Source organism: Erythrolamprus reginae, chromosome 1 (assembly GCF_031021105.1).
Source record: "Erythrolamprus reginae isolate rEryReg1 chromosome 1, rEryReg1.hap1, whole genome shotgun sequence".
NCBI lineage: Eukaryota > Metazoa > Chordata > Lepidosauria > Squamata > Dipsadidae > Erythrolamprus > Erythrolamprus reginae.
In genome coordinates, this window is record NC_091950.1 from 360019666 (window position 1) to 360163844 (window position 144179).

General features: G+C 38.3%; 3 protein-coding genes and 1 non-coding gene across 7 annotated transcripts; 2 read left to right on the plus strand and 2 right to left on the minus strand.

Moving 5' to 3' along the window:
- Nucleotides 1-1105: 1105 nt before the first annotated feature.
- MIA3 (MIA SH3 domain ER export factor 3) lies at nt 1106-40388 on the minus strand. 3 transcript variants are annotated; one of them, XM_070734370.1, is made up of 28 exons: nt 39966-40388; nt 37563-37696; nt 34063-34149; nt 30532-33331; nt 28182-28448; nt 25534-25673; nt 18319-18450; nt 17414-17435; nt 16543-16631; nt 16215-16295; nt 16040-16129; nt 15332-15403; nt 15063-15167; nt 13714-13836; nt 13510-13612; nt 12697-12752; nt 12517-12607; nt 11143-11281; nt 9963-10064; nt 9819-9879; nt 9693-9728; nt 9482-9549; nt 9280-9377; nt 9066-9188; nt 4693-4761; nt 4522-4601; nt 3579-3723; nt 1106-3027 (listed from the first exon to the last, which is right to left on the minus strand). In XM_070734370.1, exons 1-28 carry the CDS (start codon nt 40114-40116, stop codon nt 2714-2716), a joined length of 5778 nt encoding a protein of 1925 aa, XP_070590471.1. In that variant the 5' UTR covers nt 40117-40388; the 3' UTR covers nt 1106-2713. The 3 variants fall into 3 exon arrangements, with proteins under 3 accessions (XP_070590471.1, XP_070590470.1, XP_070590472.1); XM_070734369.1 differs by having other exon boundaries at nt 9057-9188; XM_070734371.1 differs by having other exon boundaries at nt 9057-9188; nt 37625-37696; nt 39966-40317.
- A 3814-nt stretch (nt 40389-44202) lies between these two features.
- TAF1A (TATA-box binding protein associated factor, RNA polymerase I subunit A) lies at nt 44203-66170 on the plus strand. Of its 2 annotated transcripts, none has more exons than XM_070734367.1 (12): nt 44203-44267; nt 46657-46800; nt 48872-49041; nt 50440-50553; nt 51300-51498; nt 52498-52628; nt 56681-56839; nt 58934-59000; nt 60654-60777; nt 61860-62020; nt 64241-65918; nt 65966-66170. In XM_070734367.1, exons 2-11 carry the CDS (start codon nt 46665-46667, stop codon nt 64360-64362), a joined length of 1383 nt encoding a protein of 460 aa, XP_070590468.1. In that variant the 5' UTR covers nt 44203-44267; nt 46657-46664; the 3' UTR covers nt 64363-65918; nt 65966-66170. The 2 variants fall into 2 exon arrangements, with proteins under 2 accessions (XP_070590468.1, XP_070590469.1); XM_070734368.1 differs by having other exon boundaries at nt 48875-49041.
- Nucleotides 66171-73718: 7548 nt separating this feature from the next.
- On the plus strand, nt 73719-102135 carry HHIPL2 (HHIP like 2). Its single transcript, XM_070741090.1, has 9 exons — nt 73719-74145; nt 81273-81925; nt 82949-83092; nt 84841-85172; nt 88954-89080; nt 90725-90870; nt 93308-93389; nt 98039-98121; nt 100885-102135. The coding sequence occupies exons 1-9, from the start codon at nt 73780-73782 to the stop codon at nt 101292-101294; spliced, it is 2343 nt and encodes a 780-aa protein (XP_070597191.1). The 5' UTR covers nt 73719-73779; the 3' UTR covers nt 101295-102135.
- Nucleotides 102136-103868: 1733 nt separating this feature from the next.
- TRNAT-UGU (transfer RNA threonine (anticodon UGU)) lies at nt 103869-103941 on the minus strand. Its single transcript has one exon. It is a non-coding gene; the product is annotated as a tRNA-Thr (tRNA).
- Nucleotides 103942-144179: the final 40238 nt, after the last annotated feature.

The window sequence follows — 144179 nt, forward strand, 5'->3', positions numbered from 1 at the left end:
GTTTTTTTAAAAAATATACTTGGAATTAAAGGGGAATTGGGAAAAAAAGTAAAATAAAATTGCAATTAAAACTTGCAAATATGATTATGCCCTTCCTTTAAAAAAATCTATGGCGAAGCCACATTTTTGTATAAATCTTTTCTTACAAAACGAAGCATCCAAAAATAAGATTGCAGAATGTACTTGGTACAAAGGGAAGAGGTAGAAAGAGTCAATAGTTTCTTAACCCTGGCAACTTTAAAATGAGTGAACATCAACTCCCAGAATTTTTTAACCTTAGCAACATCAACTCCCAGAATTTTTTAACCTTAGCAACTTTGAGATGTTTAGCTATTATTGGCTAGGGAAGTCCATACATTCATTCGATTCAAAGACACCAATTGAAACTAAATGAAAGGAAATTCAAAAATGCTATAAAACTTTTTCCACTCTGTAAATTGTGATATTTCCTGGTTGTAGTTGTGGAAATAACGGGTGATTTTAATGGTTTTAAAAGGAAACTGCATAAACTCATGAAGGCTCATGAGGGCTACGAACACTAATGGACATGTATTATTTCTTAAATCACAAATAGTATACTCAATATCCTGATTGGTGGGCAACATGATAGCAGAAGGCCAATGACCTTCAGTTTGGGATTGTGAGTTTCTCAAATATTGTATTAGATGTGCCAATGGCCTTCTCTGGCAGGGTTTCAGTGCTGTTAACTCACTCATCTGAAGCTTTTTCTATTGGTTTCTGAGTTAAAGTTACACAATTACACACCCAGCATTTGTTTCTCGTAAAATAAACTCACCCCAACTTTATATGACCACATTCCCTTAATGTTCTAATATCAAATCAAGAATACCTCATTCTATTGTGCCTTCCTGAAACCAAATCTAAAAATAGGAGGGGAAGACGATGCTATCAGGAAAAAAACTGATGTGTTTCATTCTTCTGATGATACTCCTGACTCAAAGGCAGTGTATGTGAACATTTACAAAGCTATTTCATCACATATTTATTCCCAGTATCTAAAAGTGCTTGTAATAGTAGTACTGTTTTCCCAAAATAATGCCACACCACAAAATAATCAAGTCTATTAAATTAGGAGGTTCTTAAGTTACAGGGCAGAATATTTTTATTCAAGGAACAGAGATACTCTGTTCTAGAAGGGCCCTTTCATGATTATCATTTATTTGATAATAATGTACTCAATTACCATTTCATTAAAAACAAAGCAAAAGTCTTGCTTCAAGGTAAATAACGTCTATTGAACTTCTGCTTAATCTTCAAATCAGGGGTTAGTCTTTTTTCAGCTGAAAATCCCACACCGTAATTCTATAAGGATTAAAAGTTGACACTCCTGTAAACCATCACTTTTCTTGCAGCCGCTGGTTGAGAGAAAGGCACACATACTTTGGACTCCCTTTCCAAGCCCCCAACAAAATATAGCTCTTAACAGAATTGAACTGTCACCCAAAAATTTCTCTATTGTAGATTTTATCACTGAGCAGGTGGACTTACAATTAGTTTTTAAATTATTGTTAGGTTATTTTTTCTATTGATACAACCTTGAAATAATATTATAAGTAGCTAGAATATATGCATCATTATACATATATGTCTGTATAAATCAAAATAAGCATAGAAACACAGAGGGTTCAATTCAGAAGTTCTGTGAAATGAAGATTGTCTTATCTTTCATACTTTATCATTCAACCTACCCACCTACTCTCAAAAAAACTGCACGATTCTACTCCTAGAAAACGTATGTGCCCTTCTACAACAGGGTAGGAATTTTTAAAGAGCTATATAATGAAAAAATATTCTTACTTTAGAAAACAATTTTCAGCATCCATCGATTCAATAATTATTTTAAATAAATTGCCCAGTTATTCGATATAAAAATAATAACATAATTCTACCTGAGCCTTTAGATGTGACAAACAAACAACAAACTAATTGCTACTCTTCACTGTAAGTTATGCTGAAATTAAAAAACTTTGTGTATATTTTATTTAGTATTTCCTAAAGCAGCAGAGGGCTCTCTCATGTATTTGTATCCTTGATACTTTCTTACTACAGTGGAACATCATTTACTCTGGGATACTTACTCTTTATAATTACTTTCTACTTGTTTAACCATTAAACATAATTTTGTATATAGCAAAAAAGAATCTTGCTTTATTAGTAAATTTGTCCTTCCAATATAGCATGTAGCTTTCTTCTGGCACTTTTACGCCAGATGGTTTTAAAAGTATGAGTTAGAATCTTTCTTTATGTAAACCATTTGTCTACAGTGACTGTAGGCTATACATGAATGGTAGCTTTTCTTTCTGAAGCTATTTCCACAGGAAATGTTCAAATTATAATTTTAAACCATTTAACAACATCATTTACATAGGTTACATTATTTAAAAACTAACTATACAGGTATTTCTTATATATTGCACCTTGAGAGCTGCGAGTTTGTCACAGCTGTAAAAGCAGGCTTCAGGCTTATCACAGAAACATTCTAAGTACACCCAAAGAGGATGAACGGGTCCAACTTAAAGGTTATCAAAATGTACATTACTGTAGAAATAATTTTTTCCAAAAAAAGAAAGAAAAAAAAAAGGAAAGAAAAAGAAAGCGATACTGAAACCAAATCTAGAAGGAAGAGTCCTGCTGAAGCCACTGAAATCCTCAGCACATGACAGGCAATCAAAATCAGTCAGGAAATCTGAAGTCATGGTTTTTGTTCAGGAAGATGTGCTGAGTCTTGTGAGCTAGATGGAGATTGAGAACAGGGAGAGCTTTCTTGGTAGTCATTGGGCCTTGCAGGTGGCAAGTCTCTAACAGGAGGAGAATAATCCCTTAAACCTTGTGGAGGTAGTCGTGGACCTGGAGGGTAATCTCTGGGGGGAGGTGGCCGGAAAGGAGGTGGCCCACGGATATATCCTCTCTGTTCAGGAGGTGGCAGGGGAACAGGAGGAAAATCTCGCATTCCAAATGACGGACCAGGTGGGTAATCTCTGGGCATTGGTACAGGAACTGCACGAACTGAAAGGAGAAAAAAAAAAGTAACTGAGTGGTTCAAAATAAAGTTACCATTTGCCATCACTTTTATTTTAGGAACGCATGCTTCTAATCTTTATGCCTACACATAAATATTCAAAATGGGTTATAAAAGATTTCTGGGTTGTAAGGATAAGGAATCTGCTCTTTACAGCCTTTTGACACTTCCAAGATTTTTCCTTTTTTAAAATTTGTTTTGCTGAAAATCAATTATACTTAGTACAAGACTGAACATGCCATCAAAGAAGCCTATAGCACTCAAATTAGTGTTACTGTTACAACCCAATCCTTGCATGTTCCGTATATAACACAACTTCATATTCTACACAAATTAAAAAAAAATTGAATACTAAAAAAGGATTTTTTTAAAGTGCATTTTTAGCAAACTGTGTTATACTAAAAGGTATTTGAAAGAAGAAGGGCGGCATACAAATCTAAATAATAATAATAATAATAATAATAATAATAATAATTATTATTATTATTATTTAGCAATAAAGCTAAATAATCTGAAAAAATCGCAATAGAGCCCATACCTAAATTGAAAGGAAGAGGCCGAGGTCCAAAGGGCAGGCAGGGTGGTGGTCCGAACCGAATAGGAGGTGGCAAAGGCCCAACTGCTGGGGGTGCCATCATGGGAGCTCCTGGGAAAGATGGTGGGCCTTTAGGACCAATGTTAACCTGTAGTAGATTGTAGCATAAGTTACCTACAAGGGTATTATTCGTGAAATTACAGAACTATAGATTAAAAGTACTTCAAGAAATATTGTTGTGGAAAAGACTGCAAATTTCCAAATTTAGAGCTCACAGTGTTTTATGGAAATTTTCTTTTCCAAGAATATTCTTATCGTCAGGCATCAAAGAAGTATTATTCTATAAAAGCATTCTCAAAATGGCAATCCAAATCCGAACGAGACACTCTTCTATGTCTGTTATAAAGGAACACACTCTTCTAAGTGCATTCTTTTTATAATACCGGCCAATCCAAATCCCACACCATTTCACAAAAGAAAATGATCAGAAGTCCTTAGGGGTTAGAAAAGTCTTAAGTGTCAAGCGCCATCATTTATGAAGCAACTGGATTGTCCTTAGCTTGCCCATCAATGCATTTAGTTTTAACAAATTGCGAAGCCAAGAAAAAGAACTGCAACCCAGAATGACTGTTGCTGAGTCATGAAGCACACCATGCTTTTAACATCCTTCCCATCAAATGCAGGAGAAAGGCACCATTCCTAGCCTCTTGGTACTTACTGCAGTTGCTTCACCAGAGGAAGGTGGGGCAGCAGAAACATGGGGGACCTCAAGCTCTTTGGTAAGATTTTGCTTTGGTAAGATATTGCACCCCAGCAATATAAAGATGGGGTGAGGGACAAATAGAAATTGATACGTAAGGCATGATATGGCATATATAAGGTAATAAAACAAAGATTCTGTACAGTATGTCATTTCACCCAAAGAAATAGAAACCTTCCCACTTACCATTCCATCAAGAACTGCAGTTGAAGGAGACGATGTTCTCGGCCCGCAGTTGACCATTGTTGTTATAGGAGGACCAAGATCTGGAAGGAGAAAAAAAAAGACATATATAATATTGCTTAAAAAAAGATGCTACACTTTCAAAATGTAGATGGAATCCCTTGCTATTCTTACCTGGAGCAGAAATTCTTCCTGACAGATCAGGATGCCTTTTTTGGACTGGAGGGCCATCAGTCATAGTATCTGAAGAATTACAATGAATTTGGTAGAGAGATTATTATCTTGCCAATTAAAGACTGTGCAACATAGTGACCTCCAGATATTTTAGACAACAATCTCCCAATTCTGACTATTGTTCATGCTAATTGAGCTGAAAAGAATAACAAAGGCTGGAAAACACCATGACTGCCACTCTGTTTCTTTATATCTTACATCTTCTTTATAAAAAGAGATACAGTGATCCCTTGATTTTTGCAGTCTCGATTTTCGCGAAACGCTATACTACGGTTTTTCAAAAAATATTAATTAAAAAATACTCCATGGTTTTTTTGCTATACCACGGTTTTTCCCACCCGATGACATCATACGTCATCACCAAGAGTCACTTCTCTGTCTCTTTCTCTTTCTTTCCTGTCATTCTCTGCTTCAATCATTTTCTCATTTCTCTTTTTTTCTCCCCTTTTTTCTATCATTTCTCTCTCTTCCTTCCACTCTTCTCTCTCTCTCTTTCTTCCTCTCTCTCACTCTCTTCCTTCCTTTCTCATCTTTCTTTCTCTCTCTCTTTCTCTATCTTGCTTCTTCCTCTCTCACACTCTCTTCCTCCCTCTCTCATCTCTTTCTTTCCTTCTCTCTCTTTCTCTATCTCTCCCCCTCTTGCTCTCGAGCGAGCGGCCGGCCGGGCGGGTGAACGGGCGAGCGGCCGACCGGGTGAACGGGCGAGCGGCAAGCAAGCGGCCGGCCGGGCGGGCAGCCGGGTGAACGGGCGAGTGGCCGGGTGAACGGGCGAGCGGATGGGTGAACGGGCGAGCGGCCGGGCGGGCGGGTGAACGGGCGAGCGAGCGAGCGGCCGGGTGGGTGAACGGCAAGCGAGCGGCCAGGCGGGTGGCCGGCCGGGCGGCCGAACAGGCGGGTGAACGGGTGAGCGGCAAGCGAGCGGCCGGGCGGGCAGGTGAACGGTGGGCGGGCGGGTGCTGGGGGGGGCGGGGGCAGCCGACATTCAAAGCAATCTTTGTCGGCTTCCGCACTTTCGTCGCTCCCCGGCTCCACCATCTGCGCATGCGCGGCCATGGAAAAAGGGCGCGCATGAGCAGATGGTGTTTTTACTTCCGCACCACTATACCGCGGAAAATCGATTATCGCGGGAGGTCTTGGAACGTAACCCCCGCGATAATCGAGGGATCACTGTACATCTTTTTTTTAACCTAGTGTAATTTAACAAATAAATAATCTTCCAGAGAAGATTTAGGTTTGAATTCAACATGAATTCTGAAAATGCATTGATTTTATGCCAATCATATTTTTTCCAAACCATCTTAAAAGATTGCTATATGAAAAAAACCAGAAAAGTATACACATTACCTTGAGTTCAAAAAGAAAATTATTATCATGCTTGGTTTTTTTTAAAAGCTATAATCAGTCTTTTCTCTGCAGCATGCCTCTTCCCTAAAAAGTGGGAATGGTAGGTTAACAAGCTCAACCAGCAGCTTAACTAGCAGATCCTGCCTGAGATTTATAAGATCCTACTCAGTCTCTCACTAAAGGCTTTCTGTTGCCTCCAAGAAGGCTCCTGTGTGCTAAGCAAAGAGCTGGCACTAGGACATTCTTTTCAATGAGTATTTCAATTACCCCTTTGTGTGCAGCTTACTTTGTTATAATCCCTCTCCAATAAATACAATCAATTTTCTTCTGGATAAGCAATCCAAAGGGCGACCGAGTGGGGGGAAAGAGCTATAAATAAGATTTTCTCATGAGTTGACTTTCTGAAACCTTCCCTGCCAATTGAGCTCAGCCAGCTGTTTAGGGTCATATCCTTCTAATGCTGAAAGGAAAGCTGAATTAAAACTGTAAACACAGTAACAGGCATGTACTTTTTTGCTTAGTAACCATTCCACTTAATGACTGAGTTGTCTGTCCTAATTGCAGTTTTAAAATGAGGGCTCATAGAAACATAGAAGTCTGACGGCAGAAAAAGACCCCATGGTCCATCTAGTCTGCCCTTATACTATTTTCTGTATTTTATCTTAGGATGGATATATGTTTATCCCAGGCATGTTTAAATTCAGTTACTGTGGATTTATCTACCACGTCTGCTGGAAGTTTGTTCCAAGGATCTACTACTCTTTCAGTAAAATAATATTTTCTCATGTTGCTTTTGATCTTTCCCCCAACTAACTTCAGATTGTGTCCCCTTGTCCTTGTGTTCACTTTCCTATTAAAAATACTTCCCTCCTGGACCTTATTTAACCCTTTAATATATTTAAATGTTTCGATCATGTCCCCCCTTTTCATACTGTCCTCCAGACTATACAGATTGAGTTCATTAAGTCTTTCCTGATACGTTTTATGCTTGAGACCTTCCACCATTCTTGTAGCCCGTCTTTGGACCCATTCAATTTTGTCAATATCTTTTTGTAGGTGAGGTCTCCAGAACTGAACGCAGTATTCCAAATGTGGTCTCACCAGCATTCTATATAGCGGGATCATAATCTCCCTCTTCCTGCTTGTTATACCTCTAGCTATGCAGCCAAGCATCCTACTTGCTTTCCCTACCGCCTGACTGCACTGTTCACCCATTTTGAGACTGTCAGAAATCACTACCCCTAAATCCTTTTCTTCTGAAGTATTTGCTAACACAGAACTGCCGATACAATACTCAGATTGAGGATTCCTTTTCCCCAAGTGCATTATTTTACATTTGGAAACATTAAACTGCAGTTTCCATTGCTTTGACCATTTATCTAGTAAAGCTAAATCATTTACCATATTACAGACGCCTCCAGGAATATCAACCCTATTGCACACTTTAGAGTCATCGGCAAATAGGCAAACCTTCCCTACCAAACCTTCCCCTATGTCACTCACAAACATATTAAAAAGAATAGGACCCAGAACAGACCCTTGTGGCACACCGCTTGTAACCTGACTCTGCTCAGAATACTCGCCGTTAACAATAACTCTCTGATGTCTATGCTTCAGCCAGCTGCAAATCCATTGAACTATCCAGGGATTAAGTCCAATCTTCACTAATTTATCTATCAGCTCTTTATGTGGAACCATATCAAAGGCTTTGCTGAAGTCCAGGTAGGCAATATCCACGGCACCACCTTCATCCAACACCTTTGTGACATAGTTAAAGAAATCAATGAGATTAGTCTGACATGATTTGCCTTCAGTAAAGCCATGCTGATTTGGGTCCAATAAGTTATTGTTTTTTAGGTGCTGATTTATCCTCTTTTTGAGTAGAGTCTCCATCATTTTAACTACAACTGATGTCAAGCTAACTGGCCTGTAGTTACCAGCTTCTTCTCTACTGCCCTTCTTGTGGATAGGCACAACACTGGCCATTCTCCAATCCTCAGGAACTTCTCCTGTTAACAAGGATTGGTTAAACAAATCAGTCAGGGGGGTAGCAATGACAGATCTGAGTTCTTTAAGAACTCTGGGGTGGATGCCATCTGGACCCATTGCCTTATTTATCTTTAATCGTTCAAGTTCTTCTAAGACATCGGCTTCTAAGATCACTGGAGCTGAATCCGTACAGCTGGAAGCAATGCTATATCCCTCTATAGTATTATTTTGTAAGGTGTCTTTTGAGAAAACTGAACAGAAGTAGCTATTGAAATGGTCAGCAATCTCCTTATTCCTATTAATGCATGTATTATTCCCGGTACTAAGCTTCGTGATGCCGCAGTTTTTCTTCTTCTTATCACTAATATATCTGAAGAAGGTTTTATCCCCCTTCTTTACAGATTTGGCAATTTCTTCCTCTTTTGAGGCTTTAGCAGCATATACTGTATTATCTGTTTCGCCTCCTTCTGTCTCATTTTATACACCTCCCTATCAGCTATACTTCCAGACTCTTTATACCTCCTATAGGCAGCCTTTTTTTCATTGACTATAGCCCTTACATCATTGCTAAACCATAGCGGTTTCTTCTTCCTTTTACCTTTAGTTATTTGTCTTACATACAGTCCAGTGGCTTTTAAGATGGCCTTTTTTAATACATTCCACTGGGTGCTCGCTCCTGCCATTTTATCCCTCCCCTTTAATTCATTATCTAAATATTCCGCCATTGCATTAAAATTTGTTTTTCTGAAATCCAATACTTTACGGCTCCCTGTGCTGTTGTCAACTCGAGTACCTTTTTATTTATTTATTAAATTTAAATCCTGCCCATCTCAGCGATAAGGCAATTCTGCACTGCTTACAAATGGTAAAAAGGTAAATATACAAATAGTTAAAATTAAATTATATCTGTTTAGAAGATAAATATTAGTTTCTTGCTGTAGAATAATTATTTTTAAAAAAAGATTGCTTACTAAGTTCACCTCTTGATCCATCTCTTGGATTGGCAGAAGAAGGTCGTCCAGAGGGTTCCATCATCAGTGGTGGGGAAGGAGCTCCACCACTCACAGGCGAGGGCCCAAAAGATCCATCTTGACTTAATGGACCTGTTTATGAAGTAGAAATAATATATAGGAAATGCGGCAAAGTATCTATATTTACTCTCGGTAAGTTTAAATACATGGGAAACAATTATACCTCTGCGAGGTAAAGTCTGATGGTCCGGCCGGCCTGCAGTCGGTTTGACAATTATTGGTCTCTGAAGGGAACCTATTTTCTGATTTACCTCTATGATTCTAATGAGAAAAAAGAACATTCTTAGTGAAATTCCAGCCCCCCTTTTTTAAAAAAAGGTAACTCTTCCTTAGTGTTCTCTCTTAAAAATATAAAACATGCTTACTTTTGTCTCAAGCTGGCAGATTCCCTTTTTTCTTCAACTAATGCTCTCTCTGCAGAACGTGCTATGAGCTATAAAAAAGATAGAAATACATAAATCCAAAACTGTAAGTCAAATATTGCTGGAAATCAAAGGATAGCCTACTAAGAATATCAAGAATTTAGAGTAAATAAATGTAATGTAATAGGGTTCAAAGCTGAAATGATGTTCTTACCCAATTGTCATGGGCCTTCTTCTCATGAGCAGCAATCTTAAAGTATTAAAGAAAAAATATTTTAATTTGCAGAATACATTATAATCTAAAGTTTCTTTTTCAGAATGTCTTGAAATAGCTCCCAACCTGATTTTTATAAGACCGCTCTGTTTTTTGCAATTCTTCCTCCATTTCCTGAATTCTTTGCCTGTCAAAGAAGATGAAAAGTTATTTCTAATCACAATGCTTTCTCTCAAAATAGAAGTCAACATATTTACGTATCAGAATTACTTGTAAATTTTCACTTCTTCAATAGCCAGGCCTGCCTTTTCATCTGCAGCAGAAAGCTTTTGCTCTTTCTCTTGACGTTCATACTCCTCTTGTGTCAATTTCCTAAGACAAAATCAAAAGTGGCATAATGAAATACAACCAAGTTATATTCAATTGCCAATACCAAAAAGCAAGTAACCAGAAGGAGAGGCGGTAGGAAGTATGATAATCTTAAAGAAAGAGATACAAGAGCACTGCCTCTTGTTAAGGAAAGAGGAAAAGCATGCCCTTCTCCATTTGGCATTATCAAATATTGTATGCTGGCACTTTACTTTCCAGCAAAAGGACACAAGTATGAGAAACCAGCAGAGACAAGTTCATTTAAAACAGCAACACATCACTTAAGAAAAGACCTCATCTTACTTTAGAAATCTGAAACTTCTTTACCAAAATTCCAGAGCTGTGATTGTCACTGAAGGAATGATAAAGGCAGTGCTTAAGGAAACCCACTAGCCTTTAAAAAAACCCAACCCAACCCTGTTTAAATGCAATAAAGATCACAGTATGAACAAGTTTTGGATACTATTTCCCTAATGAAACATCTTAAAGGCACACCTAGCAATTACTTCTTACCACTTCTTTAGGTTTCTTTTTCTCTTGATATTGCTAACTATCCTTTTTAAACATGAGTATATAAGCATTCTACTGAATTTATTTAGAAATAGTTTATTTTGCAGGATACCAAATATAAATAGTTTTTCAATGGATAAGCCACTGAAGCTGACTGTAGATCTGAAGGTCAGCGGTTCAAATCTCATCACCGGCTCAAGGTTGACTCAGTCTTCCATCCTTCCGAGGTGGGTAAAATGAGGACCCGGACTGTGGGGGCAATATGCTGGCTCTGTTAAAAAGTGCTATTGCTAACATGTTGTAAGCCGCCCTGAGTCTAAGGAGAAGGGCGGCATAAAAATTGAATAAATAAATAAATATTTCAATATGATGACGAGGACTGGAGAATGTACTTGCTTTCTTAACAATTGCCACATGCTGTTTCCTCCATTTTTCCAGGAGTGCTAGCAGGTGTGCCTTAACATAATCATTTATGCCATCAGTTGAAAATTGCTGTAGTAGAGGCTAGGAATTGATTGAGGGTAGAATCACAATTTATATTATAGTCCCTATGGTGATTTAAAATACTTACTTTTGAAGTGCCATCTCTTTCTGCTGATAAAGTTCATTGAGAATCTCTACTTTTTGTTGGAGCATTTTACACTCACTTTCCAGCTGAGATTTTACTGTCTGTGTGGAACATGAATCATGCTCCAGCGTCTTGATTTGCTCTACGATAAAATAAATTACATAGTATTACTTTATTATTTATTATAGCAATGTTTTTAACACTTTTGTTATATGGGCTGATGTAGCAACACAAAAACAATACTCAGAGAATGAAGCCATTTAGGAGCAGATTAAAACAAAAAAAGATGGCAGTTCCCATAAATGAAGTATGGATGAGGGAAATAAGGAAGAGAGTAGATGCTTGTATTTGACAGAATGAATATACATATGCTCATCCTAAAAGTACACACACACAAAATTAAAATTGGCTTATGCACAGCCCTTCTTTTTATTAGGCCCACGTTCTTGTTTGAAGAGCCATTTGGCATAGTGATTAAGGTATAAGGGCTAGAAAGAGTTTGAGTTCCAATCCCACTTTAGGTACATAGAAACATAGAAGTCTGATGGCAGAAAAAGACCTCCTGGTCCATCTAGTCTGCCCTTATACTATTTTCTGTATTTTATCTTACAATGGATATATGTTTATCCCAGGCATGTTTAAATTCAGTTACTGTGGATTTATCTACCACGTCTGCTGGAAGTTTGTTCCAAGGATCTACTACTCTTTCAGTAAAATAATATTTTCTCATGTTGCTTTTGATCTTTCCCCCAACTAACTTCAGATTGTGTCCCCTTGTTCTTGTGTTCACTTTCCTTTTAAAAACACTTCCCTCCTGGACCTTATTTAACCCTTTAATATATTTAAATGTTTCGATCATGTCCCCCCTGCTACAAAGCCAGCTGAGTGACCTTGGACAAATTACTTTCTCCCAGTCTTAGGAAGGAGGCAATAGCAAGCCACTTCTGAAAAATCTTGCCAAGAAAACTGCAGAAACTAGTCTTGGCAGTTGTCAGGGGTCAAAGACTAAACCAAAGGCACAAAATACATTCTAGTTACAGGATAGCAGTCAGGGCCTATTTGAAAATCTGAGAATTTGAAAAAGAGGATAGACAATCTGCCTATGTTTTGAATTCCCTCTGTGAAATCAAAATGAGGGAGCCAAAACAAATAATCAAGGCTCACTCAGAACTGCTCTCCAGTTAGAATTGCATTTTTCTGGGTTTTTGGATATGAAGTCAAGACTAACAGGTATCTAACCTGACAGCTATAACTTATGAACTAGTAAGAGGTAAAATCTAATCTAAAAGCTTGATAGACATTGTTTGTCTCCAAAATTAAGCAGGCATAATACTTCATTTAAAACAATAATTCAGCAATCTTATTTGCTGAACACACCTTCTAATTCATGTCTTGCTGCTACTTCATCATTTAGTTTGGAACGTAAGTGATCTCTTTCTTCCTCAATGATAGATAATGTTGTTTTAACCTGCAAGAGATTAATGAATAGCAAGTGATGAACTATGCTATAATATAAACATGGGTCATATTTATTAGGCAAATCAATGTTTTATATACCCTTGAAACATCCATCATTTGTTTAATCTGAGCCTTCATCTTTTCATTTCTGGAATCTAAGGAAAGAAAGACATTCATTTTGTTTAACATGGAAATAATATTTTCAAAGGGAGCTCACAGATAATATCTTACAAGTTTCACTTTAAGCCAGTAATTCATTTGTATTTAGTTATGTTATTTGTTAAATTAAATTAAACACAACTACTAAGATAAGAAAGGAGCATGACAATAGAAATTCATCTAGTTATCTTGTTAATTACATTGGAAAGTACAATGTAAGAAGGGCATTTATCTAACAATTCATTATTTTCATTAGTGGTTTTATTATCATTTTGCTTTTATCTTTATAGGCCCCCAGATTCTTATGACCGGGATAATGCAGTATGATAAAAATGATATTATATAATAATTAAATATATGAAATAATCTAAATGCTATTGCTAATACAAGATACTCTCTATTTGGGTCCTTATTCTTTGGGGGATGGTAGGCAAATCTGGAATTCTGAGAACAAGTCATGCTACTATCCAAGAATCATCAAATCTAGCCATATTTGTTAAAGAGAAAAATAGTTGTTAATCAATTTGTAAACAACATTATTTTGAACCAAGTTTGTTGCTTCACTCCAACAGACATTATCATATAAAGTGGAATTATGACTATCAGCCAATTAGTGTAAGGAACCCAAGGCAAGGCAGAAATTATATTGTTTTGAGAGAAGGAAAAAGCTTTTCTCTTTAACTAAAAATCACTATAATCACTATAAGATTTGTTCATAACTGGTGGGTAACCTATTCTCTGAGTTTTAGGTACCTGAGATCTCTCCATTGGCCAGGTCATTTCCTTCCTGTTTCTTATCTTCTGACTCAGAATCTATATCAAGTTGCTTCAGCTGCATAATGCAGTTTGTCAAAACCTAAAGCAGCAGCAAAAATCCCAAAACAAATAGAATATTTGATGCAGCAATATAATGATGCAATCATAGAACAAACTACTGGATAGTTGAACCAAATTTACCTCAGTTTCATTTTCTTTATAGGCAAGTGCTTCTTCAGTGTCTTTCTGAGACTTCTGATATAACTTTATCTGTTCAGTGAGTTCAGCATGCCTTTCGCTCCATCCTTCTGCTTCTTGCAGTAGCTAAAAAAATAAGTTAAAATGTTGTCAAAATGTATCTTTCAAGACAATCCTTCAAGGTTCCCATGAAGTGCTCAATAAACTACTGCAGACATCTAAATGTTCACATAGCTTAAAGTGAAAATCACAGATGTGAAATGCTGAAATGTCTGCCATGTAGGTGACATATCTTTTCCAATCCCCCATCTTTTCCCTCCATCCTCTCTTCTAACAAACCTCTTCTTTCTTTATTATTTCCATTACTTTCTTTATTTGTTTCACATTATATGTATTAAGAGATATAATTGTTTTTCTTTGATTTTTTGATATCCTTCAAACTATATAAAATTTATGGGTTTTTTCTTTTTTATTGTGTATCCTCACTCTCTTTCTTTTCCCCTCCCCCCTTTTTTCTTTAATTTTAAGAAATGCTTTTCTTTCATTTGTATTTGAGGGGATGCACACACTCATGTGCAATTGTTTAACATTTGTGAATATAAACAATATATCACAGAATAAACTAAGCAGGGGAAAATAATGGATATAATGGCCGTTTTGGGTGTTTGATGGCAAAAGCATTCTTAAAGTATATTTTTGAAGAAATCAAGTTGGCATTAGAAAACAATGTCTTCCTTTAACTGCATTTTTTGATAATGGCTTATCCCCAGCTGCAATACTCTTTCGTTATTTGGACATAAATGTCTGTACAGCATTCTCCTATATCCATAATTTGTTTTCTCAATACTTCTCAATTACCATCCAATTCACACCTTTTCTTAATTGTCTTATGATATTACTTGTGTCCTCAATGAAATATGTAACATTCAAGTCTTCAATAAACCTAGCATGTAGGCTAGTATAGTGGTACCTCTACCTAAGAACGTCTCTACTTATGAACTTTTCTAGATAAGAACTGGGTGGTTCAAGATTTTTTTGCCTCTTCTCAAGAACCATTTCCCACTTTTACAAACCCGAGCCTCCAAAACTGTAATTGAAAAAGGCAGGAAGAAGCCTCCATGGGGCGTCTCTAGGAATATCCTGGGAGGAAACAGGGCCTCCACCCTCCCTGTGGTTTCCCCAATTGCACACATTATTTGCTTTTACATTGATACCTATAGGAAAAATTGCTTCTTCTCATAAACTTTTCTATCTAAAAACCTGGTCACAGAATGAATTAAGTTCATAAGTAGAGGTACCACTGTATATTCAAAAAGTAATTTATTAGGAATAACTGAGTAAGCACAACTTACTTGCTCCTTACTCTTCTTCAGTCTCATATTTTCTTCTTGCATTCGATGCAGTTCAGACTTCACTTTTTCTTCACTTAATTTAGTTTCATTAAGAGCTATCTGAACCTGTGTCAATATAAAACCACATCTGAGATACAAATCTTTAAATAAAAAACCATATTCCCAAGCACCCATTATGCAAGAATTTTATCTGCCCAAACCTTAAATTTATAGATATTGTTTTTAATAGTTACAAAAGCTGCTTTAAATTGAAGGTCCAGATACTTTACCTCAGAGAGCTCTACAGAATGCAAAGTAATGACTTCTTGGAGTTTCTCTAAAGATTTATGTGCTTCCATTATCTATACAAATATAAATTAAAAAGTGTCATGTACATTGTACATAAAGTCAATTTCAGTTAATGCAGTAACAAATTTGTTAAGATTTTATGCACATATTTTTGGAGAGTTAATCAATATTCGGGTTAATAAGAGAGCCTTGTGGGTGGGTGCTTTTTGTCCTGTTCATTCCCCCCCTCTCCACTCCATGGCTTCCTTCTCCAGGAAACCGGTCACAGATAGTGGGCAGGCCGAATGTGGCCCGCGGGCCGCCTCTTGCCCAGGTCTGATTATAATGATTTACATAAATTCCACCAAACACTTTGTATACTAAAATACACTATGCAAGCACAATATACATTATGATTTAGCAAAATGTACTTTATATTGTATTCTTATAACAAATCAATAATCTGTAAAGAACAAAAAAGAAACATTTAGAAAATTATGTTATCCTCTACAAAGCATATAAAAAATATACTACAGTACAAAAGCAAACTGTAAAATCAGTATAATAACAATAATACATATGAATTGAGTAAATATCAGTATATTAGATCTCAGAATTCAGTCGAAGTAGGAGCAACAAGCGTTGGGACATTATTCTTCCTTAGGGATTCCAAGACTGCTTAAACTCTCTGTGGCAAATAAGTTACTTACTTCTTGCTGTTTCTTCAAACTGTGCTTTTTCTCCTCTTCTAGCATGCTGTTTACATTTTTCACTCTGTTATCCAGAAGCTTATTTGTGTCCTGTAACATATATGTCATATCAATCGAACTGAACAGAATTTCAGTTCTGCAACACATGCACACAAAAATCATCATTCGTACATACCTTAAGCTTTGCAATTTCCTCTGCAAGATTTGTATTTTCTTTCTGGCCTTCCTCTACAGCTTCTTTTACTCTTTCCTTTATCTAATCACAAAGGAGAAATAATGTAATAATAATGGTCTATAATCACAACTTTTCTTTGTTACTTGATAGTCTCTATTTTTTTATTTTTTTAACTTCTAAGGTTTTTAGGACAGTTTACCTGCTCAATATTACAAATTATAATTTTTACATCATTAAATCAAAAGTAAATAAATGCACACGGAATAATTTATACTTATTCCATTTATTTGTCAAATGTCACAATTCAAAGATATGAATGCATATATACCTTTTGATCATATTCTGACAACTTTTCTAATATTTCTGTCTTTTCTTTCAGGAGATTCTTAATTTTTTCTGCTAGCTGTGCTTCGGTCACTAAGAAAAAAAAGACAAATGTAAAACAGTTTGTTGCAGAACCAGGGTATCTGCTATTATACCACAAAAGCTGACCCATTAATTTCCTGTGTACTCCTCTCCCACAGCACTAATTTCATCACTGGAAATAACAGGCAATTTCCCACTATGGAGCATATAATTTAAATGTACAAATCTGTTTAGCATTTTTAGATGAAAAGTGCTGGTGAGAAAAGGGGGAAAACTCTACAAACGAATAATACAGTAATGTTTCAAGTTGATAAACATTTCAGTTATGGCTTTCTTTCAGAGTCAAAAGGAAGGTACATCTCACTGGCCAAAATTATAGATAGAGGTAGCAAAGATGAGATATTTAGGAATTTCTTTGAAAAGACTGAGGCAGAGAGAAAAAAATGGAATTTTGGAAATAATAGTCAATAGTCAAAAGGCTGAAATCACATTGTTTTTTAGTTTCCTATTCTCAGTTCAGCTGTCCAAAAACCTCTACAGAAGAGAAAGAATTCTCCCCAAGTGACATGAATACAGTGCAGAAAGCCAATATAATACAAATAAACAGGATAGTATTATTTGAGAAATAGAAATTTGAGAGAGTTAAGATGTTTTGAAATCCTAATCTTTCTCTGTCACTGACCCACAACACTGAAACAGAAGTTCATGTTACCTAAATAGCATTAGGTACACATGACAGTACAGCATATTCTATTACTTATAAGAGCACATACTTAAATACCCCCTTCCCCACAATTAATCACAGTATAATTTTTAAGGGCAAAGGTTTTTACCTTGATACATTCTACTCTTAACCTACAAAGAATAAAAATAATACAAAATGTTATAAAAATAGCCATTTTATTAATATAATTTCAACAATAAAAATTAAGTGCTGACCAAATACACTGCTTCTAACACAACTAGTACAAATAAACTGCTTCCAATGAAAACATCAAGTGACACAACACATCTAAGCTGATTCTACTTAAAATTTCAAGCTATGGGTTTGGTTACTCAATTCTTATATAGGAACAATTTAGTTAACAATTTTTTACATGCACTCATACTTTCAAAGCTTAATTAGAGAATTATCAAAAGATATAATACAGATAAAGATTAAATGATTGGCAAATTGACATTTAGTTGCCTATCAAGTCATTTTGTCACTATCTACATTGTAATTTCAAGATGAGCACTTTAACAGCAGCAGCATGCATTCTGATATCTTCTTTCACATCAATATGATTTATAAACAGCCACAGATTACTGTTAGGGTTTCACAAATCTCAATGTTATTGTTCTCTTCCTTGCAATTAGTTTCCACAGATAATACACTCACACAAATCAGTTTATCCTGAAAATTCAGGCCAATGCCCAAATTATCAAAATTAATGAAATAATATGCCTTTCTAATTACTGTTTTAAACTTAAGTCATAAAAGTAACAACACCAAAGCTGGCAGACAAATGTCAACAACACATTTCAGATGAATAAAAAAAGATGACTTACTAGGTTTTTAAAAATTAACATAACATTTTGAATATGTGTTATGTTTTACATCTAATGATAAAACAAGGCATCAACTGATATGCGGAGATTTATCATTCACTGCTGAAATTATCTTCTCTAAGTATTAATATATGTGCTTCCTTATCTTAATTTACTTATAAACAGATAGTTTTGAAAATTTACTTACAGATAGACAGGTTCTCCAGAAGAAAATAGCAAGTGTAGCAATTCCAGCAAAGGCAGTGATAATAATGGGCTCCCAAGGAAATCCATGGAAATCGGGGCCAGGCTGCATGTTTTCAGGTAGTGTTGAAACCAGCTTAAAAAAAAAGGTAAGTCCCTACATTTAAAATAATGTAAATAAACATAGAAATACCAGGATACAACTCTGAAATTTTCATTTAAGAAAGTTCACTCAGATTAATTCCATAACTTTCCATTATGTTCTTATTCCCCAAAGCCATAAAACCAGTCAAGTGTACAGTATTCACGATGCTCTGATGAATGTCACAAGTTTCAACAAAAATTCAAGCATTTTTCTCCAACTCTGAATTTGCTTCGAACAATTCTAGTTTGCATTATTTATTTTTAATATCCTAATTATTATTATTATTATTATTATTATTATTATTATTATTATTTATTAGATTTGTATGCCGCCCCTCTCCGTAGACTCGGGGCATCTCACAACAATAACAAAGACAATGTAAGAACAAATCTAATAATTTAAAAAACACTAAAAACCCCATTATTAAAAGAAAGCATACACACAAACATACCATGTATAAACTGTATAGGCTGTAATTACAGGCAAGCCGACCAGAAGCTAATGGTAACAAGTTAAGGCCAATTTATTATTCTTCATTATTCACATTTAGAATCCAACACTTCATAGATTTTGAATGTGTTGTTTCATCTTTGTGTATAATTAACTTTTTAAAATGTGCACAGTTTAGCAAATAGGTTTTTTAGCATAGGTCAGTGATGGCAAACCTATGGCACGGGTGCCACATGTGGCACGCAGAGCCATATCTGCTGGTATGCGAGCTGTTGCCCTCGATCAGTTCCAATATATATATATATATATATATGTGTGCTAGCCAGCTGATTTTTGGCTCACATAGAGGCTCTGGGAGGGTGTTTTTAACTTCCAGAGAGCCTGGGGTGGGGAGGACGTTTTTACCTTCCCCCATCTCCAGGGAAGCCTTTGAAGGGTGAAACATGAGCCTATTGGGCCCACAAGAAGTTGGGAAACAGGCTGTTTAAAGCCTCCAGAGCAGTGTTTCCCAATCTTGGCAACTTGAAGATATCTGGACTTCAACTCCCAGAATTCCCCAGCCACCATTCGCTGGCTGGTGAATTCTGGGAGTTGAAGTCCAAATATCTTCAAGTTGCCAACGTTGGGGAACACTGCTCCAGAGGACCTCCAGGGTGTGAGATAAGCTATTTTCACCCTTTCCAGGCACTGAATTATGGATGTGGGCACTTGCGCATGCACGATAGTGCATACCCACGCTCTTTTGGCACTCGAGGGAAAAAAGGTTCACCATCACTGGCATAGGTCATCATGTTTGCCCCATTTCCCCAACCATAATCTTGAAAAAAACTGACTTGTTGTAATATGCATTGTAACATGCTACTAAAAAGTACCTCAGATAATTAATTTACCATGTTTTAAGACTAAAATGGGAATTTAAGATACTGTTGCAGCCAAACAAAGTTCAAGTAATGTTAATACTATATCTAACATATAATTCCATCACCGATGGAATTAATTTAAAGCACTTTCTCCTGAAGTGCTTCCCATGCTTGCATTTTATCTTTTTAGATGGTATTATTATTATTATTATTATTATTATTATTATTATTATTTATTGGATTTGTATGCCGCCCCTCTCCGCAGACTCTGTACTCTTAAAAATGTTGCAATCTCTGATATCTTCCTACACTGTATACTTCAAACATTTTACAGTCCAGGTGGTTACACATTTACAGTTTCACTATCAGAAGCCAACCTCCAATTATATCAAGTTTCCACCGCTCCCCAAACATGAGAAATTAGAACCAAATTCTCAACACAGAAACAAACTCATACATAACTTAATTTCCTGCCATCCTTGTAACTAACAACTTTTATTCCCTTCAGTATTTGAGGAAAAATAAACCCAGTGAATATACCATTTCCTCCCCCCTCCCCAACCCGCCCCCCCCTCTGCTCTTAGCACTTTTCCTATTTATGTTTTATTTTTGATTGTAAGCCACCCAGAGTCCCTAAGGAGTTGGATGGCATACATACATACAAATATACACAGGGCCACCTAGAGCCACAAATCTGATCGTTAAAGTATGAAGGGCATCTGGCTACGTGGTGGCTAGAACTGGAAAGCGACTTGGTGGCACAATTTATCAAAGTACAAATCCGGCATTATGTTCGGGCAGTTTAAAAAGAAAATCCTAATTATTTGTTTTTGTAGTTTTTTAAAATGTACTATTTATTTGAAGGACAAGAACACTCTTATTTTCCCAACAGACCCGATTCGGCTTTCGCTTCCTTCTTCGCCGAAAGAGCGGGTTTTTTTAATTTTTCAACCCACTGCCGTGACAACAGCTGTTTCCACCGGGCCCCGCCGCCCTCAAAATCCGTCCCCCTCGTCCTTCCCCGCCCGCAGCCGAGGATATTTGGCCAGCGTATGGATTCCGCTCTTTTCCAGGGACCCTCCGCTCCCTCCCCGCTTTCTTCTTTTCCTCACCCACAAAAGACGGTCCCTAAAGGAAGCATAGCCCCGGGAGAGCGGCCCCGGGGGCAGAGCGGCGCTGCTGTTGCTGGAAGGGACAACGGAGTCCATGGAGAAACCGGCCTGCGACCGACCGACCGATTGAGCCCTCGCTCTCCTCCTCTTCACCCGTTTGTGTAAGGATTCGTCCCCGCCCCCACCCCCTTGCTTTCCCGGCTTGTTTCCACAGGGACACGTCACCTCACCGTGACCCCGCTATGACCCCTCGACGTCATCGTCCCGTGCCTGCAAGTCACGGTTGTAGTTTCCGGAAGCGGAGAAGCTCAGAAGCGGCTTCTGACCGGAAGGAAGGTGCGGCAAGAGCGCTTAAAGCTCTCTATAATGAAAACTAGCTTTTGCTAAAGAGTTGGAGGTGGGTGGAGGATTACTATTTTGGGGCTGCCATTTGTCAAACACTGTCAAACTTTTTACTAAGTCTGCACTTCTATTTCTACTATTTTTTTTCTCATCATCCCTATTACCCATGTCCTCCCACTTAGGACTGTACGACTGTAACCTGTTGCTTGTATCCTAGGATTTTTATTAATATTGATTGTTTCTTCATTGCTTATTTGATCCCTATGACAAGCAGTGTTCCCTCTAATTTTTTTTTGGGGTGGGTGGAAAAGTATAGTGTCTGAGCGGCAGTCCCTTCGGGACTGGGCAGCACAGAAATAATAAATAAATAAATAAATAAACAAACAAACAAACAAACAAATAAAAAACCCACCCTGTTTTGCCTCAGAGAATTTCAAAATAAAATACTGTACTGTGTGTCTATAACAGTGAGCTCATAATAGGGCAACTATCAATATCAAAATGCCACTTAAATAGTTGAGCTAGTTTCAAACTAGATTTTGATTTTCTTTCTTCCTTACTCCCATTCTTTTTCTTTCTCTTTTCCTTCCTCTCTTTTCTATCTGTTTCTCTTTCTTCCTCTCTTCCTCTCGCTCTCCTTCCCTCTCACTCTTTCCCTCTCGGCTTCTGGGCAGGTTTGGAAAACTCTGAGTTGATGATGATTTTTAAGTGAGCGATTGCTCACTGCTCAGCTTAGAGGGAACTATGATGACAAGCATTAAGTGTTGTATCACATGATTATTGACAAATCTATATTTTCTTTTATGTACACTAAGAGTATATGCACCAAAGACAACTTCCTTGTGTGTCCAATCACACTTGGCCAATAAGGAATTCTATTCTATTCTATTCTATTGTCTGAAATGGTGAAGGGACTTCTGCTTGAGTGGGGGATGGGTTGAACTGGATGACCTACAAGCTCCCTTCCAATTCTAATGGTCTCCATGAATGAGATTTTATATGGTTTTATATTACTGTTACTGTTGTTACTAAGCGTTTATATTGTTCCTAACAGGCAGGAAGCAGCAGGTGAAGCTAGGTAAAATCATACCAGATACTTGTACAATTAGCACAGGCCCCCCCCCCCCAAAGCTGTATACTCTCACCACTTCTCTCTATACACCAATGACTGCATCTCAAATGATCCATCTGTTAAACTACTGAAGTTTGCAGACATAGAAACATAGAAACATAGAAGACTGACGGCAGAAAAAGACCCCATGGTCCATCTAGTCGATACAATAGTGATCGGACCCATTCGAGAAAATGATGAATCCGCATACAGACGGGAGGTTGAACAACTAACCTTGAGGTTCTAGGTTTCTAGAATTTCTAGGTTCTACTTGTATCATATCTCAAGATCTAAAATGATCACCTAACATCAGAAACATCATAAAAAAAACCACAACAAAGAATGTTCTTTCTGCGCCAACTCAGGAAGCTCAAACTGCCCAAGGAGCTGCTGATACAGTTTTACAGAGGAATCATTGAGTCTGTCATCTGCACCTCTATAACTCTCTGGTTTGGTTCTGCAACCCAACAAGACTGACACAGACTTCAGAGGATAATCAGAACTGCAGAAAAAACAATTGCTGCCAACCTGCCTTCCATTGAGGACCTGTATACTGCATGAGTCAAAAAGAGGGCGGTGAAAATATTTACTGACCCCTCGCATCATGGACATAAACTGTTTCAACTCCTACCCTCAAAACGTTGGTACAGAGCACTGCACACCAAGACAAATAGACACAAGAACAGTTTTTTCCCAAACGCCATCACGCTACTAAACCAATAATTTCCTCAACACTGTTAAACTATTTACTAAGTTTGCACTACTGTTACTACTAGTTTTTTCTCATCATTCCTATCACCCATTTCCTCCCACTTATGACTGTAACTTGTTGCTTGTATCCTAAGATTTTTATTAATTGTTGATTGCTTGTTTGACCCCATGACAACCATTGAATGTTGTACCACACGATTCTTGACAAATGTGTCTTTTCTTTTATGTACACTGAGAGCATATGCACCAAGACAAATTCCTTGTGTGTCCAATCACACTTGGCATATAAAATTCTATTCTATTCTATATTATTATTTCTATTGTTGTAAGCTGCCCTGAGTCCCCTGGGAATGGGCGGCATACAAATTTAATAAATAAACAAATACATAAATAATCTTATCTAATTATTTTTTTGGGGGGGAATACCGCGATGACAGGAGTGCTTTCATAGAAAGGGAGCCATAGTATATTATGGGTACTTTTCTGAGCTCCTGAAAAACGCGAATTCTCCTTATTACTAGCAAGGAAAATAAGGAAATGGAGTTTACAATGCAGATTCTTAGATTCCAGATAATCTCTGGACTCCAATACGGAGCGGATTGGATCTAATAGGATAGGATATAGGATAGCATAGAATAGGATTTTTTTGGCCAAGTGTGCTTGGACACAAGGAATTTTTCTTGGTGCATATGCTTTCAGTGTACATAAAGAAAAGATAACTTCATTAAGTATCATAAGGTACAACACTTAATGATAGTCTGAGCACGAATAAGCAATCCAGTCAATATAAATTGTAAGGATACAAGTAACAAAGTTACTGTCATACAGTCATTTGTGGGAGGAGATGGGTAGTCCTCGATTTACAAGAGTCCATTTAGTGACTATTCAAAGTTACACTGGCACTGACAAAAGTGAATTACGACCTTTTTCATACTTACAACCATTGCAGTATCCCCATGGTCAATGGCGGATTAATAATAATAATAATAATTTATTAGATTTGTATGCCGCCCCTCTCCGAAGACTCGGGGCGGCTCACAACAACGATAAAAACAATATTATAATGGCACAAATCTAATATTAAGGCTCACTGGTGCCCTAAGCACTGACAAATCTTTGTGCCCCCCTCCTTTTTTTTTTTGGTATATTTACTGTTGTACATACTGTTTTTTTCCCTTTCTCAACTTTTTTTACTTGCTCATCTTTGTGCCCCTTTTGGGCCCGGTGCCCTAAGCACGTATTTAGTCTGTTTAATGGTTAATACACCACTGCCCATGGTCACATGATCAAAATTTGGATGCTTGTCAAGTGGTTCATATTTATGACGGTTGCAGTGTTTTGGAGTCATGAGTGACCTGGCAAGCAAAGTCAATGGGGAAGCCAGATTCACTTAGCAACCATGTTAACTAAGTTAAACAAATGCAGTTTTTCACTTAACAACTGTGGCAAGAAAAGTCGTAAAATTAGGCAAACTCACTGAACAGATGTTTCATTTAAAAACATAAACTTTGGACTCAATTGTGGTCATAACTTGAGGACTACCTGTATTCTGAGCCCAGATCTATGGACTCTAATGTAATAAGGCAAAACTACATGGATGTTCTCAGATATATGCTTAAAAACCCAGTGTGGTATATACAAAAATGAATAAAAGCAAGTTCCAAAACTGAATTGTAAGAAAAAATTATTTATTTATTTATTCAATTTTTATGCCGCCCTTCTCCTTAGACTCAGGGCGGCTTACAACATACTAGCAATAGCACTTTTTTAACAGAGCTAGGCTATTGCCCCCACAATCCGGGTCCTCATTTTACCCACCTTGGAAGGATGGAAGGCTGAGTCAACCTTGAGCCGGTGATGAGATTTGAACCGCTGACCTTCAGATCTACAGTCAGCTTCAGTTGCCTGCAGTACAGCACTCTACGTGCTGCGCCACCTCGGCTCAAAATATCATTGTGTTACATAAATAGCTATTTTCCTACTATGTTTTGAACCTAAAAAATACCCCACTATAGTTTTCATTTTCTCCCTATGTGTTTATAATTTTTTTCAAAGGAAGATTGACTGTCACTGATAATATATGAACAGTACAGACTACAGATTAGGCTGCAAATACTGTGTGTATTTTAATTTGGAATACTCTAGAAAAGGCTCTGATGCTAGAAAAAGTGGAAGGAAATAGAAGAGAATGACCAGATTCCCCCCCCCCTTTTTTTCAATCTTATTTGATTCTTGGAGACAAGACAAATTCCTTAAGTTTTCTTGCCAAAGTTTTTCAGAAATGATTTGCCACTGCATCCTTATACTGCTTAGAGAAAGTGACTGGTCCCCAAATCACCCAGCTGGCTTTGTACCTAAAGTAGGAATAGAATTCAAGAGTCCCCTGGTTTTAATTTGATGTGTTAACCATGGACACAAATTCTATAAAAACATATGGGAAATTGTGGCTTTTAAAGCTACTATATGTCAAGTAAGATAAAATACTTACAATTTTTGTGATGGGTTGCATATTTTCTTTGGCTGACAGGACTACATCATCAACAATAGAACGAACATAGGGAGTAGCAGAATTTCCTTCTGATAGATTACTATCTTCTTGCATTGCATCATCCTTAGCATTAATTTGACCTTAGATTAAAACAAACATTTTGAACCTTTTAATGTAATAGTTTTTATCAAACTATAGTTTGAGGTATCTCAACACATCTTATAATATAATAGTAATCATGTTAGTATATAGAAGCCTAAAATAATGCACTTGGGGAAAAGGAATCCTCAATCTGAGTATTGTATTGGCAGTTCTGTGTTAGCAAAAACTTCAGAAGAGAAGGATTTAGGGGTAGTGATTTCTAACAGTCTCAAAATGGGTGAGCAGTGTGGTCGGGCAGTAGGAAAAGCAAGTAGGATGCTTGGCTGCATAGCTAGAGGTATAACAAGCAGGAAGAGGGAGATTGTGATCCCCTTATATAGAGCGCTGGTGAGACCACATTTGGAATACTGTGTTCAGTTCTGCAGACATCACCTACAAAAAGATATTAACAAAATTGAGCGGGTCCAAATACGGGCTACAAGAATGGTGGAAGGTCTTAAGCATAAAACGTATCAGGAAAGACTTAATGAACTCAATCTGTATAGTATGGAGGACAGAAGGAAAAGGGGGGACATCATCGAAACATTTAAATGTTAAATGGTTAAATAAGGTTCAGGAGGGAAGTGTTTTTAATAGGAAAGTGAACACAAGAACAAGGGGATACAATCTGAAGTTAGTTGGGGGAAAGATCAAAAGCAACGTGAGAAAATATTATTTCACTGAAAGAGTAGTAGATCCTTGGAACAAACTTCCAGCAGACGTGGTTGGTAAATCTACAGTAACTGAATTTAAACATGCCTGGGATAAACATATATCCATCCTAAGATAAAATACAGGAAATAGTATAAGGGCAGACTAGATGGACCATGAGGTCTTTTTCTGCCGTCAGTCTTCTATGTTTCTATGTTTCTAAGCCAACCAAAACATTCTAGTTTATAAATGTTTTCATAAAATAACTTTAGTTCATCAGACACATAAAAAATAAAAAATAAGTTATCTCTTTCGAAGTTATATTTTCAGTGTTTGTATTTTGAAGTTTGCATAGTTTTTATTTATTGCATCCTTAACAGTGTACAGTATTTCAGTTTTACTGTTTAATCAGAATGGATGAAGGGCAATTCTAGAAATTGCAATTTACTAAGATCAAAAGAAAATGATTGCCCATTTCTCACTGAACTGTTTTGAATAGACTTGAGTGAGTCATTAAATCATCTTATTTTGGACACATTATACAAAGACAAGCTACAGAACAGGCTTTGATGCTGGGAAAGCTGGAAGGAAAGAGAAGATGACCAGCAGCAAGGCTAATCATTGGAGCACTGGGAAACCAGGCCAGGGAGACATTGTCATGGAAGAAAATCTAACTGTATGGGTGGTAGGAATTGACTGGAAGTTGATGGCACATAATCAGTCAATTAACTTGGAAATAAATGTTTCTTGTACCACTATCATGAGGCAAGTACAATGGGCACCTAGCACTAGTTAGAGAAAACAATGCTTTGATTCCACTGCTGAGTTTGTACTTGTCCCTAGCTATTAAGTTTAAGTTTTATTACATTTGTATGCCGCCCCTCTCCGAAGACTCGGGGCGGCTCACAACAACAGCAATACAATATACAAAGTACAAATCCAATATAAGTTAAAAGCAATTTAAAACCCATAAATATTAAAAAACGATCATTACTACACAATCATACCATTCTCATATATTACAGTCAGAAAAAAGGTGGTGCTGGGGGGACAAGATAGTTATTCCCTCCATGCCTGGCGACATAGATAGGTTTTCAACATCTTGCCAAAGGCGGGAAGAGTAGGGGCAATTTGAATCTCCAGGGGGGAGTTGATTCCAGAGACCCGGGGCTGCCACAGAGAAGGCTCTTCTCCTGGGTCCCGCCAAATGGCATTGTTTAGTAGACAGGACCCGGAGAAGGCCAACTCTGTGGGACCTGATTGGCCGCTGGGATTCGTGTGGCAGAAGGTGGTCCCGGAGGTATTCTGGTCCGATGCCATGTAGGGCTCTATAGGTCATTACCAGCACTTTAAATTGTGACCGGAAACTGATTGGCAACCAGTGCAGGCCGCGGACTGTTGGTGAAACGTGGGCAGATCTTGGAAGCCCCACGATAGCTCTCACGGCCGCATTCTGCATGATATGAAATTTCTGAACACTTTTCAAAGGAAGCCCCATGTAGAGAGCATTGCAGTAGTCAAACCTCGAAGTTATTTAATTATGATATGACTATATAATACTCATTAATATAATACTACCATATTCTCAGCCATAACGCATAGTTTATAAACCACACTGACTAGATTGTCATGATCTGCTAAACTGAAAACAAACAGCTCTACAGCTTTGATATAACCTGATTCATAATAGCAACTTTTATCCCTCTAAGCATTTGTCTCTTCAAAAATGTACGTGCAGAAGGGGATCTCTCATGGAATGAATATAACTTTAAAAACAGTTGTTTCCTGAATTATAATCTTGCAGCTATTTTTATATTCTATTTTTGTATAAACAAACAAACTATCCTGAAAGTTACCTGTAATGAAATCTTTTTCTGAATCAACTGATCCAAAGGCAACCTCCACATTTGGCAAGTTTCTGTCACCCTCAGGAAGATCCTTGTTTTCTATATTAACCACCATTTTGGTCTCTGTCAAAATGTTCTCTTCCTCTTTTGATTGATCCACAGGAACAATTTCGTCTTTTTCAAACTTCTGTTCTGTATCTCCTGCAGACTTTAGATCTATGCCTCCCATCACGATTTCCACAGTATGTCTGTCATATTCTGTTCGTTCTTCATTAGCTATAAAGTAGAGATTTTTTATGTTAGTTAAAAGCTCTCACAGTTTATTTACCGCTTGAATTCTGTTTATTTTGATATATTTTGCTTGTAAATTTATTTTAGTCATCTCCAACCTAGCATTTGAACCTAAGCAGAATACACACATAGATATTAAAAGCACTTTTTTCCTGCAGAAATTGTGGATTCTTTTTATTGTTTACATTTTCTGTTTCTCCTTCCTTTTTTCAGTTTAGAACTAATGGCAGCAAATTCTTAGATAGTCTTTTAAGCAGGCATTGACCAAACCTTTGTTCTGACCCAGCCTTCATGAGCCTCACTCAACAGCCTTATTCAGCTATAATGCATTTCTTACATACTTTCTAATAAGGTTATATTCCAGATTGCTAAAATATTAATTTTGAAACTTTGATAACAAAATAAAATAAATAACAGTCACAATATAATGTCTTGGGATTCACAATCTTTTAATCAGGTTATATCCACATTATTATTGATGTTGTTATTTTTAATATCCTCAAGCAGAACTGGTACAACATTTTGATCAGTTACACACTAATAATTTAAAAGTAATATAGAAGTTATATTGATACATATACAGTATCATTGGGGCTGGTTTGTAGCCTCATATTATTGTCTTAGTAAAGCAGATTCCAATTATGATAGTCAACCCTACAAATATCAGCTGGTAGACATTTGCTTGCACATTCCTTTTTAGGAAAATATAAGACTGAATTCAAGACTAATGCACAATTTATTGCTAGGAGTGTTATTCCCTATGTATAAGTATATAGTAGATCCTCCAACTTACATAAGCTTAAAGGACCCCTCAGGGCCATTGCAGTCCAGATGCAAAATGTGCACTGCACCAGGTTTATTTATTTATTAGATTTGTATGCCGCCCCTCTCCGTAGACTAAGGAAAGACCAGAAGGCAACTGCATATGCATAGGGCTGGAAGCAAGTATAATATTTAATACATTTTGCATATCTTTTTTTTAAAAAAAGATGGGGAGTTTAGTGAAATTCTGCACAATGGTACCTTTTATGTTAGCTGCAGTCCTGGTAGTCCTACTGAAATAATTGGGATTAATGTGCTCCATTAATTTAAACTATGAGGGTGATTATATTGGGATATTACCCAACTTGTAAACAATTACAGAGGTATGTTTACAAATGGGTACTCCATGTTTAAAAATTGTTTCATCTGAATAACTGAATACATATTAATTTGAGGAGCAAAATATGTCTCCTTCCTTCAGGTATGAAAACGAAAGTACAATAATGGAAAGTATCTGTTTATCTTAGTAGGATTTGCACTGAAATAAAGACATTTGCACCAGACCTTCAAAATAAAACTTTTTTTTTTTTTTTTACAATGAGCTAATTTTCAGTTTTTTTTAATCTGGAACAAATTGATTTATAATCCCGTTGTCAGGGTAATTTAATCAGATGTGAAACAGAATAACTTTATTAAAACTTATCCTTAACATTTTATTGTATAGTTTTTATTGTTGCAAGATTAGATTAGATTAGATTTATTGGATTTATATGCCGCCCCTCTCCGTAGACTCGGGGCAGCTCACAACAATGGTAAACAAAACATAGTAAATCTAATATTTCGCAATCTAAATTACAGTTTTAAGTTAAAAAAATCCAAAAGAACCCCAATATATAAAAAAGAAGCACACAATCGAATCGTACACAAAAACTACATGGGCAAGGGGGAGATGTTTCAATTCCCCCACGCCTGACGGCAGAGGTGGGTTTTAAGGAGTTTCCGAAAGGCAATCCTAATCTCTGGGGGGAGCTGGTTCCAGGGCACCCTGAATCTTACAGGATTGGGCAGTAGACAAGTCAAATTAATAAAAATTATTAAATATTTAGTCTAATCAAGAGATCTAGAAATAGTTAACATTTATTCTGAAATTACTATCAAATTCATTTATATCAAAAGGGAATCTGGCTTCCTTTTCAGCTCTTTCACCAAATCATAAAGCACAATCCAAAATATATTAAAATATGCTATAAATGGAATGGAATTCATTTCCAACTATGTGGTATGGAAGTGCAACCTTAAGTCTTACCTTTAAGTGGATCGGGGAAGTCTGTCTTTGGTTTTGGAAGTGATGCAAGTGGAACACTCTCACTAATTGGAGAATATTTTTGCCTTAATGAATACATTAGTTCTTGAATATCATCCATTAAAGCAGCTTCTTCATCAAACAAATATGTTTCTTTAAGCTCCTCTTTATTTTCCAACTCCCTAGAATCTAAAACCTGGCTCAGAATGTCCAGAATATTCGATTCTGAAGATTCAAGAATCTGATCCAAAGCTTTTTCAGTGTCCTCTTGATTATCACTGTGTTTTTGAGCAAGCATTAACTCTAATTCCATGTCATGAAACAAATGCTCTATTTTGAAAAGATGCTGTTGTCCAACATACTTTTGTAAACGTGCAATACGCTTTTCATCAAGAAATTCTTTCATGATAAGGAGCTGGGTCACAGACTCACTGTATTCTGGCTCTCTATGTTCATTTGGGTTTTCCCTCATATCTCTAGGATCATATCTATGGTTTTCTGAGGTTTGTGGAAAAGCTTTCTCTGAAAAATCTGTAGGGAGGTCTTCATTTCTTTGACTGAAATCATAATCCCTGTTTTCTTGTTCAGAAGTGTTTAAATTGCTTGGCATTGTTTCATCATGTATAGGTTTTTTTTCATGTGGAGGTGTTTTAATTTCAGACAATATTGTCAACTTCATCTTTTCCTCATTGTCTTCATTTTCCTTCATTTTACTCTGCTGGGAATTATAGTTTAGCTGCATTGCCTCATCACTGGCTTCGTTAATTTCTTTTTCCACAACTTCTTCCTTAGCCTGATCAAGTGTCACTGCTTCTCCTGTTTCGTCAACAGGATTAGCAGTTTTTAAAATAGCACTATTTGGCATTTGCAGCTGAGGACTTGGAATATCAATATCTAATTTGAAACTCTGGTCATCTATCAGTTGCTGCTTGGATAATTTTGCACTTTCAGCATTTTCATCTCGTAGTAACTCCTCTTCTATTTCTTCTATGAAATCATCATCTTCAGCTTCTAAGTCTATAGGCAAGAATTCTTCTGCAAGTGATTTTTCTGTATTTAAATAATCAGTTTCAATGTAATCAACATTACGTTGAGTAAGGTTTCTATGTTGGGTAATTTTAGTTTTTTCTAGAACAGTTTTTTTCTCAAATGTTTTCTCGGTATTGATAACATCATTCTTTTCACTATTTAAATCTTGCATTGCAGTTCCTTGTTGAGGCTGTTCAATAGGCACTTCCAAATTTTTTTCACTGGAAATATTTCCCATTGCAGAGACATTTGACTGCTTTTTACCACTGAAAATCTTTATTAATTCAAAATCTTCTTTATGTTCCTTTGTGTCATATTTTGTTTTTCCATCATCCAAATCACTTAGAGATTTATTCATTAGGTCCTCTGACAAGTCTAGTGCTGTGTTCACTTGCTGATCATCTTTCTCATCTGTTTTGCTCTCTTTTTTCAAGCTATTGTCCTCACTTTTTTCTTCCCCTCTTTCATTATCTTTCATTATGTTATTTAGAGAAAGGTCTTCTGGATCAACTTTGATATCTAGAGGTGGACTTAATATTTCTTCTGTTGTTTTTATAGATGATTGTTGGCCTTCCACATGAGGAAATGTTTCCAAACTGTGTGTAGAAGTGAACTCTTCATTTTTTACATTCTCATCTGCGTTGTACTGAGTTGTATCTGTTTCTCCTGTAATGTCTCTGATATTTACATCATGCACCTGTTCTTTAATAGAATCATGTTCTGATATTGAAGGATTGTCTTCAGTTGAAGTATCCGAATGGGTTAACACAGGCTCAATATTTTGCTGTTTTCCAAGTAAAGCTTCTTCTTCTCCTTTTTTTTCTTCTGTTTGACCACCATCAGTTTTATCAACTATTCTTTCGGCCTCATTGACATCTGCAAGAAAATTCTCCCTTGTACTTGCAGAATCATCTTTTGTTTCATGCTGCAGTTCTGGAGCAGCTTCCTCAGTATCATCCTCATTATTACCATCATCTTCATCTTCATTTTCTTCTTTATCATCATCATCATCATCATCATCATCACTATCATTGTTTGCTTCTGATTCAAATACATCATCCGATGACAGCTTTTCGGCTTCTGGGTCTTTTGACAATGTGATTTCTTCTTCTACAAATGATAATAAAGGGATTTCTTCTGACTGTGCCTCTGGTTCTTGTTGCTTCTCTACATCATAAGAATCAATGTCCAGTTCTTCCCTGAAGTTGTCATCATCCCGTGATGTAACAAGGCTTGTTGTCTCATCATCAGACACGAAGGCATCTGCAGTTGAGCCAAATGTTGTTTTCAAACCTTCCGATACTTCGTGGTCCAAAAGTGTAATAGCAGCATCATTTTTATCTACATAATCTGATTGTTCGGTTTCACCCTGAGAGTTGTTATGATTTTTGGCACTTTCATGTTTTGGCACTTTTAATGTTTCCTGCAGCTTTTCTTCTGAAGGCTGATGTGCATTTTTGTCTCCCTGAGAAATTTCTGCCTCCTGACTTACACCAAGAGTCTCGCCCTTGGAATCAAGAGCTCTTTCTACATTCTCATTCTTTTTATGGAGGAAAGTGCTGTTTTCACCATAGTCCTCATTGCCTTTTAAATCTGCTTTAATACCACGATCAATCTCTGGATCAGCAGAAACTGTCCAATCAATCACTTCTTTTTTTATTGTTTCTGACTCTGGTTCTTTCATTTCCATGTAGTTTGATAGTTTTAAAAGTTCGTTCACATCATAATTGTCAAAATCATCTTTGCCTTCCCCAAAGCAAACAAAATCTGTTTCCTGGAAGGAAAAAAAAACAACCTAAATTTTAACTACTTTAAAAAAATATACATTTACATGAATTGCTCCTAGTGTCTAAATAATCACCCTAGCAGTCAAACTTTTTAAAAACATAAACAAGATCCGGCTGCAGTTCTCTCACATTTAGTAAGGCCCATCAATTCTACTTGGCGTTTTATAACTGTGCATTGTATCGGATTGCACTGAACCTGAGAATTGGACTATATCACAACTTATCTACCTTTAAATTACAGTTGCGATCCTATATTCACAATATTAGAACTGGACTGCACTGAATTATAGTAAAGCAGGCAATTATGCATTTTAACATAAATGCAAATCACGAAGTTTGATAATAGGATATAGTAGGAGGCTGACAACACCCTTCTTTTCTAGGTGCTAGTCAGGCAGGAAAATAAAGCTTTACTGAATCTTATATATTTTCATACATATCTAATGGAAAAAGAAAAAGGACTGATGAATCAGAAGGTTGCATTTTGTGCAAGCTTGACAAATTAGTAGAATTTTCTTTGCCCTCTCCCATAATGTTTGAAAACAACTAATTGCACTTAGTTAATGATTAGCCTAAACCCAAATGAATGCTTGATGAACAGTTTCCTATTTTTCCAATCTATCTTTTTTCTCTGCATTCTGAATCTACTGTCTGCATTCAATTCTATTACAGCATGTAACTGGAAAAACAACACACACATTTAATGTAAATAACTTACATCTGTTGGTAATTCTAGCTCATCATGAGTGTAAATATAATTTATTTCAAGTAAATCCTTGGGAAAATATCCAAATTCATTTCCAACCTATTTACAAAAACAAAATAGAGTGTAAGAAGAAAACATCGTAGGGACTCTATTTCTATCCATGTTTAAGCCCAGCTGTGCCTAATAGCTCATGCAGAAGCACAAGCTCTAACAAAGTAGGCATCAATCCACAGGTTCAGCAATTAAGACCAACATCTTCCACAAAATGTTTAAATATTATTTAAAATTGACCATGCTACACCATGATACCCATTTATGGTACTCAGATTCCTTTTCTGTGATTTCATTACATTTCCTGATTTAAAAATTATTTGAATTAGAATTTCAAAACAAAATTAAATGAAAGCTACCATTAGAATCCTTGTTTTAACAACCACAATTATGGTAGTAAGATGTCACAATTGTAAAGTGGGTCACCATTTGACTATGCCCCTTTTTCCAGTAGTAAATGAATGCACTCAATAAGTGAGCCCATTGTTCACTATGGGCGAGGTTCTTTCAGAAATTGGAAGTAAATTGTGGCCATGTGATTGTGGAGTGCTGCAGACACCATAAATGTGGGCTGAGCACTCAAAATGTTGCCCTGTAACAATGGAGGATACAGACGTTGAACTTCAAATCTGGGTCTAAGTCGCTTTTGGGGGTCCATTATAACTTTGAATGGTTGCTAAGCAATCAGTCAAAGCCTATCTGTGATCCTAAATTCATTTCTTAGAAAGCTACAGAAGAGGGTTTTTTTCCTCAATAAATTTATAAAAGGCTTATGTTATCTAATGCAGTGTTTCCCAACCTTGGCAACTTAAAGAGATCTGGACTTCAACTCCCAGAATTCCCCAGCCAGCGAATGCTGGCTGGGGAATTCTGGGAGTTGAAGTCCAGATCTCTTCAAGTTGCCAAGATTGGGAAACACTGATCTAATGCATTCATACTATATTCTCTATGTCAGTGTTTTCAAATTTGGCCATTTAAGACATGTAAACTTCAATTCCCAAAATTTCCTAGACCGCATACTGACTCAGGAATTCTGTGAATTTTAAGTTCACATGTTTTAAAATGGCTAGAGTTGGGAAATGCTGCCCTAGATTATTACAACTGTTATCAGGAAGCCCATATTAACAGTGGAGAATTGCCACCGAGATTAGATAAACTTGGCAATTAGATGCTGGCAGAGCACATTAAAAGTAAACACGCTGTCTACAGATACTACATGTAGTTAGAGTGTGCTTCCTGAATGCTGTCTTTTTCTGTTTTTTATTATAGAAAGACTCAAATCAGCAATTGGCCACAGGAAATATTTTATGACATACGTCATAAAATGCTACATAATCATTTTTATGTCATAAAATATTTTACAAAATTTGCCACATTTTAATTCCACTGGAGTCTCAGAGCCTGGATTTTGCACACATTCTGTAAATTAGCTAATGTGAAGTACTTTGGTTCAAAAATTGTTGCCTTACGATGTCCCATTTCGTCCAGTGAAAGGTTACAAAAATAATAATAATCATAGTATATTTTATAGCATTCAGAACAGCATGACTTATTTTGTACAGGAAAATGTTTTTTTGAGATAGTAGTATGTAATATAGCCACCTCAAAGGATCTACTCACAAGTGACTTATTTTAAGAAAAAATAGCCTACTAATTTCTCCTTGTCACTCATTTGCAAAAAAGCACTTAATATAAGATGAATTACTTTGAACTAAAGTAGCATCTCTGAAAGAAATTTCAGCACCAACCTAAGATAACAGCTTATCATGCTAATCCAGAAGCAAACAAAACCAACCATATTCGAGTTAAAAATTATTTGTACTAAGGAAAATCCTCAGATACCATAGCAATTATCTTAACTAGTATTATTTTAAATGTCTCTTAGGCTATTACTATATTAAGTTTACAACAGGGAATGGTGTCCAATAACACAGTCATTCTTAACAGGTGGCACGCACGCCACAGGTGGGTCTCAGGTAGTCTACGAGTCACAGAATAAGCTTTTAAAAGCCTTTAACATTTGATATGGATGATGATCATGCTTTTAAGAAATTGTTGGGCAAAAGAGGCGTATCATTACAGCTAATACACTTACATTCTCAAGATTATTTCAGTAATATTTGATCAACTTTTTCAACTGAAATGAAGTACAGATACTTGAATTGTTAAAAACAAACTTGCTAATAACATGTTCTTGAATGTCACAGCAAATTGATATTTACAAATTCTCTCTCATTAATATGATTTGCCATGCCGGACCATGTTATTATTACAATTATTATTTTAAATAACTCACAGAAATAAAATTATTTAAATAGGATGAACTGGCAATGGCATTTTCATTTTCCTATGAGATATTTTTTCAGATAAATTGATATTTGGTCACAGGGGGATTAGAGATATTTTCCTGAAAGGGAATTTTATCCTTACAGATTCAGACTTAAGACCATTGAACTGCATGAGTGAAGGGAAAGGAAACAGTTAACCAGCTATCTAACTTAGGAAATGCCATAGTGTTTCCCAACCTTGGCAACTTGAAGATATTTGGACTTCAACTCCCAGAATTCCACAGCCAGTGAATGCTGGCTGGAGAATTCTGGGAGTTGAAGTCCAGATATCTTCAAGTTGCCAAGGTTGGGAAACACTGCCATAGAGACTATGGCTGGATAATCATATTCATTCCAGAAATCAAGACATAAATCAGACATCTGTCTCTGTGTTTATATTCTTCAGTCTTTTCCTCAAATACCTTTAATCAAGAATTTTCCATTTTATCCCAAATTTAAAATGGTGGTTATTTCAGAACAAGCTGAGATACTACAATCTAATTGTTACTATCTATATGGGAGAATGACCTTGGGAGACAGGAGAATAAGGGAAAAGAATGCTGCTTAGGGAACAGTCACGTACAAGACGCCATAGCCCAGGGCTGTATAATGGGCAAAGAGAGAGGCTCAGAAAAGACCTCCCCCAAGTTCTCAGGTTTGTATTTTCAACATTTGCAGGATTGATGTCAGTTTTCCTAGGTAGACCAAGAAGGAAATATGACCAGAGGAGCAAATTCTACTTTATTGCAAAACTATATTAACAGAATTTTTAAAGTCTGAAAGTACAAATCTCCTCCTGTCTGCAACCTGAAAACTTTAGGTGGAGTGGGGAGGGGCTGTCCCTTCTGAACCCCAAACCCATTTCTAAATCCTTTCCTTTAGCTAATTCAAAATTTGTATTATACCTTAATTATTTTGAAATATTCATAGTAGAGAAATTAAGGAATGGTTCTTACAATACAAAAAATGAAGCCTGGAATTAGTCACCATTCATCAAATATTTCTCGGCAATTTTAGGAAACTTTGGTATTATAATTTTAAAAGAAAGGTGGTGAAAGCATATAAAATTCTAACTAAAACATTAATTAAAGTATCAGGTTCTCCAATGTTTGTAAAAACATAAAGAAAACTTACACTTCCAGCCCAAAGCTCATTTGTTCTTCCAATTAATTTATAATAAACATATATCGATTCACCTTCTTTAAAACCTACAAAACGACAATCTGGACCTTTAAAATCCTTTACTGCTTTTCCTCGGCACATTAACACTGTTGAAAGAAAGAGACAAAAATAAGAGACAGTAAAAGAACTCGACATGTCATGACATATAATCCATCTTGTTCACAAAAAAATGCCATGTAGCCAGGGTACTACAGTAATGTAGTGAAATTATGTTCTGTTTTCCTAGCACAATGAAACCCAGTCAATAATTTGCTGAAATTTATGACAAAATCTCCAGTTAAGTCAATGAGCTGCAGCTGTAACTTAATCCACAATTAAATTCCATATAGACTAAAAAGAACTTGAAATATTAGATACATCACCACTTACATCAGATCAAATGAATAATCTCTGACAACAGATTCAGCTGTGCAGTTAAAGAACCACCCACTTATTTTTTTTAATTTTCAAAGAACATATTTTATGTACTTGTTACTTTTAGTAATTTTGTGCCAGAGACAGAAAAGCAATACAGAAATGAGATTGCTTCTCATAAAATCACTTGTAGAAATTGCAGGTTTATTTGCAAAAAAGGCACAAATATTCATATTTATTAAATATACATATAACACACTGAAGCAATGGTGGGAGAGCATTAAAGCAAACAGGTTATATTAGAAGTTTACACCCCTATCCAATGTTAAAATTGCACATTCATACCCTGAGGTTAGTGCAAGACAGTACTAACACAATTGGCTTGCTGCCAATCAGCATCCTGGTGCAATCCAGGATGCTAGTTATAAGCCTTACACAGTTCAAGGCATGGCTATCTCCAAAACTACCTGCTTCAAAGTAAGCCTGCATATTCTGTAATTCTGGGAAAGAATCCCTGCTGAGGATCCTATTTCTGAAAAAAAAAATTCTGCCTGCAGAAATACTGTTGCGTAAGCAAGACATCCTTGAGGAAAATATACAGAAACCATTATCTGAGCAAAAAACTGAATTAAACATGCTTTAAATCAAGAGGCCAAGACAGCGTTTGGAAACAGTTCAAGCATATGCCTTCGCTAATTTAGTGCATGACGAGAAGATTCATCACAGACTTGAAATATTCTGATATTATACCCACTTTCCATAAGAGTTATAACCTTTCTATGGAGTTGATATCCTGGTTTGGTCTACCCAGAGAGAGTGACCTCTAGAGCAGGGCCTGCTTAATGGTGGTCTCCCTCCCCTCAACAGCTTGCTTGCTTCCACATATAATAATGGTGCATTCCATATTTTTTAAAAAACTGAAAACTTGTTTCTGGGGGGGGGAAAGCATTTGGAGATGTAATGTTTTCTCTATTGCTCTTTCTCTGCAGGATAGTACCAGTACAGCATACTGTATATTTTGTTAATTGAATATTCTGTTGAATGAAAATTGAACCATCCATAGCAATGGCATAAAAATACTATTTTATGCTGGCTTTGTTAAAAGTGCTATTGCTAACATGTTGCGAGCCGCCCTGAATCTAAGGAGAAGGGCGGCATAAAAAAACAAATAATAATTTAATAATAATTTATTAGACTTGCATGCCGCCCCTCTCTGGAGAGAGAGAGAGAGATAGATAGATAGATAGATAGATAGATAGATAGATAGATAGATAGATAGATAGAGTAGATAGATAGATAGAGATAGATAGAGTAGATAGATAGATAGATAGATAGATAGATAGATAGATAGATAGATAGATAGATAGATAGATAGATAGATAGATAGAATAAATGGTTATGGAAACCTCAAACCTCAACATTTGGGTAACAGAAATCTTTTCCTGTCACAGCAGTTATCTCAGGTGATAACCTGTCATGGATCCAAACAGTCTTTCAAAAGTAATAACAATACACAGAGGTGATGCAAGAGAACGTTGCTCAGATTTTAATTTCAAGCGATATTATTAAAAAAATCCTCCTTAAGCTCTGTAGTTATTTTTAAAAAACCACCCCTAACTGCCGTAAGTTTTACAGCGGCCCAGACAAGACTCGATTGACCATCGCCTCCAATAAGCAGCACCGGAAAAGCCAGGAATGCTCAGCAAAAGGCGCCTCTCACTCTTCCCAAGCAGGCAAGGCGAGGGATGGCCCGCTGCTACGCCTCCCTCCCCGGCTCCCCTGTCGCCCCAACTTGGGAGAGAAACTCCGGTGCTACGAAAAGAAGCAGGCAGTCCCCTCCTCTCCCCTCTCCTGCGGCCGCGAGGAAGGAAGCAGCCCATCGCGGCGCTGCTCAACGTGGCCTTGGGGATGCCACAGGTCCAGCCAGCCTGGGATTCAGACCCGCTGCGGCTCGGCAGTCGCAGGGACCCGGCGGATGCCGTTCTCCCTTTTCCCACTTACTGCTACATTCGGGATCGGCGCAGCGTTTGAATTCGGCGAACCGGCGGTCCGGGTTTCGACTGGCCTGACTGGGAGCCGCCGGGAGGCAAAGCAGCAGCGCCAAGAGCGGGAGCGCCCGGGAAAGACGCCGCCGCGCCGCCGCCGCAGCCATGTTTGAGTTGACGAGGGCTGCCGAATTGGTGGAGGGGGAAGTAAAGCAGACACGTCAGCAGAGCCGCCCGGGAGAAGGATATGGAGAAGAGGAGGAGCAGAAGCCGGAGCCGACTCGATCTTTCTCCCCAAGGCAGAGGGGATGGAGGCGCACCACGCCCTGGCTTCGCCCTCCAGCATCCTCAGACGCCCACCAAAGCCCAGAGGAAGATACGCTGCACCTGGCTTGCTAAGAGACATTCAACTCTTCACTCCCAAATTCCATTATCATTCTAAGTGCACTGATGTGCCTATCGTCCCCTGTCCAATCTTCTCTCCTTATCTCATATCTCATACATTTTCTCTCATTTCCTCCAACCTCTCTTCTTTCTTACTTTCTATCATTATATATATTACTTAATGTATATTCTCCTTCATATGTATTGTATATTGGACAAAGAATAAATAAAAAATAAATAAAAAATAAAATAAGATAACCAGATACACACACACACTGTTTATAGCCCATATAAATAACTGAGGCGTGGCTTCCTCTGATATGGTTTGCCAACAAATATTTTCCCCCTCTATTATTAAAAAAAAGTTCTCTCATTGACTTTCATCACACATTTATAAAATAATAATAATAATAATAATAATAATAATAATAATAGATTTGTATGCCGCCCCTCTGTGCTACAGTCCCTCCAAATCAGAAATCCGCTAATAGCTTTTCTAACCAACAAATTTTCTTAAAAAGACAAGCTTTTGTGAATTGCAAATCATTTCATCAGCTGCCTAAAGATACTAAATTAATGTAGAGTTTAATATGTTGCAATTATGAATTTATAGTTATAATGTGTCTCACATAAAAGAATCATCTGCCAATTTGTGTTCATATTTCTTTCTCATTTCAAATCCTGTATCAGTTTAGCCCCTGTATGCATTTTATTTAGTGAACCTCAGCTCACAATTGTTTTAGTCAAAAAAAAGTGCTACCAGATTCATTATTTTCACTTGTCAAATAGTTGTGAGCTTGGGTCTTAATTTACCCAGCTGCTGTGCAATGAGTCAGTTTCCCACAATTTAAATTTATTTGCTTGTTTCCGTAAGTTAAAGTTTCAAAACAGGTAGATTTTACATCCAAGGGATCTCTCCCAAAAGAAAAATGAAAAGGGAGTGGGAGATAATTCTTCAGGTAGTAGTAAAACAGTAAAACAAGCAGTAAAACAGAATTTAGATTGAATTCTGGGAGTTGAGGTCCCCATGTCTTAAAGTTGGCAAAGTTGAAAAACACTGACTTGGATTAAAGGAAAAGATTTTTAACTTCTGAAAAATATTTTTCCTGCACGTTGTCCAAGACAGTAGGCTGCAAGACAAATAAACCCACCTTCTCTGGCTTTTATTAGTTTCTTGAAAGGATTAAGCAGGTGAAAGATGTGATCTCTGAAGATATGGTTGAATGCAAAAGTACACAAAAAGTACAAGGAAATATATTCACCTAGGAATCTGACATAAAAAAGCCAAGGTTTGTTGGATTTTGTGTCCTCCCATGAAAGAAGCAGAGAGCCTGCTCCCTATGAAATGTACAGTAATTGTGTTCATCTTTGAATGGCTGGCAGAAGTGTTTTTTTTTAAATAACAAAATGTATAAAGTAGGCAGAGTTCCTGGTGTCAAATACACATTTTATGACTTTGTGCAATCCACTGTATTTGTCCAATCATTGCTATTTCTGTTAGTAACGTGTCAATTTGTGTGTATAACTAGTTGGGTTTTACAATGTATAACTTAAGCTAGCAATGTAGGTTAAAGTAATTAGCAAACTAGTGCTTTAAGAGCTGGTGTTGCAGTCAGCTATAAGAGATCTTGCTAAGAACCTAGAGCAGTTATGAAAAAGCTTTTTTTGCTCAGGTGCCAAAAGAGCATTCATGTGCTATCGTACATGCACAAGTGCTCACACCCATAATTTAATGCCTCCATGTTTTACTCTGTGCATCCTTGATAACTTGGGAGTAACACAGGCTCACTTCTTAATGCCTAACATTTCCTATAAATAATCTTAATTATTAACTGACAATGCTGCAAATATGTGAAAACAGATTGTTTTATTTTTGTTCCTGTTATTCCATACTATTCTTTGAAATCCTCAATGCTAACCTAAATGTTCTGAAAAGTGCCCTACTATTCCATTCCTTAAATGTAATTTCTAAATATAGTATAAAAGTAATTTTTTTCAGCTGTCTTATTTTTCTTTGTCCCATACAAAGTGGAATATTTACTATATATCAAGTTCTTCATTCATCTGTATAAATGGTACATAAGAGGAAACATGACCCAGAACACTAATCCAGAGTTAGTGTCAGTAAGTTACATAAAAAGGCCTCTGGGGTGCTTTAGAATCCAGAGATATCATTTCTGGCTCTTCATTAGACAAAGAATTATTTGAAAAGTTTCTGATTCTCAGCCCCAAATCTATTTTAATTTATAAGTATACTGGGAAGTCCCTGGCATGCAAGTTCCTTTGCAGACTTTGGCACATATCCATAAAATTCCTCTATGGCCATTTTTATTGTTTATAGTTTACCAAGTTATCAAAGAATATGTTTTACTATACAGATGCAAACTATGATGACTTTTAATGTGTATAATGAATAGAATTTTGCCATAGGACTAAGAATTAAGGACTAAGAGGACAACTCACTGGACTATTTTAGATCACAAAATAAAATTTGGTTTGTCAGCAGTGGGGAAACCATACTCTGAAAGAATATATGCAATCATGCAATCTTATTTTTCTCCACGTGCATGCAAAGCTAGAATAGTCTGAGAGAAAAAACAGCAAATTAACAGTTAACACGCTGAGCCAATGAACATTTAACCATAGATGGAAGAAATGTCCTCATGAACAGTGATTAGGCTCTACATAGGAATGGGTAGATTACCAGTAGGACTAATTAATATACTAGTCCCAAAGAAACTGGAGAATGTGGATTTTCAAAGGTGATCACAGCTGAAGGGAAAGATTAATTCTCTATTACAGTATGCTTTAAAAAGGATAGAAACTTCCTTGAAACAAGCTGTTTCAACAAAGCTTTCTTGACACCAGCGTAGAAGTGCTTAACCATAGCCTTGTTTGTCGCAAAGGTGCTTTTTTAGGAGACAATTGCACTTTCTTGCCCCCCCTTATTTATTAACTTATTTATTAATTGGACTTCTCATCCAGCTTCTTCAGGACTGACAGGATAGTGGGGAATGGAAAGATTTATATTCTTTGCAGACAGACAGCTGGTCATTTGCATTCTTTTAGAGTCTTTGAAGCCCTTGGAGGTTTATCACCCCCCCCCCACCCTAAGAAAGTCCAGGTGCCTAGAATAATCATGACCTAGATCACTGAGAATCTCTGTAGACATTGCCTTTCAAAATATTCCTATTTATTTATTTTATTTGTCATACAAATATAGTATTGTATTGTAGTATGTTTAACATAAGTATAGAGACATTAGGACAGGAACGGTAGGCACAAAGGTATCTAAGCCTTCATCCCTGGAATTTTTGGGTGATGCCCTGACCTGCTTCACTAGGCTCAACCCTCTGAAAAGGGCCCTCTGGAAATGACTCTGAAATGGGGCTTACATTAGCCTACATGTAAATATTTTAATGCAATACTACACAACTAGAGTTCATAATATAAAATAAGACAGTGCTGCACAGCAGTGAAACCTAAGAAAAAAAGCCTGGAAAAAGAACTATTTGTCAACCTATTAAACCTTGTTCTTTCTTCAATTTATCTAGGTTACAACTGTTATGTAGTGAGAGACCATCAAAACTATAGAAAAATACGTAAAGGATGAACTGGTATTATCTTCAGGCTTAGAAGAACAGACCGCGCCCAAAGAACTCTAATGCGAGGAAGGGACGTAGCAATAAAGCAATCAGGCACGAAGGGGAAAGGATGCACGCACGCGCAGGCGAATTGGATTTTCTTTGAAAGGCAAAGGAGTATCACATGGCCCAAAAGTTTTCGTGGTGCCCACAGAAAAGATGGCGCTCGCTGCGGCAAAGCACCGGAAGTGAAAATAAAGGCGTCGTCGGCGTCGTGGGGTAGAATGTAGTGCGCATATTCTCGGAACCGGAACGAAGGGAGGTGGGAAGAAAAGAAGTTTCCTATCCCGGTAGGTAGCGCTAATCTAAGAATTTTCACGTGCTGTGCTCTCACCGGCTATTAGCAATTAAAAAGAAAAAAGAAAAAGAAGTAGCACATCCTGTTTTACGAAGGATGTGTATGCGTGGTTGCTATTACAGCATTTAAATCTGAGATCTTCAAACTTGGCAACTATAAGACTTGTGGACTTCAACTCCCAGAATTCTCGAGCCAGTTTGGGGACCCCTGATTTTAAACCAACGAATTCATTGCCCGTTAGCCAAGCAATGTCGTAAAACATCTTTATAATATGGGTTTTTATTTTTATTTATTTGTGATCGTTTTCCTTTTGCTCGTAAAAAAAGTGCTTAGAAAACTGTCCTGCAAAGGCCAGTTGAGTTTTCCTACTTTGCATCTTTGGGTTAATATTAAAACTTATGTCTTTCGAATTGTAGGTTCTGTATAAGCCAGGTGGGCTCTTAATTCCTTTCAGTTCACATTATCTTCTACTTGGGAAGCCCTCTCAGGTCAATGGCAGCTTTTTTTTCTGTAATTTTGTACTTGTAATTATTTAGAAATTACAAGATATAAGAAAAAAAGGTACATAAAATGACTTACACATACACACACACACAGTGATTTATATAGGACCAAAGCTCTTACAGTATATAAGAAAAAAGATACATAAAATTATTCATACACACACACACACACACACACAAAACACACAGTGGTTTCTATAGGACCAATGCTTTTATCAAAATGATGAAAGGAGCCTTGCACTTTAGGACTCATCCTTTTGCCTACGTGCACACAAATGACTTCATCACACATGTATAAAAGAGTGGCTTATAAAGCTGCAGGGCACGATTTATCATTTGCCACCCTCCTTCCTATTCCTTTGCATAGCACACAAAAGTGAACACAATAATATTGAAAGCCCAGGGAAAGCAAATATTTTGAAGTTCTTGAATTGTTACAAGGCGAGAGACTGTTTCAGTCCCAGTGGCAATTAATTCCACAATTTGGTTCCTACCACAAAGAAAGCCAGGTTGGTTGTTTAAGTGCAATTCATCCACAAACGTGGTCCATTGATTGAGCGCATAGAGTACTCTATCCATACGTTCATAGCCTTGGAAGTAGCTTGCTCTGTAAAACTATATACCACCTTGACAACCTTCAATTGTACTTGAATGGTTTTTATAGCCAATGAATCTGATTTAACTTGGATAAGGGGGGATCTAGAACAAGCTCTCATGCTAATATTGTACTGGGTATAATCTGGATGCCTTCAAGGCCATGAAGAATGCATTGTAATATTCAAGCTTCAAGGCTAGTATTGCATGAATAACAGAACAGGTTTGTGTCCTCCAGATAGGGACAAATCTACTTTATTAGATTATCTACCAGTACCTATCCAGATCATTGGTAGGATGAACAGCTTGTTTATATTGTAAATCTTTTTCTAAAAGGAACAAATCAAGAATAAACATATCCCGTACACTTAAGGAAATCAGTAGCAGGTCTCTCTTTTTGAGCCACTCTTTAGGATATTGAAACTTCAAAAGACTTATTGAGAAGTCTAAGAGAAATTAAAATTTTAGATCCAGGCATTTTCTGGTGCTCATTTATTGCAGGGGGCCCCCAAACTTCTGGGCTATGGTCTTTTCAGAACTGGGAAGTGGGATTGGGTGGTGAGTGTGTGCAGCTCTACTTGTGCAAATGGTGGGCTATCTCTCCTTGCTGGGCCACAGTAACCTGGTTAGAACCGGGTCATGTAAGCAGCAGGCAACTGCAAACACACAGTTCTGGGAGTGGCAGGTGTCGTGCGTGAAACTTCACTTATGTGAGCGACAGGCACTTGCACACAAAGCTCCTTTGTGAGAGTGCCTGTCGGAACTGTATTGGAACTGCACTTGTCTGCCATTTAAATAGAATCATCCCCTCTCCTTTCCCCACTGGGCCACCAAGCCAAAAAGGCTGGGGACTGCTGATTTACTGCATTTATTTATGAAGTCATCACTACTGAATATTCCACTCATATAATCCAATATTGTCCTAAACAGTTATAGTTATAGTAGTCTTAGTTAATTAAATTTCCTAATATTGCTTTATTTGAAATGTTCTTGATGTTTAAGTGCTGGTTTTTGTAAGTGTATATTTCATGAAAAAACTATACCTGGGAGCCAGTTTAGGGATACAATTAGTGTAGCTGTTAAACAAAGAGACATATTAAACAAACACATTTAAAATGTGTGCTTTTCCTCTCTCCTGTTTTTGCAGATAATTAGATTTTGAATATTTTGTTTATATGTTTTACACTACTGTACAGTTGATGGATTTTCTTCTACTTTACTTTAAATCTGATTATAACAATGTTTTTTCTCTCTATTTTATTTCTTATTCTTAAACAAATATAGTCATAGAAATGGATAGCTTTGTTGAAGAACTGAGACCAGAAACAAGATGGCTGTCCACAGAAGAAACAGAGGATGAGTCTGCAACCAACCCTCTGGTTCCAGGAATTTATTTGCCTTTATTGCCAAAACATTTCAGCAACCCAAGTACGTTTTAACTGACATGATGGAAAGTAGGGATGAAGGAAAATAACAAAATCCTTTGGTCATTCTCTCCCCTTCCCCCATATAGGCTTTCCACAGCCTACAGTACATTATAGTATTAACTTTACCTTTTATAACCAATAGTTTTCTTTGAGAAAATTGCATAATATATCTCTTGAGTGCCACTTTGAAATGCAGTTGAGGAATGGTATATTGAACATTAACATAGCACGGAATCTTCATTTATAGAAAAACTAGCAATTAAAAAGATGGCTTCTAACCTAGCTGTTGCCCTGACATTCCCCCCTCCCTTTTTTGCAAGGAAAATTCAATTGGGTAGCTCTTACCAGCATGCTCTGCTGTAGTATATATTATTTTTATTTATTCATTTGTTGAATTTTGGTGATGCGCAATTGCTAATTACTATTACTGTTATGTGGTGATGTAACATCATTAACAGGATACAGATTGGTAATCGGAAATCATGTACTGGAAACTTGCTGAAATCAGGAAACAATAAGTATTAATATAAATTGTAAGGATACAAGCAACAAGTTAGAGCTTAGGTCTAAGGTTTCTAAGCCTAGGATTTCAAGTCTGGGGGTATTGTTCTGTTTCCACAAATTCACTTGTTGCTTTGGTACAAAATGTGAGATATTGAGGTACGTGCAAAAGTGGGTGGGCTAGAGAAATAGTAGAAAATTAGAGTAGCATCTGCATCTGCCTTAGATGTATTTAATAATACATCTAAGTAAAAGAATTATAGAAGCAATTAAACTGTAAATAGTGGACCTGAAAGTATTTGAAGAGAAGAGCATTGAACTTGAAAATTTATAGAATTCAGAATTTTTTAGCTGAGTCGAGGACCAATCACATGATCTGTCAAAACTGATTACAATATTATTTTGTACTTTTAGATGACAATTGATTACCAAGATGTTGTGCTTTTGTATACTGTACACGGTTTACACTAAAATTGATTCTTGTATTATTGAAAACAGACCCTGCTCCCAGTCACCTACATCATAGTCACCTCAGGGCTTTACTCCTGTAATGAGCTCCACATGGGGCTGCCCTTGAAAAGTATCTGGAAGCTTCAGTTGGTTCAAAATGTGGTGGCCGACATGGTTTTGTGCAAATCTAGATTTCTCTTGTGGGAGCTGCTTTGGTTATCTCTTTGCTTCTGCATCCAATTCAAAGTGTTGGTTAGCACATTTAAAAGCCCTACATGGCTGGAGGCCAGGTAATTTGAAGGACCATCTTTTTCCAGTTACATCTGTCTGATCAATCAGAGCAAGGAGGCCAGGTGTGTTAGATCCATTTAGTGGGACCAAGATGAAGGGACTTTTCTATGGTGGTTCCCTTCCTAGGGAACATCATTCCCATGGAGATAAGATTGGCCCCCGTTTGAATAGTCTTTTGAAAGTCCCTGAAGATATGCTTTTGCCAGCCAGCCTGGGGACCCCAGGATGATTTGAAGCCCATCAAGTGATTTGTCTGAATGTTGCTGCCAGGAAGGTAGAAATGTATTGTGTTTTGTATTTGGGGTCTTATCTTTGTAAGTCTCCTGAAGTCAAAGTGACTGAGTTGGGTGGTTGTATAAATGATCTGGAGCTTTAAAGATGATAACCAGCATCTTGGATTGTGCTAAAAAAACCAACCCCACCCCTGGTAGTAAGGGCAGGTCTTCCAGATTTCTTAATATTCTTTGAGTAAGATATTCCTTTTTATTTTATTTCCATTGTAGGAAGGATTATTTATGTTGATGATGATTATGCAATCATCAGAAAAAGAAAGCTAAGGTTCATTTCTTAATGCTTTTCAGTTGATGTGACTCAACTGAAAATCCATGAATTTGATGCTGCCAAGTACTGATAAGATTTCTGAGATAAAAATTAATGGCAAATTAATGCAAAATATATTATTGGAAATTCACATTCCAGATATGAATATAACATTCACATTTTTTTTCTGTGAATGACAAACTTAGTTCCATAAATGCTTTACGTATTTGTAATACAGCATTATTTGTAATACAGTATAAATAACCAACATTTTCTTACGTTGGTTGAAGCAGATATGGCTGTGAAATCTTCAGAATTTCTAAAGGTAAAAGAGGATTGTTTATGCTGTATCCAAGATGCTCTCTTAGAAAGTCAGTGGCAGAGGGCTGCAGAATTAATGATAAGCTACTTGGAAATGCTGGAAACTACATCTTCACATAAAAGGGTGATGGCTCAAGAGGTAGGTTAAATTAATTAACACAACATCTTTGAAATGAATAGAAATATATCATTTCTCTAGCATATGTGCCTATATAATATAATTAAGAAGAGGATAAAAATGTCCCATTTATGCATTTAGATGCATGACATGGGACGTTTTTTCATACATTTGGGCCAGACTATTTACGGGACTTTCTCTTGTTGTATACCGTCCAGAGACCTATAAGAGCACACAGATTTGGCCTCCTCCAGGTCCTATCAACTAAGCAATGCAGGTTGGCGGGACCGTGAGGGAGGGCCTTCTCAGTTGCTCTCCCTCTATGGAATCAACTCCCCCCTGATGTCTGTACTGCTCCCACCCTGTTGGCTTTCTGTAAGGCCACAAAGACTTGGCTTTGCTGACGGGTCTGGGGGCCATGAACCAACAACAACCATGGCCAAATTGTATAAATGTCTAGTATGCATGTTGGGTGAATTTATTATGTTTATTATGGCTTTTAATTAAGGTTTTACAATTCAGATTTTATATTTGACTTTTGACTAGTGTTTTTGTATTTTACACTGTTGTAGGCCGCCCTGAGTCCTTTGGGATTGGGGAGCATAGAAGGGATTGAGCAGCATAATGTTTACATTAATTAATTAATTAATTAATTAATTAATTAATTAATTAATATTTATGAGATTTATTAGATTTGTATGCCTCCCCTCTCCCCTCTTCATTAATGTAAACATTCTTTAGGGCATGGGAATCTTTGAAAATTTGAATGGATGTAGTGAGTGCTCTCACAAAATGTCAGAGTAAGTTAAAATGGAATAATCTGTTCAGAAAAAAGTTTCCAAACAATGCAGCTGATTGTGAAATAATTAGTTGACACAAGGCAACCTGTTGGCTGGCCTTCACTTCCTGTTAACCCTTTAGGGGGCTTCTTGCAATTCTCTATTTTACCTTTCATATTTTTCTGGACATTTAAGCAAATTGCCTAAAGCTCTATCTTGCCCTATCTCCTATCCTTTTTATTTTATGTAATATGGGTTGGATCTATACTAGCTCCTGTATTCTGTGTAAATAAAGATGATACGGGATGGTGTTTTGATTTATAGAATGCCAGATTTCTCTGTCTGCCTACCTGATGGCACAGCTTATGGGGAACTGAATATGGAAATTATAATGTTCACAGGCAAATGTATTGGGAAGTTGGTCAAGAAAATCAAGACAACAACTTTGGCCACACCATTGAGTCTGCCATTTTCACTTTCTTGCTCTCTCCCACTTTGGGTGTCTCTTCTCATGGACATCATGTTAGTGATTTTGTTGTAAATAATTGCATAAATTAAAGGTGTGTCAGTAGTTACAGTGCATTTTCTTTTAGTACTATGGCTTTATGACTTGTTTGGATTGCATTTTCTTCCTGATTAGGAGATCTGGAGAATAGGAAGTGAAATCTTGCAGCAGCATCCACGGAGTAATATAGAAGAGGTCAACTATTTTGCAGATCGGATGAAAAATTTAGGAGTTAAGAGATATTTAAAGGTAAGGAAAAAAACCTGTCAAGGTAAAAATAATTTTAAATCAACATTTTAATATTGAAAAAATGTTTTATTATGAGACTTCCTACTGATTCTTTTAAGAATATGATATAATCTTAGAGAGGTTAAATATAAATACATTTATAACCACTATAAAAATGGTCAGAAGCCACATCTTTATATTCCCTCCTTACATTTCCTTCCTTCCTTTTCTGTTTTTTAATTTTATTTTCTAATATTTATATTATTTCAACTTGCTAAAATTTCTTTGATAAAATTATATTAAAAAAGAAAATATGCTGTTATTGTAAAACTTCAATATAAATTTTTAAATTGTGCTCCATATTTGATATTTCTGATAAAATATATGGCTTCAAATTTTAATGACACAGAACTATATTTTAATTATTGCTCAATTAATTAATTATGGTTTTAATTATGGAACTGCGTGGTTCTGTAATGGATTCTAACTGAATACTGGAAGCATATTTTTTCCATAACCTGGGAAAAAATCATATATATGAAAAACTGTGATTGTTTTTATAGTAAAGATCTTTGATTTCTTATACAGCTCACCATATAACATATCCATACACAACTGCAGTTGAAAGTGGCCCCTTGTTATTAAAACAGAATAGGCATAACTCTTATCTGAAGTTATTGGGAAGATTTACTGCTGCTTTGTTTATGCATATTTGCATTGAAAGTTGCTGCTTCTATTCAACCTAGTAAACAAAACTCAAATTACAGATTTCTTTAGAGCATGCCTTCCACCTTTTGTGCAGTGGATTTGTGGATGAAGCCTATCAGAACTTGAGCTTGACTGAAAGTTGGCGATATGGAGAAGAAACTGTTGCTCAGGAAAAAGAGCTGAAGCTTATTCAAGCTTATAAGGGGCTGATAGACTACTATATGTGGTTAAAAAAGAAGACGGATCTTTTGGAGCTGGGTGAGTTTGTGCAGTTGTCCATGCATTTTTCACTTCCATTCATCAAATATGAAAGGTGAGACAAATTTTTGGCTGAGTTCTCCAGCATGTTTACTAGGAAGAAAGTCAACTCCATGGACCACTTTCACGGGCTTATGCCAGAGTTGTTGCAGCTCGATTTTTAGATAAGCCCATGAAAGTGGTCCCAGTGGTACTTGGCACACTGGGCGCAGTGCCAAAGGATATCAGTGGACATTTAAAAACCATCAGAATTGACAAAATCTCCATCTGTCAATTGCAAAAGGCCGCTTTACTGGGATCGGCAAACATAATTCGCCGCTACATCACGCAGTCCTAGGTGCTTGGAAAGCACCCGACTGGTGATGAAATACGAAATCCAGCATAGTGATCTCATTTGCTGTATTGTATTGACATAATAATAATAATAATAATAATAATAATAATAATAATAATAATAATAATATCCAAAAGTAGCACCCCAAGGCAATCAGTTTAGAACCAAATATATCATCATTTGGGGATAGCAAGATATTGAGATATACAACTCAGATTATTATTATTATTATTATTATTATTATTATTATTATTATTATTAATTTATTAGATTTATATGCTGCCCCTCTCCAAGGACTCTCTTATGAAAGAGATACTGATGATAACTTACCAGCTTACATTATTGTGGAGAAACTTTGATGGAATATTTTGCCAGCTTTGAAATTGATTTTTTAAAATCATTCTCCCTCACCATTCATTTTATTGTTTGGCTTCTTTGGTATAACAAAAATTCAGGTGATCTGAAATGGCAGCTCTTGTATTATAAATACGATATATTTTCTTTGTGTGTTCAATTTGAATTACTATATTCATTGACTACCGTATCTCTTTTTAAAGGCTTTTTTATTCTGGAGGATTTTTGAAAAAATGATTTTAAAATGAAGGATAAAATTGTGTCGTCTGTTTCAAATTAGATTTATCAGGTGGATGTCTTGCCTTTCACAGATGAAGATAGCTGTATGCAAACTTCTCTTCAGCAGGAAATGCATCGCTTGTACCAGCAGGCTAAAGTCAGCCTCAGGGAAATAATCAGAATTCCTGGAGTTTGGGATCCTTTCGTGATTTGTTATGTGGATGTAAGAGCACCCTTTGTACAATAGATTTTCTATATGTCACATATTCACTTAAACATTTAAATATATTAAAGGGTTAAATAAGGTCCAGGAGGGAAGTGTTTTTAATAGGAAAGTGAACACAAGGACAAGGGGACACAATCTGAAGTTAGTTGCGGGAAAGATCAAAAGCAACATGAGAAAATATTATTTTACTGAAAGAGTAGTAGATCCTTGGAACAAACTTCCAGCAGACGTGGTAGATAAATCCACAGTAACTGAATTTAAACATGCCTGGGATAAACATATATCCATCCTAAGATAAAATACAGAAAATAGTATAAGGGCAGACTAGATGGACCATGAGGTCTTTTTCTGCCGTCAGACTTCTATGTTTCTATGTTTCTATCTGGATGGCAGTCAGATGGGGCAGCTTGAGAGAGTCACTAGATAACTCAGTGGTAAAGGCTTTTGCGGAGGTTTGTAGATTCAGAAATTTGTGAAAGTGCTATAAGCTATACCATCACACAGTTACCTGTACAGTTAGTCATAAAATGATTATTGGACGGCTGGTATTGTCTTATGCTTAGTTTTATGGGCATGAGTCAAACATTTGAAGTTGTATATTTAGCTCTTTGTAAAAAACTCACAAAACAAACCCTCACAAAACATTTATTTGTTTTATATGCTATCTTTTATTCTGGAGCTTAAGGCAGTTTTTATAGGGCTCCCTTCTTCCATGATGTTCTTCTATGGCTGAGCCTCAGTTTTCCAATAGGAGTCCAACTCTTAATTATTACATTCCATTGGCTCACAATGTCACAGAAGGCATGTTAACACTGATGCAGCTAAAGGTACTTAAAGCTGCCTTGCTCATGAGCAGCCTCGTAGGAAAATAGAAAAAAAGAGAGGCCTGGCTATACAAGTGGCAATGATCCTAGGGCTATGATGGTGAACGTATGGCACACGTGCCACAGGTGGCACGGAGAGCCATATCGGAGGGCAAGCGAGACTTTGTGCTATGTTTCAGCTCCAGCATTCATGCGCGCACTGGCCAGCTGATTTTTCGGCTTTGGGAAAGGCCATTTCATCCTCCCGATGCTTCAGGCTAGGTTTCCTGGAGCCCCGGAGGCAAAAAAATCATCCTAGGGGCAAACCAGAAGTTCAGGAAAATGCACCTCTGGTTTGCTGTTGTGCTGTTTTTTGCACTCCGGAGTGTTCAGGGAAGCTTCCGAGTGCAAAAAACAGCACAATGGGCAAACCGGAAGTGCATTTTCTAAACTTCTGGTTTGCCCATTGTGCTGTTTTTGCACGGGTGGCAGTGCGGGGTGTGTGTGTTGCACATGTGTGTGGGGGAGGGAAGGGGTGTGTGCACTTGCACCATACTACCACACCACCCGTTTTGGCACGTGAACCAAAAAAGGTTGGCTCTCACTGTCCTAGGATTTCTTTCATTTGGCTTTTGCTGATTTAAACTATAGTGATACTTTGTCTTACAAACACCTCGTCATACAAACCTTTCGAGATACAAACCCGGGGTTTAAGATTTTTTTGCCTCTTCTTCCAAACTGTTTTCACCTTACAAATCCAAGCCGCTGCCACTGGGATGCCCCGCCTCCGGACTTCTGTTGCCAGCGAAGCGCCCGTTTTTGCGCTGCTGTGCTGCCCTTGAGGCTCCCCTCGCTAGGAAACCCCACCTCCGGACTTCCGTGTTTTTGGGTGCTTTGCTGGCAACGGAAGACCGGAGGTGGGGTTTCCCAGCGAGGGGAGCCTCAGCGAAATCGCAGCATAACAAAAATACGAAAGTCCGGAGATGAGGTTTTGAGGACTTCTGTGTTTTTGCAATGCTGCAATTTTGCTGATGCTCCCCTCGCTGGGAAACCCTACCTCCGGACTTCCGTTGCCAGTGAAGCACCCGTTTTTGCATTGCTGGGATTCCCCTGCAGCATCACAAAAACATGGAAGTCCGGAGATGGGGTTTCCCATGGAGGGTAGCCTCAGGGGAATCCTAGCAGCGCAAAAACAGGCACTTTGGCTGGCAAAAGGAGTGAGTTTTGGGCTCGCACGCATTAATCGCTTTTCCATTGATTCCTATGGGAAACATTGTTTCGTCTTACAAACTTTTCACCTTACAAACCTTGTCCCGGAACCAATTAAGTTCGTAAGACGAGGTATCACTGTATTTATGAACCACTGACTATTTACAAATTACACTAAGCCATAATGTGATTTGATGACCTGTAAATTAAAGTTTATGATTCCACGTGTTTTTATGGCATCAACCAGTCATGGGCTGGACCGGAACAAGGGGACCAAAATATTAAGAAACTAGATTTTAGGAAATATTTCCTGATAATATGTATGACTCACTGGAACAGTTCTCCTTCATTGGAGGCCTGCAAACAGAGGCTGGAGATTATCTGTCCAAAATGCTTCTTACATAATATGTGCTATGATATTTATTTTTTTCATCATGCATACACAGATCCCTTTTCCATATTTATCATTGTAGCAAAATCTTCCTTGGTGCTGCAGTTCATGCAGCTGACAATAGGTGGCCCTAGGGCACAGATTTTCAGCGGTGAGTTAAACACTGAAAAAAGAAGCAACTGAAGGAAGCAGAAGAGGAAATAAAGACAAGTGGGGAAGTCTATTGGATAATGAAAAAGCAGAAAAACTAAATGGGGCAGGGGAGAGAAATACAGGGAGGTTTAGTGGGCAGGAAATTGATAAAGTATTGGGGAGGCAGCAAGTGGGGACTGCTAAGAGAGCAATCGGGTTGGATGGACCTCAGAGATCATGTCCCGCCCCCTGTGCAAAATTTGTTCAAGCATTTTGGATGGATGGCTCTCCGGCCAATAATGGGTTTCACTTAAACTTTGCTACTGGTTCGGAGATGTGTGCATGTGCGCCCTTGCTTTGCATGGGCACACCACTTCTGCACATGTGCAGATTGTCTGTGATGACGTCCAGGCGGGTGGGCCGAGCCTCCTGTTGCTGCTACCTGTTCGTACGAATTGGGGCAAACCGGTAGCAACCCACCACTGTATCCCACCAGTTTAAAGTCTATCCAGCCCATTTAAAGGTTTTCACTGAAAAAGGAGCATACAGATTCGGGAGGCAAGCTGTTTCATTGCTTGAACCGATCAGGAATTTTTTTCTCAGAAAAAGTTCACTCCATCCTTTATATCAGTGTTTCCCTTGGCAACTTGAAGATGTCTGGACTTCAATGTCCAGAATTCCCCAGCCAGCATTCGCTGGCTGGGGAATTCTGAGAGTTGAAGTCCAAATATCTTCAAGTTGCCAAGGTTGGGAAACACTGCTTTATATGATAGCCCTTTAAGTTATCCAAAGAAGACTGTCACGATCTCACCTCAGTCTTTTAACTCCTTTTACTCCTTTTTTCCCTCAGGTGACGAAAGTGTGCGCGCACATGCTATTGTGCATGCGTGTGTAGCCACACCCATAATTCAATATAGGGGAAGGGTGAAAATGGCTCCTCCCGCTGGAGGCCGGAAATGGACCATTTCCTGATTTCCGGTGGGCCCAGTAGGCCCATTTTTTGCCCCACCCCAGGCTCCAGAGGCTTCCCTAGGGGAAGAGTGAAAATACCCTCTCCTACCCCCCCCCCGGAAGCCAAAAACGTCCTTCCAGAGCATCTGTATGAGCCAAAAATCAGCGGGCCAGCGGGCACATGCATGCTACAGCTAACCTAGGACAATGCTCGTGTGCTAGCAGATATGGCTCCGCGTGCCACAACGCAAGTTCGCCATCGCTGTCCTAGGACTTGGTTTCCAGGCCCTGCACCATCTTAGTAGTGTTAGCAGGCAGAAGCTTGGATGGACCCATAGGGGGAGAGAAAAGCTTGTCAGGGAGCCTTGGGGAAACAAATCTACCTCCCCTCCGGCTACACCTGGACCCATATGTGTTTGTTCCTTGCCTTAATGCAATTTAAAAATAATTGCACTGTTAAATTACTTTTTATTTTAGTTTCATTTTGTTGCAAAACAGTTTGGTTCTACTTTGTAACATGGTGTCAGTTTGAAATGAACAGCTGAGCATTTATGTTCTTTTAGTTGCTGGAACATTATGAGGAGTTTGAAGAAGCACGGGAAGCGTTAAGTGACTATGCGTATAATTCCAAGTTCCCTTCCAACCCTAATGCTCATGTCTACTACTACCAGTTCCTAAAGAGAAGGGGGGAATCAAGGAAAACACAGATCTCTGCACTTCAGGCAAGAATTCTGGAGTTTTACTGTTCTGTCTGTTTGTTTATGATCCTGTTGTTACTCTCTTTTATCTATGAATAACGAAGAAGACAAATCAGCTCATCCAAGATTAATGTTTTCTTGGAAGTTGAATGTGTCTGATAGTGTACCAAATAGCTTGCTGAAATCAACAGAACTTAACTATAAGTAATCCTCAACTTACTCCTGATCATTTTACAATAATTTGGAGTTACAACGGCATTGGAATGGTGCTTTATGACTCAAAAAGCATTTCTGACTGTTGTAAAATGTCACAGAGAGAGGGAGGGAGGGAGGGAGGGAGGGAGGGAGGGAGAGAGAGCGAGAGAGAGAGAGAGAGAGAGAGAGAGAGAGAGAGAGGGAGCATGTAATCACATTTCTGCTGCTTGGCAGCCAACTTGCATGAATGACCAGTTACAACATCCTGTGGTCATGGGAATATGATTTGTCACTCACAATTTCCAGTGTGGAGTTTTTTGGCAATTTCTGGCAACCCTTCCCTCCCCCTCGCTCATTTGGAAGAATGAATACACTTAATGATTGTACTATTCTTTTAAGGACTCTGTGATTCATTTAACAACTACTGTGAAAAATGTTTTGAAAAATGGGGATGGGGTGGGTCTGGTGATGCTGGCACTTAGCTTAACAATTGAAGTGATTTACAACATAATTTCTGGTCTCAGTTATCATAAATTGAGAATCACCCATATTTGTTTGTTTGTTTGTTAAATTTATTTACTGCCTATCTGGCCATGGGGCTACTCTAGGTGGCTTATAACAACAAAAAGGAAGAAATGAAAAGAGCATAAACAGAAGTAAGATAATAGAACAATAAAACAATGGAAAAGAACACAACACAAGAATATCCAAAAAGATGGATGGGCAGAGAGCGGAAAACAAAAGAAGGGGGAGGCAGATGGAGTCTGCCATCAATTCAGCAGCTACCTCCAGTGTGAAACTTCCCCATCTGGACCCCAGACCAACCTGTAGAGCCAGGTGTTCAGGTTCTTGCAGAAGGATAGAAGGGTAGGGGCAGATCTTATTTGTAAGGTAAGGTGTTCCAAAAGGTAGTAGAGAAAATGGCAGGGTTGCTTTAAGAAATTGCAAACAGATGCCCATGTCATGTCCAAACCACTTTTATATTTGTAATTGAAATATTATATGTAGCTAAACCACCAAATCCCATGGGATTGACATCATAGACGTCAAACAAACAAACAAATAAATACATAAATGCATGCATGCATGCTCTGGGTGTAAAATGCTCAGATGAGTACTTTCTAGAACACAAATTAAATGCAATAATTGCACCACAATCCTAAAATAGTCGTCGTATAAATCTGTCACTATTATTATAGTAAGTGTGCAGTGCCAGTGATCTTAGCAATAACTGAAATATATTAATGGACTGTATGCACCATATTTACTTAACAAAACATAATTTTTTGATGCTGGAATATTTCAAACTCTTCAGTGCAGTATGTACCAAATATACCGGTAGTCCTCGATTTACAGGCATAATGAAGTCTGGGATTTTGGTCACAAGTTGTTGCAGTTGTATTTAGAGGCACTATGTGAACAGACTCAATTTTATAACTCTTTTTAGGATGGTCATTATAAGCGAATCACACCATTTTCTTTTTTGTATAATAAATTTTTTATTGATTTTTTAAATAATAAAATACTGTGCTCAGTGATGCATGCTCCCGCCACCCAACAACATTGAATCACACCATTTTCAGCAAAATATGTTACAGATCATGCAACCAGGAGATGTTCCACCAGTCACCAGACCTTATAACCAATGAATCTGTTTCTAAAATTGGGGGCATTCAATCTCATCATATGCCCAAAATGGAATAATTTGAATGTGTGTGTGTGGCCATCATAACTTTGTGGATGGGCTGTAAATAGATTTGTATTTGTTAAGAACTGGTGGTAAGTTGAGGACTACCTGCGGCTCTGAGGTGAAACTGACAGTCCAATCCTGTCCTCTGGTATAAATATCTGCAGGTACCTTGTGATGTAAAAAATGCCTAGTTTCGGTTTCCAAAATTCATCAGTTTTCCTGTTTCTTCCTAGATCCTCCATGAGCTTGTTCCATCCCATGAACTAATGCTGGAATTTTACAACTTACTTAAAAAATCGAGTGAGTCCTTTTAAGGCTATCCCAAAATTACACTCAGATTGGTTGCTCTGTTCCTCCCTTGAGCCATAATTAACATAAAAAGTTTCAAGCAAATCCTAATGCAAATAAAATTTTACAACCAAAAGTACTTTTTGCTATCTCTGACTTATTTTCCGAAGGAAAGCAAAACAACTTTGTTCTACTTGCATTGGTTACAGCCTAAGTAAACTATCGTAAGACATCCTGTGTAGAAATGATTTTGCTTTGAAAACATCATTGTAAATGATAGTGCCTGGATGCTTGGGAAAGCAAAGCACACTGGTTACATTATATTGTGTTAATTACTGTTTCCTTATTTTCTTAGCTCAATTGATTTTACTGGTTTTTATATTTAAAGGTTTGTTAGATTATTATTATTTAAATCCCCTGAATTACTGTGAACCTGCCCATACCTTTGTTATAGGCCCCTCTGTTTCTGGTCCACTATTAATATCCAGTAAAGGACAGAGCTTGTTTTAGCTGTGGCCTGCTATTTTTGAATAATATATATTGTTTATTTTTTTTATTTTTTATTTATTTATTAGATTTGTATGCCGCCCCTCTCCCAAGACTTGGGGCAGCTCACAACGATAAAAACAATATTATAATGGCACAAATCTAATATTAAAAATAACTAAAAACCCCATCATAATTAAAAACCAAACAGCACATACATACCAAACATAAATTATAATGAGCCTAGGGGAAAGATGTCTCAAATCCTCCATGCCTGGCGGTATAGGTGGGTCTTAAGTAGTTTACAGAAGACAAGGAGGGTGGGAGCAGTTCTAATCTCCGGGGCAAGTTGATTCCAGAGGGCTGGGGCCGCCACAGAGAAGGCTCTTCCCCTGGGGCCCGCCAGACGACATTGTTTAGTTGACAGGACCCGGAGAAAGCCAACTCTGGGGGACCTTATCGGCCGCTGGGATTGTTGGCTTTTTAAGTTATTTCTTTTAAAAAAACTAGTTTTTATCACATAATTTTTATTCACTTTATATTGCGTTCCTTTTAGCCTCATATAATTTCCACCTACTGTAGTTAAAAGTTATGAATTACCATATTTTTCAGCGTATAAGATGCAGCTTTCCCCCTAAAAAAGAGGGTGAAAATCTGGGTGCGTCTTATACTGCGAGTGTAGCCCCACCCAGCCTCTGAAACAGAGCTTCAAAGGCTGAAAAAAGCCTCTGAAATTGAGCTTCAGAAAAAAAGCCTCTGAAATGGAGGTTTCAGAGGCAGAAAAAAAACAAGGTGCAGACCTCATAACCAATGAATCTGTTTCTAAAATTGGGGGGGCAATCCACCCACCAATCAGCTTTTTTCTTATTTTCCTCCCCAAAAACTAAGGTACGTCTTAATACTCTTGTGCATCTTATAGTCTGAAAAATACGGTAATGTGTATCTTCAAAATGGCATTTGGTTGGGGAAGATTCATGTATGGTATCTTACAGCTGCAAATTGAGGAAATTATATCCAGTTTAATTAGTTGCTCCTGCAGCTGTTACTGGGTTTTTGTCTTTGGTATCAGAAATTTAAAAAAAGAAAAGAAAACCCTCACCAACTGATAATGAGAACTTATAAAATACTACATAGTATTATAGAATACTATAAAAATAATGGGATCTATTCTAATTTCAGAAAAAAGAAAAAAACATAAATTACAGCTGAAAGTTATTTTTGCAGTTTTGGATTTTGCTGCCTGGAAGGAAAATGTAAAAGCTTGGAGTTATTTGGCAAAACAGATAGTAGAGATTCTGCAAAAGTAAGTCTATCAGACCTTGTAGTGTGATTATATCTATATAAATAATGTTTGTACTACATGTATTGCAAAATACTAATGTGCTTTAATTTTCTTAGCAAAAGGTTCTAGTCCTCTAAATGAAATGGGATTCATTTCAGATGGAAATAGGACATTCTTAAAAAAATAGAATCTGAAAGCTAGAGTTGGAAATGTTCAAGAAAATTTACCAATCTCCTTAGTGAGCATTAGTTAATTTTCATAAGATACACAATTGGGAAGGGTTTCTTCCCTTAAATTAGACTTTAGATGATCCATCTGAAGCAGGTCAAACATCAAAGTAAAAATAACTATATTGAACTCAATGCAATTTCATAGTAATGTGCTGAATTTTTAAAAACCAGTTACATAAGAGTTTTTATTGCTGGATTCCACTGAAAGATTCTAACTAATACAGGACAAAAACTATACTGTGCCCACAGTGACATTTAATTAGAACAGAACTGTTTACTTGGCTTTCCTGGCTAACATTCATCTTGCTTTGCCTGTTTTTTTGAATTTAAGCTAGATTTGAGTTAATTTTTAGTATGACTGCATTTATAATTGGGAAAACAGAAATTACCGTACCTTAGATCTTTTGAAGCAATGTATGCTTTGTACCTGATCTTTGAAACCTTTTACAGATAGCCTTTAACTTAACTATTTTAAATTAGAACGACACTAAAAAATGTGACTTATGACTGTTTTTCACACTTACATCCATAGTCATATGAGCAAAATCCGTCTGCTCGGCAATTGGAATGTATTTATGATGGTTGCAGTGCTCTGGGGTTATGTGACCATCTTTTGTGACCTTTTAACGAACAGTCAACACAGAAGCCCAAATTCATTTAACAACAGTTGTTAAGGGATTCACTTAACAACTGCTGCCAAAAAGGTTGTAAAACGAGGCAAAACTCACTTTAACACTTAGCAATGGAAAATTTGGGCTCAGTTGAGGATTACCTGTAACAAAGTATAAAATTCCCCTGCCAAACCTTGAGATATATCTATTCGGATTTAGATCTGGTTCAGGTATTCCTAGGTTTTCTTTGAATGTTTTTCAGCTTTGATAAGCAATTTCACTGGCTCAAAAAGGAGTGGGATAGTCGAAAGGACTGGTGGCCAACTTTTCATTTCAGTCTTTATTTGGCCAAAAGTAACTGGAAGGAAAACAAAAAACTCACTTGTGAAAAAGTTCTGATAGCTGGCATATTGTTGGGAAAAGGTAAGATTTTCTATCCCTATACATTAATGAAGATTTCAAATTTATTTGTTATTATTTATTTATTTATTGGATTTATATGCCGCCACTCTCCGAGGACTTGGGGCAGCTTAAAACATATAAAAACAATGCAAAATCATAATCCAATTAATATTAGAAAAGTTAATCTAAAACCCCAACAATATTAAAATCAGTCATTACTATTCACAACAAACATACGCTACATTCGTTTGGCCAGGTGGCTAGGATTTAAAGGCCCCAAGCCTGGCGGCATAAATGAGTCTTGAGACTCTTGCGGAAGGCGAGGAGTGTGGGGGGCAATGCGGATCTCTGGGGGGAGCTGATTCCACAGGGCCGGAGCCCCCACAGAGAAGGCTCTTCCCCTAGGCCCCACCAAGCAACATTATCTAGTTGACGGGACCTCAACGGTTGCTGGGACTCATGCGGCAGGAGGCGGTCCCGCAAGTAATCTGGTCCGATGCCATGTAGGGCTTTATACTATTTAAATACTATTTTTTAAAAACAAAACAAAACACCTATTCCTCTTTCCCCCATAAAGTGTGCATAGTCCATGTCAATGCCAGGAAGAGCTTTGTAGGTAATTATCAGTGCACTGAATTGCATATAGATGAGAAGTGAAAACTAGTGCCAATATAAAATTAGCAGTGGCACATTGGCATCATAACTACCTGGGCCATTGCATTCCAACCAGTTGTGCTTCTGAGTAATATAAGGTGTGTTCCAAAAGTAATGCAATTATTTTTTTAAAAAGTAATTTATTGAACAGATTTGCACAAACACTTAAAATTCTTCAAAGTACTGTCCTTGGGCCTCTACACAATTTTTCCAGTGACTCTGCCGGTACGTGCCCTGGAAGACATCTTCGGGGACCTCTTGCAAGGTCTTCATCACGGCTGATTGGATCTCTTCTATGGATGAAAAATGCACCTTGCCACATTGTGCTACGAGTCCGCGGGTTCCTGGCCAAACACCAGGTGCCAACGCTGTCCCACCCCCTCTATAGTCCTGACGTCGCCCCAGCAGACTTCTTTTTGTTCCCAGCCCTGAAAGGAACTCAGTTTTCATCCATAGAAGAGATCCAATCAGCCGTAATGAAGACCTTGCGAGAGGCACAGACCAGTAATGGCAGAGTCGCTGGAAAAAATGTGTATAGGCCCAAGGACAGTACGGTGATACCTTGTCTTACAAACTTAATTGGTTCCGGGATGAGGTTCTTAAGGTGAAAAGTTTGTAAGACGAAACAATGTTTCCCATAGGAATCAATGGAAAAGCAATTAATGCGTGCAAGCCCAAAATTCGCCCCTTTTGCCAGCCAAAGCGTCTGTTTTTGCGCTGCTGGGATTTCCGTGAGGATCTCCTCCATGGGAAATCCCCACCTCTGGACTTCTGTGTTTTTGTGATGCTGCAGGGGAATCCCAGCAGGGGAATTCTAGCATCGCAAAAACGAGCGCTTTGCTGGCAACCGAAGTCCAGAGGTGGGGTTTCCCAGCGAAGGGAGCATCAGTGAAATTGCAGCATCACAAAAACACTGAAGTTCTCAAAACCCCACCCCGGACCTCTGTGTTTTTGCAATGCTGCAATTTCACTGAGGCTCCCCTCGCTGGGAAGCCCCACCTCTGGACTTCCGTTGCCAGCGAAGCACCCGTTTTTGCGCTGCTGGGATTCCCCTGCAGCATCACAAAAACACGGAAGTCCAGAGGTGGGGTTCCCCATAGAGGGGAGCCTCAGGGGAATCTCAGCAGCGCAAAAACAGTGCTTCGCTGGCAATGGAAGTCTGGAGGTGGGGCATCCCAGCGGCGGCGGTGGGTTTGTAAGGTGAAAATAGTTTGCAAGAAGAGGCAAAAAAATCTTAAACCCTGGGTTTGTATCTCAAAAAGTTTGTATGACGAGGCGTTTGTAAGACGAGGTATCACTAGAATTTTAAATGTCTGTGCAAATCTGTTCAACAAATTACTTGAAAAGAAATAATTGCATTACTTTTGGAACGCACCGTGTAGGTCATATTTCAGTTAATAAAACAAAATCTAAAATACAGTCTGAAACTAGTCTATATTCTCTTTGTATAAAACTAAAGAAAATGTGTCCCGTTTAATTGACTTATTATGTTTAGAAGAGTTGAAGTCCACTTGGGTCATAAATTAGTTTAATGTCACTGTTGGGTCACATTTGTTCTAATGCCATTTCATTTTTGCATATTTTTAGACTGCAAGTACTTTAAACATGTCACCAAAGAAGGTTGTAAAACTCAGAAGAAAAAGTTTCGACAGTTGAAGAAATTTGTGAAAGAACACAGCTGGGTCTGTTCAAGATTGGCTGATACGTGATTACTTAGTATCAAATCTCTTGATTTTTCAAGGGTGTTAGATGGTTTTGATGTCTTATATATGCAAGTTATCCTGACAAATAATTTTTGTAAAATTCAGGTTGTTCTTGAGATATTTGGTGTTGCAACATCCCTTCCCTTCCCCTCCCAAAAAACTACATATGATCCCATTTTGAAATACTGTTTCTGCAGCAACCCTTGGCTAAAGGGATGCTGCGGCATTGCTATCTCTCTTTCCCCTCTGGCCTACCTTACTGGCATCCCACTTGGTCTACTGTCCATGCCTCCTGGAAGCATCTGCCATTTTCCATATACTGACAGCTCCTTGTGGAAATGACCGTTTTCAGAGCCTTCTGCCCTGATTGGCTGAACATTGGGATACTACAATGTTTCCTGGCTCTTGCTAAGCTTTGGTGATGCCAGCTGCCCTGGATGCAAAAGTGGAAACTTTAGGATTATCTTCCCAAAACTGTTCCCCTTGCTTAATTTTTCTCCTCCTCCCGAAACCCATATTTCTTCAATAAAACATTAAAAAAGCTAGGGAAACAGACTTGTTGATCTTTCTTGCCCCCTCCCATTAGGTGCTGAAACTAGACTCTCTGCCTGTGAATTTCAGTCTGGATCTATTAACCATTTCATTTGCTAAATTTACTGCCCACCTTAGCTTAATAAGTGACTGCCAGGCTGAAGAGTAGAGGAAAGGAAGGAAGGGAGCAAAAAAAGTCTGGAGCTCAGCTCAAAAGGTCCAGGAATCTAGAGCCTTGGCAACTTTAAGACTTGTGGACTTCGACTCCTAGAGTTCCTCAGCCAGCAAAGCTTAAAGTTGCCAAAGTTGGAGACCCCTAATCTAGAGCACAACAGGTATAGCAAACGGCCAACCAGCACAGCAGAAGCTGGCTCCTTGGAAAGCTTTTTGCTACATTTCTTACTCCCTTTCCTAAAGGAAATCGGACTAGCAGGATAAAGCTTGGAAACCTTTAGGAAAGCTGTTGCTATTTGTCCGATTCTAGCTTCCAGGCCTTTTAACTTCCACTTTTTTCCTGGTGTTTTTTTTTAATGGAAGAAATTTGGGTGGGGGGAGTTTAACAAGGGAAAGATTTGGGGAACATCATCCTGAAGCTGCCTCCTTTGTATGCAGGTGGCTGGCTTCCCAAAAAACCAGCAACAGCCAGGGCAGGTTTGCAGTATCCCAGCTGATTGAAGTAGAGGCCTAGCCCACCAGTGTGGTTTTATCATCCATGCATAGAAGCTTGTTTAGAAGCTTCACTGGTATTGGAATGCGGTGTTGGGCCATGATCTAGCTGGGCTCTTCCCTCCTGCTGAGCTGTTTTTGGCTTTGCAAACCTTTTTGCTGTTGATCTTCTCCACTTAACAACACACACATTTGTTTAACAGCATCAGGGAGAGCCGACATGTGTGTGTGTGTGTGTGTGTGTGTGTGAAGCAAGACTGTTTTGCTTAAGGGCCGTTTCCATTTGCGGCTGTAATGGGCAGGCTCCATTACTGTCATAGGTTGACGACTACTTGTATTGTCTACTGCAGTGTTTCCAAACCTTGGCAACTAGAAGATATTTGGACTTCAACTCCCAGAATTCCCCAGCCAGCGAATGCTGGCTGGGGGATTCTGGGAGTTGAAGTCCAGATATCTTCCAGTTGCCAAGGTTGGGAAGCACTGGTCTACTGTATGTATAAGAATTGTATTTTATTTTTTTTTACAATAAATGTTTCTGTAATAAATCTCTCTGTAGGAATGTATTTTTTTACTTGTTTATGTTTATGTTAAAATAAAAATGGAGGCTTTAGAGAAAACAGACGTTTTCATGGATAAATTATATTACATTTTAATTTACATTTCATATGTTGGAAATACAGTAGAACCCTTGAAACTTTATACATTTAAAATGTTTATATGGCTACCCATCTTGTGGCACACAACTCAAAATAGGTTAAATATGGAGGTGGATAGTGGTTGTATATAATATTTGAACAGGCACATGGTATTATTGGATGCGTCCTAAAGCAAATATTTTGGAAGGCTTCCTGGTTCATGGCTAACTTGTTTTGGTATATGAGGGACCAAGCTCAAGAGGTGGACAGGACTAAACCTTTTGGAAAGTGTTGAAGTTAGTCCCTTAAATAACTACACAGTGTAAGCCATTCATACTTTTATTTTAAAAATCATATACTGTACTGTATCAACTGTAATTAAATTTTAAAAGTTCCCAATTGTTGGCCTCATCCATCTCCTTTTACCCTACAGAACTTTGTCACTTAAGTTTACAGAGTAAGTTTCCCCCTTTTTTCCTGTTCATTCCTTCCTACCCCCTATTTCCCTCTCCCTTTTTTCTTATATTTATAAATAAAATATATTTTAAAAAAACCAAACAAACAAATGGAACAGCCTAGCACTGTTCATCTTATGATATGAATGACTTATGTTTTCAAAGTTACCTGTACTTCAGTGCATAATAATGCAAAAATAAATGAACTGGAAAAGAACTAAGATTAAAACTTAAAATAGAGTTAATGTTAAGGTTCATTAGACCCTGGAAATAATATTTCTTCCACAAGAAATTAAACTGATCTTGACTAAACTAATCTTGATCACATGGTATATTGATCAGTTTTCTCATCGTGATAGGAAAAAAATCAGTTGGCAGATGGTTTAAACATGCCTTCCATCAAGGATTTTAACTGAAGTACACCACACTACAGTTTTTCCATTGAATTGAAAAATTATTCGTAGCTGCTGCCCATACAGGGTAAGACCAGCATTGTATACGCTTTGGCAAGTTCCAAATTTTAGCAATACTAGTCACCTTTTTATTAATATTTTTGACATTTATTTTCTGAATGTCCTATCTTAAAACCATAGGAATAACACTTAATTTAATTGTATTATTATTGGCTGCCAAATGGGTTTGGGTGGCTTACAAGTAAAAATCAACTTATTAAAACAAAAATATAACAGATCAGAAAAGCAAAGTTCTAAAATCTAAAATTGCCTTGTCCTCAAAACCTGGAAGAATGATCAGAGGCAGAATCTTTTTTTGGGTGTGTGTGTGTGAGGGGGGACATTCCAGAGGGCAGGAATTGCAAAAAATTAGGCATGTATCTTGGGTCTACAAGTGTTGTGGTTAGCTCTGGCCCAGCTCCTGCCCCAAAGACTGTGGACATCCACATGCTGCAGGCCTGTTTTGCCCCCGGTGGAATCTGCTGATGAAGGCTCCTCTGACCAAGAAGACATGAATGACAGGGAGGAGGAGAGTGTGGCAGACAGCTCAGAAGGAGATCAATTATCTAGCTCCTCCTTGGATTCAGAACAAGAGTTAATGATACAGCCACGCATGCGAAGAGCGATGCATAGGCAACAACAACTGAGAGATTATTATCAAAGAAAACGAGACCACCTGTGGTTGGGTGGGGCTGTGGTAATTAGTGAGGCTGCTATAAATAGCAGCCTGTGGTTTGGCCATTGTGGAGGATTATCTGATCGTTGTGTTTCGTGATTGCTTTACTGACTTTGACTTTTTGTATGCTGATTTTTCCCGCTTTGAAACTAAACCAGAGTAAAGTGTGTTTCACTTTGTGAAAGAAGAAGGACTGTGAATTGCCTCACAGCTGCAAGCTAAGTATCACAGAACTGATAAGGGACTTGTACAAATTACCAGTTTGTTTGGAAATGAGTGCTCTTTGCTATATCAAAAGAGGGCTTAGTTTAAGTGAATTTTCATTATAAATAACATTGTTTTGAATTTTCAAATGTGTGTGTGTCTGAAATTTGTACCTGTGAATTTTTGGGAGGATTCTACCAGAGAACCTGACAGAACAACAAGTTATACAGTATAATAATAATAACAGTTAGAAGATACCTTGGAGGTCTTCTAGTCCAACCCACTGCTTGAACAGGAGACCCTACACGGCTTCAGACAAATGGCTATCCAACATCTTAAAAACTTCCAGTGTTGGAGCATTCACAACTTCTGGAGACAAGTTGTTCCACTGATCAGTTGTTCTAACTGTCAGGAATTTTCTCCTTGGTTCTAAGTTGCTTCTTTCCTTGATTAGTTTCCACCCATTGCTTCTTGTCCTACCCTCAGGTTCTTTGGAAAATAGCCTGATTCCCTCTTTGTGGCAACCCGTGAGATATATTAAAATACTGCTGTCATGTCTCCCCAGTCCTTCTTTTCATTAAACTAGACATACCCAGTTCCTGCAACCGGTCTCCATATGTTTTAGCCTCCAGTCCCCTATTCATCTTGTTGCTCTTCTCTGCACTCTTTCTAGAGTCTCAGCATCCTTTCTACATCGTGGTGACCAAAACTGAATGCAGTATTCCAAGTGTGGCCTTACCAAGGCCTTTTAAAGTGGTATTAACACTTCACGTGATCTTGATTCTATCTATCTGTTAATGCAGCCTAGAACTTTGGGGTTTTGGGCAGCTGCTGCACACTGTTGGCTCATATTTAAATGGTTGTCCAGTAGGACTCCAAGATCCTTCTCACAGTTGAGCAAGGTATCACCTATATTCAGTGAAGGACTCCAAAATTTTTTACTACCACACTGTCGGTGTGGCTTATTTTGTGGGTGTGGCTTGTCAGCCATGTGACCAGATGGAAGTGGCTTGACAATCATGTGACTGGGGTGGTGCTGGTGACTTAAAGATCATGTGACTGGCTTAAAGGTGGCCAACGTGACGTCACTCATGTCAAGGGTTAGGGTGTCTGGCCTCTTCTTGCCTCAAAGAGATACAATTTCTCTATCGTTCAGGTAGGGACATCATAGGACCAGAATATCTCCGGGACCGCCTTCTGCCACACAAATCCAGCGACCAATTAGGTCCCACAGAGTTGGCCTTCTCCGGGTCCCGTCGACTAAACAATGTCGTTTGGCGGGTCACAGGGGAAGAGCCTTCTCTGTAGCAGCCCCGACCCTCTGGAACCACCTCCCCCCTGAGATTAGAACTGCCCCCACCCTCCTTGCCTTTCGTAAACTTCTTAAACCCACCTTTGCCGTCAGGCATGGGGGAACTGAGACATCTCCCCCCGGCCTATACAATTCATGTATGGTATGTTTGTGTGCATGTCTGCTTTAATAACGGTTTTTTAAAATGTTTTTAAATTATTAGATTTGTCTTGAATTGTTTTATTGTTGTTGTGAGCCGCCCCGAGTCTACGGAGAGGGGCGGCATACAAATCTAACAAACAAACAAACAAACAAACAAACAAACAAACAAACAAAGTATTAAAGTCATTAAAGGTGATAACCAGTATCTTGCATTGCACTTGGAAGCTGAATGGCAACCAGTACTAACAAAGCAGCTGAATTATGCATTTATAACATTCTGGACCAGCTACAGCCCATGTACAGCACATTACATTAATCCAATTGTGAGGTAACTAGAACATGAATGATTGAAAGACCTGGTTCTGGAAAGGTGCATTTTTGCACAAACTAAATCTACAGGGCCTCTTGGTTACAGCTTCCACCTGCTCTATGAATAAGAGTGGATAGGCCTAGGTCAGTGATGGTGAATCTATGGTATGGGTACCACAGGTGGCACGCGGTGGCACGCTGAATATTGACAGCCCCAGAGACATTCTAAGTCATTCAGAGTTATGCAGTAATTAAATAATTAACAGTGTGTGTCTTGTATTAGCTCCACCCATTATGATGTAAAATCCTGCCATGTCATACATGCATCATTTCCTCCTTGAAAATCTCCATTTTGCTCTCTCTCTTTTTCTTTTGTCTGCAACGATGTAGCACGCATCTAAGATGCCTCTGATAGGCATTAACTATATTTTCTTATTTTTCGTAATAAAAGTAACTTTGTTTGAAAGCTGAGTCTCTACTTTAATCCATCGACTGATTTATTATAGTCCACGCGGGCTGTAATTTATCCTAAATCTGTCACGCGGAACCATATCTGCTGGCACACGAGCTGTTTCTCTAGCTCAGTTCCAAAGTGCATGTGTGTGCCAGCCAGCTGATTTTTGGCTTGCACAGAGGACGTTTTTGGCTTCCAGAGAGCCTCCGGAGGGGATGGGGGAGTCCAGGGAAGCCTTTGGAGCCTGTGGAGGGCAAAACATGAGCCTATGGGGCCCACCAGAAGTCGGGAAACAGTCTGTTTCCGGCCTCCAGAGGGCCTCTGGGAGGTAAGAGAAGCTGTTTTCACCCTCCCCAGGCAATAAATTATGGGTGTGGGCACTCGCGTGTGTGCGATAGACCATGCTCTTTCGGCACCCAAGGGAATAAAGGTTTGACATCACTGGCCTAGGTGATTTCAAGATTGTCCACATGTCTTGCAGCAGAAGTATAACAGAAGGATGCCTTGAGATCTGGAGGACCAAACTGGACCAGATAAGTTCTCAGAGCAATCCCATATGCCTTCTAGCCATCTAATTTAGTGTATCTAGTTTCTCAAATTTCAATCCCCTGACAGTCCCCTCAAGGTTCCTATCAAATCTCAATAAGACTAAAAGTGTGTTTGAAGATAAATATTGCAGAAATCTGAACTTTGCATTTAGCATAGGTTGATTTACAACGCAAAGGTACTGTACTTTTTAGCATAGAGCTTATAAAGAGAAAATTAACGAAGGTGTCTCGATTATCAATCCATACATTTATTTCTATTTTAGAGAATTGAAAGTAAGCTTGTTTGAAACACTAAAGAACAGGTTCTTTAAAGAACATTCTATCATGGGTATGTATCTATGTTATGCTTTAAAATAGCATTAATCCATCCAGCCCAACCCCTAGAAGTCCTTGGAACTGTATCTTCGATGTGTGACTAGACAAAGCAACTCACAAAGACATCCAGCAGAGAACGTCTAGACTTGGACAAGGCAGTTTCTCCTGCCCGTCAATGAATAATGAAAAACATAAAAATGAGCAAGACAGCTGTTACAGAAGGATGACATCAGCCTTCATTGCTATTGGCCAATGTATATTTCTTCTATTATGGTCTTGTGGATGAATCCACATCAGTTACAATTCTCACAACAAGCCTATTGGGCAATAGTAGAACTGAATTTCCCTTCAGCTACTTCTAGTAACTTCAGCCCATTTCCAGCAACTCCCATCATTTTTCAGCAAGCTGCAAAGTTCTTTCCCTTTTCTGCAGCTTACTTGATATCTACATTAGATTTATTTATTGATTTGATTTGATTTGACTTCTATGCCGCCCAGTCTCAAAGAACTCATACTTAGATGCCGAGAAAATTGGAGAAGCCTAACCTTGCCAGATTGCTTCTTGATTGTACATGACTCCTGTTGTCTTGTGGTCTTCGGGCAAGGGCATTAATACAACACTGCTTTAGTGCATTGGAAAAATGCATCAGCCATGCAAAGAATATCTTTAAAAAACATTTTTCATGATGGTGGTGCTTGGGAGGCCATTTTGTGGCTTGCAGACCATGGCAGATAGATTTAATTGTTCCTTACATCTATTAAGTTTCATTGAAGGACTGACTTGGTAGAAGTTGAATATTGCCATATGATTTGAGTGGGGCTTTGGGTTCATAGAAGGCTAATGAGGGAGGGTAGTTTGATTCACAATTACCCTATACAGTTTTGAGTTACAGCCGATTCTTTCTTGACCTGTCTAGTGGATTCACAAAGCATGTGCAGTTTATAATGTGTAAATCCAATCAAAAGTAACAGCAAAAATAGGCACAAGAATTAAAAAAACTAAAGTAAAATATAGCAAAAACAACAGTCGAATAAAGCAGAGTAAAACGTTCAAATAAAAATGATAGAAGATTAATAACCAATGTAAATTTTGGAGAGAAAAGTAATTAGCTATCAGTTAATTACTTAATTGCTGATCATAGTCTTGCACTTTCTCACAGTGATCACAATTAGATAAAATTTCAGTCTACATGTAGAGAATTTTTGAACGGCTAATTTAGACAGGATCAGAGCTCAATAGCAAAGCGTGCACTTTATTTTTTTAATTTTATAATTAATTTTTGTTTGCATTTGTAACATTTTTTGTTAGTTCTCAAATATATTTTAAAAGAAACAAATAAATACCAACAAAAGACAAAGGGAAAACAACAACAAAACAAACAAAAAAATGTGATATCAGCAAACATTCAGTATTTCTGCATTGCTACATCAGATATGTCATTAAATTCTATAATAATGTACATATTAATTAATTACAGTAATATTTGTATTATTTCATACAATCACAAAGTCCCTATTCAAATCATTCATGTTTACATATTTATATTCTTTATTTTACTAATCTTTATATATCTTTTTGTGATCTTTTTATTTCTATTTCTGAACTCAAATCTATCTGTGCCATTTTGCCAATATTTCATGATATTCAGAATCTTTTTGGCTCCTTAATTCCACCATCAGTTTATCCATTTCAGAACAATTATATATTTTATTAATTACTGCTTTTTCTGAGGGGGTTTCTGTATTTTTTCAATATTGGATGAAGGTAATTCTGGCTGCAGTCGTAATATGTAATATTAGATATTTTTCGGCTTTACTATATTGCTTTATTATTCCCAATAAGAACAATTCTGGTAAGAATTCTTTCTTTGTTTCTATTCAGAGCGTGCACTTTATATACAGAAGATATATAGTACAACCAGTATTCTTAAAGTCCACAGTTTTCCAAAATCAGACAAAAACCAGATACTGCTAGGTCATTAGGGACATGACCTTCTGTTCATGTGATGTCATTGCTCAGAATAAAAAAAAATCCCGTGGTTCCCTTGTTTGGCTAGCATCTCTAGTATAAGCATGTGTATATATGTGTGTGTGTATGAAATCTGTTCGTCTCAATCATTTAAAATATATTATTGTGAGGCTGAAATATATTGAAGTACTGTTAATCCAAAATTGTTGCAGTGAGAAGCAATTCCTTTAAATTACCTAGGATTGAAAATCTTATTTTTGTTTCAATATGCTTAGGGGCAGATGTGGAGGGAGGAATCGTGTTTCTTTATACTTCAGTCTGGCTAAGCTGAAATAAATTGGAATGGGAACGTAACCTATGAACATGATTCATCTTCCTTCTGAGCTATTTGGCTGAAGTTTGGGAATCATTTGGAACTGGAAAAAAACAGACACACACACATCACCGTAACCATAGACCAGACATCCCGGTATGGCTGCAGCAGCTGTCATTCTTCAGTCTGTCTGCCTATTTTCCTCTTATTGATCTCTATCTGGATGTGTTCTTGAATGAAATCTATGGTGTTCAAAGGAGCAGACAATTTCGTGAAAAAAGAAGGAGGGAGGCGTGGAATTGCAAGGAGGCGGACTGGAAAGTTGCTTCTTAGCTCACTATTAGCAAACTTAATGAGACAGGGAGGGATTAGGCTGTGTGTGTGTGTGTGCCTGCATGCCTGGAAACAAACCTGAGCAAACATTGGGCTCTACAGCTTAGAAGATGAATAAACCCTATTTTCCAGATGGACACATATCAGGTTCACATGACCCCAGGGAACCTCCAGGGGAGAAAACTACCGTCCATAGTTCCAGAATTTCTCTCCATGCATCTTATTTCTTCATTTGCATCTCCATACTTCTTTTGCACCAAGCTGTAGTTCTCCTGGGACATCCCCAGTGCCTGGACTATGGTCCTCCTTTCCAGCCTCCTTTCCACCTGGAGTTTTGCTCTTCTTATGAAACATTTGGCTGTTGTGAGCAAGAGAAGGACAACCACATTGCTGCCAAATACTGGGACATCATGGATTATATTGATCCTCAAGCCCAAAAACTATGTGGAGGATTCATCAAAGATATCTTGTGTCAGGTAAGGTAATGTTGAGTAGCCTCATCTTCCTCATATGCCCTTATGGTGGATAGGATTGTTGGCCTTTCTGAGAAATGGTGGGAATGGTAAATTAAGAATTTGCATCTGAGGTTCCCAGGAGGACTTTTCTACTGGTAAGTAAGGTGAACCTATTTTTCAAATTTGCTTTGCATACAAATTATTGTTTTAGTTATATCTCCCAGAATCATTTGCTTATGAGATAGACAATGATATAATTTAAATAGATAGATGATAGATGATAGATAGATGGATAGATAGATAGATAGATAGATGCTAACTATATTATAATTGAAAGATTCTGTTAAACTACTAAACCAATAATTCCAGCATGACTCAAGAGTAGAAATTTGCCATCTGATGAATTCACAGTTCCAAGTAAGTATGAAGCTGCAGCTGGAGAGAATAATGTTCATTTGCTCTTCTCTTCTCTGAAAAAAATGTAAAGACAGTTTGAAAAGAAAATAAGTGCTTATGACTGAACGTTTTAGTTCCTGGTAAGCATATTTTTCAAATTTCATACAGTATTAATTTGGGATAAGCCTGTTTGGACAGTGGCAGCAGTATGATAAATTATATATCTATATCTATATAAAGCAAACTACAAGAAGCAAAAATGTCCTCAAATCAGTTTATGGAAGAATGATAATCTTCCTCTGTCTGTCAAGCTAAGCAAGACAGTTGTGAGTTCAGGAAGAAGATTATGGAATGTTATATTAGAGTGCAACAAAAAATAATCCACAATGTTCAATTTGATGGAATAAAATATAAAGTTGCATTCTTGTCAAAGGATTGGGCTGATTATTTCATTTTCAGGGGTTAAACCAAATGACCTTTTTGTGTCTTTTCAAATGACCACAGGTAGAAACTCAGCAAGTGAATCAAATCAGCCCGCAGACCTTATTATTTTGATTTTTGTCTAGACTGCATTTTAATGACCTGCAATAGTCATGCTCCTGAAGACAGTCTTAAATCAGACAATTGGATTCACAGAACAACTGTTGGAAGAGCCCCCTTCTCTTTTTTTCTCTGTCTCCTAGCCTTCTCCCTGCCTTGCCAGCCATCCCACTGTTGTACAGGGGAACAATGATTTTCTGGTGGAGTTTTTCCTGGTCTCCTAAGGGTAGGAAGGGGTTTCCTTCTGAACAGAAGTCAAATTGTTGTGATTTTGCAATAGCAAGACCATTTAAACTTATATACACAGTGCTTTACAGTCCTCTCTAAGTGGTTTACAGAGAGTCGGCATATTGCCCCCAACAATCTGAGTCCTCATTTTACCCACCTTGGAAGGATGGAAGGCTGAGTCAACCTAGAGCCTCCTGAGATTCAATCTGCCAAATTGTTGGCAGCTGGTGATCAGAAGAAGTAGCTTGCAGTACTGCAGTCTAACTACTGCACCACTGAGGGTCTACCTCGGTGGTGCCATATGCCAGCAATGAGCAGCAAAATTAAAAAAAATTAACCCCCCAAAACAAAAACAAAAATCAACAATGATCAACATTGTTCCCTCTTGACATTCTCTCATCAATGTATAGGCCATCCTATAGGTATGTTCTAATATTGTTAAGTCAGCATATAACTGTTTTCAGGACTCCATTTTGAAAAGAATTGTACAGATGCTGAACCCTAAGTTATTGGGAGGCTCAATCAGCGCTGGCTTGCTCCCAGTTCGGACCTGTTCTTAGAACCGGTAGCACCCGGGATTTCTGTATATGCGCAGAAGCATTGCATTTGTGCGTGAGCACATGTGTGAATTGATAGCAAAGGGTTTTAGAACCCATACTGGGCTCAATGCAATTTTGCAATTCAGGTATAGACTTTATTATTTATTTATTTATTAAATTTATTTGCCATCTATCTCATTTTGAAGTACAGTAGTACCTCTACTAATGAACTTAATTAGTTCCGTGACCAGGTTCTTAAGTAGAAAAGTTTGTAAGAAGAAGCAATTTTTCCCATAGGAATCAATGTAAAAGCAAATAATGTGTGCAATTGGGGAAACCACAGGGAGGGTGGAGGCCCTGTTTCCTCCCAGGAGATTCCTAGAGAGGCCCCACGGAGGCTTCTCCCTGCCTTTTCCGGTTACAGTTTCAGAGGCTCGGGTTTGTAAGTGGAAAATGGTTCTTGAGAAGAGGCAAAAAAATCTTGAACACCCGGTTCTTATCCAGAATAGTTCGTAAGTAGAGGCATTCTTAAATAGAGGTACCACTGTACTTCTAAAAAAACAAGACATTCTACATGGCTCACAGCATAAAAACATTAAAATCATCAGAGATAAAATGAAAATTGAAACAAAGTATAATCATTATGATCCCGCTATATAGAATGCTGGTAAGACCACATTTGGAATACTGTGTTCAGTTCTGGAGACCTCAACTACAAAAAGATATTGACAAAATTGAACGGGTCCAAAGACGGGCTACAAGAATGGTGGAAGGTCTTAAGCATAAAACATATCAGGAAAGACTTAATGAACTCAATCTGTATAGTCTGGAGGACAGAAGGAAAAGGGGGGACATGATCGAAACATTTAAATATATTAAAGGGTTAAATAAGGTCCAGGAGGGAAGTGTTTTTAATAGGAAAGTGAACACAAGAACAAGGGGACACAATCTGAAGTTAGTTGGGGGAAAGATCAAAAGCAACATGAGAAAATATTATTTTACTGAAAGAGTAGTAGATCCTTGGAACAAACTTCCAGCAGATGTGGTAGATAAATCCACAGTAACTGAATTTAAACATGCCTGGGATAAACATATATCCATCCTAAGATAAAATACAGAAAATAGTATAAGGGCAGACTAGATGGACCATGAGGTCTTTTTCTGCCGTCAGACTTCTATGTTTCTATGTTTCTATCATGAGAAGGGGAGGAGTTGGGGGAGTATCACTTCCAGTCAGTAAAGGGCTGCATTTTTTTTTACTGCCACACTGTGGGCATGGCTTATTTTGTGGGTGTGGCTTGCTGGCCATGTGACAGGTGGGAGTGGCATGACGATCATGTGACTGGGGGGCATGGCATAAAGGTCATGTGACTAGCTTGAAGGTGGTCAACATGATGTCACTCATGTCAAGGGTTTGGGTTAGGATTACGGTGCCTGGCCTCTCCTCGCCTCAAAGAGATACAATTTCCCTATCTATTGACTATTACTGAACATCCAAAATATACTATTTAAACCTATGTATATATGCCATTTGTGTACATACATATTATACAAAGGCACACATAAATATACATTATCTGCTATTTAAACTGTATGTGTATGTATGCACACACGCATGGACGCACAATGCTTCAAAAATTATACACATTCAACCTCATTTACTGCAATAGCCGCCCCGAGTCTTCGGAGAGGGGCGGCATACAAATCTAAATAATAAATAAATAAATAAATAAATAAATAAATAAATAGGAAAAACATACCCAGAGCTCAGAAGGGAAGAAAGAAAGAAAAATCTGTACCCCTAAGAGCCCATCATTTCTTCCAGCATGATACTCCAACTCCCCCAGGGCCCCAAGCCATCTGGCACAGCTAGATCTGACCTTGAGGAAGTTCATAAGGATGGGAGCCAATCTCACCTCAGGGAGTAAGAGGGATATTCCAAAGGGCAGGAGCCATTTTTTAAAAAACAAAACATTAAAAAAAAGGATTACGTAATAGATTTCCTCTCAGTGCAAAGACCAACTTCAGAAGACAAATTTTCTAAACAGCCACAGCTGGAGAGAAAAGGATTAAGCCAAATCTTATTGCCCATCTGTACCAAGTTTCATTATTATCATCTTATAGCTGATGAGTTTACACCATGAACCTGCACTTTAAATAAAATACATTTTAATTGCATCACTGTTGGAATCCCATATTCATTTTCCTAATACAAAACCTATGATGTCAGTAGTCTAAGTAGACTTATTCAGGGTTGTGCTGTGACTCGTGTCTATTTGAATCTTTTAGCATGCTTGTTATGTCTTGGCATACTGGTCATTTCTAATTAGGCAGCAATCTGCTGGACTCCGATTCCCCAAATTTTCAGCCATTCACTGTAGTTGCTGAAAGCTGCCAATGAATGCATTTTAGATTAATAAACAAAATTGTTATTAACTTCTACAAGAAATGTTTAATTTTTTTTCTCAAATAGAAACCCCAAAGCATAGTTCCCTCTAAGCTGAGCAGTGAGCAATCACTCACTTAAAAATCATCATCAACTCAGAGTTTTCCAAACCTGCCCAGAAGCCGAGAGGGAAAGAGTGAGAGGGAAGGAGAGAGAGAGGAAGAGAGGAAGAGAGAGAAACAGATAGAAAAAAGAGAGGAAGGAAAAGAAAAAGAAAAAGAATGGGAGTAAGGAAGAGAGAAAGAAAATCAAAATGTAGTTTGAAACTAGCTCAACTATTTAAGTGGCATTTTGATATTGATAGAGTTGCCCTATTATGAGCTCACTGTTATAGACACACAGTACAGTATTTTATTTTGATATTCTCTGAGGCAAAAGAGGGTGGGTTTTTTATTTATTTATTTATTTGTTTGTTTGTTTGTTTGTTTATTTATTTATGAATTATTTCTGTGCCGCCAAGTCCTGAAGGGACTGCCGCTCAGACACTATACTTTTCCGCCCCCCCCCCAAAAAAAAATTTGAGGGAACACTGCCCCAAAGATCATAATATTCTGTTTTTGAACGTTTCTTGGGCCTTTTCCCAATAGGGGCAAAGCAGTTGAGCGAATTAGAGTAAAATGGAAGATGATCCACCAGTAACCTGAATAGAAAATTACTTAGGGTCAGCTTCACACTGGGATATTTGAAGGTTCCATTCCTGACACTTCATAAAGAATCCAAGGATTTATCTGTTCTAACTTGGTATATCCCTGAAAATCCCTGATTGGGGTCCTACTGGCAGAAACATCACCACCAACAGATCAACGTGTATAAAAGCAATTCTCCCGGCCTTCCAACAGAACATTTCTGCATAAACATTTTTTTGTCCATTCAGAACATCAATTTTCAGATTAGGATTGTTCTCTAAAGGGTTGATTGATTAAAAAAAGGTTTGCAGTTGTATGGGAACCTGATTTCAAGACATTTTTTTATAGGAAAGGAATATGATGCAGGATACTTTTGGACACCATTTGGATCATTTATTAGAGGCTCTCAAGAAGAAAGGAAGGAATAGCAATAGCGTTTAGATTTATATACCACTTCACAGTGCTTTACAGCCCTCTCTAAGCGGTTTACCGAGCGTAAGCATATTGCCCACAGCAATATGGGTCCTCATTTTACCAACCTTGGAAGGATGAAAGGCTGAGTCAACCTTGAGCCTGGTGAGATTTGATTTGCCAAACTGCTGGCAGCCGGTGATCAGCAGAAGTAGTTTGCAGTATTGTACTCTAACCACTGTGCCACCGAGGCTGCTAGGAAGATAGATAGATAGATGTTCACACAAACAGAGAATGTTTTACAACTGCTAACTAGAATTATTGAAGCCTTTACACATTGCTGACCACTAATTCTATGTAGATCTAAATCAGTGGTGTCAAACCCGCAGAGTCATATTGTCATTACGTGCGACTTTCCCTCCTTTGCTAAACTGGGGTGGGCATGGCCAGCACGCGACACATCTGGTCCAACCCTGATCTAAATTAATGACTATGTAGTGGAAGCAAATTTTTCAAATGAGCAAATGGAATCATTAAACAGTGGGCGCTGTGGGAATGAAATTATCATGCACCCAATTCTTATTGAGAGAGAATAAGAATAGCAAACAGAACACCCTTTCAATTACCAATTATCATATGGAAAAATAAAAAGCAGCAGAGGGGCAGACGTTTTTGTTTATTGTTAAGGCAATTTAATTCTTATGTCAACCCAAAGGAATGTCTTAACTTTAGTCATGCTTAGTCACAATGGATGTTACTTGTATTCTTTGATATAGAAACAAAGCAGGGAAAAGATTTGGACTTTAAGCAATAGATCATAAACCTAAGGAAATGGTGGGAAAATGGGTATTGATTTTGTTACTTATAGACGTACAGAGTAAATTTGCATAGCTGCTGCTGATTGGACAATGTAGCGGCAGCAGAAATAAACTGCTGTTACTGGCTGGCTGGTTTCAGGGAAGCCGTTAAAAGTAACTTCCCTGCAGCTTGCCGGCAGTCTGTTTTCACTTCAAGCTAAGTAAATAAAAGATGCTGAAGTGTCCTACGTCTTGACACTTCATTCGTGCTCAAATCTATCATATTTTTTCTTTTTATTTGGAGTAAAAGCTTGGCTTCAACTGGTTTAATAAGATGGTTTTAGGTAACTTCAAAAAGTACTGTGAAAATATAAAATATGTGAGGTAAATTAAACCGCAATTCCTTTGACCTAAACTTTTCAAAGAATTCATGACTTTTTCTGGAACCTTCTCAGCTCCTGGGCCCCCATAAGAGATCCAAATTTAATTTTTTTAACTTTTAGCCTAGACTCAAATAATCAATGAGTTAATGACTATGTTGGATCCAATGTATTATTTATTCCTCCATTCTGCAGGAAAAAATTAAAAATATTGTAGACAATTATATTCCTTAAGAACATGAAGGAGCCAGATGAGGCTCCTTCAAACCAGTGGGCCAGACGAGGAACCACGGATGGAAGTTGACCAAGGAGAGATTCAACTTGGAAATAAAGAAGAACTTCCTGACGGTCAGAGCAATCAACCAATGGAATGGCCTGTCAGTGGAGGTTGTTAACGCCCAACACTGGAGACTTTCAAGAAAAGACTGGACTGCCATCTGGCTGGGGAAATGTAGGATTTCCTGCTTGAGCAGGGGGTTGGACTTGAAGATCTGCAAGGTCACTTTCAACTCAAATGAATGAATGAATGAATAAATGAATGAATAAATGAATGAATAAATGAATGAATAAATGAATGAATAAATGAATGAATAAATGAATGAATAAATGAATGAATAAATGAATAGAAACAAATAAATGAATAGAATGAATGAATAAATAAATAAATGAAGTCCTGCCGATATGAAATGTCTTTATACCTATTTATTCACATTTGAGTTAAGCAGACATAATCACCATCCATTCCATAATGTTTCAGAGAATAACCGTGTTTTAATCTTTAACAGGAATGCTCGCCCTATGCAGCCCATCTCTATGATGCTGAGAACCCCCAGACGCCCCTTCGAAACCTCCCTGGTCTTTGTTTTGACTACTGCTCAGAATTCCACCTCTACTGCCGTTCCGCAATCACTCTGCTTACGGATGACAGGCACATTCAAGAATGGTGTGAGAGAAACAGGACCCATTTCTGCAACATCCTAAACATTCATGATAAAGACTATTGCTTCCCTGATGTAGTGAAGAACACTGATCTTAACAATAATTTGGGTGTTGTGGTGGCAGACAAGAAAGGTTGCCTTCAACTGTGCCTCAAAGAAGTGGCCAATGGGCTGAGGAACCCTGTGCTCATGGTGCATGCCAATGACAATACCCACCGGATGTTCGTAGCTGAACAAGTGGGCCTTGTGTGGGTTTACCTCCCAGACGGAAGTAGATTAGAAGAACCTTTTCTAGACATTAAGCAATTGGTGCTGACTACCCCCTGGGCTGGGGATGAGAGAGGCTTCCTTGGGATGGCTTTCCATCCTCAATACAAAGTAAACGGGAAATTCTACATCTATTACTCCTACCAGGACAAGAAAAAGGTGGAAAAAATCAGGATTAGTGAACTGATGGTCTCCACACTTGATATCAACAAGGCAGATATAACCACAGAACGGTAATAATTCCTTTTCTTTACTTGCTTTCTTCCAAGGCTGAGGACATATTTTGGTCATTTCATTTACATAAAACCTTAAAAACTAAAACTCTGATCCATAAACAGGCTTTTCTGTTATTTTAGTGAGGAATGTCATGACTGATATTTTAAGGTCCTGATTAGTGATGGGCGAACCGAACCTGTACAATTCGGGTCCATACCAAATTTTGTGGTGTTCGATATGCCGAACATGAACCCGAAATTTTTCCAAACTTGGGCAAAGTTCGGGGTCGTGTTCGGCGTTTGGAGCTTTGACGTCACCATCAGGTTGCTAAGGATGCCAAGGTGATCACTTCCTGGATTCCATGGAATCCAGAAAGTGATCACTTTGGCGTCCTTAGCAACCTGCCGGTGACATCAAAGCTCCACCCCTGGAATCTCTTCATGGGAGGGATTCCCCGTTCGGGTTCGAGTTCAGATTCGGTTCAGGTTCGGCCAAATTTTGTGTAAAATTCAGCCGAACTTACTGACCCTGAATACCGTTGGGTTCGCCCATCACTAGTCCTGATTTACAAGCTGATCAACCAGTGTCCGATTCAGAACTAAGATTATTCGTGAAGGTACAGAGGAGGAGTCCTAAAAAAGGCTTCATGAGATCATGATATGCAGAAGACCGTTAAGAGTGTCTGTCATACTCCAAAAAAAGCAGCAATGCTCCTATGACATTAAAAGTTGTGCTGACTCTATCTTATCATCCTGGAAGGATAGATGTTGATGGACATTATGTCCTTACCCAGATTTTATCATGTGCCTCTGATCAGCTTTAGTAGAAACTCAGAAATAGCAAAAGAATGCTAATGTCCTTTCTTTGTTTAGTGTAAGAAAAGTTAAACAAAAACACAAAGTTGATAACACGTTGTGATTAATGTTTGAATAAACAATCTGTTTGCAGGAAATCCTTGAAAGCCATCCAAGGCATCCAACTTTATCTATGTTTGTTTCTTCTTCTTCCCCTTTGCACATTGTTTTTCTTTTCTTCCTTAGGAATCTCTTAGAGATTGAACAACCAGCTGCTAATCATAATGGCGGAGCGATCCTGTTTGGGCTAGACGGTTACTTGTATCTGTTTACTGGAGATGGAGGAAAAACTGGGGACCCTTTTGGTAAATTCGGAAATGCTCAAAACAAGTAAATATAGCTACCTTTCATTGCATTTATATGGGAATTGTTATATGGCAAGGTTGTTAATGTAAACAGTTTAATAAAGCTAGTTATTGTAACTATTGCAAATTAAATTTTATTATACTTTGATTTGAGCCAGTTTGATGTAGTGGTTAAGCCAGTGCTGGCTTGCTACCAATACGCCCCAGAGCTCCTTTCTGGTAGCGGCCGCCACATTGTGCAATTTGTGCGTGACTCCTCTGGTGCCGTCTTCGCCAGTCAGTTGGGTGGCGTCATCTTTTTTTCAAAAGTTCGGTGCCTTTTTTGCTTCCTGAGCATGCACAGAAGCAAAATATCGCAAGGGGATGCTGATGTGTGTGAGATTTCAGTGACATTTTGCTACTGCGCATGCACGGAAGCAAAAAATGACCAAAATCATGTTCGCGCGAGCGTCGCCTCGCAAGATTTCAGGGCATTTTTGCTTCCTGCACATGCACAGAAGCAAAATTGTGCAAGAGGACGTGCATGTGAGCACCCGAATCAGCAAGATGCATACGCAGCACACAGGTACGCCGGTAAATGGAACCCATTGCTAGGTTAAGCCATTAGGTTAAAAACTGGAAGACTCTGAATTCTAGTCCTGCCACAAAGCCAGTCACATTCTCTCAACCCTAGGAAGGACACAATTTGTATTTGTATTTGTATTTATTAGATTTGTATGCCGCCCCTCTCCGAAGACTCGGGGCGGCTAACAACAATATAAAAAGACAATGCAAACAAATCTAATATTAAAAATAATCTAAAAAACCCCAATTTAAATAACCACTCATACATACAAACATACCATGTATAAATTCTATAAGCCTAGGGGTAAGGGAAATTTCAATTCCCCCATGCCTGACGACAGAGGTGGGTTTTAAGGAGTTTGCGAAAAGCAAGGAGGGTGGGGGCAACTCTGATATCTGGGGGGAGCTGGTTCCAGAGGGTCGGGGCTGCCACAGAGAAGGCTCTTCTCCTGGGTCCCGCCAAACGACATTGCTTAGTCGACAGGACCCGGAGAAGGCCTACTCTGCGGGACCTAACTGGTCGCTGGGACTCGTGCGGCAGAAGACGGTCCCGGAGATAGCGAAACACTTCTGAAAAACCTTATAAAAAAAACTGCAGGGATTTGTCAAGACAGTCTCCAAAAATCTGATTGAACCAAAGGGGAAAAATCTTTCTATCACTTTAAAAAACTATTTAATAAATCTGTTTTAAATATTATTGATGAAATGGCAGCTGTGCACTTTTCAAATAATGCTGCAATTTATTAATATAATCTCTTAAATAAAGTTACTAACTGCATATGTCAATAATAGTCCCTTAAAACAATGGAAAATATTAATCAGAACATATATTCAATGCACGGTAAACAGACAGACAAACAAATCAGTTAGATTTCTTAAAATACTGCTCACATTTGAGTATATTATTATAAATATTAGTATTCTGAATGAGGAGATCAAACCTTGGCTTAAAATTTAGTTCCTTGGAACTAAAATTTAGTTCCATGATGAAACAAAAAATAGACCAAGATTTACTCTGCTTCCCAAACCAGGCTAAATCTCTATTGAGGATACAACTACTAAATTATTTGCTGAGTAATACACTATATTATTTCATCTTTGGTATTTTAAACCAAGCCAAAACAATTATACATTTTTTAACTTATTGTAGACTTATGTTGTTTGTCCATGCCTTTAACCGTGCCTTCTTATGTCTTGCTTTTTTCTTAGGACTAGCTTGTTAGGGAAAGTTTTACGGATTGATGTGGATGGAAAAGGTCCCCAGGGAAGGCCCTACCGTATTCCCCATGATAATCCATTTTTCTTGGATCCCAACGCTCGCCCCGAAGTCTATGCGTATGGTGTGAGGAACATGTGGCGCTGCTCTGTGGATCGTGGAGATCCACTCAATCACAGGGGAAAGGGACGAATTTTCTGTGGAGACGTTGGCCAGAACAGGTTTGAAGAAGTGGATATAATCATCAAAGGCGGGAACTATGGTTGGAGAGCCAAGGAAGGGTTTGAGTGTTATGATACGAAACTGTGTCAAAATTCCTCACTAGGTAAGTATTATATAGAAACATAGAAGACTGACGGCAGAAAAAGACCTCATGGTCCATCTAGTCTGCCCTTATACTATTTCCTGTATTTTATCTTACAATGTATATATGTTTATCCCAGGCATGTTTTAAATTCAGTTACTGTGGATTTACCAACCACGTCTGCTGGAAGCTTGTTCCAAGGATCTACTACTCTTTCAGTAAAATAATATTTTCTCATGTTGCTTTTGATCTTTCCCCCAACTAACTTCAGATTGTGTCCCCTTGTTCTTGTGTTCACTTTCCTATTAAAAACACTTCCCTCCTGAACCTTATTTAACCCTTTAACATATTTAAATGTTTCGATCATGTCCCCCCTTTTCCTTCTGTCCTCCAGACTATACAGATTGAGTTCATTAAGTCTTTCCTGATATGGTTTATGCTTAAGACCTTCCACCGTTCTTTTAGCCTGTCTTTGGACCCGTTCAATTTTGTCAATATCTTTTTGTAGGTGAGGTCTCCAGAACTGAACACAGTATTCCAAATGTGGTCTCACCAGCGCTCTATATAAGGGGATCACAATCTCCCTCTTCCTGCTTGTTATACCTCTAGCTATGCAGCCAAGCATCCTACTTGCTTTCCCTACCACTCGACCACACTGCTCACCCATTTTGAGACTGTCAGAAATCACTACCCCTAAATCCTTTTCTTCTGAAGTTTTTGCTAACACTGAACTGCCAATGCAATACTCAGATTGAGGATTCCTTTTCCCCAAGTGCACTATTTTACATTTGGAAACATTAAACTGCAGTTTCCCTTGCTTTGACCATTTATCTAGTAAAGCTAAATCATTTATCATATTACAGACCCCTCCAGGAATATTAGCCCTATTGCACACTTAGAGTCATCGGCAAATAGGCAAACCTTCCCTACCAAACCTTACCCTATGTCACTCACAAACATATTAAAAAGAATAGGACCCAGAACAGACCCTTGTGGCACACCGCTTGTAACCTGTCTCTGCTCAGAATACTCGCCATTAACAATAACTCTCTGATGTCTATGCTTCAGCCAGCTTGAAATCCACTGAACTATCCAGGGATTAAGTCCAATCTTCACTAATTTATCTATCAGCTATTTATGTGGAACTGTATCAAAGGCTTTGCTGAAATCCAGATAGGCAATATCCACGGCACCACCTTGATCCAACACCTTTGTGTTATTCAAAGAAATCAATGAGATTAGTCTGACATGATTTGCCTTCAGTAAAGCCATGATGATTTGGGTCCAATAAGTTATTGTTTTTTAGGTGCTGATTTATCCTCTTTTTGAGTAGAGTCTCAATCATTTTAACTATAAGTTGCCTCAGAATTGCTAATAAGATGAACACCATGTGTAGACATCTCTAGAAGCTTGCTACTTTAAATTAAACAATAAAAACAATGTTATGGCATGGAAAAACCCTTTCATGCCTACATATAACTTCACAATACACATACCTACATCTTTAGAAGTAGGTGAAGGCCCCACAGCAAGGGTCAACCTATTGCTGAAAACTATCAAAGGAATTCACTAATCAAAAAATAGACATACATAACTCCACCTGGGGCATCATGGAACCACTTACATTTAATCAACTGAGACATTTTTCATACTTAAGGAAAATCTTTGATGAGAAGGTGTTGCAGAAAAGGCTAACCCTCATCAATACATGGCCCTATTTTTGTCTGCCTGCTCCTTAGAACATGTCATGATATAACAAAGCCTTGCCAGAACTCCCTTGGCACAAAGACCCATAGGATACGAGATACAGCACTAAAATATTAGGAAGTGGGTGGGATTATGTCTTATTCAAATCATGTTTTTCTTTTTTTAAAAACCCACTAGTTATCATGTATATGTGCTGCTAAGAAACTGGCATGGAGCTTATAGTGGGAACAGGGTCTGTCAGATCACAAGCCTACATTAAGCCAGCAGTGTGCAGCAGCTGCCAAACAAGAGTTCTGCCACAAATTCTGCCTCTCTATCAAAAGGTGGATCATGAAGCTTGTAATCATGTATTGATTTGGGGTTTGGCCTTCCCTGGACTTTCTCTGCAAACACTGCGGCTAAGGCTTTTACTGAGTTTCTAAATGAGTATTAGCAGTGATGGGCTACCAAAATTTTTACTACCACACTGTGGGCGTGGCTTATGCAGGACGCCCTACATTTTGTTTCAACATCTTTCAGTGCAAATTGGGGGCTCTGGGGTGGAGCTCCATTTTTGCTACCCCACTGTGTTGCCCCCACGTCCGGGCAGTAGCCCACCCCTGATTATCTACTATATAAAGTGTATGTATGCACAAGCACGCACAGCTCTTCTGAAATTATACACATTCAACTTCATTTACTGCAATAGGAAAAGTATAGCCAGAGCTCAGAAGGGAAAAAAAGAAAAAGAAAAAAATCAAAATTTTGCTACCGGTACTGTGTACCTGACCAAAATTTTGCTACCAGTACTGCATACCTGACCATACCCGTAAGAGCCCATCACTAAGTATTACTTATATATATGTCAATCAAGTAGGAAGCCCTGCCTGTAAACATTTAATATTTTGTTTACCTCACAAACAAACAAACAAACAATATTTAAATAGATACTTGGGCAGGCCTCTTACTTAAAAGACTGTTGCATTCATCATTGGGTCAAATGACAAGTACAGTGGCACTTCTACCTAAGAGCGCCTCTACTTACAAACTTTTCTAGATAAGAACCGGGTGTTCAAGATTTTTTTGCCTCTTCTCAAGAACTATTTTCCAGTTACAAACCCGAGCCTCCAAAGATGCAACCAGAAAAGGCAGGGGGCCTCTCTAGGAATCTCCTGGGAGGAAACAGGGCCAGAAAAGGCAGGGAGAAGCCTGTGTGGGGCCTCTCTAGGAATCTCCTGGGAGGAAACAGGGCATCCACTCTCCTATGAGAAAAATTGCTTCTTCTTACAAACTTTTCTACTTAAGAACCTGGTCACGGAATGAATTAAGTTTGTAAGTAGAGGTACCACTGTATATTAAGAACATTTAGTGTACTTAATCAAGAATAATATGCAAATAATTTTTGGGGGGTTAACACATAGTAGAAAACAATACCATGTTAATTGCTCAAAAATTAAGGAAGTAGTGTTCACAGAAATGATGCTCTATACCAGTGGTCTCCAATCTTGGCAACTTTAAGACTTGTGGACTTCAAGTCCCAGAATTCCTCAGCCTCAACTTTAAGACTTGTGGACTTCAAGCCCCAGAATTCCTCAGCTTTGCTGGCTGAGGAATTCTGGGAGTTATTTTATTATTATTATTTATTGGATTTGTATGCCGCCCCTCTCCGCAGACTCGGGGCGACTAACAACAGTGGTAAAACAACACGAACAATCCAATTAATAAAAACAACTAAAAAACCCTTATTATAAAAAACCAAACATACACACAAACATACCATAGTTGAAGTTCACAAGTCTTAAAGTTGTCAAGGTTGGAGACCACTGCTCTATACTGCTATTAACTGAATGCCCTGAAAGGGGTACTGGCCTGTTCCCGAGATACTATTCCCCCAATAAACTTTTCTTAACTTGGGTTTGTTTTGTATAGCTATAAATCTTGAGGTTCCTCCTTCTCTGCTAGTTTGGCTATTTAAGGATTAATACACTGGAAATGGAGATTCTTATTAGTAGATAATCGTAAGTTAACACTGGTATTACTCTTGATCAGGACATTTTTGCTTCTTTTTAGATAATCCAACAATTTCAGATGGGTAATTTCTGTTTCTTTTTAACAGAGGATGCACTTCCAATATTTGCTTATGGACGTTCTGTGGGAAAATCAGTCACTGGTGGATATGTTTATCGAGGGTGTGAATCTCCAAACCTCAATGGTCTTTACATTTTTGGTGACTTTATGAATGGGTAAGGGACAGTTATTTCCATTTACTTTTAAATACAGTAAAGTGTGAAATATATCAAGAAGGACAAAGTTTATTGATCACAAATACACTAGAATAGAATTCTTGGCTTTATTAGCCAAGCTCAGTGTACATAAAAGAAAACATAAATTTGTCAAGAATCATAAGGTACAACACTTAATAATTGTCATAGGATTCAAATAAGCAATCCGGAAATAATCAATATTAATATAAATCGTAAGGATATAAGCATTATTATTATTATTATTATTATAATTATTATTATTATTATTATTATTATTATTATATTATTTATTAGATTTGTATGCCGCTCCTCTCCATAGACTCGGGGCGGCTCACAATAGGTTTCAGTCATACAGAAGTGGGAGGAGATGGGTGATAGGAACGATGCGAAAAATAAATAGTAATAGTAATGCAGCCTGAGTGAATAATTTGACAGTGATGAGAGAATTATTTGTTTAGCAGAGTGATGGAAAAAATTGTTCTTGTGTCTAGTTGTCTTGGTGTGCAGTGCTCTAGTGACGTTTTGAGGGTAGGCCTTGAAACAATTTATGTCCAGGATGCAAGGGGTCCATAAATATTTTCACGGTCCTTTTTTTGACTCGCGCAGTATACAGGTCCTCAATGGAAGGCAGATTGGCAGCAATTGTTTTTTCTGCAGTTCTGATTGTCCTCTGAAGTCTGTGTCGGTCTTGTTGGGTTGCAGAACCAAACCAGACAGTTACAGAGGTGCAGATGACAGACTCAATGATTCCTCTGTAGAACTGTATCAGCAGCTCTTTGGGCAGTTTGAGCTTCCTGAGTTGGTGCAGAAAGAACATTTTTTGTTGTGCCTGTGATCAGATAAAATTCTGTTTATTTTGCCTGGGTATGCAAACATTTGTTTCTTTTCAACTATTCTGAGTGTTGTCCATTATGATTATTTATTTATTAAATTTATATACGCCACCTATCTCACCATTGAGATGAGACAATTATGCTTATTCAGTTCTGCAATTGCCACCAAATTTAAGAGGTTCTTTATCAGCTTTTATTCCAAGCTATAGCTGGCCATTACAGACAATCTGAATAGATGGCTGTCCAAACTACAGTATATGGGATTATATATTTGAAGATAGTGTGACCCACATTAGGTTAAGGCCAGTGGCTAGCAAAACTCTTGGAACACTGTTACTTTCCCACCCAAGGTGGTTCCTATTTTTCTACTTACATTTTACATGCTTTCAAACCACTAGGTTGGCAGAAGCTGGGACAAGTAATGGGAACTCACTCCGTTTTGCGGCACTAGCTGCCAAACTGCCAACCTTTCTGATTGATAAGCTCAAGTCTATAGGAAGTGACTTATTGAGGTTTTTGTTATACTGAAGTTCTAGCCTAAGCTTTCAAGTGAAAGTTATGAAAACCTTTTTTTAGAGAGGCTGAACCTAGGATCTTTTTCATGGAAGCAGAGCAGATGCTCCAACATGGATCTATGTTCATTCGTAGGTGAATGCAGTTGGCTCAGGATCACTAAGGTTTAAATTCATAATTTTGTATAAATTAATTGTGTGTTCCATTATTATTTTTTAAAACTTCAGACTATTGTGGAATTGCAAAATAAAAAGAAGATTTTTCTTTCTCCATTCAGTCGACTTATGGCTTTGCAGGAAGATGACAGAACAAACACATGGAAGAAACAAGATATTTGCATCGGTAGCATAAAAGCCTGTGCTTTTCCAGGGCTCGTGAGTTCATACAGCAAATTTATCATCTCTTTTGCAGAGGATGAAGCAGGTAACCTGTTTCTTAAATCTTATTTCCCACATCTTAAAAATGGGGTGTTTGGAACATCTCTGATAATTCAAAGAAGTATATGATTAGCACAGAGATACTTCAATCACTGCCTTACCAAAATTGAATCTGCCATGTGGTCTAAAACCATAGAAATGATCTGCTGGGAATCCTATCCTCCATGACAGGTTTATTGGTAGAAGCTAAAGGATAGGTAATTTTTTATAATCACCTCCACATCTGGAGCAAGTGTCCCCAGAGTGATTTCACAAAGGAGTTAAAACACCATTATTCCACTAAAACTTTGGCTTTAATGTATTGTGTATGCCTCTTTTTATTTAATTTTGGTTTATTGTCTTTTCTATTTTATTCTTCCTTGCCAAGATGTTTTAATTGTTTTGAGCAGTCTACACATGTTGAGTACACTGCATGCATGTGTAACTAACTAATTAAATGTGTATGCCTTTATGCTGACTTTCCAAAGTATGCCTCTGGTCATAGATACTATTTTTGAATAAGTAGGCATGCTTGAAAGTCTTAGAGCTTGCTGTGGATGCTTTTACAAAATGGTCACTATAGGAATATTTGTAAAATGTCTACCATGGCCAGTTCCCAAAAACCATTGATCAGAAAGCAACTTGTTAGGCTGCTCCTGCCAAGTCTGTGAGACTCACAGAGATATCTTTAATGTGTTAATTTTCCTATGTCTTGTTTTCCATCAAATAGGCATAGTCCAAAAGTCTTGAGCTTCAGCTGCCATCTATTTACACCCTAAGGATGCTTATGGGTTAATGTGAGGCACACAGATCAACCTAGAAACCAAAATTATGCTTGAGGCTGTCATTATCTGCCAGTTTCCCATTAAAATGTGCTTTCAAAATTTAAAACATCTTTAAAAATATAAAATGAGGAGTAGAGAGAAATGTCTGGTCATTTATGCTGCACAGTTCTATACCAGATAGAGCAGGGGTGTCAAACTGGTGGCCCACTGGCCAGATGTGTCAGGCTCAGGCCACAACCACTCCAGCTCCTCAAAGGGGAAAAACATTGCGATACGTCTTGAAAGACAGTGTTTAAAAGGTGACTTGGTTGAAGTGTATAAAATCATGCATGGGGTAGAAAAGGTGGATAGAGAAAAATTATTTCTCTACTGCACAATACTAGGATGAGGGGACACTCCCTAAAGCTCATAGGTAAGAAAGTGAGGACAAATAAAGGGAAATATTTCTTCACCCAGAGGGCCGTTGATTTATGGAATTCACTTCCAGAAGAGGCCGTGACAGCTGTCAGCCTGGATAGCTTCAAGGCAGCATTAGACAGATTCATGGATGCCAAGTGTATCAGTGATTATTGAAACTGATGTACAAGTGCCGCCTCTATGTTGGTTGAGTCAGGCAGGATTTCCTTGGGTACCATTTGTTGGGGTTCAAGGGAAAGGGAGGGTTTTGCCGCGTCTTTCTGCTCAAGATCCCCATGTACAATTGGTGGGCCACTGTGTGATACAAAATGCTGGACTCGATGGGCTTTGGCCTGATGCAGCATGGCTCTTCTTATGTTCCCGTGTTCTTAAAACAAAATCAACTATATTTGTTATCGTACCAATAGCTTAAAACTTTCCAGCTTTACATCTGGCAGAAATTGCAAGGGCAAGAGTGGTAAAGAAAGACCGACTGGATTGTTATAGTACAGTATAGTATAGTACAGCAGTGATTTTCAACCTTTTTTGAGCCGCGGCACATTTTTTACATTTACGAAACCCTGGGGCACATTGAGAGGGGGGGGGGGGTGGCTAAAAAAAGTTTGGACAAAAAAATTCTCTCTCTATCTCTTCCTCCCCTTCACTCTATTTCTTTCTCCCTCCCTCTTTCTCTCCCTTCCTTCCTCTTTCTTTCTCTCTCTCCATCCCTCTTTCTTTCTCTTCCTTCCTTCCTCTCTTTTTTGCTCTCTTTCTCTCTCCCTCCCTACTTCCCTCTATGTTTTTCTCTCTCTCCTTCCCTCCCTCCCTCTCTCTTTCTCTTGTTTTCTCTCCCTCTCTTGTTCTCTTTCTATCTCTCTCTCGCTCTTTCTCTCTCTTGCTTTCTCTCTCTCTCTTGCTTTCTTTCTCTCTTGCTTTCTCTCTCTCTTACTTTCTTTCTCTCTTTTTTTCTCTCTCTCTTGCTTTCTTTCTCTCTGAGCTTCGCGGCACACCTGACCATGTCTCGCGGCACACTAGTGTGCCACGGCACACTGGTTGAAAAACACTGTAGTACAGTATAGCCATAGTATATAGTATAGTATAGTATAGTATAGTATAGTATAGTATAGTATAGTATAGTATAGTATAGTATAGTATAGTATAGTATAGTACAGTATAGCCATCCAAAGGAGAACTAAGAACTAAATAAGTCTTGTCCCAAATGGTCCTGTTACTAGTACACATCCTTTCTTTTGTTGTCTCTAGGTGAACTTTATTTTATGTCTACATCTTATCCAAGTGCCTATGCTGCAAGGGGCTCTATTTACAAATTTGTGGATCCAGCAAGGTTAGTACCTCTTCTAACATATCAAAAGTTCTTTCTTGAGCTACTTTAAAAGAAAAGAGAAGAGAAAGACATCTGTAATTGCATAGACACCCTTATGAATCAGTCTGACTTCAGTTTCATGAATGACATCTGTGGATGGATTTACATTATTGAGAAGTTCTTCTTTCTTAATGCAGGAGTGCACAACTTTTATTTATATTTTTGTCCTTTGGGAAAGCTTTTTCTCCCCTCAGGATTAGAGAAGGGAAGATATTAAAGTCATATTTCTCAGCCTTCACCATTTAAAGGTATGTAGACTTCAGCTGGCTGGGGAATTCTGGGAGTTGGAGTCCACATATCTTAAAATAGCCAAGGTGGAGAAACTTTGGATTAGAGAGCAGAGTCTGTAAGCCTTATTGAAACTTCCTATTACTGCAGCTGCTTCTCAGTAAAACAAAACTTATCAGAAAAAGCTGTCCAAGAACTAAAAATGTGGAAACAGATGAAACACCTTCAGTTATAAATTCTAATTTATGCTCTAACAACCTGAAAGATTGTTTTAATGATCTCAAAAACAGCTTCTTACAGGGCCTGAATAAATAATTTGAATTCTTTAGCCCCACAAAAAAAGCCTTTATTTTCTCTGCTCAGAAGTTCATGTGTGTGAGGGAGGGTACCATATGTGATGAAATATGTAATATTTTAAAAAGCACCCTATTTAAAACTTATCAGTCACACCATATATGTTCAATGTTCTGCTTTTTCATCATCCTGGTCCGTTCATCATTTTAACCCCAAGGTAAAGAAATTATATTAGTGTGACACACGAGCCATCCCACACTCTGGATGTTGGTTAGTCATCTCTAAGAAGCACTTAATTTATGGAATGTGTATCTCTCCTCCCACCAATCCAGAGGAGTGTTTTTATTACCACCAACATGGGAATAATAATAATAATGGTTCAGAGGTGTTCTGTCCGGCTCTCTGGTACACTCCTCCCAAAAATTCACAGGTACAAATTTCAGATACGCACACGTTTGAAAATTCAAAACAATGTGCTTTATAATGAAAATTCACTTAAACTAAGCCCTCTTTTGGTATAGCAAAGAGCACTTGTCTCCAAACAAACTGGTAATTTGTACAAATCCCTTATCAGTTCTGTGATACTTAGCTTGCAGTTGTGAGGCAATTCATAGTCCTTCTTTCAAAAAGTGAAACACACTTTGCTCTGGTTTAGTTTCCAAGCGGGGAAAAATCAGCACACAAAAGGTCAAAGTCAGCAAAGTAGGCATGAAACACAACGATCAGATAATCCTCCACAACGGCCAAACCCACAGGCTGCTATTTATAGCAGCCTCACTAATTACCACAGCCCCACTCAACCACAGGTGGCCTCATTTTCTATGATAATAATCTCTCAGTTGTTGTTGCCTATGCATCGCGCTCTGCATGCGTGGCTGTATCATTAACTCTTGTTCTGAATCCAAGGAGGAGTTAGATAATTGATCTTCTTCTGAGCTGTCTGCCACATTCTCCTCCCCCCCTTCACTCATGTCTTCTTGGTCAGAGGAGCCTTCATCAGCAGACTCCACCGGGGGGTGGGCAAAACAGGCCTGCAGCATGTGGATGTCTCTCCCACATCCACAGTCCTTGGGGCAGGAGCTGGGCCAGAGCCAACCACAACATATTAGTGTGACACACGAGCCATCCCACACTCTGGATGTTGGTTAGTCATCTCTAAGAAGCACTTAATTTATGGAATGTGCATCTCTCCTCCCACCAATCCAGAGGAGTGTTTTTATTACCACCAACATAGAAATAATAATAATGGTTCAGAGGCAAGGGGATCAGCCTGGGCCTGATCGCCAAAATCTGTTTAGTTTACCTCTCTGTGCATCTTGTTTTCATCACTGAAAGCTATCATGTTCTTCCTGTTCTTTCTATGTCTTGTTGTTATTTTAGAGGACAGTTATATCCCAGCCAATTGCCCTCCAGATGTTTTGGACTCCAATTCTCATCTGAAGCATGTTGTAGTCCAACCTATCTCACCAAGTGCCAGTTTAGGGAGGGCTGTGGTAAGCAAAACTCAAGGAAAGTTGGACTGTAGGAGCCTCTGCGGGACTGACAGCATGGAAAGCAGACAAGAAATATATCTTTCCATTCCATCTAAATTAGGTGTATTTATTTTAAAATGGAGGATTACCGTAGAATTTGTCTGCAACTGAGGAACGAGTCTAGGACAAACATGAAAACTCCATTGATGGGCTTGAAATAAAAGCATTGGCTACTCTACACAAGAGCAAATCACACTAAGAAAAACAGCAGCAGCAGCAGCAAAAAAAGAAGGGAAAAAAAGTGCTGCTGCTCCTGTTATGAAATGATAGAAAAACTGAATGTAGCAAATGTAATTTATAGTTTGAAAAAGGGAAGTATTTACATAGAAAATTTCAGGATTAGTATTGTATTGTATTGTATTTATTAGATTTGTATGCCGCCCCTCTCCGAAGACTCGGGGCAGCTAACAACAATAAAAAGACAATGTGAACAAATCTAATATTAAAAATAATCTAAAAAACCCCAATTTAAAGAACCAATCATACATACAAGCATACCATGTATAAATTCTATAAGCCTAGGGGGAAGGGAAAACTTCAATTCCCCCATGCCTGACGACAGAGGTGGGTTTTAAGGAGCTTGCAAAAGGCAAGGAGGGTGGGGGCAACTCTGATATCTGGGGGGAGCTGGTTCCAGAGGGTCGGGGCCACCACAGAGAAGGCTCTTCTCTTGGGTCCCGCCAAACGACATTGTTTAGTCAACAGGACCTGGAGAAGCCAACTCTGTGGGACCTAACCGGTGGCTGGGATTCGTGCAGCAGAAGGCGGTCCCAGAGATATTCTGGTCCGATGCCATGAAGGGCTTTATAGGTCATAACCAACACTTTGAATTAGTATTTGAGCTATCAATTTCAAATGGGTTACACACATAGTTCTTGTTTAATGTACATTTGCAGTTACCAGGGTAACTTTACCACCAATCCTCACATATGCAGCCTTTGTGAATCTGTACAGCAAAGAAAAGCTGACGTCAAATAATAAACACAGTCATGATTTTACTTAGTAAAATCTGTGCAGTTGGTATTTGTTGCAGATATCTATACATTTAATAGATATTAAGTATATTCGCCTGTATTCTCAGTAAAATTAGGACATAAAATGGTAACAGGTCTGGGCTACTATCTTGCTGAGGAGGCCAAATATAGGATTTAAACATACATGAGAAAGATGTGACCCTTCAGAGCCAGGGGTAGGGAACATGTGGACATGACATGACCTGTGGACTTCAACTCCCAGAATTCCTGAGCTAGCATGACTGGCTCAGGAATTCTGGGAGTTGAAGGCCACAAATCATAGAAGACCCAACATTCCCTACCCCTGCTTCAGATATTGCCTTATCCCTTAACTCAGCTCAGGGAGGCCAAGGGTTAGAACCTAATACATCAAGAACTGTTTTCCTTTAAGGGCCAACCATGATGCAGTGTTACTATGGAAACCAACTCTTTGTTGGTGAGATGTGCTATGAAAGCTTTTTTCTAGCCACTTCTAGGGATACTTCTTTTTTCAAAATATGCAGATGTCAAGAGAGGTTTATTTAATCAGGAACTCTTTCAGTCATGTTAATACCATATACCAACCACAAGTCTACCTGTACCTTCCCTTCTTTACTTATAACTACAGGTATTTTTCTGACAAAATGTTCTTAGTAATCCCCCAATTTTTAAACTCTTAATATATTTTGTGTTAGACTAATAAATTTATTGCTGTAATATGGGTTGTCAACATATCTGCCTCTGTTTAAAGTCACAGTTAATTAGCAGAGCATGCAAAATATCCAAACACAACTATGATCTCATTGGCAGGTTATGTAAATTAGAAGTAATGTCCATTTTAATTAGAAGATATATTAACAACTTCCTTAATTAAAGCCATGATTCTGTCCAGGAAAGGATTAGCATCAGGATCCAAAACAGGGCATCTTGAAAGGGGTCACAATGGTGATTGCACTATTGAAGCCTGTTCATTTATAGGCATGTCCTGAGTTTTGGATACTGTACTTTGGTCCCTTTATTCAAAAGGAATAATTATAATTAATAGCAAAAACTCCAAAATGTCTTTTTTTGCATTTAAATTAATTTCTTTGATTACTGTCATTACCTTCTTTGTATTTAATAACTTTCCTGTTTGGAAAGACCCAAAATGTCTACAACCCTAATACTGCTCACCTTTGAATTATTCAAAAATTAGGTTTTTGAACTAACTTTCTAACTTTTCCCCAATCTGAAGTTAGTTGGGGGAAAGATCAAAAGCAACGTGAGAAAATATTATTTCACTGAAAGAGTAGTAGATCCTTGGAACAAACTTCCAGCAGACGTGGTTGGTAAATCCACAGTAACTGAATTTAAACATGCCTGGGATAAACATATATCCATTGTAAGATAAAATACAGGAAATAGTATAAGGGCAGACTAGATGGACCATGAGGTCTTTTTCTGCCGTCAGTCTTCTATGTTTCTTCTAGGTAACCTCCTTCAGCCTCTAGGGTAAAAAAACCATGCTCCTTGTTCATGTTGAGATGCCCAGATGTACGTTTTTGTGATCCAATTTGTGTTTTAGGAGAGCTCCACCAGGAAAATGTAAACAGAAGCCAGTTCCAGTGAAAACAAAGAGCAAGCGGATCCCATTTGTTCCAACTGCAAGTAAGTCAACAAGGGTTTGCTCTGCTGTTTATTTTCACTATGTAATAGTACAAATATTCAGACATACTGAAAGGAAAGATTTGTTCAGCTTTCAAGAGTTTCTTCCAGGTCCCAAGAAGTCAGCTCTTCAGCAAGAAATTGTACCCCTTGTCCAGATGATGTAGTTGGTCAATGATTTCTGTGCTCATTTACTGATAGAATGATAGCATGATTTGGCAGTGCTTCTTAATTTGTGGTAGAAATACTTTTGGAAGTAGGAAAAAATAGTTCTGGGTGGATGCACTTTTTCTTCCCAAAGGTGAAAAAAACTCTGGAAAGGATGGACAAGAGCCAAGCTAATGGACAAAGTTACTGATCTCTAATCAAATCCATCGAAGCAAAGATAAATGAGCATTTTAGTAAGTCATTCTTGGAAACCAGGACTGGGGTAACTTCTGGAATGATCTAAATAATTAAATACATTTCTCCCAAGCCCCAACTCTAAAGACAAATTTTATGACAGCGGGAACAATTAATCAGGCTTTCCTCCAGAACCGTTGGTGCTCCCACACTGAAGTTTTAAGAAGAGACTGCACAACTATTTGTCTGGAATGGCATAAGGTCTCCTGCTCAAGCAGTATGAGTTGGACTAGGAGACCTCCAAGATCTCTGCCAACCCCGCCGGTATTCTGTGTTATTCTTTCCTTAGGTTTTGTTCATTATTTAATTGTAGATTTTGATTTTGATACAACTCTTTTCAGAGTGACAAACACTTTCTGTCCCATTAGCTCTCATTAAAAAAATAGTGATAACATTGTCAATAATGGTATTGCATTTTAATGTTGTTAAGCAGCGGTCCCCAAACTATGGCCTGCGGGCCACATGTGGCCCGCTAAGGCCATTTATCCGGCCCGCGGGTGAGTGACAGGAGCATATCTAATTTTCCATGAATAAAATGCGGTATTTTGTTAGTAACTAATATCAACCATCAAAAAAGTTGCAAAATGCTTTTTTCTAATTTTGTCATCCAGTTACATTCATTTTCTTTTAATTAAATTCCCTCCTCAAAAAAGTACACCACCAATTATATTTCTAACTTATTAACCATTATGCCAAAGTGCTTCCTTCTTTCTTTATACATTTTCCTATAAGCCAAAGAAACCTTGTATAGCCAATCAGATGTTAACAAAAGAAAATTAAAAACAAAACATAAACATATATGGATTTCAAACTTCTCCCCCCCTCTAAATAGTACGTTCCCATTTTGTTTTTTACTTTAAAATAATGTATGTGCAGCGTGCATAGGGATTTGTTCATAGGTTTTTTTTATAGTCCGGCCCTCCAACAGTCCGAGGGACAGTGAACTGGCCCCCTGTGTAAAAAGTTTGGGGTCCCCTGTTGTTAAGTCTTACCTTAACTGATAAATATAATAAAGAACTGACTCAAAACATCTTCCCTTCCCTTCCCTTCCCTTCCCTTCCCCTTCAAAAAGTAGCATCCAGGTTCTTTGATACTGTGATTAACATACACATAAGGTATACAGAATGAAAAACTATTGGAATAGAAAACCAGTAGCTAGTAATGATTTAATATTGTTGGGAGAAGGAAAAGCTATCTGGTGATGCAAATATCTGTGGTCACATCACATGTTGGTATGGTTGGTATGTCTTCTTTCCTTTCTAGACTTTTGTTTTAATTACCGGTATATAAAACCTATGCTGGAGCTTACACTACAGTCTTCTCAGTAAACATGTTGTTGATTTCCAACAATTGTACTGCTGAATTGAGGGGGGGGGGCAAAATAATGAGTTTGTGGATCTCAGGAAATCATGGCTTTGTCTACATTAAATGCTTGATTTGGGCAATACTGTCTGCTGATTTCCTCCGGTACAATTGCACTTTTAGTCCCAAAATATCAGAGTTAATTTTTGAACTTGCTTTGGAAGCATGGAGGACACCAGGCACTGGACAGTTTCCTTAATAAAGACACTACAGCAGGAGTTCTTTCTTCAGAAGGCTTTTACTTCTTAGTATCAAAAACTATGAGCTTTATACTATATTACAGAACACCTAACCAAACTATTACACTAGATGACTCTATCACAACCCAACCTCCCAACCACTATTAAACCACAACTATACCAGACCACAACTAACCATTATCGGACCACACCCATACAAAGTTGTATTACAATATATACAAGTATTGACCAATCAGGTCATAGAACAGATTGCATCATTCTGCTAATGCACCATGACCCAATTACTTTACAGTAATTACAGCATTTCCACTGTACAATATATGGAATATTAACTCAGGTTTTAAATCCTGACACCAAATAGCTACAGATATGGGCAGGGCATTTAAAATATGTTTATAAGTTCATATTTTTTTCTTTAATATGCTACCCAGCATATTAACCTTTCAAACATGATGCCCATGGTTGAATAAAAATGTGATAAGGGCGTGCATAATTGCACTAGAGTGCCTTCCAACCCCTGTCCTATTGTCTCTCCTATGTCCCATATATCTTTCTTCTATTCTCTCATCGATTTATTTTATCCTATATTCTCTCTTCTATTCTTTCTCTAATTCCATTTCCTCGAAGGTGTCCTCTATTACCTTCATTGTGTATTATTGTGTATTGGACTAAACAAACAAACAAATAAGTTTTGTAAGTAAGGGGAAAATGTGGGAAGAGACCATTGCTTGCTCTAAGGCAGCATTTGTGTGTCGTCAATCTGCTAACATTAACTATGAACTTTTAAACCCTGTTTTCTCAGAGACCGTGCCTGAACTGATCAAAGAGCGCCTTACAACCCAAAACAGTTCCAAAACCATTGTCCGTTCCAAAGAACGTCTCTCTTCTTCTTCTGGCCAGAAACGGAAGAAGCCTGCACCCCACAGAAAACCTTCAAAGCACAGCTCAGCAGATCCTACACGTTCTGGTAAAAAGCTGCCAACAGCAACGCGTCCCAAAGGCCGGGGTTCCCAAGCCAAATCTGATGGTCGAACAGAAAAGGAGAAAACACCAGTCATCTCTGGAGCAAGAACTCAGTCCCCCCAGAAGACAAGGTCACCTGGAACCCTGAAGAAACTTTCCCCATCTCCAAAGCTGAAGTCAGCAGCTAAGGAGAAAACACCGAAGAAGGGAAAGAAGAAAGAAAGGGTCAGTGCAAGAAGCTCTGTTTGAACGTTCAAGACTCAAGAAAAGGGAATCTGGATGGGATTGCCAAGTGACTCATTTTACTTCTAAGAAAGTGAATCAGAATGGCATATAGATTTTATACAAACCCGTTTTTAACTTGAATCTACGCAGCTTTTCAGCCACTGACCACACCAGATGTGGTACATTCATTTAAATGTTTAATTTTTAAAATGTTTGCAACCCATGGAAAGTTTAATCATCCCAGGTGTTTTCCAGTTAACTGCTCTGCACAGGTTTTTCTCTGAGAATTGCTTAGTACATCTAAACAGACACTCTAGTGCAGGGGTTCCAAACTTGGCAACTTTAAGACTTGTGGACTTCAACTCCCAGAATTCCTCTGCCTGGCTGAGGAATTCTGGGAGTTGAAGTCCACAAGTCTTAAAGCTGCCAACGTTGGAGACCCCTGCTCTAGTAGGCACTTACTACAGCCCACTAAAAATACAACTGTATCCTGTGAGAATGGATTTGCTCCCTTTTTTCTGCAAAACCAGCCCCTTCAGGACTTATGTAGAAAAAGCCCCCCTGAAAATTCAGAGAGCTGCAATTTAAGAGCTCATTTTTGGCAAAGGAGGAAGGGCTGGGCAATGAGGAGAGCTGGTTGTGTTCCAAGAATGAAATCTTCTAATTTCCCCCCCTAAAATGTTTGCATTTTCAGTACAGAAATCAAAATGACCAAATGTTAGTCAATCTTTTATATTTCAATGACGCCAACCCCAAAGTTGAATTTTTAAAATGTGTGATAGCACCGGGGCCAAGAGTTTATAAAAGTTTCTCTCTCTCTCTCTCTCTTTGTATTCTATTAAATATAGAATGAAAGGAAAAAGAACAGGAAGTGTTTGTGGTTTCTGGGAGACTCTTGAAAGAATATAGATGTTAATCAGAGGAAATTTTATACATCAAAGTCTTCTCCATCTCTAAAATGCATGTCCCTGTGGACTGCACTCTGGATTTCATTTCTCTCACCTTCTCCATGCTGGGGCCTCCCAAATGTGTTACTGTCCAGTAAAACTCCCCCAACCCTGGTTGCATTGATAATATACACTATCTGCTGGCTGAGACTTATGGAATCACAACATAACATGCATGGGGGAGTCTTTGCTTTGAGAAGGTAACTCAAGGGCAGGTTTTGCTAACTAAGGTGAAAGCTTTGCATGATGGTGAAAATTCAACATGTAACAAACAGCAAATGTCACCTTGGTAATTTACTGACCCCTCACATCCTGGACATAAACTGTTTCAACTCCTACCCTCAAAATGTCGCTACAGAGCATTGCACACCAAGACAACTAGACACAAGAACAGTTTTTCCCAAAATACCATCACTCTACTAAACAAATAATTCCCTCAACACTGTCAAACTTTTTACTAAGTCTGCACTTCAGTTTATACTAGTTTTTTCTCATCATTCTTATCATCCATTTCCTCCCACTTAGGACTGTATGACTGTAACCTGCTGTCTGTATCCTAAGATTTTTTATTAATATTGATTGTTTCTTCATTGCTTATTTGACCCCTATGACAATCATTAAGTGTTGTACCACATGATTCTTGAGAAATCGAAATTCGTTGTTGTTGTTGTTGTTGTTGTTGTTGTTGTTGTTGTTGTTGTTCTTCTTCTTCTTCTTCTTCTTCTTCTTCTTCTTCTTCTTCTTCTTCTTCTTATTATTATTATTATTATTATTATTATTATTATTATTATTATTTAGATTTGTATGCCACCCGTCTCCGGAGACTCGGGGTGGCTAATAAATTATTCTATTCTATTCTATTCTATTCTATTCCATTCCATTCCACTCCACTCCACTCCACTCCACTCCACTCCACTCCACTCCTCTATTCTAATAAATCCACCAACATGTCCGGATGAGTGATTTACAGACTAGCTGCTCTCTGGGCCCACCTCTACTTCCCATAACAATCCTGTAAGATGGAGGAATTCTGGAAGTTGAAGTCCACAAGTCTTAAAAGTTTGGGGACCCCTGCTGTAAGAGAAGCTGGACTAAGGGATTCAGGCGGAATATCAGACATCCAAATACTGTCTGGGCGTCATGGGAACAGGGGACGGCAGGCTAAGCATTTCAATAGTGTCCCCCCCCCCTTCTCGTGCCAAATAAATGTTTCTCCGTGGCCACTGCCCTTTCCTCCCTATTCCTTGATCTGCAGCCCCACCTGCTGGTCATGTCGTGGAACGACAACTTATTCTAAAGATTTCATACCACTCACTCACTTCCTTATTGTCCTGCTGACCTAAAATTCATTTGGGATCCTAGCGGACTAAGCATATTTTTTTTTTTGCGCACGAAGCAGTCGTTCGAGGCAGGCATCCGATTTCAAGTATAGATTAAATGAGAATGCTTTGATTTCATTTGCACCGACTAAGCTATAACGAATGAAAACAAAAATATTCGCTTGTCAACGTTTTGCAATCAGTGGTTGCGTTTATTTGTGGCCAATAGAGCTGTCACGAACCTTACATTTATATATCAAACGTGTTGTGTTAACTCGCACAAAGAATATAAAAAAACCCCAAGCGAATGAGTGTTTTTTAAAAAGATCCCTAGGCCCCAGCGAGGATCGAACTCACGACCCCTGGTTTACAAGACCAGTGCTCTAACCACTGAGCTATGGAGCCACCTATCATTTTGGCTTATCCAGATGAATGGTACAGTACTGTTCTTGGAACATATTCGCTCTTTTCCCTCGATTTCTCCAGCTCGAGGATAACGTGAAGATTGAATTAACTCCGCTTTTCATTGAGAGATTTGAGACCGCGCTGGCTAACACAGGTTACAGACACAAGTCGACTTCCGGCTTATTATGTGCTGTAACCTAAAACCATTTAATTAAAAATAGGAATAAATACTCAGCAAGCAACCAAGAACTATTAGAGATCTATATTTCTAGAAGAAAAAAAACACCAGTCCATCATAGTCTAGCTATTTATGACACTTTATTATTATATGTGGGCAATCTACATATATTCATAGTGTTCATAGTGTTCAGACTGGTGGAAACTTAATAATTCAAGTCCTAACCAAGGACGTAAGAATTACTAAGAATTACTAAGAATTACTAAGGCAATGTCTAAGAATATAGGCAGTTTTGAGCAGGATATTTTTGGTGGTGGTGAGTGGTGTTAAAATTAGTGTTCAGGGGTGATAAATTCAATATTTCCACATATTGAGAAGTCCTCCAAGGACTCAGATCACTATTGGTGTGACAACGGATTTTCCATCAGACTTCAAATTCAATTTGCAGGTCCAATATTTTTTAATTTTGTATCCCCCACCCCCCCGAATCCTGCCATCACCTGGTATAGCAATAGTACCAATGAACCAGTCTTTCTTCTTGTCAATATCCCAGGCATATTACAAACAGAATGCATCTTTAATAGATTTTAAAGTCCCATAAAAGGTCTTAACAAGGTCATTTCCCAAAAACTTCACAATGTGATGGACCCAATAGGTTTCACTACATTGAAATCTAAACTATAGGCGAAGTTTCCAAGGAATAATTATGGTACTGCTTGTAGCCACTTTGTGAAATTTTGGTTAGTCATTATTAGAAGAATAGAATAGAATAGAATTCTTTATTGGCCAAGTGTGATTGGACACACAAGGAATTTGTCTTTGGTGTATATAAAAGAAAATATAAATTTGTCAAGAATCATGCAGTACAACACATAATGATTGTCATAGGGGTCAAATAAGCAATCAGGAAACAAGCAATATTAATAAAAATCTGAAGGATACAAGCAACAAGTTACAGTCGTACAGTTATAAGTGGGAGGAGATGGGTGATAGGAATGATGAGAAAAAGCTAGTAGTAATAGCAGGGCAGACTTAGTAAATAGTTTGACAGTGTTGAGGGGATTATTCATTTAGCAGAGTGATGGCGTTTGAGAAAAAACTGTTCTTGTGTTTAGTTGTTTTGGTGTGCAGTGCTCTGTAGCGACATTTTGAGGGTAGGAGTTGAAACTGCTTATGTCCAGGATGCAAAGGGTCAGTTTAATTGCCAAGGTGACCTTTGCTGTTTGTTATATTTTGAATTTTCATCTTAGTTAGCAAAACTTGCCCTTGAGTTGCTAAAATGAAGTCTTCAGTTATTATTAATGTTTGTTGCACATGTTTAGACTGGGTGTGTCAGTCTAATCTCTTCCCAAAGATATGGGATTATTGCTAGTATTTTTTTTAAAAAAGCAAATATCAATTCAATATTTCCAATGCATGTACCTGTTCTCAAAGACTGAAAGATGCTGAAAACCTTAAGAATGCAATGTAAAGAAGCAGCAGAAAATAGTGTTTCTCAACCTTAGCAATTTAATTCAATTTTCAATTCAATTTATTAGATTTGTATGCCACCCCTCTCCAACTTTGAGAAGTTGGATGTCAACTTCCCAAATCCTTGGATCTGGGTGTTTGCTAAGGAATTCTGAAATTTGAATTTGCGCATCTTAAAGTTGCTGAGATTGGGAAACATTGCTTTACAAGATGGGTCAGAAACACAGTATTGCAACATAGTAGATCAACTTTCATAGAGCTATTCTGCCTCCTGTCCTGTTAGATTGCTACCCTGTGTATCCTAATGATTAATAGGGTTTGAAATTAGGAAATATGCAGTGCAGAGGTGGGTTCTTCCCAGTTCGGACCGGTTCACTTGAACTGGTAGCGACCTGCTGGTGATGTCACAATGATGTCACTGACCTGGATCAGTTGGTGCCAGTCCTTGGATGCCGTCATCTGTTTTGGGGGATTTTTTAAAAAAATCATTTTTTAATTTAAGTTTTTTTCCTTCTACACATGCACAGAAGCCAAATTTCTGGCACTATGCATGAATTGTTTCGTTTTTGGCTTTTAAATTTTTCCACTGCGCATACATGTGTGCATGAAGTGTACATGCAGCCATAAGGCGTGGCCACGCAGCATGGGAGGAAACGAACCGGCAGCGAGATAAGTTGGAACCCACCCCTGATGCAGGGTTGAGGATACTGTACAAACAAGAGGGATAGGATCTGGGTGTGGATGCTTTGGGTTAAATCCTAGAGCTGAGGATCACCAGATGCCTATAAGCCACAGGTTGCTCACCCTTAGCCTTTAAGTACCAACTAAGCTGTAATAAGCAGAATAATAAGTATCAATTCTCTCTGAGAAATATTGACTACCCCACTCAAACCACTAGGTGGAGCCAAAAGGTCATAGTACACCAGAGCAAATTAGAATATTAAATCTGCTAAGCAAATCAGCAAATAAAACCCCCAATTATTTAATAAATTCTATAAATGTTTCATCTGATTTATTAACTAATTTGCATTGTTCAGTACTTCTGGTTTTCATTTTGTTTTGCTGAGTTATATACCTCCAGTGCAATTTCCCAAAGTTAATTGTTTTGAACACTTTGGAATGCATTTTGAAACTGGGGAATTCTGGGAGTTGAAGTCCACACATCTTCAAACGGCCAAGGTTGAGAAACACTGGCCTAGAGGGTATGATTTTCCATTTTTTTTGAGTGGATAGAGCTAGCTAAGTATCATGCTTTGCCTTATTACTGTTATGCTTCCTGTAAATGAATCTCCTTTCTATTATAGTTATAAAACCAGTTTCACCAATAGGTTACAATTCCCTCTCTGAGTAACTCTTGTATGCACACTTGAAAAACATGTCAAAGAGCACAAAGAGCTTCATGTCTCATGAACCTGCTTGTCTAGAGGGAAAAGGAGATGTGAGGGAGTTTGCATTGCTTTGCATGTTTTAGCCAGCACTTTCTAAAGCTGGAGGAGACTTCTGTACCTCACATACCTCATGTACGTCATGTTTTGGTCATTGCAATTACGGATGAATCATAAGAAGAAAAGCAAAAGGACCACTTCACTTTGCTCAGAGAAACAAGGGGATCAGATTGCCTGGCAAACCAGGTTCAAAGCACTTTCTTTGTGTTCTGTCTCGCACCGCAGTCAGCCAGTAATTAATCTCAAATTAATCATCAGACACAAGATTTCCCAAATGAAAGAGTCTATTTACAATGAAGTTTGTTGAAAAGCAGAAACTAGGACAAAAGAATGTCTTCTGACTGCCAAAGTTCAGGTGGGAGGCCAAGTTGATAAGACAGATTCTTATACAAGTGATTTCAAAACCAAGGATTACTTACAAGATTCTTTACCCTATAATTGTCCAGAACTGCAGCAAGGTTTGTTTGAAGAATAGGCAAAAAACTCTTCACAGGCTCTTTTTCTCCATAGGAACTAATGTTGGCTTTTTGCAAAGAAAACCTTCCAACTCCTTCCCTTATATACGCTCTGGGAGTGCAGACTATGCACAGATGTGCTCACTTCCTCCTTCTGAGCCTGCGTAGCTGCTCTTGCCTTCCCTGTATCCTTCTTTCCCGTACATCCAGGATTGGATCCCTCATCTCCTCTTCCTTCTCAGACCCAGACAAAGCCCCAGTTGGGGGTTCTATAGCCTCTGCAGACTCCTCACCCTCTATCTCTCCCACCTCCTCCTCCTCCTCCTCCTCCTCCTCCTCCTCCTCCTCCTCCTCCTCCTCCTCCTCACTGTCTGACTCCTCCAACAGCCACACCGTCCGACCATGCCCAGATGGCCCCAGTTCATCAGCTTCAAAGTCTGTTGCCAGAGGATCTGGTTGCAATCCAACACAACACTTTGAAACAAAACTATGCAGAACCCACAACACATATGTACATTCTGTGAAATATCATGGAGGTAGAAAAGTCACCTGGACATTTCTTTTGGCGGAAGCAATGTGCTTATTTATCAGGCCATTTGCTCTTTAAATGAAGAGAGATGCACACTAGTAAGTCAGAAGACAAGAGAGAAAAATCGTTTCAGTTTACAATTGAATTCAAATGTATCCAGTGTTGCATTTTTGAGCCAATACACAAATTTCAATGTACAGAACAGGTCAAATTCCAGTTGAAATGCATACATTTAAAGAAAGAACGCAGCTATCATATTAATTTTTATTGGTATAGTTTTGTATTATTTCTACCGGTATGAATTTTATTTGGAAGGACTGAAGGCTGAGTCAACCTTGAGCCTGGTAAGATTTGAACTGATGAACTACAGCCCGCAGTTAGCAGAAGCAGCCTGCAGTACCGCACTCTAACCACTGCACCACCAAGGGCCTTCATATAGTTCCATCATCTTTTCCCAAGACCAATTGCACTGGGGAACAATTTGTAACACAATTTCTGTTGAGTTTGATTTTTGAGCTTAATTAATTAGGCATGCTGGTTTCAAAACTGTAGTTAGTTTTCTTCTACCACATCAAGTTTTTTCTCTACACCTTATATATATAATATAGTTAATTAAGCAACATGAGCATCGAATTGCATTTTTTACGTAGCCATCTTGCTAACTTTCCAGAAAATCTTGGTGCAGTCAGTGATGAGCAGAGTGAACAATTCCACCAAGATTTGAAGGTCATGGAGGCACAGTATCAAGGTATACGGGATGTACACATGATGGCTGACTATTGTTGGCGCATCAAGTGAGAATGTCCACAGATTAAACACTCCAGAAAAAGCAATATGCAATTTTTTAAACCTTAATATGTATTAATTACCATTCGATAAAAAAACAACTATCTGTATGAACACAATTTAACTTGCAGTAACTATTATTATTATTATTATTATTATTATTATTATTATTATTAATTAGATTTGTATGCCGCTCCTCTCCGTAGACTCGGGGCGGCTCACAACAATAACAAAGACAATGTAAGAACATATCTAATAATTTAAAAAACACTAAAAACCCCATTATTAAAAGTAAGCATACACACAAACATACCATGTTTGTATAGCCTTTATTCTTTGTAAACAGTATATTTGATAAGTTTTTACTTTATTTTCGTTTATATACACAATTTGTATGACTTTTGAAAGTATCCTGTAGTTTAAAAAGTCGACCTGATAGACAAAAACTGTGGTTATTTTTGGATCCAGAGGCCAAAAGTTAGTTGAAAACAAATCACAGATTTAAGTCAATGAAATTGTATGACTTTTGAAGGTATCCTGTAGTTTAAAAAGTCGACCTGATAGACAAAAACTGTGGTTATTTTTGGATCCAGAGGCCAAAAGTTAGTTGAAAACAAATCACAGATTTAAGTCAATGAAATTGCTGTTCCCCAGTGTTATAGCTCTTTCATTCTCTCTTCTTAGGTCTTCAACTTTACTGCTTTTATTTGAACCGCTTCCAGTTTCTCTGAATTGGTTTAAAACTGTGGGTGGTCAAATCCTATCCTCTCATCCTAACGAAAAGCAAAATAGAAAGAAAATAAATTGCTAATCTGCTTTCCCTCTTAATGTTACTAGTTCAGGGTGTATGCACGTGTCAGGTGCTGTAATAAAAAAAGACAATTTCTATGAGGGAACGCTATGGCGCTGCTAGTTCAGCATTCTCTTAATAGATCTGTGAAATTATAGCGTATGGATCTCCCTCAGGATCTTGAATACAAAGATAAGCAAGATTTCACACAGTGGTGGAATGAAAAAAGGAAAGAGGAAGGTTCTTTGATTTAGTGCACAGATTGGTGTACAGATTCTTTGATCTAGTATACAGCCAGATATTAATTGACGCATCTTTTGCTAAAGTTGACATCATGGGATTATACATACCTGGAACAGTTTTTAAATATCTTCAAAGATTTAATAGTATGTATAGTGCCTGTACAAAGGGAAACTAAGGCAAAGGCAGATGGATCCTGCAAGCTTAATGCAGATAAGTTGTGGAAAGAAATGTAAATATTGGTGGTTCAGAAAAGGTAACTAATATTTGTATGGATGTTTAAAGAGCATCACATTACTCTTTTGCATGTTTTGGAAAAAAATCTTTAACTTTATTACATGAAGTATAGAAGAATCTCCTTATCTGGGAAAATTAAACTTTTTGATTAACAAGGCAAGGATTTTAATGGACTTTTATTAGTGACAACTTGATGTCACCTACATAATGAATTAAAATGCAACAATACCGGCTAATGCAGTAGGAAGTAGTTTTGTGTTTCTCTTGATTTTATAAGGAGAAGGAGGCAGAAAACCTTCTATGCGTAGGAGCATAACTGCACTTGTTCATTGTAGAATTAAAGGATTGTTGTGCTGAATTGGTTTAAGAACTAAGCTCCATAAAGAGGTGGAAAAGACTCAAAAATGGGGACCACGGAGAAGTGTTTTTAGAAGTTTATAGTTTTAAAAAAGAGGGCATTTGGGAAAAAAGCACAAGTTACAAACAACAATTGATAAATCATTAAAAAAAACAATTGAAGAACGTAGTAGGAAACATGAGAATATGAAAAAAAGATGCGAAATGAGTCAGTGCTGTGGAAATTCAGTATTCAGCAGAGTGATGGGACTTTGTGTCTGATTGTTTTGGTATGCAATGCTCTATAGTGGCATCCTGAGGGGACAAGTTAAAACAGTATACAGATCCTCAATGGAAGGTAGGCTGGTTGTGATAGGTTTTTTTTGCAGTCCTAACTATTTGTTGAAGTCTGTATCTGTCCTATTTGGTTGCTGTGCCAAACCAGACAGTTATTGAGGTACAAATGATAGACTCAATAATTCCTCTGTAGAACTGTATCAGCAGATCATTGGGCAATCTGATCTTTTTGAGTTGATTCAGGAAAAACATTCTTTATTGTGACTTTTAAATCATGCTTCTAATGTTAGGTGTCCATTTCAAGTCCTTGTAGATAATAGAATCTGAGAAACTTGAAGGTGTCTACTGTTGATATTCTTGATGATAAAATGGCCATGATATGTCAAAGGTCTGTTCCTTCTCAGAAGTAATTTTGTGACTCTTTTTAAAATATACCCAACTTTTTTTTAACATAAAAGGAAAATGCGATTCATCTTGTTGGGATGCCTGCCTTTCACACAAAATGAAAAGACACAAGAAACATAGAAACATAGAAACATAGAAACATAGAAGTCTGACGGCAGAAAAAGACCTCCTGGTCCATCTAGTCTGCCCTTATACTATTTTCTGTATTTTATCTTAGGATGGATATATGTTTATCCCAGGCATGTTTAAATTCAGTTACTGTGGATTTATCTACAACGTCTGCTGGAAGTTTGTTCCAAGGATCTACTACTCTTTCAGTAAAATAATATTTTCTCATGTTGCTTTTGATCTTTCCCCCAACTAACTTCAGATTGTGTCCCCTTGTTCTTGTGTTCACTTTCCTTTTAAAAACACTTCCCTCCTGGACCTTGTTTAACCCTTTAATATATTTAAATGTTTCGATCATGTCCCCCCTTTTCCTTCTGTCCTCCAGACTATACAGATTGAGTTCATTAAGTCTTTCCTGATACGTTTTATGCTTAAGACCTTCCACCATTCTTGTAGCCCGTCTTTGGACCCGTTCAATTTTGTCAATATCTTTTTGTAGGTGAGGTCTCCAGAACTGAACACAGTATTCCAAATGTGGTCTCACCAGCATTCTATATAGCGGGATCATAATCTCCCTCTTCCTGCTTGTTATACCTCTAGCTACGCAGCCAAGCATCCTACTTGCTTTCCCTACCGCCTGACTGCACTGTTCACCCATTTTGAGACTGTCAGAAATCACTACCCCTAAATCCTTTTCTTTTGAAGTATTTGCTAACACAGAACTGCCAATACAATACTCAGATTGAGGATTCCTTTTCCCCAAGTGCATTATTTTACATTTGGAAACATTAAACTGCAGTTTCCATTGCTTTGACCATTTATCTAGTAAAGCTAAATCATTTACCATATTACAGACGCATTTAAAGAAGCATTTACACACTCTACATAATTCTCTGGTTATGAAAATATGCCTTCACATAGCATGCAAAGAGAAACAATCTAATATACATCCAAATTTATCTCCCAAATTTTAAATTCTGCTTTTCATTTACCAAATCACTAGCCACTTGTTTATGTTTTATTTTGGCATTTCATCAGATGATTGTCCTTTATGCTGCTGTATTCAGAATGTACCCTTTTTTTCTACTTGGAGATTACTAATGAATAAATTCCCAAGCATTTGTGAATTGATTGCCATAATACACAAAGAAATACAATAATAAGGTTTCTGATGCTCATTTGATCAAGAGGCATTATTGTATAGGCCTGGAAGTGGATGTGAATGAATGAGAGGAATAAAGACAGATGAACTGAAGTCTGCAGCAAAAATACACCATTTACGAAATTAGTTCTAAATAAATTCTTCAGATTAAATTATTGGGGAGGGCGAACAGAGCGTTTAGTGATCTCATGGAATAATCACAATTTAGAATAGTGAAATCTGATTCGGCTATTTATTTAGAAGATTGATTTATACTAAAATTATTTCAAGTCAACTTATTTTCCAGGTAGTTTATAACCAATACCTAAACACCATTTTCCTCTCCCTCTGTGAGAGAGATAGGGGGGGAGGAAGGAAGAGGGAGGGAGGGGGAGGGAGGGAGGGAGGGATAATATTGTATACTTACTCCTCTGGCGAAGTGATAGGGACCAATTCCTGAGTAATTACAAATGAAACTGAGTACTGTTTCAGATGGTATAAAGCTATGGCACCCAAGATTTTGGATATCAAGAACCAGTTCCATGGAGAAAGGCTTTTCTGTGAACTGGAGGAGGAGGTAGCTTTGCAGATGGGTCTTCGCTTGTTTGCATGGCCCAGTTCCTATCATACTGCAAAATCCTGGTGTAAAGACTAAGGAAGTTGGCCTTGACAAAGATAAGTGGGAACTGTTGTTCAGGCAAAAGCAGCTAAAGCAGGGGTGTCAAACTCAATTTCATTGAGGGCCTCATACAGGTCATGTTTGACTTCGAGAGGCTGGGATGGATATGGCCACCTTGACATCACTCATGTCAGAGGTGCCTGTGGTGGCCTGAGAGCTCTGCCAGTGAAAACTGCCCCCCAAGCTCCATTTTTGGCTGCGGCAGCCTCTGCAACCCGCTACCAGTGAAAAACAGAAGGGCCATGTGTAGCCTTTGCAGACGCCGTTTTGGGCTGCAATGGCTTAACTCTGCAAGCAAAACTGAGCTCCATTTTTACCAGCAAGTCAGAATCCGGCCTGCAGCCCTTGAGTTTGACACCCCTGAACTAAAGCATTTTTAAAAGCAGAATATTCAAATAACATTCAGAAGCAACTCAGACAGATGCCTCCATAATTCAGTGAACTATATATATAAAAAAGGAGGCAGAGACTTGCAAGTCTGTTCATTATTATAGCCCATCTCAATAAAAGTGGTGGGAGTTGATTTCCTGGTCTAGTCAATCTAGCAGGATTGACAGTAGGGAGAGAAACAGATATCACACTGTGAATATTCATGTTCCAGCTCATAGGGGGCAATTTATTGATGAAAATAGCAGGGCAACAGATGGAAGTGATTCTCACTCCTCACAGTAAATTGATAGGCCCCCAAATCGGTTCATGTGAATGTCCATTTCTCATTGTCCTTGATGGAAGTACATGGAGTATGAACTTTAGAAATATATTACTGTACTAGTCAAATGCTACAGTGTACTAGGTATACATATTATGGTAAAAGAGCACATCGTTGTCTTTATAGGGGTTAAGAGATAAAAAATTATTCTACATGTTGATTATGTTGGTTTAATTTTTTTTTCATACAGCAGTTAAACATTTTGTGAAGTGTTGTTTTGATGAGCCTCGCCTTTCTAACCACTCAGCAGATATATTTCTTACAATGCTATAACAAACTTTTGACTCAAACCAGGTTTTCACCTGAATTGTGAATGGCTTCTTCCCATTATTTTAAATGTTTTTCAAGAGGCACAGGTTACCACTCAGAGTTAACAGCATGACTTAGGAACTGGAGCCCAAAGGAACAGAAATAGATTAACCTGACTTTTATTACTATCAGATTGGGGCAATCAGGAGATGACAATTGCAAGGGAAGGCCTATATTCCTGTATCTAAAGATAGTTCGAGGACGTTTTAAGCAGTTCATTTTGCAGTCTTAAGCAACTGTAAATTTTTCTCCAGGATATAGTCCCACGCAGTGAAATTTAGATTCTGGAAAACTGATTTTCTATGCCATTCCCATCAATCTCACATGACTTCACAAAGGAAACATTCATAAGAAATATACATTGCATAAAAGTTAGGTGAAACTCACATTCTGATGAATTTAGAAGCAAGTAAAAAAAAAATCCCATGAATTCTGGGTTTTAGGTTTCTTCTGTTATTCTCATCTTTGGTTTGGCATTGGCTTCTTTTTCCTTTCTTCTTTTCCCCCCTGAAAATTATGGCCAGAAGTAGAGGTATAGGGGTTGTGCGACTGCAGAGCAAACAAATGTTTAAATGTCAGCCAGTAATGTTTCTTAAAGAGTTACAATGATTTTACTTTAATAATAATAATAATAATAATAATAATAATAATAATAATAATTTATTAGATTTGTATGCCACCCCTCTCCGTAGACTCTATGCTACAGAACCAATGCAGTACTATTGTATTATTATGAATTGGGAAGCATCCAGGAATCTGTCTAATCCTGCTTTGAAGCTATCAAGGCTGACAGCTGTCACGACCTCTTCTGGAAGTGAATTCCATAAACCAACAACCCTCTGGGTGAAGAAATATTTCCCTTGATTTGTCCTCACTTTCTTACCTATGAGCTTTAGGGAGTGCCCCCTTGTCCTAGTACTGTGTGATAGAGAAAATAATTTTTCTCTATCCACCTTTTCTATCCCATGCATGATTTTATACACTTCAATCAACTCACCCCTTAAATGCTGTCTTTCAAGGCTGAAGAGACCTTGGTCATCATAAGGGAGGTACTCCATTTCCTTTATCATTCTTGTTGCCCTTTTTTGCACCTTTTCCAGTTCCATTATATCCTTCTTGAGGTGCGGTGTCCAGAACTGTACACAGTACTCCAAGTGTGGTCTCACCATCGATTTGTACAGAGGCAATACAACGCTTGCTGACCTATTTTCGATTCCCTTCCTAATCATGGCAAGCATGGAATTTGTTTTTTTTTACTGCTGCTGCGCACTGGGTTGACATATTCATTGAGCTGTCCACCAAAACCCCAAGATCCCTTTCTTGGGTTGTCTCGGAAAGTTTTGTCCCCATCAATTGGTAGGTATAATTGGGGTTCTTTGCCCCGATGTGCATAACTTTGCACTTGTTTAGGTTAAAATGCATTTGCCACTTTGTTGCCCACTCAATCAATTTCGAGAGATCCTTCTGCAGCTCCTGACAATCAGTTTCACTTTTCACTACCTGGAACAATTTAGTGTCGTCAGCAAACTTTGCTACCTCACTCCTTACTTCTACATGCAGATCATTAATGAATAGATTAAAAAGTAAAGGTCCCAAAACTGAACCTTGGGGTACACCACTTCTTACTTCTTTCCATTCAGAGAATTGTCCATTTATTGCCACCCTTTGCTTCCTACAATTTAGCCAGTTACCAATCCAGGACAAGACCTGTCCTCTAATTCCATGGCTGAAGAGCCTTTTTAGGAGCCTTTGGTGAGGGACTTTGTCAAAAGCCTTTTGAAAGTCAAGATATACAATATCAACAAGCAATGTAGCTATATCTCTGTGCCGATAACATTTTATCTGGAGACAGGGAAATGCTGTTTTAAGGCATCCAAAGCTCTGTGGGAGAAACACAGATATATTACATCGAGCTTCTTGGGGGAAAATTGGAAATTTAAAAAAATGCAATTCATAGTCTACTTTTAGAAAGTGGCAATGCACAATTATATATAAGTGGCATAACATGGTAATATGAAAAAGCATACATATTCAATCAAATAGTATCTTCCCAAAATAGAATTTGCCTTTTGATTATGGACTTTTTCAGGATCCTTCCCCCGTCATGCCTACCAAGCCATGCCCACAGAACCAGTAGGGGAAAATGTTTGAATTTCACCCCTGCTTTAAAGTGCAGAAGAAATTATTCACAAATGGAAAGTTTGGCAGTGTGGCAGTCCACTAGGATTAGATCAGAAGGAAGCAGTGTTAAAAGCCTATCAAAATGCTGTTAAAAATCCAGCTGTCTTAATCTATTCGTGGAAGACTGTTTGACTGAGTGGAATGGGAAAAAAAGAGATGGATATCCCCCAGTGGTTTTTATTCCTAGAACAGTAACCTATGATTTTTTAAAAAAAAATATCTTTATTGATTATTTACATTGATAAAAACAAGACAACATAAAAAGAATAACATACATACATACAAACAAGACATAATAAAGTATTATGCTTTATACATTGTGTAGCTTTGGTATCAGAACTTTAAATGGATACCTGCTGTATAGCAGGATATTTTTATTTGCAGCTTAATCATTTGCAACCATTTCAATTCCTACTTAGTAGTGCAGGTTAATCTCCTTAAATTATCAGCATCTATTTCTCTATATTTCTTTTCGTTTCAACCATATTCTGTGGTATAGTGGTTCATTAAAGTAACTATATTTACATTTGACAGCAGTTTGTTTTTATCTCCATTTTTTTCCATTTTCATTTGAGTGTGTATTTGCAATCAAAATTTTAAGTATTTGTATACTTTTTGTTTTTGTTTATCCAGACATACCACCTGTCCCAGCTATTGCGGAGTTCCTTGTTATCTTTATCCTGTAATTCTTGAGTAAGCTTAGTCATCTCTACAACCTCATAGACCTTTGATATCATATTGAACATAGTTGGGAGGGTCTCCTGCTTCCAATGTTGGGCGTATATGATTCTCGCTATGGTTGTTATATGTAGTATTAAGTGTCTGTCATTTTTTGTAATTTTGTGCTTAATTATTCCCAGGAGGAAGAGTTCTGGTTTTAATGGTATTTTCCCTCTATTATTTGTTCAATAGTATCTTTAACTTTCTTCCAAAATTCCTTGACTAGTGGACATGTCCACCACATATGGTAGTATGTACCTATTTTCTCTTTACATTTCCAACACTTCGGGGATAGTCTAGGATACATCTTGGTTAATCAAATAAAACATTTGTACATGTTTTCTCTGTATAGGACAGATAACATTAACTTATAGTTAGAGGTCCATAGTTTCTCCCACTCATCTAAATTTAAATTTAGCCGAAATTTTGGCCCCATGCTATCATGGGGCCCTTTACTTCTTCCTCCACTAATTCTTGTGGTAAAAAGTGCTTATATATCTTGGAAATTAATTTTTTGAATTTTTGCCACTTCCCTAGAGAATGGTGAGAACCAGAGCATTAGGAAAGTGGCCGAAGAAGCTGCAGGAGAAAGCAGGAATTAATAAAAGTAATGTCCTTATTGGTTCTGTCAAATCTGCTACACAAAAAAGCTTTCAGTGAACCAAAGGCCAGTTTTGGCTATGGTGAGTCAATGATGTTATGGAAATTAAATCCATAGATATTTTCAAGACATTACTTGGTGAATCTGGATCCCTCCCCCAAAAGTTCTGTTTAAATATTATTTTTTTTCTGATTCTTAATCAATGACAGTTGCGATTCCCTATTATTCAAAAGGTCCATAGTTCTTTTAATAAATTTGTTACTTAAGAATCTGTCTCCTTCAGAGTGGACTATACAGATATCTTACATTTCATCCCCCTGTCAGCATCTTCTGGGGATTATGCAAGGCGATTCACGAACTACCTTACTCCTCCAGACTTCAAATACTACAGTTAGACAATCTACAACTACGTTACCTCCAAACTGATTTAACTGTTGTTCATAAGATCATACACCATAACGTCCTTCCTGTTAGTGACCACTTCACCTTCAACAACAACACAAAAGCACGTAATAGATACAAACTAAATGTAAATTGCTCCAAACCTGACTGCAGAAAATATGACTTCAGCAACAGAGTGATCAATGCTTGGAACTCACTACCTGACTCTATTGTTTCTTCCACTAACCCCAAGATCTTCAACCTTAAATGATTTACTGTTGACCTCTCCCCTTTTCTAAGAGGTCTGTAAGGGGCGTGCATAAGCGCACTATTGTGCCTACCGCCCCTGTTCTTTTGTCCTATTATCCTTTTTATCACTTCTTTATACTTTGTTATGTTAATACAAACTATAATTCTATACTTGTTTGACAAATATAATAAATATAATAATAAAATTTCATGCACTAACTTTATGAATAAGAAGGGACTTGAACCTTTGTTGCTTCATTATCCAAACTCCTATTAGTAAGAGAAGATTTGAACTGAGATTTCAATCTATTTTTTTATTTAACAGTCCACGTATGATTTATGGTAGTCAATAAATACTTAGGTAAATAAAAAAAAATACTCTCAGGAGTAATTTAAAGATGACTGAGGAGCCAGTTTGGGGTATAGAGGCTAGGAGACTGAATTCTAGCCTGGCTTGGACACGAAGCCAATTGGGTGATCTTGGGGTAGTCATTTTCTCTCAGCCATAGGAAGGAGGTAATGGCTAACCACTTCTGAAAAAACTTGCCAAGAAAACTTCAGGCAGTCTTCCAGACGTCCCATACACAACTGTATGGGAGAGAATATAAAATATCTATGATTTATAGTATCTAATAAATACTTAAGGCAAAGTCCTGCTTCCATTTTGCCACAATCCTGCTAACTGTATTTATTTCGCATTTGCTATATACCCTTAATGTATTTCACATTTGCTGCATACACAGCAATCCTGTTGTGAGCAGATGGTGATGCTTGGCAGATGTAGGGCTGCCTCACAGAAGAGAAGGTTCATATAGAGAGACCGGCCAGCTGTGCAATTGATCATGATGTCAGTAGCCTAATTCTACATCAGGAAGCTTTCATGTATTAATAGCTGAAGGTGAACTCTCTCCCCTGAATTACTTCTACCAGTACTAAGAACCATGTTCTTCAGGAGGCATAAAGCTTCTATTCTATAGAAAACCCCCAATAGGATACAGTTAGTGATTGTATTAATTCCAAATTTATAAATAACAGTTTACATTTTCTTTTCCTTATCAAATATTTGATTAACAGCTGTAGATGCCTGATAGGCAAAAGAAGGTAAAAGTCTTCATGTCCTAAACAAAAGAAATAAAACAAACAAACCCATCTTATCTCAGCACAATTTCTAAAGCTGTAAAGACTTTGTTATGTGCCCAGAACTGACCCTCTTGTGTGTTAATTTTCTTGGCTGTGTTACCATCCTTAAGAACCGTTCTATTATATATAATACACATACACACATCAGCAGTGGGTTGCTCCCGGTTCGTCCCTGTTCGTCCCGGTTCTGAGGCTAAAACACCAGGCTGCTCTTTTATCTGTAGCACTAATTACAGCAGCCCCACCCAACCACAGGTGGCCTCATTTTCTCTTGTAATAATCCTTCAGTTGTTGTCTCCTATGCATCACTCTATGCATGCATGGATGTGTCATTAATTCTTGTTCAGAATCCAAGGATGATACAGATGATTGATCTCCTCCTAGGCTGTCTGCCAAACTCCCCTCTTCCCTGTCACTCACGCTTCCTTGGTCAGAGGAGGCTTCGTCGTCAGATTCCATCAAGAGCAAAACAGGCCTGTGGCATGTGGATGTTTCCCCCACCTCCACCTCCACATTCCTTGGGGCAGGAGCTGGGCCAGAGCTAACCACAACAGGTACAAAATTGGAAAACTGCAATCTGAATAGTGCTGGGGTAGGGAAAACTGCTGTACTATAAACCATCATGAGAATCCCTTGTTTTAAGAACTGCTCTCCTGGGTCGAATGGCAGGAGTATTGACCAACACAAGAGGATTCTCAGAATGTGTGAAGACATCTGCATGTTGAGTGCAATTGTGAGAAATTGGGGATCAGACCCTTCATGGTATGGAATTACCAAAATTTTCAAAAACTTTTCTTGGGGTCTCGCTGCTATACTTGATGATCACTTTCTCTAGTTGTGTTCCGCAGCAAGACTGACTTGGCTGTGAGTTTATCAGTTCTGTTTTTGATGAGAGAGTTTCGTGAAGCCTGAGAGTTTTGTTTCTCATATGGATGTTTCAGATGCTTCTTTTCTCCTGGCTAATTTATTGCTGCTCTGTTACATGAGTTGCTAATTATTGTTGATATATTTTCTTCCCTGTTCTGTGAACAGTGGTATTGAACAGCAGGGTATTGAATGCTTAATTAAAAGCCAATGCATTTGGCACATCACCAATACTCACTTGTGCTTGAAAACCAAACATAAATCACACAGAGAAATAAGAGATAAATGGTAAGTATATTGAAGGTCATTTTACCTGCCACCCTCCCACTGATCATCATTTTCAGAATGACTAGTTATTTGTTGAAAGGGGACTGTACTTTGAAAGAAATACTGGGATTCACTGTAGCACAGTAGTTAGAATGAAGTACCGCAGGCTACTTCTGATTAGTGATGGGCGAACCCAACGGTGTTCGGGTTCGGCAAGTTCGGATGAACTTTACGCAAAATTCGGCTGAACCCAAACTGAACCCGAACTCGAACTCCGAACGCTGCCTGACGTCAAAGTGACATCTCCGTGACGTCAAAGCTCCGGCCAGGACCACCTCGTAAAAATAAACATGTTTATTTTTACGAGGTGGTCCCTGCCAGGGCTTTGACATGTTTATTTTTACGAGGTGGGTGGTCCCCGCCGGGGCTTTGATGTCATGGAGATGTCACTTCCTGGCTTTTGGTGCAGAGGCTGGGGGGGTGGGGGCGGGGGATTCCCCTCTGCCTGCCACCGCACCCCTCTCCTTTGACATTGGAAGGAGGATGGGCGCTCGTGGTGTGTATGCGGAGAATTTCTCCATTGGGAAAGTAAGTTAAAAAAAATAATTGTGTAATTTAGGAAGAATGTAGATACAGGTTATGTGACAGTGCTGTGTCAAGGTAATTACAGCATCAGTTTTACCAAGCAGTGAAATCTACTTCCTTTGCTATCGGTTCGAAAGTGTGTGCTTTATGTGCATTTTTTCATTCTCTGTGTCAGCACTCCAATTAGCATCCGAGAAATAAATCAGAGACCAAACCTTGGCCTTCTTCCAAGTTCCAATTTATTAATAGAGCCATGTTGGTTATGAACTATAGTCAACCTGATATGAACTGTTCCTACAGTTCTCCACCCAAGATAAGGTTCACCCCTCATCCCCACACCCACAAGTTCATCACATGGACCACTCCGGTTCTCTCAATGTTTCCACGATCCTCCCCTGCACTTCCGGTTGGTGTGGAGAAAAGGATGACCTTGAATCTCTGGAAATAATTTGTTGTGGCTAGTATTTTTCCCTCTCATGCAACCACCCCACCCCAATTCCCACAGTACAATTCTACTTGTGGCAGGCCAAAATCTCTAACTCAAAACAGCTTGGACCTGACACTCAGTGCATGTGTAGAAGGCTTTGCACATACTCAGAGGATTAAAAAAAGAAAATGGCGTCATCTGGGTGGTTGGGCGGAGCCTTGTGCTGCTGCCACTACCAGTTTTCGGAACTACTGGTGGCTGCTGCTACCGGTACACCGGAACCAGGCCAGAACAGCAGCATTTCACCCCTGGTTTTACCAGATATAACTGAATGTACTGCAAGTCAAAGCAATTTATTTTTATCTTGAGCACCAGAAATTAAGTTAATCAATTTCTATTTTAAATTGCTTTGCATGTGAAAATGCAGCAAGGACACTATGAAGGGGATTTTATTCTGGTAAATTGACTGTATTATTTAATTTAGCAATAAATAATCAGGATATGAAAAGCCCCTCAAAAGGCCAGCTGCTTATGTTGTTGTCATTTCATGTTGACCTGCATCCAAAACATTAAATAGTAACATTTTAAAAGTGTTGCTGGAAAAGAATGTCTGGTGATGTAGAATTGTAATCTAATCAATGGTAATGAATACATTCATACTTTACTCAAATGACTAATCAGTTATTCTAGAGCTTCTTGGCATTCAATTATCACATTGCCACAGCCTTTCAAAGTCTGAATATACCTATAATTCTACAAATCACTTGTTTGTCTCCAGTTTTTATACCTGGAGAATATTACTATTCCAGGTATTACTATAAATCCAACAATTTTTAAGGAAAATAGCAGTTAAACTTCATGATAAATTAAATGCATAAGTACATTTGGCATCTTTAGTTATTTCAAATAATAGCAGTGTCCTTATCAGAAGAGAAGCAGGAATGTAGGGATAGGTGGACTTAGCCCCAGCGTAGCAGCTGTATACAATACCAGAAACTTCAGGAGAAACTAGCCCAGTGGAAGGCAGACTCAATCTAGCAAGCTTTGCAGCCACACATAGTACCACCAGCAGATGCGGGAAGGTCTTCTGGGATGCCCCGCTACCCCTAAGGCTGTTTGGCCGCGGAGGCCACCTGGATAGACAGCACTCAGAGGAGTAGGAGGCTCTCCTCCCCAGTGGCCCCGGCCCTCAATGCTCCCCTACCAAGGCCTACGGGAGTCATGTCGGCCTGGCCGCCCTGCTCTCCACTGCCCCTCCCCACAAGGCACCGCTCACCCGGGCCAGTTCCTCTCGGCAGATGGCGCAGTAGAGGACCCCGCAGAGCGCCCGCATCTGCCTAGAGCAGTGTTTCCCAACCTTGGCAACTTGAAGATATCTGGACTTCAACTCCCAGAATTCCCCAGCCAGCATTTGGGGAATTCTGGGAGGTGAAGTCCAGATATCTTCAAGTTGCCAAGGTTGGGAAACACTGGTCTAGAGCACCAATAGCAGATGGGGTGTTTGCAGTGGTCCAAGGCCACAAACACCAGCTTGCTGCAGCAAAGGATGCAGCCAGGGGTGGGCTACTGCCCGGATGGGGGGGGAACGCAGTGGGGTAGCGAAAATGGAGCTCCACCCCAGAGCACCCAATTTGTACTGAAAGATGTTGAAAGAAAATGGAGGGCAATGTTGGTCTGTCTCGGTGCAGCTGGGCTGCAAGACCTTCGACATACGCAGAGTAGAGTTCAAGGAAGAGTGTGGATGTGTGATACAGCCAGTAACGACACAGAGTTAGCATGCTAAACAAGTATTATTTACATATATACATATCTACAGGCACAAAGCAGAAATAATCAACAAACTGCACATAGCAACCACGAAGCAGAAAAATACTCCCCCCTCAAGGTAAAAGGCAAAACGGAGAATGAGCTATCCAGCGTCATCAACAGGAGAGAGTGCTGGCGCCCTCTTATGGCTAGCCAGCCAAAGTCCTTAAAGAGATATTGCAACTGTAACAAATGCAAACTACAATAGGTAGTTTAACATACATGGCAATCCCAAATATCGGTATGTACCATGTACTAACAGGCATCCTGCATCAGCCATGCCCACAGTTGAAGGTAAGATTTTTGATAGCCCTTCACTGGATGCAGCTGTCTGGGCCCTCCACACTGGGCTCCCCCCACCCCCCTCTGCCCCCCATCCCCTTTGGGGACAAAGTTGGAGTAATAAAGAAGAGTTAGACCTGTTCTCTGACTGTGCTGTTTTCATGCTACACCCCAGGTCATCACAGGTAACCTTAGCGTGAGGTTATTATAACACATCCTAAATGGGGCTGCTCTCGAATTGGTTTATAATTACATGTGACATAGAATACAATTACTAGGTTATGAACTGAAGGGAGGGGAGAAATACGGGGTCATGGAGCACAAACATTCCCCTGCTATGTTGAATTGGATGTTACTTTCTCACTTCTGGATTTAAAATAGTGTAAAATATATTACAAAGTGCAAAAACTTCTGAGCAACATTTGAGATCAAAGCTGCAAGAATCACATTGCATCCTCCTTCAGGCACTTAGAAAATCTGGACGAACCTCTGCAAGCAACAGCTTGCAATTGTCTTTTGGCAGATTTTCACGATGATCTTCTGATTATGGATGTCTTTTCTTCTGATATCTTTTAGGGACTTTCAGAGACTCACCTCCTTATACTGGAATTCCCCGATTACTAACTTCTCCGGAAACTTAGAAACATAGAAACATAGAAGACTGGCGGCAGAAAAAGACCTCATGATCCATCTAGTCTGCCCTTATACTATTTTCTGTATTTTATCTTAGGATGGATCTATGTTTATCCCAGGCATGTTTAAATTCAGTTACTGTGGATTTACCAACCACGTCTGCTGGAAGTTTGTTCCAAGGATCTACTACTCTTTCAGTAAAATAATATTTTCTCATGTTGCTTTTGATCTTTCCCCCAACTAACATCAGATTAACTAACTAACTTGTTCTTGTGTTCACTTTCCAATTAAAAACACTTCCCTCCTGGACCGTATTTAACCCTTTGACATATTTAAATGTTTCGATCATGTCCCCCCTTTCCCTTCTGTCCTCCAGACTATACAGTTTGAGTTCATTAAGTCTTCTATTTTTAAGACTTTAAGACTTCTTTTAAGACTTCTATTTTTAGCGACCTTCTAAACCCTATTTTATTTAAGCAACTTGTTTACTTTGCATTCTTCGTTTTAGGTTTTTTTCAATAAACCACTTCACTTGGTTTTTAAAAAATGTTTTTATCTGCATTTGTTATTTTACTATATATTTAAAAACCTTCCTTTTCACGACCCCATAAACCCTTAATTCGATGTAGATTCAGGGTGACTGGATGGAGCTGAGCATTTATTAGCTGGATGTCCTTCCTGATGTCACACAGAGTTTGCAGCAGCTATTCTTGCTTTGCAGCCTGAGAAAGATCTTGAGTATTGTATTGGCAGTTCTGTGTTAGCAAAAACTTCAGAAGAGAAGGATTTAGGGGTAGTGGTTTCTGACAGTCTCAAAATGGGTGAGCAGTGCGGTCAGGCGGTAGGAAAAGCAAGTAAGATGCTTGGCTGCATAGCTAGAGATATAACAAGCAGGAAGAGGGAGATTGTGATCTCATAGTATAGAGCGCTAGTGAGACCACATTTGGAATACTGTGTTCAGTTCTGGAGACCTCACCTACAAAAAGATATTTACAAAATTGAATGACTCCAAAGATGGGCTACAAAAATGGTGGAAGATCTTAAGCATAAAACGTATCAGGAAAGACTTAATGAATTCAATCTGTATAGTCTGGAGGACAGAAGGGAAAGGGGGGGACATTATTGAAACATTTAAATATGTTAAAAGGATTAAATAAGGTTCAGGGAAAGTGAACACAAGAACAAGGGGGCACAATTTGAGGTTAGTTGGGGAAAAGATCAGAAGCAACGTGAGAAAATATTATTTTACTGAAAGAGTAGTAGATGCTTGGAACAAACTTCCAGCCGACGTGGTTGGTAAATCCACAATAACTGAATTTAAACATTCCTGGGATAAACGTATATCCATCCTAAGATAAAATACAGGAAATAGTGTAAAGGCAGACTGGATGGACCATGAGGTCTTTTTCTGCCTTCTATGTTTCTATGTTTCTATGTCACTACATAGGGTTGAAGAATTTGTGAAGAACTTGTGGAGTTGAAATCCACAAGTCTTAAAGTTGCCAAGTTTGAAAACCTCTGATATATATGTACACATACAGACATTGTATTGATAATTGTGTTTTTATAGTCTTAGATTTTATTTATGCAATTAAAAACATTTTGTTCTAAGGAAGTCCTCAGATTTAATTGGAGTTTCAAAGAGCTGCATGGCATAAAAATGTTAAGAATCTCTGCACTAAAACATGCAGTAAATCAAAATTCTTTGCAAACTTCTTCTGGAAAACACTTATCAGACATCAGGATAAAAAAGCATAATTGAGTTTGCCTATTGAAGCGTCATTGAAAGTTCTATAGAAGCTTTAAAAAAAAAGAGCTCTCTTCTTTTTTTACATTTTTGTTTCCTAAGTAATGAATGTTTGATTTTTTTTAAAGCATCTGAAAGCAGGAATATTTGCTCAATCAATTTCTGACATAAGACAAACTGATTAATATTTTGTCTTTATTTACAGAAAAATCCATAAAATATAACTTCCAACCATGATTTTCATCCTTAAGCAATATTTTCTTCCTCCCTACCTTCTTTTTTCTTGATCACTTTGTGTACTGAATGAGAAATAACTTTAATTCCACATACATTTTTTTTCTTAACTAATTTGCTATTCATTTCATGAATAATAGCTAGATCTGGCTGAAACATTAATTATTTTTTAGCTGCAGTGAACTCCTCAAGCAACATGGTTTTCAGCTCATGGAATTTAACTTTAACTTTAATTTAGTGTTAGTGATGTACAAAGGAGAGTATGCACATATGTATTTATTTAAAATCCCCCCATCCCACTAAAATGATGCCAAAGCAGGTTGTAAATGAGTTTCTTGATACTATCATTTAAGTGCAGTGGAGTAAAAGAGGAAAAAATTGGGTAATAATATGTCTTTCAGATTGATTGATTGATTGATTGATTATGATTATTTATTATTTATTTATTAATATACCCACCCACCCATTCATTCATTCAAAATGTTGAATGCTTGGAAAATAATTGAACAAAACTGAATACTTCAATTTTCTTTGTCAGGGTTTATAGTCCATGCTAGCCATAATTCATATAATTTTTAATTTTTGTATTTTTTCATTTTAAAAAAAGATTGCAAGTGAACAAAACATCTCAGAGAAGGTTAAGAGTGACTAAAGCTGAACAAAAAACCTCCCTATAATAAAATCTTAACAACATGTAAGGTTTTCGTTACTGCAATGACAGAAAAGAAATTGAGAAGTTGGAAAGCAGCCACAGGAAGAGATAAAATTCAATGACAAGCGTTATGATGCTAAAATGACCCAAGTCTGCAAGTATAGCTTCTGGTAAAAGAAAAATACAGTGTCATTCTTTGAATTCTCAATGATTCAAGGAATAGTTCCTGCTTTCACCTGTGATTTTCGTTTATGTCATGGTTTGGCTACTACTTGTAGTAGTGCCCATTGCAAAACTCCAATGCTAGATGAGCTAATGCAATGTCAGATCAGATATATATATATATCAGATATAGAGAGGAACTGCAAAAACAAAGCTATTCCTGCTTTTCAATAAGCCATTATGTTTCATTGCTCTTCCACTGCAAATGTTAACCACAGCAGAATGTGATCTACGTGTCAGTCAACTGTTTAGAATTAGAGATAGTATGATTTCTTTTTCTTTTACCCCACCACCATATAAAGGGCTAAATCCAGCAAAGCAAGGTATTAATAGAATGGTCTAAACCAGTATTTGCAAAAGTGGAAATGAGTAATGTGGCCAGCCCAGAAGAAAACCACGTGAAGATATTGCGAAACTAAACTCAGTTCCTCATATTCTGCACAGGATAGTGAATTTATTAAGCTCTCTGGAAAAGTCAGGCTATCCAAATGAAGGCAAATTTGTGTTGTGGTTTCAGTGTTAGCGTTTTCTCTTCTTGGTTTCTCTCTTCTTCCCCTCCCCTCCTATCTCCTCCGTCTCTCTCTCTCTCTCTCACACACACACATACGTAGAATACCTTCTGCTTTGCTTATTGATTGATTGATTGAGTTATTGTATTTATATGCCGCTCATTCCAAAACGGACTCAGAGCGGCTAACAACACTCATAAATACAACAATGTATACAACATGGCATGGGATCAGATTACCTATGGGACCATCTCCTGCTATATGAATCCCAGCGACAGGTTAGGTCCCACAGAGTCAGCCTTCTACAGGTCCCGTGAACTAGACAATGTCACTTGGCGGGACCTAGGGGAAGGGCCTTCTCTGTGGGGGCCCCGGCCCTCTGGAGTCAGCCGCCCTGGAGATTTGTATTGCCCCCACCCTCCTCGTCTTTTGAAAGAGTCTAAAGACTCACCTATGCCACCAAGCTTGGAGTTATTAGACTCTGTCCCCTAGCCAGTGAATGTATAATGAGCTTGTTTGAATGGATATGAGTGTATTTTAATAGGTTTTTTTAGTTTTTTAAATGTAACCTTTTAAATGTAACTTTAATCTAATGTTAACTGTATCTTGATGTTATTACCTTTTTTATATGTTGTAAGCCCTCCTGAATCTTTGGAGAGGGGCGGCATATAAATCTAACTAATAATAATAATAATAACAGCAGCAACAACAGCAATAATAATATTAATAGTAAAAAAAGCAATAAAATATGACAATAAAATCAACAATGTAGTAAAACAATATGATTAAAAAAAACCCCATGCATACATTACAATCAATCTAATTCCAAGCCAGCCAGAAAAGCCAGGTCTTAACGGCTTTCGTGAAGACCGATAGGGAGGATCTCTGGGGCAGTTGATTCCACAGGGTTAGAGCCACCACAGAGAAGGCTCTTCCTTGAGGTCCCGCCAACTGACATTGTTTGGCGGACAGAAACTGGAGAAGGCTGACACTATGGGACCTTACTGGCCACAGCGATGTATAATAGTCTGGTCCTGAACCAATTAGGGCTTTATATATTTTTCACTAGTGTGGTCTAAATGCATTGTTTGCTTTTTGATCATTTCTGTGCCAAACCTCCTGGTTTGTTTTTCACCTGTTGATTTCTACTTGTAGAAGAAGAATAGGCAACCGTTGGAACACTTGCCTAACTCTAACACATCTCAGCAGAAGATAAGTGTAGGCTTTTTAGTTAGTTAAAAAGAGTAGTTAAAAAAAAGAAAAGGGGGATGAAAGTGGTAGTCCTATTCACTTTTCATTTCAACTCCATTCACTGTATTGTTACCAAGGGCTGTTGACACCTACTCTCGGAAGGAAAATTTGCTTTAAAATTTTAAAATGGAGCCTCTCAAAGAGTGCTAAATGGATTTTTGCAACCCAGAGGCAGGTTAACATATTCCCTTTTCAATATAAATGCAAGGTCTTTGAGCCTGCAAATCTTTGAGGAATATATAATTTCCCCAACAGGCTATTGATTGAAGTTTCTTTTCAAGGCAAGTCAGTGAACAAAAGTTGATCTTACTTGTCCTTCCCTAAGACCTTGTGATCACCCTGAATAGGGCATAGAAAGAAGGGATATAAATCAATAATGCTGCTTCCGATTGGAGATTTAAAAAAAACTAGTTACAAACTGCAGTGAGAGCCGACAAGTGATCTATAACATTTCCATGGACAATTTCCACTAGTATTTATGTCTCTTAAAAAAGCATTTATGAAAAAGCTTCTTAATGTATTGGCTTCATCTCAGTCACAATCTCAAGACTCTTAGCAAGTTATACCAATCAAACAAACAAATCCATGTTAAAAATTAAAATTACTATACATTTAATAAATTAATAATCATAAAAACAAAAAGGCAAGCAAATGCATCCTTATCTCATTTATCTTTTCTTCCTTTCAAATATGCTCACCTATACTTTTATATCTTTTATTCTATTCTTTTCTTTATTGATATTATTACATATCTATTCTCTTCAATATAAATAAAATAAATAAATAAATAAATAAATTCTAGACATCCCTTATTGCTTTGAAACAACTCCATCGTTGGTACTTTCTACAAGACTAAAAGTGGAGGCGTCAAGCTGTAGATTATTACAAATCTTAGGAGCTGCCACAGAAAAACCAGTACCTGTGATATTACTTTATGGAAGGAATTGCTACATGGAAATGGCAAACTACAGGTTTCCAAGACAAATGAATTGGGAGGGCTTAAAGATCAGCTCTGCCCAGTGTCTTTTTGATGAATGCCACAAAATTGACGATTTAGAGTTGCAGATGGCAGCAAACAGGCTTATCCGTGAAAGCTGTGTGTTGATTGTCATGAAGACCTGGCTACATCCATCTGTACCTGATATGGCAGTGGGGTTAACTAGCCATGTCATCTATCATGTCTGGAACCCATACCACATCTCAGACATCAATACCCTTGAAAATGTCCAAAGATATTTAATCAGAAGAGCCCTTCACTCCTCCACTCGAAACAGAATATCCTACGAAAATAGACTAACAATCCTGGGCCTAGAAAGCCTAGAACTACAGTGCCTAAAACACGATTTGAGTATTGCCCACAAGATCATATGCTGCAACGTCCTACCGGTCAATGACTACTTCAGCTTTAACCGCAACAACACAAGAGCACGCAACAGATTCAAACTTAATACGAACCGCTCCAAACTTGACTGTAAAAAATATGATTTCAACAATCGAGTTATCGAAGTGTGGAACTCATTACCGGACTCAATTGTGTCAACCCCTAACCCCCAACATTTCTCCCTTAGACTCTCCACGATTGTCCTCTCCAGGTTCCTAAGAGGCCAGTAAGGGGCGTACATAAGTGCACTGGTGTGCCTTTCATCCCCTGTCCAATTGTCTTTCCTTTCTCTCACTTATCATATATATTCTCTTTCTTTCATATATCCTCTCCTCTAAGTTCACTTTTACCCTTATATATATTACTACATGTCTATTTTTCTTCCTATGTATTTGTGTATTGGACAAATGAATAAATAAAATAAAATAAAATAAAATAAAATAAAATCAATAAATCAATAAATCAATAAACCAATAAACCAATAAACCAATAAACCAATAAATCAATAAATCAATAAATCAATAAATCAATAAATCAATAAATCAATAAATCAATAAATCAATAAATCAATAAATCAATAAATCAATAAATCAATAAATCAATAAATCAATAAATAATTCTGATAGAAATGGCTACTCTGGTAAGAGCAAAGGAGGAGGACTCTGAATCTATATACATAGTGACTGTTGTGTTAACAGCAGAGTAATATATATGTACTGTTCCCCAGATGTGAAAATGATGACTGTCACATGTAGGCCTTTTTATCTGCCTACCAAAATTACTATGGTAATATATTATATTTATATTCCACCTGATGCTAATGTCAGCATGGCGCTTTCTAAGCTATATGATGTCACATTGAGGCAGCAGCAAACTTATCCAGAGAATAGAATAGAATATAGAATGGAATGGAACGGAACAGAACAGAACAAAATAGAACAAATCTTGGCCAAGTGTGATTAGACACACAAGAAATTTGTCTTGGTGCATATGCTCTCAGTGTACATAAAAGAAAAGATAAGTTTGTCAAGAATCATAAGATACAACGATGAGGTACAAATAGGCTATCAAATCATATTAGGAATCAGTCAATATAAATCGTAATGATACAAACAACAAAGTTACAGTCATACAGTCATTCAGATCATGCAGAATGCATCCGCAAGAGCCATCGTGGGGCTTCCCAGATTCGCCCACGTTTCTACAACACTCCGTGGTCTGCATTGGCTGCCGATCAGTTTCCGGTCACAATTCAAAGTGTTGGTTATGACCTTTAAAGCCCTACATGGCATTGGACCAAAGTACCTCTGGAACCGCCTACTACTGCACGAATCCCAGCGGCCGATAAGGTCACACAGAGTTGGCCTTCTCCGGGTCCCGTCGACTAAACAATGTTGTTTGGCAGGCCCCAGGGGAAGAGCCTTTTCTGTGGCAGCCCCAGCCCTCTGAAATCAACTTCCCCAGGAGATTAGAACTGCCCCCACCCTCCTTGTCTTTCGTAAATTACTCAAGACTCACTTATATCGCCAGACATGGGGGAATTGAAACACCTTTCCCCCCAGGCTTCTTTATATTTTGTTTCATGTTTGGTATGAATGTGCTGTTTGGTTTTTAAATATATGATAGGGTTTTATATGCTTCTTTTAAATATTAGATTTGTTTTGTTATAATATTGTTTTTATTGTTGTGAGCCACCCCGAGTCTTCGGAGAGGGGCGGCATACAAATCTAATAAATAATAATAATAATAATAATTAATGGGAGGGGATGGGTGATGGGAACAATGAGAAGATTAATAGTAGTGCAGACTTAGTAAATAGTTTGACAGTATTGAGGGAATTATTTGTTTAGAAAAGTGATGACATTCAGGAAAAAAATTGTTCTTGCATCTAGTTGTCTTGGTGTGCAGTGCTGTAGAGTGTTGTTTTGAGGGTAGGAGTTGAAACAGTTTGTGTCCAGAATGTGAACAGTCTGTAAATATTTTCACAGCCCCCTTTTTGATTCGTGCAGTATACAGATTCTCAGTGGAAGGCAGATTAGTAGCAATTGTTTTTTCTGTACTTCTGATTATCCTCTGACGTCTGAGTCTGTCTTGTTGGGTTGAAGAACCAAACCAGACCGTTATAGAGGTGCAGATGACAGGCTCAATAATTCCTCTGTAGAACTGTATCAGCAGCGCCTTGGGCAGTTTGAGATTTCTGGGTTGGCACAGAAAGAACATGCTTTGTTGTTCTTTTTTGATGACACTTTTGATGTTAGGTGTCCATTTTAGATCTTGTGATGTGGTAGAACCTAGAAATTTGAAGAGGATGCTCTTGTCATAGTTGATGTTCCAAATGGTGGGCACCACAACAGAAAATGGTTTCTTCCTGGGTCCCATCATATGACACTCTATAATATTTGGACCTATAACATGCCTGTCCTGTTATTTATATCCTAGTAATAAGTTTTTAGGAACATAATAAAGTATTGATGAATTAATATTCCATATGAATGACTGCTCATCACAAATAAATATGAAGGTGTTCTGTCTGACTGGCTCGGCAATGCGTAATAGTCCAAGGAAAAGAAATCAAACACACACGTGCTCTGCTAATCAGTAAACTTGTATTAGATAAACAAAAATGGCTTACTCAAAAAACAGTTCTTAATGTCCGAAAACAATGCAAGGCTTACTTCAGCCGCATACAAAAAACACAGGGAAAAACAAACAAAGACAACCTGGAATGAGCAAAGACGTCTCAGGAGTCCTTTTGAATCTTTGAAGCAAACAGCAAGTCCCAGAGTTTTCACCTCCCACTTGTCTGAAAAAGCTGGTTTGAAAACTTCGAAGCAGGAACCACAAAACAACACAGATAAACAGCCACAGTCTGCCTTGGCCCTTGTTCCCTTTTATCCCTTTAGCCCTCATTAAGGGAACCACACCCAGCCCAGGTGCTCCTATAATGACTTATAATACTTCTTAAAGCGATCCCTTCTTTGCATAGCTCTTCGGTTACGTAGATCAATATATTGATCTGCAGAAGAACTCAGAGAGGAAAGACTGTCTGAGGGACTACAGGCCAAATCCTCTGGGCTGTTTGCTGAATCCTGCGTCCCAGTGGCCTCGTCCTCCTGGCTGTCTGCCACATCTTCCTGGCTGTCAGCCAGGCTTTCACATTCACTTTGTGCTGCGTCTCTCCCATCTGTGGGACCAACGGCTGGCCCAGGCTCAAACACAACAGAAGGAAGCTAGAAATTTTTGTTAGCGAAAAGGAAAATACATATTTCAAGAACAACCTTTGAATAAAATAAAGTTTATCTTGAAAACTCTAAGAAAAGTGTTTAAGACCAAATGGGGGAAAAGACTTTCAGGTAAAATGCAGGCAATGTCTTATTTTCCTTTAAAAATCTTTTTATGACCTTTCCATTAACTTCTTCAAATTTTTCTGAAGCCTGGAGAACTTTATGGCCTTTTGCTTTTGAATATTTTTGCAAGACTAGTGCTGAATTTATTTCAGGAATGATAAAGACTGTGAAAAGCTTTCAAAGGCTCTGTGGGAGATTGTTGTTTTTTTAAAAAGCAAGATACAGTTTATAATTTGCTTTATGGTTAAGCATGTTGAAAACTGAATTTGGTTGTATTCTTTCCAGAGTGTTATCTGCAGGGCAGGGTTAGATATGTCAGGAAGATGAGTCTGAAGTTGGCTACAATGGTGTGATCGAAGCTCCGACTGGCTTTTGTGTGTGTGTGTAATTATAATGAATAATTTAAAAATGAATAAAAATGGGAACGTATCCTAAAGCAAGCCAGTCCATAAAACAAGATTCTTCATTTAATGGCACTTGAAGAGTTTGAACCTTTTATACCTTTGCAGTTGCCCTCAAATTCAAGGTGTTTTGCAATGAAAGCCTTTAATGCCGTCAGTCAGGGACAAAAAGCATTTAAAGTGTTACTGAAAAAGTGCTGGTGCCTTTTTCAGGCCCTAAATTGATTGCTCAATAAAAGGATTTTAATTTACCCTGTACAAAATATGATTTTTTCAGAAGTTTTGCAAAGTTAGAAGTGTATACTGCTTGTTCATCTAGGGACTGCTAATTGCGCTGAGTCTGAGGAAAAGGGCGGCATAGAAAACTAATTAATAAATAATAAATAAACAATAAACAATAAACAATAGGCAATCTAGCTCCATTTATCTCACAATTGTTCATTTCTTTTCAGCTTTTTAGCTTTTCCAAACAGCTTCTATCTCCTAGATCATTGATGGTGAACCTATGACACGGGTACCACAGGTGGCTCGTGGAGCCATATCTGCTGGCACATGAACCGTTGCCCTAGCTGAGCTCCAGCATGCATATGTGTGCTGGCCTGCTGATTTTTGGCTCACACAGACGCTCTGGGTGGGTGTTTTTGGTGTCCATAGAGCCTCCGGGGGGATGGGGGAGGTTTTTTTTACCCTTCTCCAGCTCCAGGACAACCTTTGGAGCCTGGGGAGGATGAAATATGAGCCTACTGGGCCCATCAGAAGTTGGGAAAACAAGCCATTTCTAGCCTCCAGAGGGCCTCCGGGGGTGGGGGAAGGTGTTTTCGCCCTCCCCAGGCATTGAATTATGGATGTGGGCACTCGTGCATGTGCGATAGCGTATGTCCACAGTCTTCCAGCACCCAAGGGAAAAAAGGTTCGCCATCACTGTCCTAGATGTTTGAAGGTTTTTAAAGATGTCTTAGGCATTTCTAAGGTTCCCTATGGCACACGTGCCTGAAGTGGCATGCAGAGCCATTTCGGCTGGCACATGCAGTATTGGCCATTCCTTTTCTGGGTTTCTGCTACAGATGTGCATGTGCTGATCAGCTGGCTGTTGTGCATGTGGCTGTGCCGGAAACTGGAAGAGCTGGTCTTCCATTTTCCATTGGGAGCATGCATGTCGGCTAGCTGATAGGCACGTGTGCATGTGTTTGTAACAGGAAAATTTGTTGGCTGGCGTGCATGCGTGCACCGGAAATCGGAAGAAAAGTTTTCAGGGTGTGCATACCCCTTGCACAATGCCTCTTCCTGATTGTGGTCCAGATGAGTGTGCCTGCGTGAAGTGCGAAGAGTGTGCGAAGTGCAAAGTGTGTCTGTGCAAAGTGCATCATTTTTGGCACTTGGTTTTCTCCAAAGTAAGATATGGTGATGATCTTTTTCACATACCTGCTTAACTCTGTTATGGGCTCTCATATGTAGGTTTTTATTCTACTCATCAACAAACATATCCATCACTTTTTGTTCCACTCACTAAAAGATCTTATTGCTTTAAAAGCCAAAGAATGCAATGAGGCAACTGCAAAGAACAACCATCTCTCTCTTTTTAAATTTTATTTAAAAAAATATTTATAAACAAAACACATACAACAAGACAAACAAAACATTAAAAATTGGACAATTTGTGACATGCCTTTAATACAGTTCTAACAATGCTTCTTTCCTATTACACAAGTCATATATACATAATATACACCAAATCTTAGCAGTGATCTTAATCAGATATACCTTTTTTTAAAAAAAATTCCCTTTTATATCCAAAACTCTGACCTTTATTTTCCAACTTCTCTACCACTTATTTTCTTTTTTTCCCCTTTTTCCCAGGTGTTGTGGTTGGCTTAGGTGATTTATTTATTTATTTATTATTTATTTATGTATTCCATTTTTATGCCGCCCTTCTCCCTAGACTCAGGGCGGCTTACAACATGTTAGCAATAGCACTTTTTTAAACAGAGCTAGGCTATTGCCCCCACAATCCGGGTCCTCATTTTACCCACCTCGGAAGGATGGAAGGCTGAGTCAACCTTGAGCCGGTGATGAGATTTGAACCGCTGACCTTCAGATCTATAGTCCGCTTCAGTGGCCTGCAGTACAGCACTCTACCTGCTGCGCCACCCCGGCTCATTATTACTTTGTTCTTGGGTGGCTAGAGGCCAGGCAGAACACCATCCAATTATAAAACGTGTCCCAACAGTTAATAAATTCTTCCTCATCTCTATTTTTTATTTCCTTCATAAGTGTCCATTTCCACACAGTGTTATTTTTTCAATAGTATCTTCTTCAGTGGGTATAGTTTCATTTTTCCAGTGTTGTGCAATCACTGCTGCTGTTATATAATTCCGGCTTCAACCATCTCTCAAAACCATGGGCCCACTTGTCTTTTTCTAACATGGAGATGGATCGTTTTTACTGAGAGGTAGAGGCTAGAGGGGTTTAAATTTTTCCATCGCCCTGTGTTTTGATGAACTCAGTGTTTCCAGGCGTGACTTCTGCATTTCCTTTCAACTGAACCCTGCTCATCCTCTTTCCCTCAGACTAACTATGCTCATGTACTACCAAACTTGCCTTTTAATTCACAGCTTTGCTGGTCTGTGACTAATAAAAATTGATGATTTACTCACAGCCACCTTTGAGTGATAAACTGACCATTTCACTGTCAAATAAACTCTTCTTCTGTTTCAACCAGTTGTCCTGTGTTCTTTGAACCTGTCCTGAAATGAACCAGAATTTTCTTCTAACATCTGAAATGGTATTAATCTAGAAATCATGGATCATATTTTATTGTACTACGAATTTTATAAAGGGTCTTTGACAGGATGTTATCTGACCTATATAAAAATAAAAACCAGGATTGTCAATCTTGCCAAGTAGGCCAGGCAAGAAACATGAGATAATGAGATAATTTTATTTTATTATAAAGCTACATTAACAGAATATTGCAAGTCTGAAAGTACTTCTCTGCCATACTCTTTACAATCCCAAACCCAGGGAGAATATCTTTTGAGCCTTTTGCCCTGTCCGCATTACTGCTGGGAATTCAACCGCCTTTAATCTATCCTTTGGCTTCGTCTCTTCTCAAAATCCCCTCAAAATCATTTCCACATACCATTTCTGAGATACCTCTGATTATGTTAAATTTTTGCTTGCAAATGGAAATACTAAAATTATAGAGGCATATTGATAGAATCCCTCAACATCCCTTCATGACAGTTATAGATGACAAGATTAATTAAGTAGTTATTCCAGTATATTAAAAAATATGAAGAGCTTATAATAAATCTTTAGATAGAAAAACGTCTTTGCAATCCCTCCAAACTTTATGTTCAATTGCTTTCTTTAAATACTGTATGCAATTTTTTAAAAAGAATGAAGTGAAAAACACACATTATGTTTGATTCTGTTGTTATTCTTTTTAAACTGAATTCTTTTTAAACTGAAGTTTTCTTTTTCTTTTAATGAAGAGATTACCAAATATTTAAATTTACAAAAACAGCAAAGAGAACCAGATTCTCATCCCTCTTTTTTTTTAAAAAAATGCTTAAATTTGTTTAGCTTGGTAGAAATGAGGCATTCAGACCGCAACTAAACTTTAAATTTTGAGATTGAATTACAAAACACATTCCAACAAAAGCACAAGTAGAATTTCAATGAGAAAAGAACAGGTGCAAGTGATTCTGTCTACTGTGTCATTTATTAGTCATTTTGTGACTTGTTCACTTTATAATAGTTTAATAAACAAGTCTGTAATGCTCCTGTGGGCTAACAAAACACTGCTAATTGTAGTAAAGGTTATGTACTAGATTATAGCATAAGTAGGAGTTCTGTTCATTAATTTTTTTCTTTGGTATTTTGACTTTCAAGTACTGTATTTTATCATGATATTGTTTTGTTCTGTTGTCTCTGATTCAGCTGGAAGTAGTCTTCATAAGTATTGGTATATCAATGTTAAGCGAATAGCCTCCTCCCTCCTCCACCTTCATATTCTCCTAGCAACTCCATCTGGCAATCTATATTGATAGTCTTAAATAGATATTTGGCATTTCCAAAAACCATGATTGTTGTTTTGGAGACTGTCTCAAAAATTGTGATTTTTTGGTTATTTTTGTTGTTGTTATTTGCATGCTTTTGAATTGCAAAGTTGGTGGGTCCTGGGATAAGGACCGACACGTATTCTGTTGTGTGGTGCTCGAGTCTCGAACCTGGGCTGTCGGACTTTCCAGCTGATAAGCCCCAGCATCTTAACTGCTGACTTACCATATTGCTCAGACAGAAAGGAGGACATCCTTAATTTTCTGTTCACATCCTACCACCCTTTTGAGGTCAGTTAGATCATTTTGTTTTGCATTTTCCTAGTTTCCTAGTATTTATCAATTAAAACAGTCTTTTAAAAAAGGAAAGTCAGGTGAAAGAAGATGTTAAGCAAAAAGCCTTGGGAAATATCATTTCCTAACCTTGTTCCAGCATATAATCGCTTCTGCTTCTTACTTCTGTTAATACCCTATTTTGCTGGAAGATTTTTAACACAGTAAATCCTGCTTCCAAACCAGTTAAGCTTATGCAATTAGAGGGATTTTTCCAAACAAACCCCGGAAATCCCTTTGTCTTGGTGAAGTTACTTTGTTGGCTGCCTGCCTGTAGAATGTGCCTCTTTATAAAAGTCCTCTTCCTCTCACTCACTTGGATTCCGCTTCCTACAACTCCATTGTAAATTACTACTCTCCCCTACTTTCTGGATACCTCTGTAGCAGTTGGTTTTGCAGAATTTGACTATTAATTTGTAGTTTGTTGTAAATGTGAGAAAATACCACCTTCTTTCATTCATGAAAGTATAAAATAGGAAATAATCCAAACGTTTCTAGGCTCCTAAGCACATATAAGAGTGGCAAGTGCCTAGCTATTTTTTCCTCCACTGTGAATTGTATGTTTGGGAAGATGGAGTTTAGTAGGGTATGAGAGTCTTCCAGTGCATTTCATTTGATGATGACAAATATGTCATTTACGTAGCGGCACCAAACATGTCATCTACATAGTGGCACCAAAATTTAGGTGTGTAATTTTGAAATACATGGTGTTAAAGTTTGTGTAGGATTGTTTTTGCCATGAAACCTGATATTGGATGTCCCTTTTATTTGTTCATACATTTCTCTTTGTACTGTCATTCCTACCAGGGATTAGCTGGGGGTTTGCAAGGGTTCGGGAGAACTCTAGCTAAGATTCTGTACAGTTTGGAGAATCTCCAAATCCCACTCCTGGCTGGCCACAACTCACAGGAGTCCCCACTTGGGCCAGTTTGGCTGCAGATAAGTACGGGGCCCATGTGGAAGCTTGGGAGGGTGAAAAACGGGCCTATTGGAAGTTTGGAAAGGCTGGAAATGGGCTTGTTTCCGGCCTCCAGAGGATCTCCAAAGCCTGGGGAAGCCATTTTTGCCCTCTTGGAAGTTCAAGGAAACGGGAGGGCATGTACCCCTCAACTGTGGTACAGAAGCCTGACTAGGCCATGCCCACCCAGCAACTGGGCAGATAATCCCCTATTAAAATTTTTGAGCCCCCCCAATCCGATTTCTTTGTACAAGAACATGAGGAATGAACATGAACAAAGGTTTACTTATTCCTTCACATTTTAAAGGGTTACATTTTGAATTAATTCAACTGGAAAGCTTAGTTTTGGGTATCAGAGCTCTGGTTTCTATTTCCTTTTTTTATTCTGGCATTCTGTAATTAAGAGATATTGATTTTCAATTTTAAGCATTACAATTACTTCCAAGCTTGCATTTCTAACAAGAAATCTCATACAGGGGTTTTTTTTTTTTACAGGAAATCTATCCTCTCCTTTTTCTTTGCATTTTATCAAGGATAAGGATTTCTATTGGTTTCTATTTCTGTTTTCTCCAGGAACTCAGCACAAGAATGCTTTTTAAAGACTATTGCTAAGATTTCAGAAAAGGGACTCGAGACAATGGTCATTGGCATAACTGGTTCATGCATAAAATATTGGAAGATCTGATGTATTTACATCAGTTCCTTGAAATATTTAGACCTGAGCCAATCTGGATTTGGGAGCATTTAATTCCATCAAGTGTGCCAGTTTGCTAGAGGAATTATGATGCTAAATTGGAGTTAGCAAGACATTGCCATTTAATCAAAGAGTTTGTTGCATAAATTTGGAAAGGTTTATTTTATTTATTTAATTAATTTTTTAAAGTCAAATTTATATGGCTGCCCACATGACAGAAAGTGACTCTAGGAGACATATAGCAATCCAAATACTATTACTGTTTTTGGCTCAGCATTTGTTATTGGTGAATAAAATTAGGGGAGATCCCTTCACATGTGCATCACATTTGTCAACATATTCAGCAATTTGTTGGGGGAAGAAGAAATTGATCAAGGACCAGATCTATTTCTAGTAGGATCTGGGTCTGGCATGAGTACACTAAACCTCCAGGCAGCTGCTCTGGTATCTGGAGAGATTGCTATTCATGGGTGGGTTCCTCCCAGTTTGGACTGAATTGCTCAAACGGGTAGCGACCCGCTGGTCACATCACTTAATGGATTATCCAATGTTGGTCCATGTGCGCCGCCATCTTTTTTTGTTCAGCTGCTTGAAAAGGGCCCTCCCACCTGCGCCCAGGTTAATACTGACCTTTATTTCTTCACCCAAAGCACAGCTGATCAGCTCCTCAGTTGTGTTTCAGGTTGAATCCACCTTCTGCGCATGTGTGGAAGTCAAATTGCACAAGCTTTGGGTGCACACATGCACGCAAAATGTCATGATACAAACCGGTGGGGAAGGTAAGTAGAACTCACCACTGATACTACTGACATATCCTCCCTTTAAAGTTACTGGGGACCGTCAGCACTAAGAGATTGTACAAAATTAAACTGGTGAGCGTGCAAAAGTATCTTATTCAATTAGGGGAAAAGTTAAAATGCTCATCAAAGCATAGAAACATAGAAGATTGACAGCAGAAAAAGACCTCATGATCCATCTAGTCTGCCCTTATACTATTTCCTGTATTTTATCTTACAATGGATATATGTTTATCCCAGCATGTTTAAATTAAGTTACTGTGGATTTACCAACCACGTCTGCTGGAAGTTTGTTCCAAGGATCTACTACTCTTTCAGTAAAATAATATTTTCTCATGTTGCTTTTGATCTTTCCCCCAACTAACTTCAGATTGTGTCCCCTTGTTCTTGTGTTCACTTTCCTATTAAAAACACTTCCCTCGTGGACCTTATTTAACCCTTTAACATATTTAAATGTTTTGATCATGTCCCCCCTTTTCCTTCTGTCCTCCAGACTATACAGATTGAGTTCATTAAGTCTTTCCTGATACGTTTTATGCTTAAGACCTTCCACCATTCTTGTAGCCCGTTTCAGAGGTAAATTTGTGGGACTACTAAGTTATCTATCTATCTATCTATCTATCTATCTATCTATCTATCTATCTATCTATCTATCTATCTATCATCTATCTATTGGATTTGTATGCCGCCCCTCTCCGTGGACTCGTCAGCTAGAATAATTGGAGGATTTAAGCAGTTTTGAAACTACCTTTTATGTTTGAACTCCGAAATGGGAAGCCCAACCCTGCCTTGCTAAATCTTACTTAGCTGCTTTATTTCCTAGAGAAGATAAGCTAATGGCTGCACATTTTCTCGATTGACAAATGGGTGTCTGGGTAACATCCCGATTTCCCTGAATACCATTCATTGCCCATAAGTGACATAATTTCGGTACAGATTAACACAACATTGTAATATCAGTCAAAGCAGCTGGAAAGGCTTTCCAATTACATTATGAGGTTACTCTTGAAGAGCCATTTTCTGGGCGCCATTGTCTACTGCCAGTGCTGAGTCAAGAGAACCCTGCTCACAAATGGTAGACCACAAACCTATTACAACAGAGGGAAAGCTTTCAGCTGAAAGTTTGCACAGGGCTTGGTAGGTTTTCCCATGGTGTGGCTTAGCCACGAAAGCTACACAAATATGGGACACATGATTCATGTCTGCAGTCAAGAATTCTAGACATAACATAAAATAGAGAAATACAAGATTGGTGGGAAATAAAGCACTTCTCACTTCTTGAATACTTCACTTATAAAACGGGGAAATCTTGGCCACAATTTAAAGATAGAATTAAAACTAGAAGTCTCAGAATTATTGCTGCTTTTATATGTGAGAACAATGTGAGTATAATATTTTGCCAAGTGTCAGGGTAAAGGGGGTTCTTTTGGATCCAGAAACAATCAGTATACCAGTGAGTAAAGAGGCTTTAAACTTTATTATTGACTCAACAAACATTTAAGAGTATAATATAAAAAGCTTACAATTTAGGCCAAATGATACTCAAATCTCTTATAAGCTGTCAGCAACTCCTCAATAATGAAAAGAGAGATACCCAAAAGGGTGGCCAATTTCCAGAGTATTCAGTTCTAGGTTTGTGGCAGTTTAAAGGTCAATACTATGGTTTGTATTAAAACCTGGCACCATGACATCATGGTCTGCTTGACTCTGGGATGGGAACTGAAACTTTCACAGATAAGAAAAACTTTGCAGCTGTGTGAAGATTCCTCCCACCCTCCTTTGTTCATCAAGCAAGAGTGTAAAACAATCAGGTTAGCTTGGAATGAGTTCGAAACTTAGAAATATAGAAACATAGAAGTCTAAGGATAAAATGTTGGGGGTTAGGGGATGATACTATAGAGTCCGATAAGGAGTTCCACGCTTCGACAACCCGATTACTAAAGTCATATTTTTTACAGTCAAGTTTAGAGTGGTTAATATTAAGCTTGAATCTGTTGTGTGCTCTTGTGTTGTTGTGGTTGAAACTGAAGTAGTCTTTGACAGGCAGGACATTGCAGCATATGATCTTGTGGGTAATACTTAGACCATGTTTAAGGCGTCGTAGTTCTAAGCTTTCAAGACCCAGGATTGAGGGTATTCTGTTTCAAGTGGAGGAATGAAGGGCTCTTCTTGGGAAGTATCTTTGAACATTTTCAAGGGTGTTAATGTCTGAGATGTGATATGGGTTCCAAACAGATGAGCTGTATTCGAGGATGGGTCTGGCGAAAGTTTTGTGAGCTCTGGTAAGTAGTATGAGATTTCCAGAGCAGAAGCTACGTAGGATTAGATTAACAACTCTTAAAACCTTCTTAGCGATGTTGTTGCAGTGGGCTTTGGCACTTAGATCTTTAGTTATTAGTATCCCAAGCTCCTTGACCGAGTGGGGATTATCTGTGATAATTTGTTTATTAAGTGTTCTGTCTGGGTCCCCCCAGACGCCAACACCAACTAAAAAGAGTATCCAGACACACTGGTAAAAAGCAAAGGCAGTTTATATATTTGAAAGCAAACACAGGTAACAAAAACTGTTCTTACAGACAGGAACGTTATGAAGCTTCACAGAGGTTTCACGACGGCCAGGCAATAAAACAGGATTCTTGCTGGCAAAAACAACACTGGAGGTAATAAAACCCACGCCTCCCCCAAGTCTTCAGCCTTCGAAGCCACAAGCCAGGATCAGAGACGCCAAGAATCGAAGCAAGGTCACAGGACTCCCAATAGATAACTCTCCACAATACAGTAAGGGCGGGCCTGCCTTTTCAACCCTGCTGAGGAGAACCACACCCAAACCCAGCTGTTACCAATTCAGGGATGGAAATACCTTGCTAATTGGCCCCTTCTTTGGGCTGCCCGTCTCTGCCTCATATCTATGATAGCCTGGGCGTCTTCATCGAATGAATCCAGGCTACTTGCTGGGGAGAGCACCCCCCGGGGGTCTCAGGCTGCTCTCCCTCCTCCTCTTCCTCTTCTGCCTGGTCCTCCCCCTCCTGTTCATCATCCTCCCCCTCTGAGCATGGATCCGGCAGAGTTCCAGCCGTTCCCTGAGGAGCCTCAGGCTGAATCACAACAATTAAGTTTGTATTTGAAGTTCTGATTCTTTTTGCCGATGTGTAGGACAGAGCATTTGCTGTTAGAGATTTGGAGTTGCCATGTGATGGACCAGCCAGAAACTGAGTCTAGGTATTTTTGTAGAGTAGTTGTGTTATCAGTGGTGTTGAAGAGTTTTACATTGTCTGCAAAAAGAACACAGTTGCTTGTGATGAGATCGCAAAAGGTCGTTGATGTAGAGAAGGAAGAGTGCAGGTCCCAGTACGCTACCTTGGGGGACACCGCTTTTAACTGGGACAGGTATGGATATGGAG

Coding starts and splice junctions, on each gene's coding strand:
- MIA3 (XM_070734369.1), bottom strand. CDS start 40,116: ATGGCTGCGGCGGCGGCGCGGCGGCGTCTTTCCCGGGCGCTCCCGCTC. Junction 9,880..9,962: donor GAAGAAGTGAAAATTTACAA/GTAATTCTGATA, acceptor CTTCTTTGACAG/GCAAAGAATTCAGGAAATGG. Junction 9,378..9,481: donor TCTGCCAGCTTGAGACAAAA/GTAAGCATGTTT, acceptor TTTTCTCATTAG/AATCATAGAGGTAAATCAGA.
- TAF1A (XM_070734367.1), top strand. CDS start 46,665: ATGGATAGCTTTGTTGAAGAACTGAGACCAGAAACAAGATGGCTGTCC. Junction 56,840..58,933: donor CACAGATCTCTGCACTTCAG/GCAAGAATTCTG, acceptor GTTTCTTCCTAG/ATCCTCCATGAGCTTGTTCC. Junction 62,021..64,240: donor TGGCATATTGTTGGGAAAAG/GTAAGATTTTCT, acceptor GCATATTTTTAG/ACTGCAAGTACTTTAAACAT.
- HHIPL2 (XM_070741090.1), top strand. CDS start 73,780: ATGAATAAACCCTATTTTCCAGATGGACACATATCAGGTTCACATGAC. Junction 85,173..88,953: donor GTGTCAAAATTCCTCACTAG/GTAAGTATTATA, acceptor TCTTTTTAACAG/AGGATGCACTTCCAATATTT. Junction 89,081..90,724: donor TTTGGTGACTTTATGAATGG/GTAAGGGACAGT, acceptor TTCTCCATTCAG/TCGACTTATGGCTTTGCAGG.